Source organism: Lates calcarifer, linkage group LG15, assembly GCF_001640805.2.
Source record: "Lates calcarifer isolate ASB-BC8 linkage group LG15, TLL_Latcal_v3, whole genome shotgun sequence".
NCBI classification, from domain to species: Eukaryota; Metazoa; Chordata; class Actinopteri; family Centropomidae; genus Lates; species Lates calcarifer.
In genome coordinates this window covers 7,446,537-7,564,364 of record NC_066847.1, presented here as the reverse complement: position 1 = coordinate 7,564,364, position 117,828 = coordinate 7,446,537, and the positions used below count along the sequence as shown (strand labels likewise).

The 117,828-nt window shown below is 40.2% G+C and overlaps 3 protein-coding genes across 6 annotated transcripts; 2 read left to right on the top strand and 1 right to left on the bottom strand.

Moving 5' to 3' along the window:
• The first annotated feature begins 29,472 nt into the window (after positions 1-29,472).
• On the top strand, positions 29,473-46,328 carry rspo1 (R-spondin 1). Of its 2 annotated transcripts, XM_018700081.2 has the most exons (6): positions 29,473-29,863; positions 34,282-34,877; positions 37,036-37,230; positions 39,900-40,043; positions 40,672-40,896; positions 44,530-46,328. In XM_018700081.2, exons 2-6 carry the CDS (start codon positions 34,781-34,783, stop codon positions 44,748-44,750), a joined length of 882 nt encoding a protein of 293 aa, XP_018555597.1. In that variant the 5' UTR covers positions 29,473-29,863; positions 34,282-34,780; the 3' UTR covers positions 44,751-46,328. The 2 variants fall into 2 exon arrangements, with proteins under 2 accessions (XP_018555597.1, XP_018555598.1); XM_018700082.2 differs by lacking the exon at positions 29,473-29,863 and having other exon boundaries at positions 34,252-34,877.
• Positions 46,329-58,886: 12,558 nt separating this feature from the next.
• Positions 58,887-86,129, bottom strand: fhl3a (four and a half LIM domains 3a). 3 transcript variants are annotated; one of them, XM_018700071.2, is made up of 7 exons: positions 85,895-86,129; positions 84,833-84,892; positions 65,113-65,285; positions 63,851-64,025; positions 60,920-61,089; positions 60,534-60,720; positions 58,887-60,368 (listed from the first exon to the last, which is right to left on the bottom strand). In XM_018700071.2, exons 3-7 carry the CDS (start codon positions 65,266-65,268, stop codon positions 60,217-60,219), a joined length of 840 nt encoding a protein of 279 aa, XP_018555587.1. In that variant the 5' UTR covers positions 65,269-65,285; positions 84,833-84,892; positions 85,895-86,129; the 3' UTR covers positions 58,887-60,216. The 3 variants fall into 3 exon arrangements, with proteins under 3 accessions (XP_018555587.1, XP_018555586.1, XP_018555585.1); XM_018700070.2 differs by lacking the exon at positions 84,833-84,892 and having other exon boundaries at positions 85,895-86,128; XM_018700069.2 differs by lacking the exons at positions 84,833-84,892; positions 85,895-86,129 and adding an exon at positions 65,428-65,586.
• Positions 86,130-93,390: 7,261 nt separating this feature from the next.
• On the top strand, positions 93,391-96,264 carry utp11 (UTP11 small subunit processome component). Its single transcript, XM_018700073.2, has 8 exons — positions 93,391-93,588; positions 93,759-93,820; positions 93,954-94,056; positions 94,165-94,284; positions 95,077-95,170; positions 95,341-95,471; positions 95,688-95,798; positions 96,012-96,264. The coding sequence occupies exons 1-8, from the start codon at positions 93,529-93,531 to the stop codon at positions 96,093-96,095; spliced, it is 765 nt and encodes a 254-aa protein (XP_018555589.1). The 5' UTR covers positions 93,391-93,528; the 3' UTR covers positions 96,096-96,264.
• The last annotated feature ends 21,564 nt before the right edge of the window (positions 96,265-117,828 follow it).

Sequence of the window (117,828 nt, the reverse complement as noted above, 5' to 3'; positions counted from 1 at the left end):
ATGAAATTGTCATATGCCAACATGCCCTGCCGAATATCCATGGTCTGCCATGCTTACTTAAACCCTTCATTACCTGAGTGGCTGCTGTCTGCAATTTGAAGTGAGTGAGTAATAAGGGTCACAGGAGGCACGAGACATGAAAGGTGGTGGAAATTGGCGTGGTGGAATAAATGTGTTTAGATTAAAAGAAAAAGTATTCACGAACAGGGTTGTGGCAAGGATTTTAAAAATACTGAGCTCATGACTTTCTCCAAAATGAAAAGTTTTTTATCATTAGGATTTTATTTCTTCAGTTAGCTGTTCAATTACATGTTTCCAGTATTTTTTTCCCCAAAAAATTAAGATGTAAATGCTGATTCAAAGCCTGCTCCACACCATAAGGAATAAAATTCTAGTTGGGGAAATACTGAATCTTTTATTTTCCGCTGTTTTAAAAGTACCAAGGACATGAACTCTGTACAAAAATAATTGAATCAAACATACAGGTTCACAATGTCAATGCCAAACATGTATAATTACACTATTAATGCTGTTACTGCTGCTTTATTCATTTTAAGGGGATGTTTTAAGATTCACCCTGGCTGGGCAAACAAACAGACAAACAAAACAAAAAAACAATATTTCCAGTACAGTATTATACTTTTCTCACCCAGGCAAATGATTTTCATTAACACAGAACTGATGGAGGCCTCCAGTAGGTCTATTTGATACCAGGATGTATAAAAGGCCAAGTTTATCTGGTTGTGATGTTGCTGCCTTCACAGTGTGTACGGTATGTTACACAAGTGTGGCTCACTGCCAAGGTAGGCAAATTTTTAGAGACTCCGGTCTGGAGAGGCGCCATCCAGTATTCAGTTTATACAGCAGGGAGACCAAGGAATGTTCTCTGTTCATTTTCATGCAGATGAAAATTGGAACTGACTGCATCAGCAGTTCACGGCAATAAATGATTTTTAAAATCAGAAAGTAGCATTTTTTTTTTCCTTTTTAAGCTGAAATTGACACAGAAAAAAATCCAAGCAGAAGAAGCAAACAACAACAACAAAAAAAGCTGCTGAAGTTCCATCTAAAGTTTTCTTCCATTTTAAAATCTGCATTTAGAACATAGAGATCTTCCTAACAGAGCATATTCATGCAGAGAGGAGAGAAACAAGCATTGTTAAATCCCTTTAATGTCAAGCCAGCTTCATTTAACCCTGTTATAGTTACAGACAGAGATTGTGTTCTCTGCCAGTTTCTTTCCATCTTTAGATGTAACCATTTTCAATCTTATACCGAAACACAACACTCTGGTTTGGCAAACCAATTACAGCACTTAAGTGATAAGATCCCTTGCTCTGCCTTGACTTCAAATACACAATGATTTCTGTGTGTAGTAGTTGCCTTTCCATGATCTTTTGCACCTATCTTTTGCACCTGATGCAACTTGTTGAATGCCTTTAGCAATAGTTAAATTATCATCCTTGTACATGGTATCTTCAAGTCCAACACAACTTTATAAGAGCCTGTTTGAAATCTTTATTCTCAGCACTGGTTGAATCACTTTGTGGCAAAAGACTGAAATTAAGATAATTTTTTTCTGTTGTCCCAAAGGAAATTTAGTTTCCTCTCATAAAAGCCACCACCAGTTAACCTCTTCAATTAGAAGAGGCACTAAACACAGTTTACTGAATGTAGCCTCAGTCATTCTGTCATCAGAATGAATGTAGGGTATATTTTGTCTGTCTTCACATCTGTATTCAGCGGTTGTGCCTTTTACAGCCTCTGAACCAACAGTTTGGCTGAACTTCATGTGACCTTGATTTACATCAAAGTGTGTGTTTAGGCGAGGCACTGACACAGCGGAGAAAACAAATTGATTGGGTGGGCATTAATCAGAATTTGCATGAAAGAATGCAACAGGACAAAGACTAACCATCCATCTATCATCTATGACAGACTGACCACAATTTATGATTGATACCCTCAGCAGTAGGACAAACACCAGATGCAAGGCTTCTAAATGATTTTAAACCAATAATACTTATGACAGGGAACAAACTGCTTAAACAAAAAGAAAAACTGACTAATTTGTTTGCTAGGAGGTAGAAAATCAAGTAAATGTATTGACATTGACCACAGACTTGATAAATATTACCTCTGACCCAAGCATTGTACACCAGTAGTTGTTTACCCTGTACTTTTTTCATATACACATAAAACACATTAAGTTAGGCTCTAAATTAAACAACTCCAATAAATAACAGGTTTAGTTCTGTCAATTCTGTTATATGCTACATTTTATAGACCCAATATAACTGGAAAAAGGTTGAAGACAGAGGCGCTCCGTGTTCTCTGGCCTCCTATTAGGGTGCTAGAGTGAGAACACTTGACAGATGATGTGAAAATATCCCCCATATTTATTTCTGTCTAACTATATAGAGTGCCAGCCACTGAGGTCAGGGCATCCATCTTTCAGGCAGATATCCACTCAGCCCATCAGTCTCCATGGTTTGTGACAGACAGCTCAGGAGTTATAAGGAGTGGAGTGTCAGCACTAGAACACCTGTGTTAAATAAGGTTATGACAGAACCACGCACAGATTGATACCTCGGTCCGAGCATGTGTCTGGCAGATTTTATGTATTCAGCTAAAGAGGTTCGATCCAAAATGAAGTAAATGATGAGATATCTACTGTTTGAAAAAAAAAAATCAAAAGAAAAAATATACACACATTTTTTCAGCGTGATTAATGGTTCAAAAAGCATCAAAAACAGGGATATTTTAACTTTGAAAAAGGCAATAGACCTGGATAACACCTGGTTAAGCAGGGTGTCATTAAAACAGCATTTTAGATTTATTGAATGATTTTCCAGACAAACATACCTGTTAATCCTCTGAAAATATCTGCTGCTTTGATCCTGTTCAATTGAAATAAAACAATTCTTGCAAAATGCTCCAATGCAAGAATTAGGAGAAGAGAATAACAATAAACTGTGTTTAAAACAGGATCAGATTAATGGAAAACAGTGAAAATCTAACAAGCTCACAACAATAACAAATTTACAATGGGTCATAAAACCACAACAACCAAAAGTACAGACTTTCATCATAAACAATACAATTAAGCTATTATTTCCTCACTGTTGCTTAGCAAGGTTATAATATGTGGTGGCAGGAATTATAAACATTTGGTTTAAAAACTCTTGCGCCCCCATATCATTCATTCATTTGGTGAGAAATACCAGATGCAGAGGATTTCAGTCGGTAAAGGTAACCAAGCTTTTTTTAGATCTACAATACACAGTAAGATGGGAATAAGTTAAATGGGTCGGTGTGACAGATGCTGCTTCACAACTCAATGGTAGAGCATTGACACTGCATAACTGTTGGTGTGCATTTGTGGATAATATTTCAGGCTGGCTCACTTGCTGAGTCTCTGCTTTAAATCAAAATTGGAACACCAGTTAGATGACGGAGTGCAGCCTCCGATGGGCCTGACTAAACAAAAAGAGAAAAATTGACGAAGGCTTGAGAGTTGCTCCTCTCTATGGCCTCACCATTGAAAGAGTTTGCACAAAAAAGCTTACATTTCTGCGAAGAGTGCATACCTTCTTAGCTTAACAGTGTCATGAACTATTTCATCAAGCTCTTCTGTATTGCCACTGCAATGAGGGTGTGTTAATGTACAAACACATCACAGCTCCAATTTACAGATACAGTTTACAATTTGACAGTTTTCAGTCATGCTAGTGGCACTGTAAGGCTGTACTTAGGCACAGCAATGCTTTAAACTAAATGCTAACATTAACTACAGTATCTGACAAACTGAAATTCTGACCTGATGATGGCGTTAAGATTAAGGGAACAGCGAAGTGATCACAATTTATCCTGAGAGAAACATGAACATCTGAACCAAATATCATGGCAATCCATCATATAATCATCAAGACATCTTAACACAAGTCAGGGAGTCACCAAAGTCATGATTCATCCTCTGGAGACCATGAATATTTGTACAAAAAGTAATGGCAATCTATCTTGTTTCGGTCTGGACCAAAGTGGTGGACTGACAGACAGACCAACACTGCTATCCCTCAGAGATTAGGGGCTTTTGCACTGATTTCAAATAAATCATGGAAAACACTAATGGATACTATAAACTATTAAGTTGACATGCATGATGTCATAGCTTGCCAGTGTAACCTCTTAGAAATTACATGCACAAGTCTGAAGAAATTTGGAAATATTAAAGCCTTAATTACAAATGTTTGACTCTTAAATCCATGACATCACTTTCTCCCATCTCAAAGCACTGAGGAGAGCAAAGCACTTCAGCTAAGAGCTCCTGTCTTCAGCTAGCATCCACACTTCATTTATACATAAAGATACTATCGACAGTTTCAAGAGGAGATAAACAGATTTCACATTACATAGAGGATAAAGAAGGAATAATGAGATGCAAGAACCATGAATCATGACACAAATGAAAAACCAGTGTTGGAAAAACCCAGCTGGAGATGTGAAGTGATGGAATATGTTGTTTTTCAACAGAATATGTGTCACTAATGCGTAATATCCTCTGTGTTTATTTTCACCAAACCTAAATCTTCCACTTATTTAGTTCACAACTTGTAGTGGCCTCAAGTTTCACACCATATAAATCATAGCATAATCTGTTAGCAAGGACCCCCGGGAGACGTTCTCAGAGTCCTCTAATGAATGGTGTTTATGAGTGCTAATCTGTGGCATGTAAACCACCATTTTTGGTTGAGATAAGCCACAATAAGGTGAAAATTTATTTCTCAGTGTGTTTAGCACAGGCTGTACACTCAGTGAACTTGGCTCACAGGTCAGTTTCCACTTGTATAATCGGTGACCTTCAGTTTGAAGTGTAATATAAATGTGAAGCCAAAATATTTACTATTTTCTGACATCACTGAGAACCTCAATATAAAAATAAATCAGAATAGCTTTACAATTTTTAACAGGGGTGTTTCTCACTTGGTGCAAATTCATGCGTAATGACTTCATAATCATTGACACGCAACTCTGAACCACCTCTGATGTTGGTAAAGAGAGAAACAAAATGCACTGGCAGTCCCACTGCTAAGCCTCCAGGTGAGGGTAATAACTGAATTGGGTTTATGGAAATATGGGGTTTTACAAGAAGTCGTTTGGTTACCTGAAACAATTCTTTTTTTCACTTTTGGTTAGTATTTTGCCTGATAAGATTGATATCTCTTGAGAAACATGTGGGAACTATTACAGGGAAATAGGCCTAAAAGGTCTAAATAACCATGATTTAAAGGGATTTTAATGGAGCAATGTTAAGGGCCTCTATAATGGTAAACCACAGTGCATGACTGACCTAAGAGAGACAGGCTTGTGTCTAACAGTTTCCATAGCAACTGAGCATCAACGAAGGGCTCTCCCACACTCTAAAGGAGAGAGAAAAGAAAAGTTGAAGCCTGTCTTTCTTCTTGCTGCCTAAAACAATCTTGTCTTTTTCTTGTGGCCTGAAATGTCAAATAAAATGTACCATGAAAGGCAAGAATGCAAGTTATCCCATGGTGTTTAACGGAACAATAAAATAATTACTCTCTGATAAGAAAAATATGTGTGTCAAGAGTTTCTCAGAAACCTAGTACTAGTATTAAGTGAAATGCAAGATTGCTCCACCACCCCCAATCTTGATGCACCAAACCCATTTGGTTGCTGCCTGAGCACTTGCTCAAAGAAGCTGGCAGCAGGTCTGTCTCTAGCTTATCCAAGACAAACACACTCCTCTCGCTCCAAAGTCCAAAGATGAGCTGCCACGGAGTTCAGGCCTTTCTTTGCGCCATGCCTCTGCATCTGGTCTGCAGCACCAGCTTGACCTTGCCAGCACAGGGTGTTCATGCAAACATGGTTTGGACCTCTACAACACTTTGAGTGTCAGTAACTGGACTGTAGTACGGCCATGATGTAAACTTAAAGGGTCAGCTAAAAATAAGCAGTGCATGGCAAGTTTTAGGTGGGCTGTGTGCCACGGTGCTCATTGCCAACAATCTTCTCCACTTGAATTGAAATAGTGTTCACCGGAGGTAGGCACCACCACCCCTCTCTCCTCTCTTTGCTTGTTTTTCTGTGGCTCACCAGGGCAGCTTGTCTCTAATGTTTATCTGCTGCCCTTTCAGTTAGATAGGGACAACAGAGAGGCCTCTTTGGACAGAGGTCTGTGTCACCTCAAGGCTATGGTTGCCACTGCTGAGGTCATGCTATGAAAGGGAAATGGAGCACTACTGTTTCCCCTGAGTGCTCTGAAACACAAGTGATTACACTGACTGATCTGTCCAAAGGACCCTGGTTGGTGAGGATCAAAGGAAGCCTGGAGACCACCTGGAACTTCTCTTGGCAGTAGACTTGGCCTGTAGAGGCATGAGAGGCTCTGGGAAAAGGAGGAGAAGTACTGTGCCTCTCATTCCCATCCTGATCTTCGTGAGAACACAGGCTCTTTAAGCGAGGAACCTCTTTGCTTCCAATGTGATTTTTGTGAGCATTCAGTGTCACATTCAAATATATGAAGATGAGTGATTGGGGAGAAGAGGCTACAGTTCAAAGACAAATTTTAAGAACTCAGCATGGAAAGCTTGGCTTCAGAGATCCATGGCCTCATTCTGGCACAATCTAAGCAGACTAAGCCTGAATGGGGTGGATTGCCATAGTTAAACAATTGACCTCTTTGGCCTGATCATCTTCTTGGGCCTTCTTGGACCCCCATGAAAGTAGGATTAATTAGTTAGGCCCTGGCACAGAATGGGCACAAGAGCCCAGATAACCAACTCAAGCCCCAAAGCTCACAAATGTCTAATGTAGTAATTATAATGATCTTATAAATTGTATTTTTCGTGTGTATTTTCCACATGTTAGGCAATAAAAATTTTAGTACATTGTCATTACACAGTTAACAATAACATTACAAATTTACATGCAATTTCTAATCACATTTCAGAAAGTATAATTGCATTTTCAATTTCTCTGAACTCCACAGTAAAAGGTATTTCACCTAAGTGCATTAAATGCTGTGAAAGTGAAGAAATATGGAAAAATACTGCAAATCACAGAGGGACGTAACTAGAGTAAGTAAAATGTTGGACCATTTAGCTCCTAAATTCCTATCTATGGGCCAGTAGTGTGGTTTGGCGGACACATTACCCTTCTTTCTACCATATGACAAACATACCCAAATGTGTACTCAGTGCAAGAGAAAAGACAGGATACATTTGGTGCTGAATTGCCGGGTGGGACTGCCGAGGTCAACTCTTTACATACAAGTTGCAGATTGTAAAAAAGAGAGAAAGGAATGGGATACAAAATGTGTTCCCAGTAGTCTGAAAATATGTCTACACATAAACTGATATTACATGCATATAGGCAATATTTTGTACATATGGCAGTGCTATACATAGTTTGTACATGACCATGAAATATCAATTTTGTGTGCTTTTACAAAACTGTAAAACAACATATTTGTTGCATCTTATTGTGTGACGCCTTCTTGGTCTGTTGCTGTGCATACAGGATTTATACAGTTGTTCATACAATTGTGCAAAGACAATAGAAAGCTCATTAATCTGAAACTGTTACACACTTGTATCCAGGAAAAAGTCAGTCTACACAAACTCTCTATAAAAGTGAGATTGCTCAGACCTAATGGTTTTGTTTGTTTCTGTTTCCATTGCATTCATCCATGACACTGTGGACGATAGCGAACTAGGTTTGTGAACAGCAGCGGAAGTAAATGCTTAATATCCTCACAAGTTACCAGTGGAAACAGAGGTGGGGATGTTTGTTTCCACCAGCTCAGGTCTTTAATGATCTGTGTCCCACATTGTTGCTAGATGTGATTGTTTCCCGACTGTGTGTCCTTGGCAAGCATTATAATGTCACTATGGTTCAAATGTTACCTTTAAAGGCGAGAGCAACTTAGAATAAGTATCTGGGTAAGTTTCCAGTATCTAAGCTGAAGGGACCAGACAAGACAAAGAAAGAAAGAAAGAAAAAAAAAAAGAAACAGCAAGACTTCAATGGCGCCCTTTTACATAACTCTAAGACATGTTTACCAAAATGCTGTCATGGTCTTGCTGACCTGCTGTTCATAAAAAAATCACCCATTTAACTTACACCATCTCTGAAAAATGTTTTCATTTTTTCTGTGATTCCACTGAAATGGCCCTTTCTTTGGTGGCTTTTCTTTTGGCTGATCAAATGACAAAAATCATTGGCAAGGGATTTATTCCCTCTCCAGCACCACCAAAAGTAATCAATAGTAATAGAAGACCAAATATGGGCTAAGTAAAGTTTAAAAGATAGAGTCACTGAGGCCTAAGCAATGTCCTCTGTGCATGCAGTGAAGTTGGTCCAGAGAAAAAGACAAATGAGTTTGCCTTTCGGCACTATCAACAGTTCATGGTGTTGCATGTTGGCTGAGGGAATGATGACAAGGCTTTGTAAGTAGAGAGATAAGTGAGTGTACTGCTTTTTGAATCAACCAAGAATGAGGGCAGTCAAAAGAATCTGTGTTGTAAATTAAATTTCTACTTTGCCAAGGTGTATTTTGAGTGCTAAGTGGCGTTAGAGCCGCAGGGCTTTCTCAAGTTTATTTTTCGGACCAGTCTACAGGGGCTGCAGCTCCTCTGTTCTTCACTAAATAAGTCAGGAATGACATGCAATCTAAAACATCATAAACAAGGTCTAGGCTCGCTTGGCTTGTGCTTTGCGCATTGTCCACAAATATGCAAAAACAATGATTTATAGAGCCAAGGCTTCCGGATCTGAGGCCAGAAGGAACTTTTTGGCACCCAGACAGATTAGCAAGCTAGTCTTTGAGAGAATGTCCTTAGGGGCAGATTAATTCTTGCCTTACATATGGCGAGAAAACTTCACTTCAGTTAATTGACTGCTTTGGTCACCATGTTGAACTCCTTACAATAGTGGTCTAAAATTGTTCTGAAATTGATAAGCAGTTAGTCTCCTGGCCCCCTGCCATGAGCTATATGAGATCTGAAATACTGGCTTCAACAGGGGAGTTAGGATAAAGAGCCAACCTGTGTCTGTCTCCAGGAGGAACTAAACCTGAGTCTGAAGGAATGTTCCAGACCATAGAGAGTTTCTGTGGTGCAGATCAGAACCCAGACGCGCCGACCATTGTGAGGGGATTATTAGTTCCCATGAAGTCCTTGTGCCCTCCAGCGCCTCTTTTTCCTTCTCCACACTCGTCTTTGTGCTTGACTCTACTCCCTGGGTCCACTGAGCTGAGAAAACTAGGTTCTGCTCTTTAAAGATTCATGTCCATTAAAAACATGACTCAGCATCTGTAAAGTTGGTTTGATGTGTCAGTAGGATGTGAAAATAAAAACCTGTTTCCATTACGTTGGCCTGCAGATGCTCATTAGTGCCATATTTCTCAGGAACACTTTTGACCTCAGCTATTTTACTACCTTGCCCTTCCTCTCTAATGGTTTCAGTTTGACCTGACCTGATGAGAGAGGAACAATTTGCCATTGGCTGTGGTTTTGGCGCTGAGGCATCCTGAGCCAACCACAATACTTTCTCCATGGTGGGCCTGAGGACCTGTAAATTAGACCAGCTCCCCCAAATCGCCTGTTTTTTGATGAATTGACTGAAGCATTCTAATGGTGTTTTCTATCCAGGCAGGCAAAAACGGCCGATTTTGGCATCACCTGAACTGTCTTGCTGTGCAGAGTCCCATAAATTTTGCGCTGAGTTTTGGTGTTACTGAGGTCGATCTGCCTTTCTCCTCACTCTGTCTGTCTGGAGGATGAGGAGAGATGAAGACACTCAGCTTGCTCCTGTGTTGTTTTGCACTGGGGTAATGTTGCATTGAACCTCTCCCAAATCCTGGGCCTGGTAGCCTATTTATGGGCTCTTTCATGCCTCACCTACTTTCAAAAACAGTCAATCATTTGTGCATCATTAAGTTTGGTGTAGATGGATGGTGACGTTCCTTAGATCACTCTTTCCAGTCTCCCAATCCTGGATGCAACTTTGACACGTTTGTGACTGCATTTCTTCTTTGTGGTTGTACAATATGTTAGCAGGCAAACATAAGATTAACAAAAACTGCTGTGAAGACGTTTATAGGCAATATCTGCTCAATATAGCTGTCCATCTACTGCCTCTACAGTGAGTAGTGGGGAAAACCAGGGCAAAGATGGTGACGGTGAAGTAGGGAGGATATAGTTAAATACCATATGCTCCATTACATCACCCTTTCCCAGTGTCTGTTACTTGTCTTGAAAGTTCACAAAGAGGCTTTACAACCCTCTCAGGTAATAGACAAGAATATGTCTTCGTCATGCATTAGCTTATTCCAAATCTGTCCTGTCTTGTGACTTATCCTTATGTTACTTGGCTAATAGGTTTCAAAGCAATATATCAACAAAATTGTATCCACTAATTCCTGATGTGCAGTGATACTGTGGGCCCAGTTTAGCCTGTACATACTGTATATCAGGCCATCTCATGCAGTTCATGAAACAGTCTTTCTGCTCAAAATTTTACCATTTTTGACATATGGAAATACTTGAAGTAAATTGCTGTGATATTATAATTTGGTTACTGGATAAATGAAGTAGATGATTAGAATCATGCTTAAAGCTCCAAAGGGGATTTTAATGACCATCTCATTAGTTTGTTTGAACCCATTCTTACAAATTACACTCAACAAACATTTACAGGTAATAAGTCAGAATAGTTTATATATATATATATATATATATATATATATATATATATATATATATATAATTTGATTTATTTCCTTTCGTCCATCCAGACAGGCTCTGGTTTTAAGTCAGTGCAGTCAGTACAATAGAAAAATCAACTCACAGAGACTAAAATAATTGTAATGTAGTCTTGTTAATGTTACATTGTAATACATTTGCAAGAGGACTGATTCTGTTTTGAAATCTCCTTTTGCTTTTGTCTTCAGTGAACCCCTTACAGTTGAGCCTACAAGGCTGCAGAAAAAGCAAATAGGAAAACTGAGAAAAGGATATTGTAAAATATTTGAAGAATTGATTGTGACATAAGAGTGAGTCCTATCTGACCACATCTGAAGCTGCCTGGCTGTTAACTGAGATTAATTACCTATAGTTGATTTTCATACTGTTACTTACGAGTACTTTCATTTATTACTTTCATAATGCAATAAACTCAAACCAGTGACTGCCTTGAATGTGGGTAATTGGTCTCCAAGCATTTAGAAGTACACAGTGAATATAGTCAGTAGAACAACAAAAAACAAAAAACAAACAACAATAAAGATATTTTTGTGAGTGAGGACATTTCCCTGTGTTTGTGACTATGTGGCCATGAACTCCTCTACAGTGCTCTGGACTCATCATCCCACTATTCATTTGTTCCAGGACCTTTTGAAACAAAATGTTTTTGAACCTTGCAGCAAAGAATCCTGGAGGTTTTCTGTGATTGATCAAGATATGGCATGCATTCATCGTGACAGTGATTGGCCCAGCGGCAGAGTTTGTGGTTGAGTCGATTGCTGTGGGGATCAATTTCCCCCTTCCATTTCTGTGATTAACAAAAAAGGAAAAAAATAAAAAATAAATCTGTGATTCCCACAGAATTTGAGGAAAAAATTGGACATGAATCCCATATCTTTGCCTTTGTGTGTGTATGTCCTTTTGTGTGTTTCATATATCTTTCTGAACAGAAATGAAGAGAGAATGAAAGGGGTGAAGGAAACCTGTTTTTTACGAGCGAAGAAAAGGATGAGTGTGTGTGTATGTGTGAGAGTGTATAGGGTGGAGTGTCTTTGCCCCTGCTTCCTCACTCACCTCCCACTTGAAACACATCTGGAAGGGATCAGCTGGAAGGGCTGGAGACCATGAAAAATTAAGAAGCACTTAAAACACAGCAAAATATTTAAATTGAGCGAGCAGATAGGATGTGTGAACTACACCTCCTTGCACTGCAGGAATGTGGAACTGGAGAATCTGTGGAACATGCATCCCTCGTTTCCTCTCTCTCCACTGCTTGTACTCGTGGTTCTGTTCTAATATGCAGTCTTGATGTTACGTCCTCTTTAAAATTCCCATAAAATAAAAAAATGCCTCTTACAAGTCCTTTTGTGTGATTGGGGTGTAATCTTCTGCTTTTGTTATTACGTGTAAAAAAAAATTTTTGCCACTCATCAAAACCTCACCTCAGTCTTTTCCTGTAAAGTGTCAAGTTTATGTCTGATACTATCCAAAAAGAAAGATTTTGCTTTCCACAATATAAAACATTTAAGTTCTGTGCCTTCTGTGCATTTTATGACCATTTTACAAAGTAATTTTACATTTAATGATATTAGGAGAAAAATGACTTTAAGTGTATGTTTGATTACAGAATGTAAATATTTTTTCTTTATGCTGAATTAAATATTTTGGAAAATGGCAAGTTGAGCAACATCAAAATCACACACATATCTGAGGGTTCCTATCTGGAGGTAAAGAGGCAGAAAAAGAGAAAGTCTGTTCCACCTCATTCCTTAATTCCCCAACCAAGCACAGCAATTTCAAATCATTTCTTTCCTGCATTGGAAATTTAACAGTCACAATGTGTCCATACTCAAGTATTCAATGAGAAAACTAAAATTTAACAGCTGTCCAAAACTATTTTGTCCTAAAAGGGGGAGACTTTAGTGACCAGAGAAAAAAGTGGAATTTACTGACCCACGCTGACCACCCAACAGATAACATCAGCCCACATGTATGCTAAAGGAAGCACAGGGTCAAAGATCTGCATATGTGACATGTAAGAATGCTTTTGCAGTGTATCAAACCCACATTACAGGATATTAAATGTTGTCTTTAGCAGCAAAATAATGGTTCCATTTGAGACAGCTGGGATAAATTTTGGGGAAACCAAGCTCAGTGTCCTATTTGTTGTTGTTCTTTTGTGTGCAAGTCTGGGATTTCATTCATATCCCAGTCTCTTTGTGTTCCCATTTACTCGGTTTCTGCATTGATTATATCTGTTAAGTCATATCTGCAAAACAAAAGGTCCTCTATAGACAGTTCTTACCTCTCCAAAATAAATGTGTGCTTGTTGCTCTTTAGGAAATACTTTTAGTCTCTATTTGATAAAAATCATTGCATTCTCCGACCACCTCTTATAATCTATACAGCATGTTGCACAGTTCAACCCCTGAGCAATATTTTTTATGTTAACACCGCTTATTGAGAACATAATATGGTCACGAGTTTTTCCAAGGGTATAGATCAGCTTCAATGCCCCTCAAATGACCATTTCAGAAGTTAAAGTGCACTGCTCACAATGCTCTTACTATATTTCTGTTGAAAAAGAACAAAAATAAGAGCAGACATTAAGGTATTTCTTTAAAGAGGCAAGAACCAGGAGAGGTGAACATTGGCATCAACCACTCTGTACTCTTAAGCGTTCTACAGAAGTTGTGCAACTGAATTTGCAACCACAGCGATGGCATCCTTCCTGCATATTTCTCCCAAACTTTCATCTCAAACACACAAGATTTGATTTAGAGGAATTCCCAATCTGTGCCATATCTTTTGGTTCCTCAACAAATCTTCACTGGCAACCTCACTTTCTTTTCCTAAGTAATCAGTTATTCGATCCTCCATAGGGTCTGTCTCCTACTGCAGTACTTGAGCTCAATTATTGGGCTGTGAGCAATTTGTAGACAGTTTAACTGACTCTCAAGCCCTTTGGGGGAAACCGAATCTTGTCAGAGATTTTTTTTCCTCTTTCCTTTTCCTTCCCTGTACTTACAAACTGACATACAAATCCAATCAAAGTCATTCTTTGAGGGTCAATTAGGAGTCGTTAGGACAAATGTGGCGTGTTTATTAAAAGTGCCATTGGGGATGCATGTGTCTGTAGTAGATGTGTGATCGTTTCTGATTTCTACGCAGCAGGGGGTCATATGGGGTTTTGAATCGTGGTGTTTACTGCATAGTGACATACTAAATCACTAACACATTCAGATTTCCAACATCAAACTCCTCTTATGTTTGACTTGTGCAGATGGGGAACAAGTTTCACTGATGACTTGTGCTACCAATGATCTTTTTTTAAGGGGGAGACACGTGCGTGTTCAAAGAGTGTGTCTGCACGATATGGATGATTTATTTTTTCTCAAAACAAACAGACCCTTATATACGGTAACACTTTCAAATGGACAGCTGGTAATAGTCGCTCCTTAAATAGAATAAATCATGCTGCCCCTAGTGTTATACACCTGTAGCACCTGATCCATTTGCTTGATTAAGACTGTTTTCTTATATAATGGTAATAAAAGAAAAAGAAAAGAAACCATATGTAGTCATCTGTCAAGTTCCAAATAATCTCTCTCTAAACCCTCTCTAAATATCTGTTTCACGTGTCTGACTTTATTTCAGCAGAGAGAAGGCACGAGTCAAAGCTCAGCTCTGAAGAGGGAGAACCATTTCAAATAAAAGACAGAAAAGAGCTCCTTTCTCTGTCAACTGCCTGGGGAGACACCACCACCACCACCACCCTTGACATTCTGTTCTTGTTTAACAGTTGGCGAGAAAATCCTGTAAACTGACTATTACAAGCATGTTTTCTGTAGTGATGTCATGGTAGATCTTCAGAAATGTCGTTCACTGTTATGTACAAATAATACAAAAAAAATACAGATAATACAAAAAGGATAATATACAGAGTCATCACTGACTGAAATTTTCATGAATCGGCAAGAAATCCTCTCTATAGTAACTCTGCAGATTGCAGGTACAGGCTATCTCAAAAGCAATGCCTGTATTGTGACTCCACATGTTTTTCCTGTAAATGTGTTGAAAGGTGTATTTATTGAACTAAGGCTAAAAGAGTTGTTTCAGATGGTTTCGATTCATCAGCCAGATTGGACAGCTGTTCCTGGCTCAACCAAGAAAAAGGACTTAACTTACAAAAATGTGTTTATTTTGGACTGTGTTTTCAATGGCCTTTCCAATCCTAACAAGTTGTCAAGTATATGCAACATGCAGGTAAATTGCATAGTGCTGCCCTTAGATCTGCTCAAAGACGTGAATTGCTATTTCAAGCATAGAATAAGAAAGATGTTTTCACTTGGATTGCAAACTGAGGCAAAAAGTACTTTAAAAAACATTTCATCGCAAATTAGGATTTCGAAAATGCATAGCCTCACCACAGAAAGAAAGCATGAGCTTGGAAACTGTTTTCCATTCTTAAACTGCGTGACAGTGCTCTTACTGCATTATGTAAACACAAAAGAGAACAACATAGGGGGTTTAGACATAAGAGTGCTGTGCTGGTTTAACAGGCATTTGTAGTATTTGGTATGGATAATTGTAACTATTTCATATTGAGAAACCCTTTCTTAAGTTCAGTTCAACAAAGCAGGACTGTGAAATGCTACTGAAATAACATTGTGTCTTAAAGCCACTCAACAAATTACACGCTATTCCTCTAGCATGTTTGAGCAAGGAACTCAGCATGTTATCAGTGATGATCAATGGGCATGGAAATCAAAGGATTCGAAAGGAAGGATAAAATTACCCCACAAAAGAGGAACGATTTAACCCAAATTTAGGTTTTCACCCTGTATCTGAGAAAAGCATTAGTGTGAGTCACAGCTCCCCTCAACAAAGTGCAGAGCTCTTTGCTTCATGAGCGGGGGCCGTTTCCACATCACTGTTATTCATTCCTTATCACTACATTATCAACAAAGCGTGAATAGGGGAAGTGTTTCCTATGATTAACAGCTGAGTTTAGAAATGAAGAAATATTGAACTGCTTCCTTCCCTCTTTCAGGGGATTTAGAAGCTTGACGTACAAAGAAATGATAAAAGTTATGTTCTTTTGTCATGCAAATGCTTCCTCAGCGTTTTCTGAAACCTGCTGTAAATAGTTAGTGTTTATGTGAAGAGTTAGTGTGTAATTGTTGCCCATAACTCACACACACTTCGATACACACTAAAATTGTAAAAACCAAAGTACTGGAGAAATTCAGGTTTTGACCAGATGACGGTCAAAGTCAGAAGTCAGAGGCTCACCAAAGTGATTACATTTCATCCAGTGTGGAAGATGAATTTCAGGACAAGCTACCCAATTGTTGTTGAGATATTCACTTGAAACCAGAAATGTCAGCCCCACTGTGGCTCTGGGGGAAGTCAGGCAATCCTCAAAACCATAGGATTATATCATCTGGGAGCCATGAATGTCTGCACTAAATTTGGTCCAATCCCTCTTGCAGGTTGGAATAATTGGATAAGAGACAACTTTGCCCAGTTGGTAGAGCTAGATGAAAAACCAAAGTATCATATAAGTCCATGTGATTTATTCTCCAGGCCTAAAGAATACCTGTACAGAATTTCATGGCGATTGACTTGATGATTGTTGCAATATTTCAGTCTGGATTAAAGTGGTAGACAAACCAATCTTTAGAAATAAAGATAACTGTTCATGTATTAAACCAAAATGTTTTTCTTGAGAGTTGTTTAATACCAGATGATGATGGAACCCATGTGGCTCTGGCAAAAACTACCCACTCCCTAATCATCTCATGTCAGCTTCAATAAACAACTTAAAAGTTGACATTACCCATTTTTTTAATGTTATGGTTATCTCTGTGACTCATTTTGTGCTGTTTTTAATGTGTGGCTTTTGAGATTGCATTAAGCTGTCCCAGTACACCGTGTCCAAAGAAACATCTGAAAATAAAAGAAATACAATTATTTTAGAATCAGCTATTAATATCTAGACACTGTTGTAAATTGTGGAAGTCAGAACTGGCAAGATCATCCCAATAACATGTACTGAAGACGGAACCCAGGACGTGCTTCAGGATGAAATGTTTCTTGTTCAGCGATAACTATAAGCTTCCACTCCAGTGGGGAACACCAACAGTGTCCCCTGCCAAACCTTAAATGAGCTCAAGGCTGCTGACACAAGTGATTTTCTATTATGATGCTGCTCCCTTTCCAGGTCCTTATTTTGAAGTGGGATTAAAACAAAATGTGGGAGGATTCCCAATGTCTACAAACAGGTTGTTCTAGGAAAAGAGGTCACATGAGGATGAGCTGGGAAATTGTAGCCATAATTCTACTGGGAAAGTCAGAAATGAGCTGCTCCACCACCTGTTTTCTTTTGTCTTATACAATCTATTGAATAAGTGCATTTAAGGGTACTCTCAGCAGGTGCTGTTGGACCTGTTTGATCTCAACAAAATGACTGACAACATGCGACAAGTTGAAGCCTTTAAATAGCTGCAGATGGAATTGTTCCATCTGGATGCCCTTCTATAAAAGAGTTATTGAGTGTCAACGGTTTTTACAATTTGATGATGGCTGGAAACGTTCAAGACATGTACCACAACTGACTTCGAACATATGCATGCTGCTGTGATTTATCATGTGGGCAATAAACTGCAGTAATAGCTGCTAAACAGCGCAGCCAATTTTCACATTCAACAAAAGTGTCATATAAAATTTGAGCATGTCCAGACTCTGATTAGTTAATATCTAGCAAATGCATTAAAAAGGGGAAAAATGTCTGTGTGGTCTTTGCTGCAGATACATGAGGTGATTGGTCTTTACATACGGCTGACTGCTTGATTGTGTCTTTGACTGCTTTCACTACTGTGATGTGCCCTGATTCCTTCAAAATGTTGTGCTTTTTGTGATTCAAATACATTTACAAAGGAAATACTGCTACATCTGGAACTCTCTTGAACTAATTGTTCGAAAAGACTTACAAAAAAGAAATGATTTTATAGGAGTTTCTTTCATGCTGCATGTCTCTGCAGATCCACTTAGCCTTCTGTTGCTTTCTCTATGCGTGGGGGTCTTCCCACATTTCCCACAGCTATGACGTCTGTCCTCATTGTTCCCTAAATCACTCTTCAGCCCTAATGAGAGCAGGTTTCCAGGCACGGCTCATAGAACCATGGTGAGCATCAGACCTGTGGCTCCTGGTTGTCGCTCAAGCTAAGGCAGGGGTGGAGGTTACATAACTGACGGCAATTTTGTAAAGTCACGCAAGTTAATCAGATGCCTTTGTGCTGACATCATTAGGCCATGCCATTAGGGGTTTCAAATAAAACCTTCTTACTTTGGTTGTTTTCTTGTCTGTTGCTAGTCATGTAATATTGTAAAGCTGCAGTTCTACACAAATCTCACAGCTCATGTCTTTCAGCTTGACCTGACTCTATAAGCCAATTATCCACTTCTAAACATTGAAACTAAGATTATTTATATGGATGTTTCTCATTAAATGTCAGAGCTACCAGCCAAATGTGTTCTTTGAAGAGTGGCACGGCAGTGATACAGTATGTCTTGATCAAGACTTAATGAGCTCATCTTCACATCACATCTATGTCGTGTTATCATATAGATTTTGTGCTCATTGGAATTGTAGTCTTTTATTGGGGCTGGTGCCTACATGCTACAGAAAATCTGAAAATAAATCATCAATTCCTGTAGAGCTGTGAAGAAAAAAAAAGATTTTTCTCCTTGTATGTTTAAAATCTAACATGTTTTGGATCTGCTTGTTCAGTCGCTTCATTGAAATGTGTTGAAATATTCAAACTCAAGATGCCATGTGTTTTATGGTTATATCAAGTGGAAGTATTCGGGTTGTTAATGTTACACACATTGTCCCATAATTAAGGAGCACACATCTGGTATTTTTGAGAACATGGGGATGCTGACTAGAATTTGACACAAATTTCACTTGGTTTGATCAGAGCTTGTCTGCATGACATGCATCTGTGATGATGCATCTATCTCTGGGTCTGGTGAAATTGAAGAAGTAAAGCAATATCCAGGGACATAATTTACCCATTTATTTAAAATTTTAAGAGGAAAGAAATATAGTAATTGCTGCACCAGAGTTTCTATATCTGACGCATTGTTTTTACTGTAATGTAGTGCTTTCTTGAAAATGATCTTGCTTATTAAATAATCCAGATTTACTTAATTCACTTCTCTGGAGTTTGATGATATCTTTATAAATTCAAATTATGTTTTTCTGGGCATGTGTTTTGGGACAATTTTTAAGATTGAAAAAATCACTCAGTTTCTTGGGCAATGAGAGACAACTCACAACAGCTATCAACAGTATTAAGAAATCTGAATGAAAGGTTTAAGTAAAAAAGGAACAGGCAAGTCAGATTCCCTTCCTCTTAAAATGTTGTAGAAAAATACTGTATGTTACAGTGACTAATGACAGTATTACATACATTGCATAAAGTCTTTTGTTCTTGCAAGTTTCAACACTTTAAGAGGCCTCCTTTCAGTTTCAAGTGTTAATGAACTTATTAGCCCCTGGATGAGAAAAACACAGTCTTATTGAGAGGTTTGGGGAAGACTGAAATGACGCCAGGCTCCTTTACACCATGGAGGACCTTACTTGTGATTAACACCCTGGATAGTTCCAGAACCTCTGTGGGAGGCGAATCACGGTCGAATGAAACATAAATGGAGCTGTGTAATCCATGCACCATGCAGAGAAAGAGGATGAGGGAGAACAGCAGAGAGAAAGAGTAGTAGCAGGAACATGAGGTAAAAATTAGATAAAGTTTGAGCACAACTGATACATTACCATATTATTTTCAAATTTCCCCCCTCAGTGCCTCTTTAACGGTCTTAGTTTCTTAGTTCACCACTTAACAAAATATGAGTTCTATCAGACATAATGATTATTTACATTTTAACAAATGAAACTGTGATGATGATGTCTTCCTGCACAGGATCTGGATTCTTATTTAACAGAAAGAAAAATAACATATTTTGTCATTACAAATCCCTCTCAGCTGCAAGACCTGTATTCTCAGGAGCCATCACTCAGACTAGACTTTATCCATGTGTGTGTGAAATCAGCCAATTAATTTAGTTTTATTGGGGAAATATATTGGCAATATCTAACCAGAGGATAAATTTTGTCATGACACACCATTTGTGGTACATCAAGAAACAATACTGTTTGGCATGACCTGTATCCAACAACTCTCCCTGGATATGCCAACAGTCTGTCAGGGAGAAGAAAAAAAAACAACATTATTCATAATATTTTCTGTGAAAACCATTTTTTGTTCAGTGAGTTATGAAAGTGGTTACTGATACAAAATATGTTGTTATTGTGATTATCAGGATTTGAGGTAAAATTATACCCCATGAAACTTTTACCCAATACATTCTAATGTTGGAATTCTTGTGCACGGTCATATAAATGTTTGTTATATTCTTGTTTATGTTCTCTTGGTGCAGTGTTTAATTGCTTTTAGAGGGACAGCTAGTGGGAATAAATGTAATCTTAACTCAGAATTACACTGTACGTTATAAGTACTTGAGTAACAGTTTTTGGTTCTACTCTGGAAAATTTCAGTTATGATTACCACTAGATTCCTTGGACAGTTTCCAGTGGTTGGAGCTTGTATAGAAAACCCAACCTGTCACAGCAAAACCTGTATAAAAAACAAATTTAAGAGAGAACACTTGATCGCAGACAAAGCATTAGCATTAATTAAATGTTTTTTTGTTTGTTTGTTTGTTTGTTTTTTTAACGGTATGACCAGATAACATGAACGTATCACATATCATTATTTTTATTTAATTATTAATAATTTACAGTGCTGTTATGCATTTCTATTCCTCAGGCATATTGTTGCAAAACATTAGAGGTAATAATGTTACTGAATGTTCTAGTAGCATAGAGAAATACAATCAGAATTCAGATGGTCGTTTACAGCATCAAAAACTTAAAATCCCAAAACAGCAAATGAATGATCCAACATGGATTCAACCTTTTTGTTTCTTGTGGATTTTTATATTGAGCTGTAGCAAATTGTTTAACAGCATAGATAAGGGAAAACCAATTCTTTCTGCAACTAAAATTGAAACACCACCTATCTAAAGATTATTGGATCAAATAAATCTTTGTTCTGACAGCTGTAACAGATGTTAGCATTCCCAGTTTGATATTCTGTAAAATCAATCAAAACTAAAAATGGAGGAAGACTGCACCAGCACTTGTTGAAACTGCAGATATTAAAACTCAATCAAATATGGCTGTTACAGTTGAATGTTTCATCTTACATATTTGTTTTATGGTTATAGAATTGCATTGTAAAATTTGACTAGATATTGGCATTTGTTTTCTTTTGAAGAGCTCCTCTGTTACTTGCACACTACATATCAAATTTATTTTGTCTGTATCAAATTTACCATCAGACGGAACTGAAGCCATTGATATGGGTACTACTGAGCAGTCTGGGATTAAGTCATTGGCTGATACCATACAGTGAATTTGACTTAAAGCCAAGAGTTTATATGATAACCCTGCCTGATCATTTCATGATAGCATACGTTTACCTTTATAGAGTCGAGTCAGAGAAATAAAGTGAAGGTATAAAATAAGATAAACCTATTCATTAAAAAGTGCCTCGGAGGATAGCCTCAAGCTTACTGGAGGGTATGAAAATGAAAACAAGATTTAGGGATATGAGACTGTCTGGAATCTCGGCAACAGCCAGGGGCCAACTTGTCTGTTCACATGTTTCTTTTTATGATCAATGGAGTAAATGTTAACCAGCGATTAGCTGTGCCTTCATCAATTTTGCATAAAATCCCTGAGAGCTATTATTTTATGTTCCACTGACTAATATAGATCATCTTCTTGTGCACCTGCCAGAGCACAACCGCAGGTTTATGGCATTGACCTCCATGACCATGCTCACCTTAAAATACCTTTTGCCTTGGCTTTGGATATGTCAGTCAAATAAAGGTGCACCCAGTAGTAGTAGCTTTCACTGCTTTATATTGAACTTAAATCCAATGAGAGGCTGGTTAACTGATTTCCAAAAAGGTAGACATGACATCGCTTAATGAGGAATTTTTGCTGTTTGATACAGGGCAGTTATATACATTTGATTTATAGTAGGAAAGTATAACAATGGCCATAGAGTTCCATAGATTTAGAAAAGTACCAGACATGTCTCCTGCTACATTTTTTCACTCCTACAGTTCTACCAATGTCTTGCAGTGTGCAGACGGACACTTCTCAGAGTTCCGTCTAAAGTGTCCCTTTAGACGGAATGGCAGTAAACACACCCTTAAGAGTAACTTGTTTTTGCTGACATCTGATGGTTAAATTTCTTACCATGCTGCAGTGATATGGAAATGTCTCCAGGGTGTGGTCAGTACACATCACTGTTGGGTGTGTTTACGGATGCAAAAGAGTTCATTTCCGACCACGCCCAAACCCCATCCATCAATGATGTTGTGTTGTCAGAGGTACAACAGACTGGAAACTTTCTGAAAGGATGATGACACACAGCTTTTTTAGCTTGGCCTTAAGTTACTCTTTAAATAGCTATTCTGTCAGACATGCCACATGAGATGATCGTCTAATGTATCTGTTTACAGTACACGCAGAAGTTTGGACTGAGAAGATTCATCCCATCACAAGACTGAGGATGACAGCCAACATGTTGTCCAACACAGTAAAATCAAATGTTTTCCTCTGCATTACGTGAATGTATGTGTGCATCAGCTTTTGTCTCACATATCATGTCTAGTACATTCATTGGTTGTTTTCTATGAATCCAGTAACAACAAAAAATAGACAAGCACTTACAGAGTGCAAACACACTGGGTATTGTTAAATAAAGGCTGTATATTATGAAAATCTTTTATAACTTAAAGCCTGTAGATTTTACAACAACCACAGTCCAAGAACAAGGATACTTTAAGCAGAGTACCTACAACATCTAAGCTTCACATCTGGAGCCTTCAAACATCTGTTGCAGTCAAGTTATTTGTCTCATACAGTACATTTGCAAGCCTCTCTCACTGTCTGGCTCTCTGATATTATGCCTCAAATCTTCATGACATGAGACTGTCTTTCACCTGGTCTGAGCTAACATTGGCTAATACGATGAAAATAAAACTTATCTTTACCGTAATTCAAATCATACGGACCAAGATCAAATTGCAGATGAGCATTTAGAATCCTTTGTAGTGAGTAAATTAAATTTGTTTACTTTGGGGTTTTTTTTCTCTCTGTTGAAATCTTAGAACATGTTGCTCACCTGGTTCAAATTGTCTGAGAATAACAAAAACTGTTTATATGTCATCCAAGAAGACGTTCCAAAGGGGAATTTTAAATAAATGAAAAAAAACTCTACTCTTGAATCTGGGGCGATTGCTTCCTAGACTTATTTTTTCTGGAAAAAAAAAAACAAAAAAACATCTTTTGCATTTTGCATGCTAACATTGAATTAGCCCATTTTGTGTTAAAATGGTGATAAATATGTCAAATCTAACAGCTGTGACAGAAGCTACATGCCTTTTACTGCAACCATGCCCTGTGATTTTTACATTTCTTCAGTGAGGTAATGGTAAAAAAGCAAAATACTATAGATTTAATCATTTCAAGATTGATTTAGGTATGTACAGTATGTAGACTTGCCTTGTAAAGAGCAAGGGAAGACTGGCATTTCACATCCTTTCAAAAGAACCACATGCCTTTTGTGTTTAAAAATAAGGTGATATTCCGGTTGTTCATTTGAGGGACCAATATGGCAAACACATGTTGGCAGCGGCAAACTCTCTGGCACGTTGCTTCAAATGTGATCAATCTTTATTTTCAAGTGGTGGGAAGAGTTTCAAAGAAAAAGCTTCCCATAACATTTGAGCTACACATACATCTTTTATTCAGTTGACAGGATGGCTTTTATTTAAGTGTTCTCAATCATAATGTTGATGTTGAATAAATTGATATGATAAATTGCAGTGCACATGATGTTTATTACTGCTCAGATGCCTATAAATGTATTGCAGGTCCAAAAATGGAAGAGTTCCCCTCTTTAGTAAACATGCCTTTGATGGGGTTTCAGAAGTGACACAGTTACAGTAAAGACTGTGGTTCTAATGGAGACATTTTTTTTTGTAACTGAAGCCCTCACCATACACAAAATTCTACATTTTACAAATACTACACACAATTATTTACACATTTTTAAAATATGAGTGAAGCATTCATCAGTTTACGGCAAGTAAACATTTGGTCTCCAAACAAATGATGCAGTTACCCTTTGAGCCAATCATAATTATACAATATTTATGACCCCACACCACCACTATCCCATAACCACTCACACCAAAGGTAGAATGGGCATTGAGAGGATTTTTCCCTTCTGTTTTTCTTCTTTTCTCTCTTTCATACACCTGTGGGCCATGAATTCTGATGGATGTTTTGTCATCTTTACCCAAGATACTTGTTTCATACAGTATGTGGTGTTTGTGGATATTTCCATTTTATTGATAGGTTGGATGCTTTCTTCTCTGCTGTGTCAAATTATACCTGTAAAAAAAATCTGCACTGAAAATGCAATACAGTATTTAAATCACAAAAGCAAGTGGATGCTCTTTTCAGATTGATTCACGAAGTGATACAGGAGGATCCCAGTTTCTCTGAACAGCGGCAACAGGTGAATTCTCTGCACTTGCTATTTTGAAGTTCCTCAGAAAGGGCATCGTCAGAAGGCACATGCTCATCCTAAGATTTTTTGCAGGTGTTGGCTAACAATGATCTAAGCAAAATGTCAGACACTGCTATCTGGATCCCAGATCTTCTTGCATTCTACATTGACATGACAATGTTTTGAATACAAATGGACCTCCTCAGGTAAAGGTTAGGTGAATACACAGATGTGTGAACAAAAATGAGTTGTTAGGATCTCAGAGTCAACAACATCTGTAAACTGGATGAAAATGAAAACAAAAAAGATAAATTAAGTATCCTTTGATCATAGATTTATACTTTTGACCCCCAAAGTATGATTCTGCAACTATTGCACAGTGTAGACATAACTTGTGTGCTAACTGAATGCATGCATTGTGCACATATCTGTATTTACATTCGGTATGTACATGCACATTTTCAGTTTATCTTAACACCCCTAAGATGAATGGTCAAGCTTTAAAGTCCTTTTAGCGCCCCCCAGCTGTGTTCATAGATCTGGGGTTACAACATGTAACAATTCATCTATAAACACCATGGCAGAAATAGTGTGTGTTTGCTCAGGGTGGATTATTGTGTCTACAGTTTACTAGGACAGCGTAGACAAGAAGACTGGTGATAGAATAAACAGCAGGCAACAGTTCAGGATATCTTTCTCTGTTTACTTATACAGTTACAATAGGGTTGAATAGCAGTAATTATTCCTCTTATTTTGAAATTCCATAATGAAAAAAACATTTTTTGTCCTCTGCTGTTTGTCAAATACAATAAATTCTGTATCCTGTGATTATTTTAGTGCTTTTGACAGTCCAATAAAGTGGTCATGTTAGCCCGGAGACAAACTACAGCTCCAAACACTTTCCCTCCTCAAGCTGTACACTTCTGTTTTGAATCTCATTATTGTTCTCTTAGGCTCTTTATAGCTCTTTAGTGATAAAACTGATCTTAGGCTCTTTACAACCCCTTCGCTGATAAAAATCGTTATGTGATCTATTGGTTTAATTGGATTAGTCAGTTATGACTTTAGCTCTAACACTTTTTGGATGTAGTGTTTTTTTTGTATTGCAAAGAATAGTCTGCAAAACTAGAAATATTTAAATCAATCCTGTGCACAGCTGTGACAAACATCTGTTCAGTCACTGACTCACTAGTAATTAAATCTGATTTAATTATTCATTTATGTCAACATCACATTATTTCATAATTTAGTCTTGTGTAAAAAATCTCATGTGATTCTAATTTGGTAGTTGTGCAGGTTACATTACTGTCCACCAAGTACCATGTCAAATATTCACCATCACACTGAGCACAGGCTACAGTCTGAGTGTTATATAATAATTTGGATCTTGTTTTTGTTAGATTTTAGTGGAGCGATAAAGCTTTATGGTAAAAGGCCGGGGGGTCTGCACCGGTATGTTCCCCCATGAATTTCAACTCATTTACAATAAATATTCTTTGCCAACAGCCACACCGGTAAAAAGCCCCAAACTATGGTTATTTGAGTTTATTCTTTAAATATAGAAAGCACTACTCCCATGTGAGATTTTAATTTCATCCAGACTGTCATTTTGATGAATTATGGCAGTTGGTGACAGTGGTTACTAGTTGTTCTATGTAGTAATGCACCACATTTGATTCAGATTTTAAGCTGCCAAAATTATGAAATGGTGATGACAAGCTCGGCTTTGATAATGCATTGGAAAGTACATACAGTACTCCCTCATATTGTAGGGTTTGCTTCCAATCAGTTTTTTTTTCTTGTTTTTCCTGCCAATATGGATACATGTTTACTAAAAGTATGCTACCATACTTTAATTGCATCATGATCAAAACTTTTCAAACAGTTCCTTCCACACAGAAATAACATATCTTAGCCATCTTATGATAGGCCATCTAAGCACTGTGTAATGTGCGTATGGTTACTGATACACAGTTTGTGTGAACACAATAGCCCGGGGTCATGAGGGTTTCTGCACAGTTGACTGAAGAGATAACTGACTTCGAAGCAAACCTCAGCTGTGGTTTTGACTGCAAGTAAAAGGGAACTGAGTGTGGTAAGGAGCTGTTGGATGGGAACTTTGTGACATGTTACAGCACAGTATGGCACACACACAAAATATGCAAAAAATGCCTCAACCATACGCGTCTGACTCATTCTGCAAGAACTGCCAAGTCTGAAATAATTCATATGGGCTATGAAAATGTGTCAGAAGAAGTAACTGCCTTGAGAATAAGGCTAATCAAGCCAAGTTATTTTGTACTACAAAGAAAAATTAGAAAACATAAAAAGTTATAGAAAGCATAAAAGCAAAGATCATGTAGACACTACAATCCCTAATGCCAGAGGGACTATAATAATGTCTATTTTCTTCTCAGTTAATTTTACCCCTTAATTATCTATAACCCTCAAAACAGCTTTGTATAGTTGCATGAGTCCATTAAAGGTTTTGACATGAAGCTATTTAGGACTGTGTCCACTGCTGAAACAACAAAAATGAAGCTAAAAAGATGTTCACAGAAAATACAAATGATTAAGATGAAAGACCTCGCTGACATCTAAAGTGATTCAGAGGGAAACGAGTACCTTTATCATGAGCATATCTTCTCAGGATTATCTTTGCTTCAGAAGCAAATGAACATGTCTTGTATATGAAATATGGCACCATTATCTATCCCCTTTCTATATGAGAAAGACAGGATGAACAGCGATCTTGTCTGATCCCATTTGAGATTTGGTTTCCCATATGTAGGCAGTGAGGGGAAATCCAGACATGTCATGTACATGCTCAAAACTGTATTTTGTGTAGTTTTAAAATTGTATGATGCATTGTTTAAATGATGACTGATTGCACTGGATTATATGGTTTTAAAATCAGCTCTTTTTGATTTATCTTTTTTTTTTTGGGACAGTGGTATTATTTTCATTTTTGGACGTTGGATATGAAGAACTCTGTATAGCTTTTTCTGATGTTCTCACTGTTCTGCACAGTCACAATGTTGGAGTCATAAACCTATCATTAGTCATCATTAATCCCCAGGTCTCTCTTTAAACTGGCTGCTCCGCAGTCTATCCTGGAGGCATTACATTGCCCATAACTACCCTTGGCTTTTAGGCTATGACAGAAATTATGACCTTAATAAAGTCGACTTTGCAATATTTGCATGCATAAGCATCTGATACAAAAAGACTGTCTGGCTCTGTTTTAGGACTCCCCTGGGCTGGCTCTTGGCAGGCAGTGGATGTCCTCATGACTTAACAGGGTGTCAAAGTGACTCAAAAATTCTTTAAGAAGAAGTCCAGCTGTCACTCCAAGTGGAGTTTTTACATTTAATACTTTAAAAATTCCTCAACACCTCTGCAAGTTGCACAAATTGAAGATAAATATCTAGGTCAGAATGTACCAGTCAGCCGGTAGAATAAGGTAGCCAGGTGTGTCTTGCATTTATAACCCAAAATAATGAGCAAATAAAACATAACATCAAACTCAAACTGACTCAAACTGCCTGCATGCTCCACTAAGTCAGTTTACATTTAAGATACAATATCATCTCTGTTTTTTCTTTCATGGCAGACGTCAACCTGCATCACTGGCCATCATAAAGATGAAGTGATGATGTGTTGTTTTCAGGCCTCTGGCTCTGTTTATTTCTTGGCAACTAGACAAAAAAACAAACTGGGCTGCACTGTAACTTAATTCTCATGATAAATCCTTCAGCAGGATAAGTGTAGCTGAATGGGGCTGGTGTTTATTCAGTAGTCCTTCTCATCGTAACACTGTTGATAAATGCCACAGTCTCAAAACAAGGAATGCTGGTCTGTATGATCTCCAAGAATTGTTGTTTATGGCCCCCTGTTGGATAACAAGGAAATGGAGACTGTTCTGATATGTAATACTTACTGTATGTGCAAATGTACACTAATTGTGTGTTAACATGAACATCCTTCTTGAGGGATTGTGAGTTTTTGTTTTGTTTTTAATCATTTTGGTGTCATTTTTCTTCAGAAACAAACTGCTAAATAAACAGCAATTCCATTATATAGATATCCATATGATCTTCTTCACATGCGTGGATCAGATGGAGTTATGGTGACAGATATCTACAGCTATCTAAAAATTCAACAGTAAACACAACATATCCAATGATACCCTGATTTCACTCAATAAAATATGAGTCCCAAAATCATTGCTAAAAGGCCAGAGTAGGTTGAAAAACCATTTGTCTGTGACTGAAATGCCAGAAATCGACCCACCAATCTAAAGGCCTTAGTTTATACTTATCCCATCACCCTCAGTCTGTTTTCATCTCTGCTTTATTATATATTGGGATGTATACTTTATCATATTTAAATTTCTAATGTACTATGCTCTTTCTGAGTGAGTGAGTAACGTAAACAGTTTTAAAGTCCAATAAAGGTTATTTAAATGGTAATAATTATGGGTCCAGCTCTGGTATTGTTAGGTGTTTTTTTTTTTCTTCTTTTTCTTTTTCATTAGACCAAAAGTCTGAAACATCTACCTGCTTGTGCAGAGTCCAAACAGAATAACACACTCACTGACTGGTAATTTAGAGGCATCTGTGTTTGTCTTATATTCTGGCATAAAATGATATTTGGAGTGGCTTTACTCTATGTTCCGTTTGTGTTATATTTGAGTTTTCTTTGCAGGATGAAGGCCCAATATACAGAGAACAATATTTACTAAATCACATCAAATGGGCGATTACACGTGAATCTGCATACCATAGTGGTTGTTTGACAGCAGTACTTATACAAGTCCAGCGCAGGTTTTTCAACTCTCATTGAGAATTTGAGGGGTGGGGCCTGTAATGCCCGCTGGCAGTTCTGGGGTTTGGATGCAAATATCACGGCTTTGTGACTCTACTTGCCTGAGTTGGATGCAGTTCGACGCTCCAAAGTGGATTTAAAAAGCGCAACTCGCAGGAGCTTCTGTGCAAACACGCGTCCTCACTTAAGAAGACGAAAAATCAAGTCAGACTGACTTATTCCAGCGGGATACACACACACACACACACACACATATATTTATGCATATGATCTTTTATTGGAGATTTTTAAACAAAAAAATCCATCGCACACTTTCTTTCTTGTGCATCCTCACCACAGCCTGCGAGGGAGTTGCCTCGAAACAGTGACAGATGTGAAAGAAATGAAATCATATGTCTTTTTAAATGATGACAGAGAAAAGTTGCATGGGGGTATCCTGTAGGAGGAGTTTTTTTGTGACCAAACAAGTAACGGATTTTCCCTTATAAAAAAGGAAATTGAGTCCTGACCGCTCAATGAAGAGCAATACCCGGGGAACCCGATGTACAGGTGGGTTGATTGTTTTTATTATTAACATTGTATAATTTTAGATAAACTGATTCACCGCTTTGGTTATTTGGTCTAGAGCAGTTCTCATGACTAAATAGGCTCTCCTACTGGAGTTAAACTTTTTTCCAAGGATCTATAAATTTGATTTTGTCAAAGTGACTTTATTGTGCCCTAAATATAAAAGACCTTCATTTGGATATAGAAATATCTAAATTATTATTATTATTATTATTATTATTATTATTATTATTATTATTATTAAATACCTAGGACGATCTTAATTCTTTTATTTAAACTTTTAAAAAATTAAGCCTAAGACCCTTAAGTGCCCCATTTCTAGCCATCATGAGTGCTGATGTTACTCTGTCCTGAAATACATTTTCAATCTTACCCAGTGTTTAATTAAATGAGTGTAACAATACTGAGAATTAATTTTAGTATGTTATATTCTGTGTTTTATGTATGCACTTTAGAGTGGGATGGCGTTTGCATACTGTTTATTCACTCACCAGGATCACATTCTACAGTATCTATCCACAGACACACACATGCACGCACATTGCATTGGATCCTTGTCATCCTCTGGAGTTGTATAAATGTCAGCCTCCCCAGCTTCAAAATGAAAAGCATGCAGGGAGGGATTTAGAAAAACAACAGGACAGTGATGTGACAGCAGAGATGCTGGACTGGGGACAGGTGGGGATCTGCACTTGATTTTCCCTTCTCCTCTGAAGAGCAGCGCAATGCAAACAACTGTAATCCAGCATGGTGTGCGAGCCTCAGAGGCAAAGCTGATCTGTGCTCAGCCGAGCTGTGCAGGATCAACCCTCTGACTGCTGGAGCTGTGTGGGCTTTAGCACTACATGACAACTTAAAAAAGAGAGTCTGGTGGTGGTGTGATTGGAGGATGCAGTCAGAGATGCTGCTCTCTGCTCTTTGTGTTGAGTTATGCTTCAACTGCTGCACATTTGACCTCTCACTCCCTGAACTCTTTAAGTAGAGGAAGCAGAGAAGAGCAAACAACTGGAACTTCTGTGGGTGCTGCTGGTGCAGCCAGGTGTTTCTCCACACTCAGTGCAGATAGCTGTGGTGGACAGGCTACTTATCATCTACAGATTTAGATTAATAAGTGTTGACAGCATGGGTGCGTGCATAGGGATGATGATGACTCCATCTCTATTTTTCTTATGATAGCCTCAGTCAACATCCCATTCCTCCCCATTTCCTTTTTTTCTGTTGCATCATCATCTCTCAATGTTCTTCTTTTCTCTCTGTTTTTCATTGTGGTCTAGATTGGCAAGCAAAAATAGAGCTTATTGCTTGGACATACAAATCAGGGGTTTCACAAATATCAAAATAAATTGAACATGAGCGCACACTGTGCCTGGGTGAAGTCACCCAAAAATTCTCATTGCTTCAATCCTTGGAGCAAAATGTGTTCATTTTATAAGCCAGCATTTACAGATTCTACTTTTGGGGACCATGTGGCAGATGCCACTTAAAAATAATTTCATTTTAAAAGCGAGGGTTTTGAGGTTAGTGTGGGGCCATGGAGCAGGAAAATGTTGGCTCCAGTGTTTTTGTCATTCCCATGTTAGGAAAAAGACATTATGACTTACGAACTCACAATACCCTTTCAATTCTCTCTTTGCCCTGTGTGCCTCAGGCTTGTTGCACATTGCAAATGCCACTGTTACCTTTCTCCCATAACGGTCTGAGTTAGTTTGTGTGTGACCGAGGCATTTTGGCACAAATAACACATGTTGGTTTTGTTCAGCTTTTAAATATGCAAGTAGGTTTAGTCACAGGCAGAAAGTTCATCGACAGGTTGCATTTGTAACTCTGAGCTCAGAGTTCTGGCACCTTCTCGAGTTCAATAAATTCCCAGTGTTGGAGCTCCCTTTCAGTGCTTGAATAATTGATAGATCAAACTTAGGACTTACAAAGGAGGCAATTTAATCTCCTGACTATTTGATGAGCGGGTTCAGTTTCATTGGGCTCAGCTGAATGTGGCTGATGGTGAGGAAAGGCACACGGTTAAATGGATGAGGGAGCAGAGACAGAGAATTTTTAAAACATACAGGTGCCTGATGAGATGAGTGTTTGTTAAGTGGTGTGTTTAAAAAAGGGCCTTGCAATGTAGACGGGCTACGATTACAACAATCAATTTTCTCAGTAAGTTAACAGCCTGATCCTGAGTCTCATCTCCATGGTGTGTGAGAGCAGATATGGATGGGCTGAGGTGGGCTTTTGGCAGGTTGCACAGCCGTGGGAGTGCTGGGTTATGAAAGAGTCTCTGGCACATGTCTTGAGTTACTCAGTGCTGGAAAGGTTGTGTTCCAACTGATCCAGAGACTTAGCATGTCCCATTCTCCAGTCATCACTCTCTCAAGTGACAAACAGGTGCTGCTGAAGACTGGCTGCGACACTCTTCTGGCTCTTTCCCGTAAATATGACTTTAGCTGAGAGGTGTCAGAGACATTGCAAGTCATTAATTGTTAAGAAGTAAATAAACATACTGGTGGGGAAGTAAGTCTCAAGTGTTTCCCAATTAGGAGAGGCTACAAGTACCCGTCTGTTCTGTTAAAACCTCAGTGCAATTTAACAAAGCAATGTTATGGAATTGCAATTATTGGAGAAGGAGCTTCCATTTTCTAAATGTGAGTTTGAAGGATTGACAAATCCTACATGGTTGTAAGCATGTGTGCATGTTTGTGTCATTTTCTTAAGTCATTCCACACAAACAGGCTGCAGCAGATGCCCTTACTGGCTCTACTATACTTTATGTAGCTTATATTAAATGTAAAGTAAAAAATAAAGTAAAGTATAGTAAAGTCTAAGATATTTATGTACTTAAGGACCCCCATTTCGTCAATTTCTGCCCTCAAATAGGTTACAACTGTTGCTTTTCTCAGGATCAGGTGTCTAATTATCATCAGAATTGGAAATCTATGTGAATCTTTTTATACCAATTTGTATAAGTTGGCAATGAAATGAAAGATGTATGTGATTTTTGTTATTTTAAACACTCTATTTGGTTTCTGGCGCCAAGCATACTGTAGCTCTGATATTATTTTGTCCCTTTTGATTTATACTTTAACAAAGAATGTAATGTTGCCTGCTGGAATGTTTAGACGCACCAAATGGCATTGTCCTTAGTGTGATTCAGAGCCACAACCAACTCAACAGCCAAATATGGTCCTATTCTTCTTTATTGAGCTGCGAGGGAGGACCTCCCATTGCTCTGATCCTAACATGTTCTGTGTATCCTCTTCACACTGAAGCTGTAAATATAGGCAGTGTATGACACTATCTAAAAAAGATCTCAGCACCAAATATGACAAAGGCCTTCAGTCTGAGTGTGCGTTGCATTTCCCAGAGAGAGTTGACCACACTGTATTTTCAAAGGATAAACATGCTTGATTCATCATCTGCGTCCAAATACAGCTTGCAATGCCATGACCTAGAAGTGTTTGTGGTTTTTAGTTTCCTTGTTCCATGACTGATCATTTGAATGCTATTCAAACTATGCTTGAATAGTTCTTCAGATTACAGAGATGTCTAATGTTAAGGAATAAAAGTATGTATCATATTCCAATGCTGCAGTTTAGGCCAAGTAATATTGCCCAGTTTCAATGGGTTGGAATTTGATGCAGCTGGTTTGAGTATGTAGATGTGTTGATAGCACACAGATTTTTTTCTATTACTATTCAAAAAACATATTAAAAAGAACAATTCAACATTTCAGGAACGGTTATGTGTATTCTTGCTGAGAGTTGGTGATCTGTATGGTGAATATGAAGCTACAGCTAGCAGCGTGTTAGCATAGTCTTGAAATGACCTCTTGGCATTTTTGCTTAAAAATGACTTAATCAGTTAATTAGTTATCAAAATTGTTGCCAATTAATGTTCTCTCAGCTCAGTAATTGATTGATCAGCCAATCATCTCAGCTCTAGAGTACTGTTTGGCTTCTGGGTGTCTGGAGAAATAGTGAAAGTGCCATTTATAATGTGGGTCAATATGGGTCCAACAACAATTTTATGCCCTTGAGAAGGTTAATCCAGCTATTATCATGACATGACGTGTTGATCTTCTCTTCTAACTCCCATTAGTAAGATAGTGAATAAATGTATTTCCAAAAATGTTAAACTATTCCTTTAATGTTAGTTCATTTGCACCTGTAACGACCATTTTTCTAAACATTTTCTGTGTATTTCTGTTTCTCTGCCTCCTTTTTTTCCCTCAGCAGGTCCTGGTGCAAGCAGTTGTGTTGTTGTATATAGTCGAGAACTTGTATCCATCTTTTTTCAATTTGCAAGCCTGTATTTTAGTGTATCCTCAGAGCGTCTTTAATAAGACACATGCTCGAGCGTTTGTGAGCTTCAGCACTTACTGACAGCAAATACTCTTCAAACAGCGGGTTCCCTGCTTTCCTGCCAGCCCACCCCGAGCTTCATGGGTTGAACCACCAGACGTCCGACTCTCTCCTCTCCATTCTCTCCTCCTCTTCATCCTCTGCGCAACCCCTCAACCCCCCCTCCTCCCCACCTCCCCCCCCTCCCCCTCCATCCTACAGCCCTGTTCTGTCTACTCCCTTTGCCAGTGCTACCACCAGCGTGATGACTTGTTGTGCCTCAGGCTTGTTTGGACTTGCAACTGCAGCATCACCCACCACTACACAGACTTGCGGACACAGCAGCCACTAGAGTGAAAGATACAGAGAGACAGAGGAGGTGGGGGGGGGGACGGGGACGAAGAGACAGACAGAGAAAGAAAGCAGCACCACAGCAGAGAGGAGGGATCATCTGTCCCAGCAGCAGAGGGATCCACCTGTCCCACAGCGGAAGGGGGCCCCCCCACCTGATCCATCTGGTTGCAGGGGGGGACCCTGCGTGGCCGGGAAGGCAACAGGGACTATGCAGCTGGGACTGGTGGCGCTGGCAATGGTCTTCCTCAGCTCCATGGGTCATAGCGATGTTCTCAAGCTCTCCAAGGCGAGAAGGCAGAGACGGGGTGAGTCCTCTCTTCCTCAGTTTGTTTTGATCTCTTTCTTCCTCTTCAGCACTGCTGCCTTTCGTTACTGTGGTCTGAGTCACAGTGGTGGATGTCTTATAAACATTTAACAAGCAAAGTAAAGATAACATGTTGTTTATTTTCTCATCATTCTTATTTGTTTTTCCTGAGGGGGTTATGTTAGCTTCAGTGTTCCTCCTGAATGGCTCATCTTTCTTCCTCTTTTTAAGATTATGCCTCTCTCAGTTTATGTAAAACTTTTATGGGTATTAGGATTGTTTATAGAAGAGAGGTTTGATGTATTTGCCCTCAAAGCCATTGCTCTTCTTGTGTCTGGCTCTGCGGGCACATAATGGAAGGAGTACCTGACAGTTCTAAGCTCTCAATTGGACCGTGCTGCCGGTGTTGTTGTAAGCATTTTTCTGACCTCACGCTACCAAAGATGGTGCTCAGGCCGACTTGCAGTATATCTCTGGCCTCAGAGCCTCAGTGCTGGTCTTACTGTCAGCTTTGAAATAATTCTTCCTTTACACACAAGGAGCTTTCAGCCAATGCCAAGCTCACCCCAACCTCTGTGAACCAGAATTCATATAATACCATGACTGGCCGCAGAAACAGATGTGTTGTTATTAAAATTACACATACTAGGCAGGAAGAGCTGTTGTTTGTGTTATAGATGTAGACCATTTTTACAGTAGACATACTAAGATACATGTGCATATTGACCTTAAATGCTGTCACATTTTGTCATGTGCACCTCTAATAAGGACAGAGGGATTTGGGTCACTCACCATATACATGAGCGCCCTCTACAGTGTCAGTCATTTGAGGTTTTTACCCTTCAGATATGGAAGAGGTTTGCAGTCTGTTTTACAGCTTTTATGTCCTTAAAATCATCAGATTGTGTGTTTTCTTTGACCATGCCCCTTGGCAGGTAAATCTCTGGTGACAGTGGGGTTTATGTCCTTCCCTGTAGGCTTCCTGTGCTCCCACACTGAATGAATTCAATGTCATGCAGTGAGATCAAACTGAAACCATCAGAGAGGAGAGTAGCACATATTGCTCCTTATGCTCCAGGCAGCAGAAACTCTCTTTTTCAATCTGCCATTTGTCACAAATAGTTTACAACACCACATTCTCAGACTCATGCACTCCCCCTCTACTGTGGTTAAATATTACTCCCCAGGGCCATTATACTTTTATCATTATTAGTGATAGCAATAAGACCTGGCTGTAATTACTGCATTTGAGGTGACCTAGACATGATGCAAGCTGTTCATGGCAGATCCCTTTTGAGGTTTTTACCATCCAACTTATCTCTTGGAGGCAGGGGTGGCAGATGGATGACTGTGTGAGAGTATGTATATTTAGAGCTGATACAGTGCGGGACTGTAAATCAACTCCAACGACTGTGGTTTTGTCTCTGAGTGACTCCTAGAAAAAGGATGTGCACTTTGACACACTTTTTCTAGAAATGATTTAGATTTCTGGTTGTGTGTGCCACGGCTTTGCTTTTTTGGAATTGGATGAAGGAATTGGATTAATGTCTGAGCTGAGGATTACAAGGAGGTGAAGTGTATATGGGTCTGCAGTGCATTTTCAGACTTAGGGGGTATTTGCTGGTTGGTACTGCGATAGAAAAAGACACATTCATCTCCATGTGGTCCATGTCACTATTGCAGTTTTCTTATGTAAAGATCATTTCTGACTGACCCCAGTGGAGGCCCTGTGTGACGTGAGTTGCCTGATTCTGACTGGCTCTCGGTTGACTGTCAGCCCCAATTACCCGGGTTTCTCCAAATGAAAATCTGTTAAGGATCTCCGGCAAGCAGTTTGAAGTAAACAGTGAGTAACTGTTCAAACAAAGATGTTTGGCCTGGCCCCCGGTTAGATTAAGCTGCAAGCATTAAGCCCTGCTTGTTGGAGTGATAAAGTGCTGGCAGGTTTATGGCTGGATCTGTGGACATGCCAGCAAAATATTACAGTTCCCTGATGTTGTTCTCATAGGCAGAATATTGACAAATGCCCTTTTTATTTCCTCGTTAAAATTCATATCTGGGTGGAAACGGTTTGTTTTTTTATGTAATAGTACACCATGCTGTTCTGTTGCTTACCCCCACCCTTTCTGTTACTTTCTGTTTACCTTATGTTTCCACAGTTAGTACTGAGGGGCCACCATCTTGCCCCAAAGGCTGTGACCGATGCTCTGAGTATAATGGCTGCATTAAATGTAAGCCCAAGCTCTTCATCTTCCTGGAGCGCAATGACATCCGTCAGATAGGCGTGTGCCTCGCCTCCTGCCCCATGGGATATTTTGGGATGAGGAACCCAGAAGGCAACAACAGATGCACCCGTGAGTTTTGCTTTGTGTTGTAGACTCTTGACCATGTGACAACACAAGTCCCAGTGGTACATCAACAGGATGTGTAAGTGGCCACATCAGATTTGTAAATACACATCTGGAATATTCCAAATACATGAAGACTTGAGCTAACTGGTTGGCAACAGCTCTCTCTCACTCAGCTACACAGCTGATGTCAAATCAAATTTGCAGGAGTGTAAACAATCTGTTTATCTTTGGCTTATCAACCCCTGTTTATGTACAAAATGGGAGTATTTAGAGGAGTACAGGGATACCCTGTTAGTTTTTTCTCTTGTGTATTTTATGTGAATATTTCCATTCTGTGTTGCTACACTGTGTGTTTGTGTGTTTAACAAAGACCTATAATATTAATGCAGAAAATAGGGATTGTATCTCAATCAGTACTGAACAATGAATGAATTAATATTCTCCATTTACCATGTCCTGCTGTCTCATTTTTTAAAAACCAATATGTGCTACTATTTTTCATGTTTGTGAGTGAATAAGATGCACACTACTCCCTTACTGCATGCTCACTAACAAGAGGCAACTGGCCACTAATAAGTAAATGAGTGACCACTAGATTAAATCCTTTTGTTGTTGCAACTCTTCCTTGTGGAAAAGAGCACACAGCCACCACATTCAGCAAAATATTTGCTGAACAACAGGAAAGTCACTAGAATTTTAAGTGAACTGGTCTTCTTTATGGTTATAGGCAGGTTTGGTTCATTTGGAAGGCAGGAGGAAGGGTGGCCATGCTCACAGTATTTACCAAACTGACTTAGTTGGGTCCTGTACTTTTAGCAGAGGAGTGCCAGCACTTTAGTATGTTGTCTGTTTCCTCTTATGTGTGGGCAGAAAACAGGATTGCAACAAAATCCCAACAAAAACATTTTTAATTCATTGTTGTTTGTCCGTTTTTGAGAGGATGTCTGTGTTTTTTATTCAGCCCTCATGTGCAGGGTTCATGCCAGGCCACAATCCATGTTTGTTATGCTTTCACTTTTACACATCTTTTATTCTGATAGACCCTTACTGTATCATATACAGTCTGTATTTATAGTCTCTGAAGTTTGTAAGTAACTAAGTAAAGGGCTCTAAAATGTGTATGGATATAAAATGACTTATGATCAGTCTTTACACAGTTACATATTTGTAAAATAATACAATATTAAATATAATGGAAGCTGACTGCTTCCACCATCATTATTACCTCATGTTCAATGACATTCAGCTACATTCACTGCCTCAAGATAGTCATACGGTAGGTGTAGATATTGTAGTTGCCCACCAGCCTGAAGTGATTTTCTGCTAGTGGAAGAAAAATGCAGGCTATACTTCTCTGTCAAGACTGTCGATTCCTACATCCCCTAATATCTGTCAGATGTGCTAAACTACAGCATGTTTTCTGAAACATTCACATAACTCCAACACAAAATTCAGGAGCTTTTGTGCTCTACCTGCCACATTATAGTCATGATACTGTACTTTCTTGTTTGAGATCTGTGTTTAGCAGCCCTTACACTTACTTGTATCTTATTCTAAATTGGAAGTATGTTTTATTTTCACTTTGAAGTTTGTTGCATCACAAGCACATGTTTTTGCTATTTCATTGCACCATTCTTCACTGTCCTGATTTTGTTGCAGAATAGGCTAAATTTCCAATCTTTTCAGAAGCCCTTGCTGGCTAACCTGGGTTATTATCCAATTATCTGACTTTATACATGTCATCCCAGAATGTCTTGTTAGTAACATTTGCCTCACATTATAGGGCTACAAATGTCAGTACTGTCAAATTTAGCTGTCAGGGGCTTAAAAATATAATAATAATTATATTATATAATATAATAATAATTGGGAGCAGGAGGCAGGGACTCCCAGTGAGAGATTCACTGTTATATCATTTTTGACCTTGGCATCAGACCAGCTGCAGAGTATACATTCTTGACTTAAGCACATGTGAACACAGTGAGTCTAGATCCAAATACGTTTCCCAAATACCCATATAAAGATACTGACACATTGAAATTTCCATCTTGCTCCAGTCTTTTCATCCAAGGAAGGTTAATTCAGATGGACTGTATGATCCAAATAAAGATGTGCCTTGCATCATGAGACCAAAGCTTTTGGGAGTCTTTTGAGATGTCTGGTTTTTATCCTCCTGTGCTTATAATTATCTAAATTTCAAGGCTTTCTTTGTCTGACTGCAGATTCACGAATTTTAATGAGTCTGAGGTGTGGACAAACCCACTCTTGAAAAATCCAGTGAAGTGATACACTCCTGGCTTTACTCATTCACACCCGCTCTCCAAAAAAACAAGGCCTGTGGTGCATATGTTTTTAAGAGAAGAGTGTTACTCCCCTGAAATAGACCCCGTGTTGTTTAATCGCTAATTAATCTCTCAGTGGGAATAAAATTCAAGTTCCTCTTGTCCTCTCCCTGGAGAACGATTTCCCTTTTTGAGCCAAAATGCAATGAATTCTCCATTAAAAGAATTGAGATTTATGTGTGTCCACAACTTTTCCTGCGCAAGGAAAGAAAAATTTGAGGCCAATTAAATGAATTGCACGAAATCTTACTTCACCAGTATCTACATGACTTTCAAATGATTCCATCCTTTGATTTTGTCCTTTGTTTTTGTTTCTCCTGTGTCTTTCAGAATGTAAAATAGACAACTGTGAAGCATGTTTCAATCGCAATTTTTGCACAAAATGTAAGGAGGGCTTGTATTCACACAGCGGGAGATGTTATGTAACCTGCCCTCCAGGCCAGCGCACCGCCAACGAGACCATGGAGTGTGTTGGTGAGTGACTTTTAACCTCCCACTGTTTATAAGCTTCAAAACGTAAACATGGAAGCTACCTGCTGTAATATATAAACTATACTTCATCACTTCATTTGATAAGCCAGCTATGTACTGTTGTTTGGCCTGGAGAAAAGGAAGCGAACAGTAAAAAAAATAAATAAATAAAAATAACAGAGTCCCCTGGGCTTTCCTCTCTTTGGTTTTATTTCTGTTGAAAATAATTCTGTCATAAGTTATGACACCATCAACAACTCAGAGCTCTTGGCTGCAATGACCTGGAGCTCTGCCCTGACTTCGTGGCACCACGTGCTGTTCCTTTAATTTGACCAAAGAGAATATAAATGTGACCTTAAAAACTAGCTATTGTCCTGGCTCACAGGATACTTAATAGCCATATGCTTTTGTACACTTTCAGGTTCACAGCAGCCTTCTCAATCCATCCATTTCTGGTCAAAAAAACAAAAAGATTGCTTTCAGATTTGGAAATTACCTAAACTCATTATCCTGTGCTGAAACTACTGAGCTGTAAAAAAGCAGGCGGGAAGGCTGCAAAACAAATGTGAGATGTTGGAGCTGTGAACCATTCACTCACTACCTTAGTCTTCATCTCATGTTTTCCCCCCAGGTCAGCGTGCTTCAGAGTGTGAACTGGGTGAGTGGAGCCAATGGGGTTCCTGCATGAAGAAGAACAAAACATGTGGATTTAAGAAGGGCTCGCAGTCTCGGGTTCGTGCACCCCTTCCGCAGGTCCACAGCCCTGACACCTCCCCGGCCTCTGTACCCTCACAGACCTGCGCTCCACAGACAGAGAGAAGGAAGTGCGTTGTGACCAAGACGCCCTGTGCAAGAGGTAAAAGCAAATGCAAAGAAAAGAAAATCAGAGCACAATGAGGAAGAAATGACAGAGAATGGGGACTACTAATTCAAAACTCCAGTTGATAATAGTTACAATCAGATGACACTACTCAGGTTACAGATAAACAAGCTGTAAAGTCCATGTGCTTCATGAAATGCCTCCACCAGTTAATATGATGACTGATGGAACCATTACTCAAGATCTAAAAGCCTGCATCCCCGCCAGTGTGTCTGTGACCCGCAGCGTGTTGATTGGGTTCGGTTTGGCTGAGCTCACAGAAGGATACAGAATCTCTCGACTTCTTAGCATGTAAACAACAAACCCCAATCTATGAGCCAAGCAGATGAAGGGCGGGCATTACGCTCTGCAAAGCTGGACAAGGATCAGAGCTAGAGAGAGCTATTTGTTCTGAGGACCGTTGAAGCGTGAGGTTTACATGGCCATGACATGTTTGCTTGGGTTCTTATCACCCACACAGCAGCTTGCTCTCCAGCAGGTTAACAGTCATTCTCACCAGTCAGTGGCTATTATCAACTTTCATAACAGCTTATTAGTCGTTTTTGGCCTCATTTGCAGCTGAGGCTATTAAATGATGGCTCTGGCCGGTCGGTCCAGAGTTTACTGGATGAAAAAACAAAAACACCAATGATGCCAGTTATTGCTTTTAAACATCTTGTCCTTGGTAGTAAGGCAAAGAAATTATAAATTAACAAGCAGTGGTGCTGGGATAAGCCTAATAAAATGAAGAAACATAAGTGGAGCTGTTGTTTAACGATCATTCAAATTCTTGGATTTGTTCTCTTGAACTGAAAGGGATTATTATTAATGAAGAGTAATTAGAAAATTCTTGTCAAATTCTTTTCAAAATGTCACCAAATACTTAACTGTTTTGCCAAATATACTAATTTTAAGTTGGAAATTTATTTACAAGGACTAAGAGAACTGCCAACAGGCCTTATTTAAAAGCCTTTATTGGACAGTGGCACGCTTAGGGGATTTCTGGCACAGCCACAACATTGCGTAACAATATTTGCACAGCCTGTACAGATGTTGCAACATGTAACAGATAATATGCCAGGATATATGTGAATAAACAAGGAGGAGGCTTGCATATTTCAGCGGCATTCTCTCCTCTTGGACACTTCCTCTAGAGTCTCAAGAACAGAACATGATCTGACATTGTCCCATATAGATCTATGGTCATGTCTAGAGGGAGGGACGCTGTAAGTACTCAGTGAAGAGGCTGGGACAACACAAAATATATTTGTATGACACAATTTTCGCCCTGGGTCAGAAGAAGAGTGAAATGTTATATATTGCCCATGAAAACTGCTGTGCCAACTGTCAAATATCTTGAAGCAAAGGTAGGTCACATCAGAAAGGCAAGGATGACATGAAGCGTCACCTGACAAGTTATAAAAGCTTTGTGGATTGGGAAACAGTCAACTGTTGACATCAAGGAGGTTTTTATTCTTTCCTCCATTGTGCATTTGTATGAAAATAAAATGCATGCTACTGCCATGAATATTCCTCTGGGAGGTAATTCATGGGTGATGGTACCATGACTCCGGTGAACCAGTTCATGTGGGTAAACAGTGTGCAAAAAGAGCACAGCTGTGGATTCATCTGTGGGAGTTGGCTGGCAGACTAGCTATATAAAACACAGGGGGCAGACCTTGTACAACATTAGTGATTTAGTGGTCTGCAGATCTCACGCTTTGTGTTGATTTGGCTGTAATTTTTTCCCCCTTTTCCTGAAGCTCCACAAAAGGGTCTCACGCGAAAACAGAATTCTCTGGATGTGTTATTGCATTTGTCAGGCACAATTGTTTAGCTTGGACAGAGAGGAGGTGCAATCAGAGCTGTCATAAACTGATGGAGTCCCCCTCTCTTGGCTCCGTTAGTAATTTGTTAGAGAAGTAATTAAGTCCTTACATAGTAAGCGCATCAGCTCAGATGCTGCAAAGTGTGTGTGAGGACCCTTCTCTTCACTCAGGTTCCACTCAAGTTTATTGTCTCTCATTGACTTAGTGTGAAAGATCACTGCTCAGTATTAAGTGCTTATTTGAACAGTGGCCATAAAAGCTCAGGAATATGTTTATTGATTCAAGACAACACATAAATGATGAACATGCTGGACATTAACTCTTATATTATTTGAGCCAACTCACCAAATGAGTTTTCCGTGATGTTTTCATGATTCTAGCACTAATGGTTCTCCAAAAAGATGAGTTATTCCTGTTTGTGCACTACTGTGTGGGACTGAGCCTTTTAGTTTCCAGTTTAGAGTAAAGCAACTGTGACTCTGCAAGGGCCTGCAGTGAATAAATGTTTTTGTGTTAAGTCTGTCCACATTCAACTCCAGCGAATCTACTTCATCACCAGATAATGATTTTCACCGGCTGTACAGAAATATTGTTTTTGGTGGAATTTGAGAAACATTGTACCTTTGGGCTTTTTAAATTTGCATTTAAACCAAAGAATCATAACTGTTTGTATCACCAGTTTAAAAATGCTTGTAGGGAAATAAACACAGACCTTAAGTTATTACTACATGGCAGTAGACAAACATGGTGGCGCCATAAGCCCTGCTGTTGTCAACTGCGTAGCCAACACTGTCCAGCACTTGGCATGTGTTCACTCAGTTTCTAGGATATGCAGAGATTCTCAACGCACAAGTTCATAACAAACATCCTCCAGCATAACTACACTCCCACAGATGTACAAAAGCGAATACTTTTGAGTACTGCCTAAACAATAGCCATCTGACACCAGACATAATGTCCATTTCCACTTTGTGACGGCTCTTCATGTCCTTATGGGCCATTATTGGGCTCTTGACAATGTTTAACTCATTATGCCAGAAGTGATTTCAAGGTGATTTATGTGACAGAAATTAAATTAATGTCACTTGACTGTCCTAAGTGCTCTCATGCCCTATACATGTCCTGCATTTTTAAATCAGCAGCAGAACAGCAGCTCTTACCTTTCCTGAATGGGTTGGGTGCAGACATTATCCGCAGTATGATGGACGTTTGTATTTAGAGAGTAATTATACTCTTAAAATGTGTGACAGGTGTGAATCCTAATTTGAGGAGTTGGGGGAAGGTTTATGAGTGTTTAGTGGGACAATGGAGTGACTAGAAATTAAAATGACTAAGAGTCTACAGCCATGCTAGCATCTCTGTGAAGCAGTGCTTGCTGGTCAGGTATTGACCGACTGACTGCCTAATGTGGCCAAAAACAATTAGCTTCCAAATGTTAGATGTGTTATTTTGTTCTGATAGGTTTGATTATTACTTGTGGTACATATTGACTGTACATATACTGTCAGCATGGTTAAACACAGCATTATGTTAGCATGTATGAATGATTCTGGACTGGATGTGCATGGTTTACACTTGTTTTGCCTCCATTAAAAACCACACAACCACACCCACAAGTTCTGATCCAACACACATCCCTTATCGTTCATTCTCATCTCTCAGGAATCTGTGCCTTTTTTTTGTCTTAGTCAAGCGGCAGCACTTCAGCTTACAACATCCAATGATGACAGATGTCTTAAGACAGTTTATTTGAGAAATAGTATGACCAATTAATCATGATTTCTGTGCATTCTCATTTCAGAGAGGAAGAGTAAGGGAGACCAACAAGATGATACCAACAGGAGAGAGAGGGAGAATGCACGTGGGCGAGGACGAGAAGGCAGTAGAGGAGGAGGAGGTGGTGGCGGTGGGAGTGATGGCGGTGGTGGTGGTGGTGGTGGTAGTAGTGGCGGCGGGAAGAGAAGAAAAGGCCAGAGCAGGACAACCACTGCTCCCAGCATCACAACCAGCTCTGTCAGCTAAACGTCAGTGTCTGCTGGGTGGGGGTAGGGGTGGGGGTGAAAGCAGAGACAGTGCCTCACTCAGCAGTGCCAGCCATAGACAAAGATCAAAGTGAAGAAGGAAATGGATTAATGCTGCTATGCGTTGTAGAAGATGTAAAGAGAACTGGAGGATTGCTGCAACACAAAAGGCTTTCCACAGCTTTTTGAATAGATGAAACATATCTGGAAGAGACTGGTGTCTTAGCAGGACTCAGAGACTTGTTGATTTTTCATTCCACTGTGAGGGATCACTGTTGGACAGCAAAGCCACAGTGAAGCTTGTGGTTCAGCATGATTCACATCATGAACCAACCAATGTCACTTCTCGAACTAAGAGCAGATCCTATGTTTCAAATGCAGCATTAAAAGCTGGAAGTCTGATAATGAATGAAGGGTCTCCTCAGTCCCCTCTGCTCCATGATGTATTTTGTTCCAGTCTGATTTTAATCACAGTCTGTTCTTCATTTGTTTTTCGTGTTTGTAAGAGGTGGCAGATGGATTTTCTCAACAGCCGCTGTACGTGATGTGAAGACAGTGAACAGTATTAAGTCTTTGTACCTTTATTTCCTGTTGTGAGATGAAACAAAAAAGAAAGGCACTGGAAATCATTTGTGGTTGTTGAGGACAGAAGGTCTTCTATATATTATTTTGATGAGGGAGTCAAGTACAAAACAAGCCTAAGAGAAGACGTAGAGGGGGATTACTGGGAGCTCAGCTCATATCCTTCTCTGATGTCTTGACACAGACTTTTGCCATTTGTTAGCTTAGTTGTTTGTTTCAAATTAAATGTTGATGTTTGTATCAGAAAATAACTCTGCACAGAAAATGAGGAATTCTAAAAAAACACAAATATTTGCATGGTACAAGGCTGCATGTGCGTGCCATTGTGCATGCAAGCGTGTGTGTGCGCGTGCGTTTGTCTCTACCTAAAGTCTGAGTGTTTGTGTACTTTGTATGCATTTCTGCACGGAATCAAGTTGTTTGTTGATGGAACTTAGTTGTTTGTACATGTGTGTTTACATTTGCACATATGTGTTAATATTGGTCTCATAGATTGAAGGAATAGGGTCTGGAGTTCGAGAGGAGCAAAATGTAAATGCACAGTGATATATCGAATATGCAGTAACTACAAGCCACTGATTATTATTATAATTATATAAGCCATCAAATCATCAGCTGCTCAGTAATCATGTATGTTTGCAACAGGGTCTGAAGATTTTGCACAACTATAATGTTTCCTACTGCTCAAGTTTCAGAACAATCATAGCCTTTTACACATTTATACTCCAAAAGCCAGCTTCATAACATTGCAGATACAGAGTTTTTTTTTTTTATTATTTTTTTTTTATTTCATAGAATGTTTTCTAAGGGTCTGTTTGCTTTCCACATGATATTAGTTTCAGGAGAAGTTACACACTACATTATTCATTCATACTATGGATTGTGATACTGAATATGTCAAACTGTGTTTATCATCAAATGTAAGAAGTATTAGTAACATCATGTATAGCTTATTCTGTGAAAGCTTAAATAAAGTTCAGATGAAGCTTCAGTCATACACTGATTTTGCTATTAGTCTCTTTGATTTCAGTTGGAACGGCTTTCAACATTTTGTCTGCAACTGATCCACCTCTTCAATTCTGTAGCTCTGTTCTCTTATGAAGTTCACAGTGCTGCATGCACATACTGTACATCATACATGTAAGGCACTTTTTACACGTAACAACACATTTTTCTAAAGACTTGTGCTGTTGGCTTAAAACCTTTTTTTTAACAACTTGGATCTAATTTTCAAGTTAGTGAATTGCTGAGATAGGGAAACCCAATGGGTCGCATGTGGTGAGAAACATAAGCAGTTTCCCTCATACAAGTTTTAAACATAACCGCACAATTCAAATGTATTTGAAAGGAAAAAACAAAAGCAATGGCAAACTTACAGGCCCTAAACTTCCCTTACAATTTGCAGAAAGACTTTGTGGTTCAACTTTGACCTCATGTACTTAGGCTCATACATAGTTTCCTGCAAAATGAGGAATTATTACCCAAATTTTGGGTCAGTTTATTTTGGTTTTAACTCCAAATTAAGTGGTAGATAATCTGGCTAAACTGTTGGCGTGTTAACAACTGGTCTTTTTGTCTCAATGCTTGTGCTGCTTGTGTTTCTGCCCTGTCAGGTTTTACTGTAGCAATACTGCCTTGTTTTCGGATCACGGCAATTACTTTGGTGAGTACAGTTACATAACATAATGGTGGCCAAAACAACAAAAATATGACTATTATTATTATAACAATAACAGTAATCATTTACTCGTTTTACAGAAGAAGCATATACATTATAAAGGCCAGTCTTGGTCAATTAGGACTATTTTGACAATTCTGTGACAATAGTTTTCACAGTAGACATGCCTTTATGGTTTTATGGGGAAAGATTGTATGATTAAATATCTATCTCTCATTCTTGGACCTGAATTTAATCAAAACCTCAAAGAATGAAAAATAAGAAATTTGCTGGGAGTATGATTTTATCTGCCTCCAGGTGACAGCCTTCAGTAGTTATGGTATGGTCTTCCCCTAGGCTACAGGAGGCCATCTTGGGAAGTGGACAAACTTAGATGGTGCGATGGTCCCGATCATTGGCCAAATGCTGGCGCCTGGGCAGGGGTCATAAAAGCAGAGACAGAAATAAAAACTAATGGTGTGTCATAGCCAGAAGGGAGGGGGTATACCATGCCTTAGCCCTACAACAAAACAGCTGTTTCTCATTACCAAAGGGGAGGGCAGGGGGAATGGTAGAGTATGCACCGTAAATTACACATTCATCGCTCTTCCTGACTATAAATTCTTACCCTGGCTCCATTGGACGGAGCTCTCCCTCACCTCCCACTCCCTCTTTTTTTTCACTCTCTTGTTCCTGACTCCTGTGTTTTCCAAGAGAAATGAATGGTAAATCTTTGGAGTATATGGGTGCCCTTGATTTGCCGAAATGCTTAACACACTGCATGATTTCATTACTTTAGTTTGGCCTTTAGGCCGGGCCACAGAGTGCATTACGTCAATAGGGAACACCCATCTCCATGCTTGACTTAAACACATTATCCCTGATCCAAATGTAAATAAAAGGGGTACCACCACCATACCAAGTCCCTGACTATGAATCTGATATCACTGTCAAACTGACTGACAGGTCTTTGAATACAAACTGAACCTACTACTAGCATTTCAGAGTTCTCACCTGAATCTGATAGTCGTCATCTGAGAATGGAGCTGGATCAAGTGTTTTCATGTGGAATATTAATCATAATAATCGTTGCGATTACATATCTATACTCCAAAAGCTGGCATCATGACACTGAAAGATGCAGCTGGGAGCTCTAGACACATTAAGTTCGCCTGTGAGTTGAGATTACCAATTTTCAAAGTGGCTTTTATCGTCTGCCGTAAGAGAACTTTGTCCAGGACTAAAGGAATGCCTGCATAGAAAAGGGATATGTCACAAAAAAACAACCTTATAATCAAAACCTGCAGACCCACAATTTTGTCACACATACTACTCCCAGGGATCAAGTATGAACTTCCATGCCCTTGTTTACAGTTTGATCGTACCAATAAACAGCAAGCAAATGAGGAAAAATAGTCAGTTTTCAATTATGAGAATTTAAAAAACATATCAAGTGCTGATATTCCTGAGTAAAGTACAGGATAGTAAAAGGAACAATTTCCTTTCAAATATAGAAAATACTGGATACTGTTATGGTTCTGGAAAGGGCTGGACTTTTTAAAGGTAATTGATCAGTGCTGTGAGGACCATATGAGAAATTCAGTTCACCTCAACTGACCTGTAAAAAAATCACTGTTCGAATGCAACAACTTTTCCTCTGCCACGTTTGCCAGTTCCATTATAATGCATAGCGACAATGACATAATTCTTTTCTACAGAAAACTTCCCAAGTTGTGTGGTCATCATCTGGGTGAATAAGAGGTCTTGGGTACATGAGGCCACTGGAGTCTCCAACTGAGTCACCAGTGACTGCCAGCAGTATCTACTGGACTCTCTTCTCCCACTATAGTGGCTTCCAGCTCTTTAAAGATTAGCCTTTGGAGATGTCCTGTCAGCAATCCCACTGATCCATGATAATTTCCATCTCTAAAGCTCCACAACCGTCCTCTCCTTATGGCTCAAGATCTGAGAGGTTGAAGCTGGAAATCTACAAAGAGAAAATGTCGTCTTCGATTCTACAATATTCCAAAGAATTGTACATCAACACTGACAGGCTGACATGTTTGATCTGCAACAGATATCTATAAAAGGAAGGCTGCTAAATCAAAATAACAAAACTATTTCATGTTTATGGGGAAGCCAACACTCTTTGTGAAAAAAGCATCTACATCTGATGATAGTTAAAAGACATAAGTCACATGAAATGAAAATCAAAATTGAGGCATCAGGAACAGAGGACCTTAGTTTTCTCAGGGAGAATCAGTGATGTGTCAAGCAATGTTTTTTATTCCACAATTAACCAGTGGTAAACCTATGCATAGGACAGCAAGGCAGCAAACTTAAATGTTTAGTTTCTATAAGCAAAGCTTGATTTAACTCATATACACCTTAGGTTGAGAAAAGAAACCCCTGATACAGGAGAGGAAAAATTAGAGGATGCCTGCAGCATGGTAAATATGATACTTGATATGTACTGCCCCCTTCTGGAGATTATCAGTACCACATGGAAGGAAAGCTAAATTGTCTGCAGCTCAGTTGATCCTGTGTGCTTCAGTGTAGAAAGGAAAAAGAGAAAAGGAGATAGTCTTTTTATTCACATATTAGAAGTTTTGAAAATGAGAAATCTGCATTCTGTTTGGCTTCTGTGGCACAGAATGAAAAACATCAATCTGGACAGCAAATTGCAGCTGAATTTGAAATTTGAGACATCAGTGTGATGGCAGTATTAGTTTAAGGGGAGGAATATGGAAGGGTAGATAATGGTGTGGTAGTTTTGCCAGAGTATGAGGATTAATTTCATGTGATGACTTCATTTTAATTACACAGAAAATCTTGCAGATTATGGCCTCATGATGCACTAATAATAGTGTAAATTACAATTGCAATGGAAAAAAACCACCACAAGAGGGAGCCATTTACACATAAAACACTCACCCCATACATTGGTCATTAGTTGCTAAAATATGGAAAGACAGGCTTATTATCTGAAATTGAGGTTTGATGTATTATTCATGAGATCATAGGAAAGGTCATGAGCAATTTGGCAATCCAGATAAGTAATAAATAGTTTTCTTTTCCAGAGGCTTGTCAAATGAGTTTGGAAAGCTTTTGAACAGGCCACAAAGCCAAAAGAAAAGAAAAAACAAACAATAAAAACAATAAATAATAACAATAAAAAAAAACAGTAAAAGAGGATGAATGAATGAATTCAATTTGTGTGTTGAAGAAGTGTCACATTCAAGACAAGTCATTTTAATGTGACTCATATTCTATTATTAATCCTTGTTTATCCATCCATTATCTATACTGCTTATCTGCTAAGCTGTCATTGGGCGAGAGGTGGGGTACACCCTGTACAGATCACTGGTCGGTTGCAGGGCCAACATATATAGGCAAACAACCATTCACACACACATTCACATCTACGGGCAATTTAGAGTCACTAATTAACCTGACTTGCATGTCTCTGGATGGAGGGAGTACCCAGAGAGAACTCACGCAGGCACAGGGAGAACATGCAAACTCCACACAGAAAAGCCCCAGGTGAACCAGGGCTCGAACCTTCTTGCTAAAAGGTAACAGTGCCAACCACTGCACCACTGTGCCGCCTACTAATCCTTGTTTATATTTTACAAAAAAAAACTATTTCTTTTACATCAAACTAAAGCAGTCACAAACAAAAATCAGTCACAAAAAGCTGTATTTACTACATGTTAATCCATCTGTGCACAGACACAATTAGCATATACTAGTGTCCTTGTTGGACCTTTGATGATAGATGTGTGACTTTCATTTTCCGTTCTTAACCTTGTCTACACATTCCACTAAAAGTTCCTCTATGTGCTTTATAACGATTCAATTTCAATTCATCATCTCAGTAATTTGCCTGTCTGAATAAACCCTATCAGATGACTAATATAAAATGGATAATCACTAGATATCCAAGTTTTATGCACTCACTTTTCTCTAGTCCAGTTCTCATACTAGTTCTTTTTTAACCTGAACTAAGACAGGAATCATATCACGCCTTTACAAAGAGCTGGAGACCTCCCTTGCTTTTTCTTCCAACTCTAAATCTTTTAGATGTTTTGAATTACAGTCAATCATGGTCAATCCACTCCTCAAGCTTTTTGCATTCCAAACATCTCATCTCCAAACAGCTGTTCCAATAGAGCTGCCCATCTGCCAACACTAGGACTGTATTGTAGGACTTATACTGTACTGCTCCAAGATTCAAAGTAATGCAAGTGTCTGAATATTAATCTGACATTTTTCTTTGGTTCAGCAAACTGCTATTTTATCCTTTATCCTTAATTCACCTCTGTTTTATAAAGCCATACAGATTCAAACACACCCTACAGTAGAGTTGTTGGCAAAAATAGAGCCCTCTGAAGAGTAATCAAAAGGTCTTTCATTTCCTGTCAACAGCTCTGGCTCATTTGATCTGTCTTTCATCGTCTTTACTGCACTCACGGTTGGCCTGATTGCTACTGCTGTATTCTGTTCCTAAACAATCGCTGGACAATCAGTGAACTGTGATACATGCTCCATTTCTGTCTGGATTCCTGTTACTGGTTGATACTGTTGGTTTTCCACCATTTTTAGTGCAGTTCAGAACCTCCCTGTTACCTCCTTTTCACCCACTGACAAGATGACTATTCAGATACCTGCACCACTCACTGTTTCCAAGCATTCTTGCAATGAAATCAGTCATAAACTCCATCTCTCAATTTTTGCACAGCATTAAAAGGTAAATAAGCTCTAGCTCTCAGATTCAGCCAAAAAGAGCAAGAAAAAGGATGTCCACTAAGAAAACAATGTGCTGACACTTCAGATGCAAAGAAGCTTTTACTGCATATGATATTTTTCATGGTTTTCACCAGACCGAATACAGAGAAGGGCAAAGCTCAAAAACCACAGTCACAATAGTTGCAGACAACAGTTGTGAGTAATATTCTTGTGTCCCAAGGATGTGCAAGTCTGAATTGCCTTATAAGAATTTATCACATTCCTACACTCTCACATTAAGACTGTTTTGTTTTATGAAACCACATCAAACCCTTAAAAGTGTAAAAATGTATGGGAAGGCAGTAAATGGCAGCAGAACAAACAGTGTGTTCAGATACATTTTACATGGTGGAAATTGCAGTTTGGGTGTGAAGTGCAGTGCACACAAGCTGACTATACAGCATATAGCACACTCATCATTATCAGCCAATTATCTTTACTAGTTGTTGTATTTACACTGATGATATGTTATCATAGTTACAGCTCAAGTGTCAAGTATGGTTCATCTTCTTGTTTAAATGTTAAACCAGCTGGAATCCCATCCAGAGTTGTAGTTGTCATCAGTCATTCAGTCTTAGGAAAGGAGGGATTTTAACAGAGGTCAGATCAGAGTGGTGGACACATCCAACCCTGAACTCTGGAAAAACAAGGCCTTGTTTTCCTGCTGAGAGCACTTATTACAAGACAGTATAAGAGCTTCCCACAAGCAAGCACAACTCCTTGACCTCAGATTGGAGTGAATGAAGAGGATGAAAGCTTGGGCCAAGCCACAGAGGCAGACTCCAAACCTCGCCAACAAGCACCAGCCCCATGAGTGTCAGCTTGGGACACAGATGTATGTGTTTTTTGTTGTTTTTTTTTTTTTTTTTTATTTCTCCATCCACAGCACAGAGCCCTTTAGTGCACTGTGAGCCGCTACAGCTGCTCTTCTGTGGAGATCTCATCTGTTTATCAATAACTACTAGATGGGTTGCTGAGAAATTTTACTTAAAAACCATAAATCTCAACCTCATGGTGGTGCTAGAGTTAAAGTTAGAGGACCATCAAAGTCATTGAGATTCATCCTCTGGGGACCATGAATTTTTGTGTCACATGTTATGGCAATATATCTAATAGCTGAAAATTTTCAGTCTGGACAAAAGTGGAGGGAAAAAAAATTGGAGAAACTGAAAGACAGACTGAACTTGCCTTTCATAGAACCATGTCACCAGAATGGCTGAAAAAAGGCTTAAAATGTGATTCAACCAGAGATGATCACGAAATGCAATCTACTGATTTTACATAGATACGAATTTACCGTTTTTTTCATGACAGCCAGCATAACTTGCAGTGTGTCAACTAGCCACGTTTACTGGATATTTAATCAAAGTGCTGTTGTTGCCTAAACGCAACCACAGCAACAACTCTGAATGCAATGCGATGGTCATGTGCTTTGTACACTCACCATCCATGCCAACACCCCCCCCAAAGTCTACTTCCATTACAGAATGTAGCACTTCATTCAAAAAGACTAGTTACTGATTGAAATACATGAGTTTGAAGGATGTTGTCAGTGTCACAATCAAAAGGCAAATTTTACACAGAATTTACTATTTCATGAACTCCTGTGAGAGCAGGTTGGCCAAAACCATAACCAACCAACCCACTCCTTTACTCTAAAGCAGTTCAAATCAATCAGTTTTTAATGATGTGTATCACCCTCTGAAAATTGTATGTATTTAATTATGGAAGTGTGAAAATTTCAAAACTGCACTGGTGAGCTGCATGTTAATAAATCACTTTAAACTGGTGTTTGCAACTCATTTCGCCATATTTTAGCTTGTCAAGTGAAAACATTTCAGAATTTAAATTAAACTGTAAACTGACATGTTTTGCAACTTGATTTCATTCTGCATCAGCCCACTCTCCGACTTCCCCTGTAGCAAACATGCAGTTAAGTAGTCACCAAGCTACGCTGAATTACCAATGAGAGTATAATCTCTTAGACATTTGGGGTTAACCCACGTCTGCTGAGGTTACATGCTACAGACATGATTGCGGTGGACCAGTGCACTTTGTCAAGTGGACACCTAACGCTAAACTCAGTAATGACACAGGCCAGGGAAGCGCAGAGAGAAACCATGGAAATGTATGGCTGGGTCTTTAACTTTGTGTGGCTTCTTCCATGTTCCACTGTGGAAAACAACCAAAAGTAAAAGGTAATTTCTCTGTCAAAACTGGTAGCATGTCTCTTTCGTCTCTCAAACTACATGCAATAAACACAAAATATGTTTATGTTTCTGATGAATTCACATGAACTGATGCTTAAAACTCTTTTGGCTTTCAGGCATCTGAGCTGCCTCCATTACTTGTTAAATAAAAAGAAAGACAATGGGTTCTTACCCATTGTCTTTCTACATTGTGTGGTCAACAGGCTAATTCTGATTCTTAAGTTTGTTTTTTTAAATCAGTCAAACTCTAGTGAGAGGATTTGATTGTGGGGTTCACTGTCATCCCTTTACAACATCCAGAGCAGTACACAGTGACCACAACTTTTTGATTCCCACATAAATTAAACTTGTCTCTGCAATGTTCATGGATTTTTTTTTTTTCTTTTATTTTGCTCACTTGCAGAGTGATTCAAACACAAAACAAAAAGCCAGTGTTGAGTCTGGTGTGAAAGGAGAGACCTTGCCCTCCCTCACTGGCTATTTTTCAGCGTTTGCTACGTCACTGCTGATAACTGGGTTGTAGACTCACACACTTCCAGTTACACTCTTTGTGGTTAGATTGATAAAGAGCTTATATATAAAGATGGGACCTCCAGTGGATCCCTAAATTAGGTGAGTTAGAATGATAAGCAAGCTTGTTCTTGGGAGTCATCTTCAATGATTAAACAGTCACAGGAATGCTTACTCAGCCCTTTATAGGCCTTACTCATTTTTCTGTAGAAACACAGCATTAATCTGAAAAATTCTCTTTAGTTTGGACAGTCACAAAAGAAAAAAAAGAGGATAAACAAAAGCCTGAATCTGGTAAGGACCAAATTGGTAAGGAAATTAGTGATGAGATATTTCTCTGTGTGTTTTTAGTCCTAACACCTATGACTGAGGTGTAAAATATTAACCTCTGACTGCAAGTAATCAACATCCAAGTTTCAGCAGTCCTAATGACACACCACAATTTGAAGTGTTGCATATTGGAGAAAATTCCCCAAACTGTTCAGTCAAAACCATATCAAGGAGAAGAACAACTTAGAACACACTTGTTCAGAAACTCATTCGTCTGCAGTGTTTTAAGAAGCAAGAAGAGCAACTGCCACACCTCACCATATATACACACACCAATCACTCACCACAGGTGTGTCTCCCAATCAGTAATCAACCAGCGAGACACTCTTGACACAGTTATCATTCCCAGGTGTGTCAGTTACTAGTGATGCAGTCAGTGGGACTAAAAACAAAGCTGTGAAATAAATGATTCTAAAATGAACAACACTGTACAACTGACTCATGCTATGTTGAGCTTGTCTAGACATCAAATAGGACATGACCTCAAGTTGCTGCAACACTTGCAGACACCGGTTCAGGCTTGATCAGGTTCCTCTGATTATGTCTGCCTTGATCTTTGGCAAATGAAAAACAGGAGGATGGTCATTCATTCATTAACTCATTCAATATTTTTTTCAGCATTTATTCTCAATTCTGCATCATAGGGCTGGATGTAAAATGGGGAAACATAAACCCATGTAGACAATGCCCATTCACTTTACAATCTTCTATACACATAAGTATGAAAGGCTTCCATATTATAAATGGCATATCTTGTCAGAGGATCAAGATACAGTATTATTCAAGTTAAGCCTAAATTTGCATAAAAGCAGATGAGAAATCCTGGTCCATGCTGATACAGTACAGCACATATATGAAAACCCTAAATATGTAGTTTATTGTATTGGAGAAAGTAGCATGTGGTGTATATTCTTTGACGTTTTCACTGAGGTAATAGTATACCCTCAAGGCCTGCTTCGCCCGGGGTGGAGTTTTCGTGTTCTCCCTGTACTTGTGTGGGTTTTCTCCGGGTACTCTGGCTCCCTCCCACAGTCCAAAGACATGCAAGTTAGGTTAATTGGTGACTCTAAATTGCCCGTGGGTGTGGATCTGAGTGTGAATGGTTGTTTGTCCATATATGTGATGGACTGCCAATCTGTCCAGGGTGTACCCCGCCTAAGCAGTATAGATAATGAATGAATAATAGTATACACAGAATGTATATAGTATAATTAAATGACTTAAGTCTGCTTTGTAAGTCCTATTGCTTTACACACCCACACAGGTGTTTTCAATTATTGTGGTTAATTAGCCCTCTGTTCAAGTTGCTGTGTGGCAAAATCATGCTGAGAATTACCTGATGTCACGAAACAGAACACGAACTAACTAAGGATCAAAAAAGGTTGTTCAACAAGTTGTCCTGTCCTAACAGGAGCAGCAGGTGCTACTTTGGTGCTACTTTGTGTTACTTGCTATACTAATACACAGACTTGCCACCGCTAGAGGTGGAATTTGTAGATTTCCTCACAGCAAAGACTGCATAGTGTGACCCGCAAACTGCTGCCTGACATTTTCAGTTTGATAGTAGTGGAACCCAATCTGCTCTCTCCAGTCAAACTACAGGGACTGGATATCATCTACTGTATCTGCAGTTTATCTGGTACATCTGTGCACATACACATGGATTCAGTTAAAATTAATTCAATTGCATGATCAAGAAAATGCATGACACAGATTAAACTATTTTTTCATATCACTTCAGGCATCAGCTCAATAAGAATCCACAATTGTATGAAAACTGAAAAAGAAATCTGATTAGTTAATGTCCTGTTTGTCAGACACAGAACTCTATAAATCTATTTAAGTGAATTTAATCTAAATATGTAAACATCAAAGCCTCTGAATTTAACATCAATCTAATTAGTTCAAAAATCATTTTTTATCTCTTCACATTTACTTTGAATTAAGTTTGCTCTGAAACTGTGGTAAGTGCTTCTGATTTTAGGCAGAGAGGTGCTCCAGCCGGGTAGGAGCAGACATCTGGGAACGATACAGATGGGGTCGGTGCTAATCATCCCTTACTGCTGTTTTTATGGACCCAACTTTCAGTAAACCGCTGGGATCTCACTGAGCCTGTATTAACATGATTCTATCAGCCTAGATACTTTTTATGGACCTTACAAAGTAGCTCTAACTTGTACTAATCATGATTCATGCTTTAGTGTACGTTCTATGACTATAATCTTTCTTTATACATACATGGTGATGCATGGTGTGGAAAAGATCTGAGAATTGTTTGCTTGTGATGTGATCAAAGTGGAAGTTATTTATTCACTAATACCGATTTGGCATTGGATGCATGATTGTCACTGTCTTTTCTAGCACAGTGTACTAAAAGATGTCATTGAGAACAGGTTTCGTTTGTTTTTTTTTATCACAAGCTCTACCAGGTAACATTACAGACTGAGGGCTACAAATGACCAAAAAAGTAAATGTATGTTTGACTTGACCTTTGACCAAAAAACCTGTAACATGTTGTCTGTATGAACTATGACAAACTGTAATCACTTCATACAAGAGAACACAAGTAATGCAAAGATCCATAGAGTATGTTGTGCTATATTTGACTCTATTTACTATATATTTACTATATACTCTATTTTATAGAAATGTGTAGAGTTTTTATATGGTCACCAAGTTCCACTTTGTGATTCAGGCTGATAAGACAAGTACATAAAACATTAACTTTGACATGTACAGCTTTGATGGAAATAAACTGAGCTGAATTTAGTGTGGGAACTACACCTGGGTTTCTTTTTGGTCAAATTGTAAATGACATTACTGGCAGACAGCCTAACACGTTAAACTAACTATAGATGGGTGATGGAGTCCGCCTACGTCTACTTGTGTTAGTCTTGTCATGTTAAGAGCCTGAATACAGGTCACACTGTTTGTTTTTGTACCAAGGGTTGATGTTTAAAGTGAAATGTTAGGCCTAGCAGCAAAGTTGTGAGCCTAATATCTTTTGTGTGAAGTGACCAAGTATGTGGGAACTTGGCCCTGCTGCTGTTTGCACACTTCAAGCCTTGATTCTGGGTGATGGTGATGACAAAGACTTGGGAAAATTTCAAGGAAAAAGATAAAAAATAACCAAAAGACAGCTATAAATTTGTGTTATCAGTTATCAGTCAAAGCACAGCTTTCCCTTCACACTAGTAATATCTGTTAAAGTTGAACTTGCTGGTAGAGTGCACATGATACAGTTAACAGTCTCCCTCTGACCCTTCCTGCTAGCCGTCACCTCCCTACCCGTCTCCCCCTTCCAATAAATCCAAAGGGGGCCGTGTGTCGAGCTGACCCCCCAGTGAAAGTGCCATGGAGCAACTCCAGATGCGAACATCCTCCCTCCCTCTCTCTCTCTCTCTCTCTCCCACACTCCTTTCTCTCCCACTTCCACCACCAGTCAACCCCCCCCCCCTCCTCCCTTCCTCCCTCCCTCCCCCATGCAGCTACGAGTTTTCCATTTCCTTTTTTGGTGAAAAAATCTGAAACAGAGGCAGGGAGGAGGACATTTCACCAATGCAGACAGGAGAGTGTATCTGGCAGTCTGTGTATGCGTGCTTCATCAAGGCGATGAAACAGTCGACTCAGCATAAACAACGGTGTATGTATACACATTCAGCCACACATACACACACACGCATGCATACGCAGATATGCACTCACTCTCCCTTTACTCTGTCTCACTCTGTCTGTCACACACACAACACACACTTTTTACTCTCTTTTATTACACACATGGTTTCTTTTTCTAACACTTTCTCACACTCACACACTTTCATGCCCTTCCCCCTCTGGATTTACACACACACACACACACACACACACACACACACACACACACACACACACACACACACACACACACACACTAATCTTTCCTAGAAAGACTTTTCAAACACACCAGAAGGGTTTTCTCTGGCTTAGACAGTAAAAGTCTAAAGAAAGCTATGAGCTCATAAACCATTAATGGATATTTCACTATAACCACAGAATATAAAAACTGCTCAGCAAAGATCAGTCAATGTAAATGTATTTAATAAGACTTCACAAATAAGACTAATCATTCTAGCATTTAGTCATATCAATTATCTTTTTTCTTAGAGTAAGGTCATACTGTTATTGCCTCCGTGGCCTCTTTTCTTTATCGTTAAATGTATATTTGCCAACTCTGACTCACCAGCATCAAAGCTGAAATAATGAAATATAGGTATTTTTTCATACTTTTTCACATACAAGTTAAAAACTAACAATGAAAAACATAACACTAACAGCATTAACAGTAACAAAATGATTACTGTGGCAAATCATGGCAGATGAAGACATGCATACTCCTGCAATAGACAATGGTAATGCATTTAATTTCAGCTTCTTTTGGGTTATAAATGCTGGCTCTTTGAGTAAAGGTGATTTAAAAAAAAAAGATTCATTACAACAAATGAAAAAGACAGAAAATATGATGAAACATTATGTAAAATAAGTGTCATTGCAAAGTTCAACAAGCAGATACATAACATTAAAAAGGGGTTTGTGTATCTTGTCTTTGAATTGTTTTTATGTGCACATAACATGGTAGCAGGAGAATATCTTATCCAAAGTGCAAATGACTAGTGATCATAAACTGACTGCATAATCATTTTTTTTTTCTAAATTTTCCTCTTGTTTTTTTAATTGGTCTAACCTTTTGCCACTTTTTACAACAGTGTCACACCTCCTTTTGTGTCATTATATACAGTAATTTGTTCAAGATGCAGAAAGCAAGACATACATTACAGAGAGATAACTGACATGAGAAAAAGCGACATTCAAAATGCATAAAACTGCAGTTATAAGAGCATTAAAACAGTAACTCCACCATACTTAAGATATAAGATTTATATTCTATACTGTATCAGTGTTCTGTGTCTTCTCTTCAGAGCGTGACCTCCACCTGAAGTGGCAACTTATTTATATAAAATATGAAGGATTTTTTTGCAAAGTGACTAGCATTTTGCATTTCTTTGGTTTAATAGTACATAACATATAAGAAATGTTATTCTTAAGGCACTCCATAAAGTTTTGTTTCATAAAATAATTAACTTTTTGGTTTAAGAGGAAATCTTTGTGGTGGTTCATGCAAACAATGCAGCATCAACACAGGATTTTTGCGCACTAGCTCCTGGATGAAAACCTGATCCAGACTGGGACAGCGAGGAACTGATGTCTTTATGTAAAAAAAAAGAAGACCTGAGAGGCAGCATTTGTTAGCCTGTGTTACCTTCCTCGGTAATGACTCTGGGTTCTTGAAATGCTGTGACAAAGGGCAAAAAGGTAAGTCAAGGGGAAGGGTGAATATGTTGTGAACAACTGCTCTATAGGTTGCTGTGGCAGTCACGGCACAGGATCCTTTCACCATCAGGGAAGAAGCCGGCGCCCACCAGTGAAACAGAGCACTGGGAGCAGGTGAAGCATGGCTGATGCCACTGACGATCCTCAAATGAGATGTACTTTCCTCCTCCAAAACCTGAGACAGAAAAACAATGAGACAAAGATAAAACTCTATCAAATCTTTCATTTTGAGTAATATTTCGAATGAGGCACACATTGTTAAACCTAATCAGATTCTTTGCACAGAATCATGATTCGATATTATAACTCATCCAGGTAGAACACAGTGGTGTAGTCTTGCCTGTGATGGGTTTGCTGCAGGCCTCACACTTCTTGGCATACAGGCTGCCAAAGCACTTGAGGCAGTAAGGGCTGTCGTCTCGGGAGGTGAAGTGTTGACCTGCCAGCTGCGTTTTACAGCTGGTGCACACAAAACACTCCTTGTGCCATGGCTCATCCCGATAGGTCACACCACCTTTAGCCAGGGTCTGAAAATAAGACAGTTCAGAGGTCATGTGGAGATCCTTTTAACCCACTTCTAAAATCTATTCTCAAGCACATTCCTGCAGAACCAGCATTAATCCCACTCATGTCTCCTATGTGTTTGCATGGTTTCTTTACTATATATCATGCTAGGGTCAGTGGGTCAATTCAGCTAAAAATGGCTGCAGTTATTTCATTATCGACCTTTTTACAGCGTGTGCAGCGTGGCGCAAACTTGTCCTCATAGCAGGGCACACAGTAGTGCTCATCTTTGTCAGGGATAAAGGACTTTGAACCAATTGGCTGCTCGCAGCTGTGACAGATGAAGCAGCCCTCGTGCCATGTAGAGCCTGCATACTCCAACTTCCTTGTACCTAGTGGACAGAAAGAGAGATGACATGAGTTAGAGACAGAAAAAGAAAAAGAGGGATGGAAAGAATGACAGAGAGCAGAGGCAGAGACTTAACAGTTTTGCCTAGAATGCATCTTTTCCTGTCTTTCACAGGATCATTTGGGGTTTTTTTTGGTGGTAATTTTATTGAACTATGAAACACTAGCCTTGAACTGCATGAAGGCATATAAATCTAATTTTGTTTCACTAAGATTTATTTTATTTTAAATCATAATACCACAGGCCCCATACTTCTTTCCTACTGTTGGAAACTGGCGGCCGGCCTTACAAGAAAAGGAATAACGCCATTTTCCCTTCCGTGTCCCCAACCAATCCATCTTCTATCCCCTGGCTGTTGAGTTTTTTATTTGACTAGTTGGTTTATTCTATGGTGACGCAGTGGTTTGTGTAGGGCTGACATTTTGTGCCTGTGCTGTCTGCAGATTGCTAATGTTTCATTGCTTTGGGCTGTGTGCTGTGGTGTTCTCTAATCAAAAACACAAAAATCCCCCCTCAAAAACATTCCAGGTTATGAGCTGACAGGAAACACACTGGCTCAATGAGACCAATATTAGCATGTACAGTACTGTGCAAATGTTTTAGGAACTCTAGATGTTTTTACTCAAATCCTTCATCAGTACCATCAGGGAGGTGTCTGATCAGATCTAGATTAATTCTGTAGCAGGACGAGTCCAAACACACAGTCAGCATTACAAAGAATTGTCCTCAGACAAGAAGAACAAGGTAGATGGTCTGACTCCCACAGAGCAATGATCTTAACATTACAGAGTCAGTCTGGGATTACATGAAGAGACAGAAGACACTGAGACAACCTGAATCCACAGAGCAACTGAGGCAACTTCTCCAAGATGCTGGAACAAACTACCTAAGTACAGGTGTACTGAGGAGAACTGGAGCTGTTTTAAGGGCAAAGGGAGGAAGGAGGTCATAGGAAATACTGATCCGATTCAGGTTTTTTTCTGTTTACTGCACTTCACATAAGGTTAACTGATGAATAAAAATTAATCAGGATTATTTTTGACAGCATCCTCACTTTGCCTTTAGTGCTTTAAACTTTTACACAGTACTGCAGGTATGAATATTTCGACAAATACAAAAATGCAAACAAGCAGAAATTCAAAACAAACTACTTCTAATTATTGGGAGCAATTTCACAAGCATTAGAACACAAAATCTCCTCACAAAAAACAGGCTTAGCACACAGTGGAAGTGCTTTAACATAATGTATTTAATTGATTTTATCTTGTCATCTTGAGTACCTCAATCTGTACATTTCAAATATCTTTATTACAGCTGAAAGTAAAGCTGCTATTCCGTGTACCATGTGCTCCTATGTACACTTTTGCTGCTGTATGTATTGTAGGTTTTAAGTGTGTTTCTCCAGTAGCTGTTTTACTCTACACTACAAGTAAACAGTTTCAGCCTTTGAAATGAAATTCAAATGAGATACACAGTCACAGTTAAAGAAAACTGGACTGTTGTCTGTGTCAAAGGATTTTCCAACAGGGTAAAGTAAGTGAGAAAAAAAAGAGGACCATTGTCTGGGAGAGCACAATAATACCTGTGCATGTGACATGTGTAACATGTGACTATCTCCAGCAATGGGAGCAGTTTTATCTGATCAGTCTTTTTAACCAAACAGCTTCCGAGGAATCCGTTTACATGGCTTCAGTATAAAGTTTCTTCTCTCCCTTGTTACCAACACAAACCACTTCAGTGTAGTGTCCAGTTATTAATAAACACAAGTGTGTGTGTTTGTTTTTGAGGGTGTGTATGTTTTTGCACGATGGAAAATGACATAACTGTAAATTTTGTTGTTAGAGGAAAGTTTTTATTCTTCAGGAATGCAGTACAACAATACTGATGATAAAGTGATGTGCAGTACTGTATACTGTTAAATTCCTATCTGACCTACTGGCAAGATGTCTTTGGTCTAATCAGTCTATAACAATATTTACTTCTCAAGGTGACTCACTTGGGCCTAATGTACATTACACTCTGTACTGCAAAGGTGGGGTCTCCACAAGAAAACATGAGATTAGCTACAGGAGAAATAAAGGAGAATGCCATAGCTTCCTGGTTATTTGCTGTTTTGTGAGGGCTGTGTAAGCTGCTACAGGGACGCTTGAATATCTGACTTGCTTATCTCTTGTTATCATCAGTCTGCTGGCAGCCGGCCAGCCCTGGGAATCTGGCTTACAGACAACAAGTCAAGCAGATTGGCAATTACTCTGTCATATTCAGCCCTCACTGCTGCTCAATCATGGACCCTTTCTTTCGTCTCCTTCTTGTCTTCTCCTTTTTTCTAAAACCTCTTTCCTCGCTTTATATTCCTGATCTGTTACTTTATACTTTTCGTTTGTCCCTTCTTCCTGGAGTTTGCCATGTCATCATTTTCCAAAGTCATTTGCGTTTCTATCTTGAAATTTGAATTTGTTTACTACATGGAAAATGAAATGTGGGACAATGAGACTAATGTTTAGTGGGTGAGTTAAGTTCCGCAATATATGGCACTGTCAAATGCATTATGTGCAAGATACTTAACAAGTTACTAACTCTTTCATTTTATTTCATTTTCTATTGGGAGATAAGTCTAGTCAGAACAATACTTCTCTACCTTTACTAGAAGAATATTATGTACACAAAAAATGTTAGATTGTTTGAAAAAGAGGAATTAGCCCATCTGAACAAATATCTTACAACATCCTTGTTTCCACTTTTACCTGGCATCACGATCTTGTCACAGGCTACACACTTGGAGGAGAACTCATTACAGTAGCAGTCATTGCAGAGCAACGCGTCATCCTGGCTGGTGAAGGGTTCATCTGCCAGTGAGCGATCGCAGCGGAAACAGCGGAAACAGTGCTCATGATAATGCCGGTCCTCATAAAAGAGCTCCTGGCAGCAGAACAAAAAGGAGAAAACAAGGATACTGGACGTCATTTCATACAGTTAAAAATACATGGCTGCAATGTAATCACCTAAATTATGATGTGTTTTCTCCAAAATGTTTATCTTTATATGTGTATGGTTTCAGAATTGCAGTCATCTAGAGGAAACAAATAAGACTTAAAACTAACAAAAGTTTCTGGCTCCAACAGGAGCAGAGAGGAGTCTGGGATTGTTCTAGGTCAACTGACACATATAATGGCTGCATACACAGTATCAAGTATGTGATTACTTGCACATATTGTACTTATGTGCATGCTTCACATTAAAAAGTTTTTTTAAGAGGATGTGAGTGAAATGACACGGGCAGGGCATTGAGCCAAGAAAATGCTGGCTTTATTCATCGTTCACTGCCCGTGAGGGTGTTGACAACTCATAGGCCTCCTTAGCTAAGCAAACTACTAAGCACTGTAGCATGCCCCACTCTGTAAACGCCACTAAGTAGTGTATGTCGGTCTTAAATGATCCACTTCATGTTAGTGTTTTCCATTAAGAGAAGATTAAATTTTAACTTGATTGTGGGGAAGAGGGAGACGTTCCCTCATGCTGCATTTTTACAGTCGTAGCCAAAATTAGCCTGTTGGCTTATGTGGACTTAGTGGAAATTGCCTGTATAATTGTATGCTAAATTAGCCTTTACTGTGTCTTGCCACACAAAATATATAGAACATGCCTCATTTACCATGAATTATGCATCATTAACATGACATAACTTCTGTTTTAGCTATCCAAGGCCACATCAAAACAAAGTTTTAAAAAAAGACTTTAAGCTAATTGGGGTAATTCTTTGGATCTGCTTTATCTTTGTTTACACTGTTAATATGTTGCTCACAGTGTGGAAAGACTGAGGTCATATGAGGGATTCATGCCAGTGTATAAATTACAGAAAATAAACATTACCAGAAATATGTAGGTTTTTCATTTAAACTGGAAAAAGTAATTTTCAATTGAAATTCTCTTTGTGCTCTACTTCATATTGTTGATGTGCAGCAGATAGCTTATTGCATGTCTGATCATGTCAAAATGAATGCCTTACCCTCGCATCGTGGCCAATCAGTTCTTTGCACTCATCACATGTATTTGAGAACAGGCTGTCGTAACAGGGGATGCAGTAGGGACTTTCATCTGACTGGATGTACTTGCGTCCATACAGGGATTCTTTGCAGTTGTCACAGTCAAAACGGTCAGCCATTGTGATTTTCCGCAAGTCTGAAACAACAAGATGGCAACATTTTAAAAATACATGCACCAACATACGGAAAGGAAAGGACAAGAAGAGAGGGGAGAGGGCAAGAGGAAAGTAGTATATAGAAAAGGAGAGAGAGAGAGTCGTGAGCAATGATTCAGTCACCTTTCCTGGTATGGCAGTTGGACATCAGTATAGACTTTAACTGCCAATATTTATGTTGTAAATACTTTGGCTTGTACCAGCAATGAAGCTGAGCTCAAACAAAACACACAGTGCAAGTGGGAGCAAGTGGAAAAAGAAAGAGAGACAGAGGAAAAGGGAGAGAGAGAGAGAGAGTCATGAAAGGCAGTACAAAATGCCTATTAACTTTTATTGGTGTGTGATGAAAGTGCAGTGAATGCAGTGGGAGGGGACAAGAGAGGGAGCTGTCAATTTCCTTTTTTTGCAGTATCTACCAAACTCCTTCCTGTCACTGTCAACTGCTCGCATCTGCAAACTTCTGATAACAGCACAAACTGAACAACCTCTCTTATGATTAAGTGAAAGTAAATTAGCGCATGTGAAACCCACACATCATACACACCTGTAAATATTTATGAGGCAAGCATGGACCACCAACAGAATACAGAAACCCCATGAAGCATATGTGAGTGTTTGTGTATGTCAAAAGAGCAGACACTTGATGGTGTTTGAACCTGGCTCCTTAACAAGTCATTTCCTTGGTGTTAGTGTCTAAGAACATGATTTTCACTGTGCAACAGGCCCCTTGATCATGACTGAGCACACAACAAAGTGACAGAATAATGTCATGAGGGCATTATGGCAACAATATCAGGTTGCCAAAACATTACAGCATGGCTGGAGGAAAGCCCAATGATAAGTGATACAGCCCTCTGGCAGGGTGCACTGCTGGCTATTCATTCCCACCACCCAGTAACAATAATCACCTCTGATATAATAATCAGTCAAACTTCAAACTGGTCCTGTGCTGCCTGTCTTACACCCAAACACACATACACACACATGCAATAACATCCACCAGCATATAGGAGGCAAGCAAACACACACTCTGTCAAACCAAAAACACAGGGTGACACAGAAGAAGGAACAAAGAATAAAGGCCAAATCACACTGGGTCTATCATGAAAGAAAACATTAGTCCCAGACTCTCATGTTTCATCCGTCTCAGCCCTTTGTGAGACAAACGCTCTTAATGAGCTGGGGTGAGAAAGTTCACCACTACCATTCAACACAGTTTTCCCAATCTAGAGAGGCACTCTCAGCCCCCTTCAACAATCTTAAGACATAAATTAGAAAGTGTAAAATGCTTGACAGCCCTGTAGACATGTGTACACTGGCTTGCATCACTAGACTGCCATATCTCTCTATCTAATGACTGGATGGATACATCTTAAGTGTCTGATGTCTCACATTATAGTACCCATCTGGAGAACATGGCAAACTATCAGAATAAGCAGCTGTGGTTGGCCTGTGTAATCTATGGCAAGGTGCTGAACTTGCAAGTCTCTGTTTTGACATCAATTTCTGTACATTTGACACACCGTCCATCAGAAAATTCCAATGACCTTGCCATCAGCCCATATAATCACAACATCAAGATTAGATCAACAAAGTATAGAGCTGAAAATAAGAACAAAATCCATGTTATCTTCAGTGCCAGCCAGGTATGTGCTGCCTTTGCTTGCCAGGTAAGGGAACGAGATGAGGCATGACTCACTGAGCTGGGAAGGCAGTGCTATGACGTCTGCTTTAATTTCCAAAGCAAATCAGGCAGCTGTTTATTGCCCTCCCACAATTCATATATATTATCCACATATCCATTTTCTAAAAGGCTGCAGAAAGTAGGTCATGAGACCTTTGCAGATAGGTAGTGTATGTCCTTTGACATTATAATGAATATTTGAATGCAGATGTCTAACCTGGTCTAACCTGCATTATTTCCCTACGACTACAGCCACATGCAGCCTTGGCTAGTGTTTTTGTGGTCTGAGCAAGAATAACTAGTTTTCTAACAGTCAGGTATGATTAAGTAAGAAGGAACTCACTAAAGACCACATGAGAACACAACACTTAATTGCAAAGATTCCAAAACCTGATACATAAATATGTATTACTTTACAAATCAGAAGACAGGCTTGTTTTTACTTCCAGGTCTTGTAGTGTTTCCATTTTAGGGGAGATTCACTTCGAGTATCAGTGTTTGAGCGGCCAGTGCAGAGCCTGGAATGAACTCCTGATGGCACAGACTCTCACAGAGAGGGGCATGACGTCAGTGCACTAACCCCTGGGGCGATGGACTAAGACGTGACTGCATGCATAAACTGCTGACCCAAAACCCACTATCCCAAATTGAAGAGAAGAGAAGAGAGGAGAGGAGAGGAGAGGAGAGGAGAAGAGAGGAGAAGAGAAGAGAAGAGAAGAGAAGAGAAGAGAAGAGAAGAGAAGACTTGGATCTGGGTCACAGTGAACTCCAGTCCCAAGGCCAGTTCTCACAGGGCTTTGTATCTACTACTGTATCTGCTGGCTTCCCGGCAAGGGTCCATCTACTTCTTGCCCAGGACCCAGTGACTAAGAACCCCACTCTGGGTTAATAATGTTCCCAAATTCCAAAGCTCTGACTGAATTCAGCCCCCTGGGAAAAGTGTGGGCTTCAAGGAAATCACCACCATCTCTACACAGGACAATGGTCCAGAAATACTGTACAGAGTTTAATTATAGTACTGCAGCATAAAGTAGGGATAGTTTTTTTAATATTGGCAACAGTGCATTCCATTCTCTTTTAATGACCCGGGGGGAGTTCATCTAAGAAACTAATATGTGTATGTTTGTGAAATGCAGCTATATGGGTCAGAGTGAATGACTCTGCAGAAATTGATCTGGCAGTTCAAAGCAAGATATCCCCAAAGCAGATGGCAACTTTTCCATGAAATTTGCAGCAGCACATGTTCATGGTTCTCAGGGGATGAACCCTCAACCATCAATCAAATTGCTTCAGCACATGACATGAGACAAAAGAAAAGTTAATTTTATGACAATGTGACCTTTCCCTAAGGATAAATGTTACAATTTTAGCCACACCACTAAGGATGAATGAGAAACAAAGTAATAAGTCTTGTTATTCATTCCATACTAATCTTAAATATTATGGGATGTGATGTATCTTCCTTGGACTGTTCATTTGTTGTCACACATCAGGGTGTAAGATAGCAGAGGAATGCCAAGGCCACATTCTGCTATTCATCACAATCCCTCCTGATTGACATATGGGGGTGAAGTTCAGGGCCAACTGTGAGACACTACAGAGCAGCAGACCAATGCAAACAAGCAGACTGTATGCTGTTGCTGGGCAACATAGTCATGGTTGGTTACTGAAGGGCTAGGAGATACCCTGTCCAGTCCGGTCCCACAGGCAGGCCTGTTAATCCCCAGCCCAAACTTTGCTTACGCTCCAGTTGATTCCAAATGAACAGACCGCACAACCTGCTAGGAACGAGCCTGCCAGTTCCTCCCTTCTTCCCTGCCGCCTGAATCTGCTCGTAAAATATCTGTTTTACTAAGACTAGACAAAGCACTTGACATGATGTTACATCAGCACCGGGGAAAGATCATCTTGACCGCAGATGTGTCTTGCACAAGAAAAATGACAACACAACTACTGTATGTCTCCTCTCTAATGTCTCTCATTGTTAGGAATTTATAACTTACGCTAGAGGAGAAAAAGATGTGTACAGGCTAATTAGAAAAAAACAGCACTGATACATTTTAAGAATTGTACATAAAATGTTCCTGAGGGTTGGAAAGTCATTGTTAAAGTCATGAAAAACAGATTATCTCTAAATAACTGGTTAAAGGGCTGAAGACACCTGCTGTGGCTCAGTATGAGTGTGTGTGAGTCAGTGCTGCTGAAGGCAGGGCTAACAATAAAAATCTGACCTCAGTACAAGAGCTCATCTCAATGAAATCACATCAGTGACTTTGCAGTATAAATGCGTAGACCAAACAGACAATGCATTATATAAAGTATAAATACAAAGTACAAGTCTCAACATTTTTGGCACATTCAAAAACACATGCACACATATTAAATATAAATTAAATTAAATCAGATTAAATTAAGCCCTATTTGAATGTAACTGTTAAGGTCCTTAAAGTTGAGTGGAGTGGCTATAGTTTTGACATGTGTCGACAGCGTGTCAATAAGGGACAACTAAGTCTGTTTTTTCTCTTCTTTCCAACACAAAAACACATTTTGTGGCTAAGCTATTGCAGGGCCAGTGTGAGAATGTCATATCTCCAATATGAAAAAAAGTCACAGAGTGGAAGTGGTGCAACTGTATCCACCCAGATAACACAACATGACTGGTAGTGGAAATAGCATCACAGTCTGCCAATGATGCCTTGGCAGACGATTTTAAAATGGTTTAGTTTATTGCCAAGTGGGGAAACTGCAAAAGTTGTGGCTATGCTGTAGTATGAGGTCTACAAGCAACATAGTCAAGAAGACAAAAAGAAACCATTTCAATACCAGAACAACTGCTCTGTTTATTAAGTCTGTGTTTATAGGCCCAGTGTGACTTGTGTGCTTTTATGTCCAAGTGGATACTTTAACAAGTGTGGATTTTGCTGTGAATAGTAAGGACTTAAAAAAGTAGTCGCTACAAAATCCACTCGATCACCTTTAACTGTTTGGATCTTTTGGCAGCAAACAGACTCACACACCAGAGGAAGGAGTGTGCTGTTAAGCTGGTCCCCTGTAAGTACACATGATTCTGTTTCCCTTTATATAGGTCCCAGCGAGAGAGAGTGATGAAGGAACAAAGACGATATCAAACACAAGAATGGGACGAGAAAAACAGAGAGAGAAAAAAGAGAGGAAGGTGACATTTAGAGGCAAATGAATGCTGGAGCAGGATCTTAAACCAATGACAAGTCTTAAATCAAATTAGAGGAAAAGTGAAACGGCTGCTTTTGGATAAACACATACCATCACATTGCACTCTGTCTGGTGCCTGGACATCTTCCAGACACAGTAAAGCTCTTTGGCTGGGTTTGGGATGGGAAAAAAGTAAAGCACTGGACACTTAAGTATATCATTTGAGGGCCTGGTTGAGCATATCAAAAATAAAGTACAATGTCAAAAACACACTTGAGAAAAATTCATTTGTGTCTCAGACCAATGGCCACTTGAAAGGAGCCTGATGGAGATGTCATCTGATCTTATTTACTCCAGCGCCTCATGACCATGGAAGCATTTCCATTTGGTGACTAATGCAAAAAGGCAAAGGCATGAATTGCAAAGACTTTTTAATGGCTCAGAACATATGTTTATGACACAATGTCAGAGGGATTACATTCATGTTTTTCTTCAAGGAGCTGGCAACTGAGGTCAGGTCTTTTGGGAGAAGCTTCCAGATCCACATATTCTCTGAAACTAGTCATTCCATGAGCTAAATGACATCAACATGACTAATTGTTTTCATGAACATTGACTTAAGTGGTCAAAACCATTCAGGTTGCAATGAAACAACACAAGGGTTGGACACTGAAACATATTAGTCAAGAGTTTGGTGCGCTGTTCTTGCTGGCTTTCGCTGGATCAGATAAATGAAGTCCAGCAATCGAAAGGACACACTGAGGCAATGAATCTTATCACAGGAAGAGGAGGAAATTGCTCATGAAGAGGAGATAATGCTGCAGCCCATTCATAAACAGATGTGCTTATTTAAACAAGCTTACAAGTACTCATTATGGAAATACAAAAAACATTTTAATTCTAATGTTAAGAAAGAGTTTTGCTTATTTGAGGGTGGTAAACAATCTACTGCAACACAATTCCATTTGAGTTAAAGACCAAGCTATTTACTGTAGTTGTGACACTGATTTTTAACCAGAAAACCAGAAGTGCAATCATAACCACAATATTTAAGGCTTTGAACAATCTGCGGTCATCAAAGTTTATACGATGGGGTCTGCATTCAGCCTCTGTTAAGATGCTATTGGTAAACAACCAGTGGCTCTAGTATGAGTGTTGTCATTTTTAGACTCCCCCTGTCTTCCATTAGAGGAGAATCTGGGCCACACACATTCTCAGTACAGGAGCCTATACGCAGGAAGCTACAGCAAACAATTTCACCTAATGAGTTTCTTTGAAGAACATAAGTGAACGAGTTGTGGCAGGGCGGAGGGGAGTGGGGACAGGGGGTTGGTGTGGGGGCACCTGAGACTGCTCCTCTGTGGGAGCCTGGGTCAGACTTGAGGATAGAGTAGAGGCTGCAGGACCAGACACTGGAACGCTAACCTGTTATTGTCCCTGAGCATTTAAACACCGGCTGGTGTGGAGTGGGAGGCGACAGAGGGCTCAAATGAAAGCCAACATCATAAACATAAAGGAGGGAAATGACTACCTGCAACAGAAAATGTCACCACGGCCTTTGTAATTTGTCCCTTCTTGGCAACTTTTAATGACCATGCAAGTGTGGGGATATGACTTGATGTCTTTTAATATTATCCTTGAATATGCACACTGCAGCATTAGAGGAAAAGCTACGAGTAAATAGCAGCTGGCCTCAAAGGACTGTACGTCAAACCTTGTGGACTCAATTATTAAAAGGATTTGACACAGTGGTTTTGTCTACAAAAGGTAAACAAAAGTGCAGCAAATCTCCCACTGATGTATGTTTAGTAATACTTAAAACATAAATTTGTTATAATCTGACACTTACTTGGCATACTGAGACTTGAGGACGTGCTAGCAAGAAAGAGTCCACATGCATGGAAGTTTCTGAAGAAAAGCGCAGCTGAAAATGCGATTGTCGCATCTCATCTGTCCCCCTCCACAAGCCTGTCTCAATCCCAATGTTCCACAATACTCCACCGACACCAAACAATAACATCGCAATTACTCTAAATCATACAGTACTGTCCCAACCACCATGAGGGAAAGTTTGGGACTCAGGAATGAATCTGATTTTATTTTTATATCACTCTGTGCGGATGGCCAAAAGACTACATTTTTGGCCTACATTTGTCTTCCTTTGAAGAAAAAAAATGCTGCCATACATTAGTGCTTCACATCTGGTTTGCATTGGGGAAACTATGCAGTCAACTTCTGAGTGCCAGTGGAGGTTTTGGAGAGTCACTGCCTGGAGAATGCAAGAAAGGTTGTCTTTTTTTTTTTTCTTTCTCTGTGCTGGTATTTGCCGGTAAATGTTTAGATGGCAGAGGGAAAACTGGAGAGAGAGTGTCAAAGGAGAAAGCAAATCTTAAACACAAGCACAAACACAGAAAAAATCTTGACAGTCTGCAGGCTGATCTTTGGATACACTTTGAGGTTGTAAACAGTGTGGTGAGAGGATAGGAAGGTAAGGAATGCAGAAACAATGGAGTTACAAATAATGTGTGATAAACAGCCAATATTCAACAAAAAGATTAAAAGCTGATGTCTGTTAAACAAAAGCATACTCTCAGAAAGATAAGCATATTGTCGTAAAAAGAAACCCAAGAAAGGTGCTGAAAGATCTCAGGGTAACAGTTACATTTTTTGGGGGTCTCTGTGCTTTGGTGTGGCCACTGGTTTTAGAATAAATAAGTTGAGAGGGGTTATTCTCTCGGTATGGCCATATGAGAGACTGTATATTATTTCTCTTTGAACAAACACAGACATTAATCCCAGGAACCCCTTTAGAGTTTCCCAGGGCAGAGTTGTGCCCAAAAATGGCTATCTTAGTCACCGTCCTGATATCTTAACATCCGCCCTGTCATCCTCTGCCCTGTGATCCAAGGGATAGGCCATCCCTTTGAAATCTGAAGCCTGCCCTATTTAGTAGAGACCCATCTCAATTTTGACACCTGGACTGTGGACCTGTGCAAACACTCCGCCTTGCACATCTTATCAGGTGTACCGCAACCCTGTCTCCATTCAAATCTGACCACAGTGAGAAGTATGCTTGGAGAGGCCCAGGAACTTTCACTTGCAAGCTGGGTGATTCAGTTACTGGTTTGCAAGCCCCACGGGAGGATGTTGTTTTCACAAGACAAACGTCCAGAGGGAGAACCGAAAGAGCCCTTCTGATGCAATATCCTCAGTGGAAGGCTGAGTCTCTGTGACTGTGCTCACGACCAGGCAGACACAGCAAATGTCTCGCAAGTCATCACAATGGAAAATTACCTCTGGGCTGCTCCTATAAATAAAACAAAATGCTTTAAACTGTTGGAGCCAAAACATTTAGGGGCTGGTTTGTCCTCATTTGATTTACACTGGTCCTAATACGGATTGCAGGCACGTGCCTTTGAGGTGTTGCTCTGGAGTTTTGGACCATGAAATCTGATCACAGATGATTTTAAGGATGCTTTGACTTGGTTGCCCCTGCTTTTTGATATGATAGAAAACTAGTCATAGGCTTCTCTCTTTTTCTTGTCTTACTGCTATGGCTATGTCTGTATTATTGAACTTTGGTAGAAGAGCTTTGAGGCTGTGATATACTATTAGCCCAAACACTGTCTTCAGTTGTCTTTATCAGTTGCTCTTGTGCTCTATGAGTGGAAAATGAGGAATTTCATTTCATTTTCATGGTAAGAGAGATATCAAAAACTAAAATTATGAATGTAAATGTGTTACTCAATAGTGAGAAGATTTGGCCTTACTAGCTCTGCTGATTACCTTTGCAGTTTTAATGTAAATTCAATGAATCCTGGTTATAATATGATCCTACATGGTTTTGATTCCTACTTGACTAATTATATAATTTAAAATCTGCTGGAAAAACATAACTTAACAGTTGTGAAAGCCCAGTAAGCATGATGATAATGGCTGCATCATCATTTTGACTTAGAAGTGTCCTGACCACTGCTGATTTACGCACCAGCTTCATGGCTGTTAGTATCCCACAGGTATTGAACACCAAGGCCAGCTGTGAACCAAAAAAATGGCTCCTCCTGGTCAGTCCCAGGTGGTCCCCTCATGTTGCTGAGTCAGCACAACTAGCCAGGACATCAAGGAGCTGGGCTAAGGTTTCACAGGGTGCACACTCAGCAATCTAAAGCCACACACAACTGTGCAGTATACACACCCACAACTGCAAGCAATTATTTATAACTCATTCAGACTTGTGGCTCGTGGCTGCAGTGATGGCATCTGACCTTGAGGTTAATGCCCAGACAAGCAGGCTTTTTCTTTCTCTCTTTTTCTAACATACATCCCAATATCCCCAGACATGAATATTTAGTGTGTTGTTATAAGCAGGTGGATGTTTCCAATCACAGTGTGCAGAGGGCTTTCATGGGTATTATACATTATAAGTGGTACAAATGATCCACATTCTTAACAACAGCTGCACAAATTATCTCCCACAACCGCAACAGACCAGAAAACTCACCTCTCTCCCTCTTTGACTCTGTAACCCTGAGAAGACGAGTTCAGATGAAGAAAAAAAAGGCATTGGCTCAGAAAACCAAGGGGGGCCTGCCAAATGTGAAATGACTGGGATGAATATCTTAGAAGTCATTTCCAGTATATGCAGCCATTTTTTCCCTTCTCAGGCACATCTCCATGGCAATGTGTAAACAGTGCCCTCATTCCCCTGGACCATAAACCTCCTGGCAGTGATGTTTAGCTCTCATTTCATCCTCCGCAGCACTGACTGAGGGCACAACCCTGCGTTTTATTAGGGATGCTGTGGCAATGTGAAAATTGATGTGCCATAAAAAAATATTGAACCCATCAGGGAACTCAGATATCATATGAATACTACCTAAACTTAGATTGTGTCGGTGATTTTAGACTTCCGTACTATTTCTAGAGTGGAGCCTGCAATGCACATGGAGGAAATCAGGTCACACTTGTTTAAAGTAAACTCACCAGTGCATACAGTTAAATGCATATCATATGTGTATTTTCAATAACCCCACTGTAAAATCCCACAGCAAGCCAAAGATTTAAAAATAGACATGATAATGTGGGTTGACCTCTGAAACATCCCTGTGCACCATTTTCCTGTCATAAAAAAACATAATGTCTTCTTCCCTTACTCTGGTAAATACTGTGAGAACCAAACGTGGGTTCATTTCCTAATGGGCAATGACCCTTTTCACCATTGTGGGTTTGATAACAATGAGGAGTCCAAGTTAGTATGCACACACACTGTGCTTCTTCCTGTTACCCCAAACAGAGACATCTCTGGGACTTCTCAGAAATACACATTTGCAAACACACAGTCACAATGAAAAACAGGCATATTATGTCTAAGCACACTGACAGTCTTGCAGAGGAACAAAGACAGAAACGTAGACACACCTGCAGCCACGTGCGTGAGTAGGCACACACCTTCAGCATTATGCATGTGCATGCACATGTGAACACACAAAGCTGAGGGTAGATAGAGAGATCAAACAAAAAAATAAACACAGCAGCCAAACTGGGGGACAATGGGTGACTTGTGCAGGAAGAGCAGACACAGTGAGCAGCTGCATACACACACCCGCAGTTTGTTTAAGTTTCTTTGTGGGGACTTCCCGTTGAGTGTAATTACTGCCCATATTCACAATCCCCTGCTATTCTGCTCACATAAATGAAGCTGATAAGATTAAACAATTTGACGTATTTAGGAAATGAGTTTTAAACAAAGTGACAAGATCTTGGTAATAACAATCCAAACACGTTCGGTAGATGATGAATTCAAACCAGACTGACAAACTGAGACTGACTGCTGCCTTAGTCGCCAGTCCTCACCAGCAGAACAGAAGATGGAAGCTTTACTTATTCAAACAATGATGTCATCATTACTTGAGACTACTGGAGAGGGAGACTTACACTGCAAAAGATGACAAAAATCAGTTTCCATTCAGAGTCCACTAGAGATACAATAAATTTCTCTTGATAAATCTGCACAATGAAGCAAAAAAGAAAACTAGCAGGACACTGTAGGAACATATCTCTCTTGACCCAATTTTTTAAGATCCAAGAGAGGGACTACCTCCTTTTCCTCTTTGTCATTCTCCCTGTTGCCTTGACCTCCAAATAGATTACTGAGGAATGAGTCACGTGTTCACTGGATAGCCTGGCAGCTCATTTTTGCTTGCTGGAAACCAAACACTCACTGATGAATTGCCGCAAAATCAGGAAGTGCATATGTGAGTGGTACACTAGTGGAGGTTAGTGACCTAAGGGTCATTTATCCTCCTCACCGTACCGCCAGGAGAATGTCCCAGCTCTGAAATGCAGCAGGCAGGCCGTGTGGCTGGAATGAGCTCACTTCAAAGGTGTCCATAAATCATGCTGCCATGTATCTGAGACTGCCTCCACCCTCATCTCTGCACGTCCCCCCAAGTCGCTCACCCACCTACCCTTATCTCTTTTTCTCCACTGTCCTCCAGTCTAGGTTCAGACCTTGTGCTTTTGTGTTACTAATTCTTGCTTGTCATCTGTGTTTTGAGCTTCTGCATCCACACACACTGCCGTGAAAGTTGGATTTGACTGTGCAGTGACCTAGCAGTTATCAGATCGTGTAAAATCAATCATAGTAGATTAACAGCAGAGCGGTGGAGTGGTAGTAGTAGATATAAACATGCAGTCACCTAAAACTGGTATCAAAAAGCAATACTCTTGCTGGTAGCTGATGGATCTCAGTGGATTTATCTTAGGTTCATTTAAGTCTAGAGAAGAGCTGTAACTTCAGAAATCCTATAACTAGTTTCTCGACTTTGCCAGGAGAGAGCTGCAATCCGTCAGGTCCTTATCTCACAGCGTCACACACTGGGATCTCTTTATCATGCAGCCATGCAAAACTACATTCATCTTCTCCACCTAATTCATTATCAGTGATAAAATGCAAAGTCCCAGCTGCAGACGATGTGAAAACAGGTGCTTTGGTAAACACTGATAGTGTGGTTGAATTATGTTGCTTCCCAAGCAGACCTGCCTATCGCTTTCAATCTATTAACCACAACTCTCATCCGACTCTTGTTCGACCTCATTCTGCTTTTATCCTGCTCCTCTTTTCTGTATAGGGGTATTCTTGTGGGAATAGCACTGAACACAAAACAGAAACACACAAATTGAGAAGATGGTTGAAGCCACAGGGTTTTCGTCATGGCTCCACAGCCTCTTCATTGATCAAGTGAAGTGTAAATGTGTGTCACACATCGTGTAAATTAACAGGATATATGACTCTGCCTTCATCGCTGGACTGGCAGAATCCAACGGCACAAGTAGATGAAAAAGCACAAACTTATACATGGTGCTGTGCAGAGGCACTGTAATACTCTCTTGACTGATCACCACAAGCATGACGTGGTATGACCAATGGCCATCATTATGCATGACTTTTCATACTATGGGACGGTTTTTCTTCCATTCTTTCTTCAGTGATCATTAAACCTTAAACAGTTTCCACTCACTAGTGTTGAGAAAGCGTGCGAGGGGATGAGGGATGGGGGTTTTTAAGGGGGGGGGTTTGAATACTTCCACAATGAAGTCATGGTGCTTGTGTCATTGGCCCTCTGCTGTGCTTTGCTCACCGTCTGGCCCCCATTTTACCCATTGATCTAATTTCCATTGCCAACGCTGGATGTGGTTCTGTTTGAAGCCGAATGTTTAGGCCCATTAAAGCACTGACAGAATTGCAAACGTATGGTAGACCTCAGGAAAAGTAAAGAAGAAAACAACTTAGTGATGTTTGCCAGACTCTTGAGAGGAATGGAGTAAACACAATGTAAACTTTTTAGCTGTGTTCAGTGAGGTGGGAAAATGTATGACCCCATTTACACTTGGTGTTAATGAGGCTCTTGCATCATTATCTGAGTTGGATTTAATTAACACTTAGCAGAGAAATGTAAAAAATCTGAATTCTCTTGCCTTCATGAGATCATGAATATCACCACTTCTTATCATATATAAAACTCAGTGCTCATTTGGTCTGTCTGCGAATCTTATTGGTGGTATCTCAGTATCTGAGCTGTCTGCTGCCTGTTTTAACAGCACATGCTTCCTGTTGTGTCAGCATGTAACAGTTTATGTCTACTTAAATTGTGCCTATATGTAGATTACTGGCAGAGATGTGTTATATTTGCACTTTGCTGCTGCTAATGTGGTCACACACCATCTCTGTGGGTGGTTTGGTTGAATGCCCGAGACATATACACTATGTCAAGCTGCCAGTTGTAATGGGGGTCAGTACCTGTCACATCATTTCTCCAACATCACAGAGATGGCTTCATTTCTTGGCATTACTGCAGAGACCTACACAGTAACTCTTAATGCTAAGATACGACAAAATAAACCACACAACACTTAACTGCAAGAAGTGAGGTCCACACCTGACTAAGGACTTACTGCTGAATGTCTTTTGTTTTTTTAGTGATATTCTAGAAGATAAAAAAAAATTTGAATGACTGGATGAAAGACTTTTTACACAGACAGAAAATATATTTCTTTAAAGGCTAGAGCTACCATGGATGACAATGAGGTCTAGACATCTGTTTTTCCCCCTTTAAATGAAATTACATTGCTACTTCACTGTACCATCTGTATATGTATTGCTGTACCACATGTACTGCAGTAAGTGTTCTTGTGTGTGCTCATCTATACTTTTTCAGCTGTGGCAGAAGGACAGAAGTTCTTTAAGGCTGCAGTTTGCAGAGTTTTTTACTAAAATATATCTGTGATTATATATATGTGTTTTTGTAATCTCTGTGAACTGTGGTGGCAACTGAACCAGAGAGGAGCAGCAGCATCACCTGACTGCATGTACCTAATAAAACTAAATATATCTGACAATACAGATACACACTAGACATACATGAAAAAAGGCAGGAAATGACTATCAGAGTGGAGTAAAAGAGGAAAATAAATGGGCTGCTACAGTTATGATGGTTCAGTTTCTAGAGGGGCTTCGCACACCCGATGATTGTACTAAATAACAGTCAAAGGAAAACAACATCATTCTCTCTCTCTCTCTCTCTGCTGGAGGTCTGTTACAGAGATTTGGTATTTGTGTTGAATGTAATTGTGTTGAATGTAAATGCTCTGATCTCCCTCTGGACTGGGTTATGTCCAATTACTACAAACATCCTGAGCTCAATATGATCTGCTGGTTGTGAACACACTGTCAAACAAAGCCATACTTCACTGTAATGGTCTCATTGCACCAGTTTCAAGAACTTTAATTACATAAGGTGAAGGAGAGCTGACGCCGGATGCTTTGGGGGGAGTCACAACATGTTCTTTCTCTTGTGTAAGAATAAGAGTAAATAATTGTTGGAATTTCTACACACTATAGATAGAAACTTCCAAGATGGAGAGGTGGTACACACAGAGTAAACTGTACACAGTAGGGACTTGCAATTTATCTGCGATTACGTCTCTCTGTGACAGCCTGTTGACAGATGCGCTCGCAGGCAATAGCGGTGTGTTTGGGCCACTCCTCTCAACATCTCATCCTTTCATTGTCTCTCGTAAGTCTTGTAGCCAAGAAATCCCTCCTTAGCTCTCTGTTACTTGTCCCTGTTGTAAATTACTGTCATCTTCTCATCGAGGAACTGACGTCCTTTTATAGCCACACCAAGGACGCTTTCTGCCATTTATGGCTCCACTAAGGCACCATATGAGGGCCGGTCAGTATCCCATGAAGGTGAGACAAGACAGGGGAGCAAAGGGGGCCAGGAAACATCCTGCTTGCCTCCTACTTCTATTCAATGCAACTTTGACAGCTGTACAAACTGGTGCCAAAGTGTGCCCAAGCAGTGCCAAGTGCTCACTTCCCTGTATATTTTGAAAAGGGCACAACTGTCGTACACAGTTCAATTTACGGACTAGTGACTGACATAAATCCACACCTCAGTGTATGTAGCTAGTCTGGCTTGTCTCAGCCTGTCTCCTCTGTGGAGACTATTGTCTCTCCGACAGAGCCATAGAGACGAACGTGTGAGGGTGGGCAAAAACAAACAAAAAAAAAGATGATGAGAGAGAAATGGTGTAAGACTTTGGGTAAGGAGTCACATTCTTGATCGCTTGCTAGTTTCATCATGCAGAGCAGGCATAACAGTGTTTACTTTCAGCGAGGGGAATGCTCTCACTCACAGCTGCACTCTAAATAAACAGTCTTGTATTTATCAGAGACAAGATAATACACATCTAATCTGAACAAGTAACAGCTATTCATGCAGTCCAACAAGTTAGGTCCTTCTGGTTCATCCCTGGAAGACAGTTGTGCAACACAGAGAACATTTGTGCGCATTTGAATAAAAATGTTCCCGCACTAAATACCAACACCTTGCCATACACCCACACTCTCATGACTGCACTTCCTCTGCCATGATGTCACAGTCTGGATTCATTCTTTGCAGATGTGGGAGCTAAGCCTATTAAGTGTTGAAGCAATCAACACTAATGCAGTTGGCATTGTGGCAAACTGAAGTTACTAGCCATATAAAGACACAACTACCACAGCAGCAGGGGGGCAAAGGTGGGGATACAGTAGTGGCATGGTGGAACAAACAAGGCACGTATACAGCACCAAGGCTTAATTACCTCTTCAAGACATCTGTTATGAGAACAGAGTCCTGCTAGGATGTTGCTGTGGAGAAATACTTTGTTAACGGCCCACTCTCTCTGGAGTCTACAGTGTTTTGAAAGGTGACATTTTGAGCCTCAGGCATTGTTGCCTTGTTTGAGGCCTGCTGTGTATCACTGTGTGGTTAAGGACTGCATGCCACATGGGCTCAAATTATTGCCCAATTAAGCCAGTGTACAAGAACATCCAATGGGAAGGATGACGACATTGCTGCTTCCATAGAAATAAAACCACTCTGTCAGTTCTATGTAAGCAGATGGTTGCTGTTAGATTTCTGCATACTTGCGCATACTACAGCTAACTTTCTCAGTTCTCATGTCTCAACTGAAAGATACCAAGGTGGGTAGGGGGTCAGTCAGTGTCAAAATTTAGGTTAAAATTAAATCAAGCATACAGAAATTTAACAGGAATCTACTGACAGAAGTCATGATAACTGAAGGTCAGTGGCCCAGTGATTCCCTCAATAACAATATTATCCAAAAGATCTATTTCTTCTCTCAGATATGAAGATTTGGTGTTACAGCATTAAGTGTAAGCCTTGGCTCATTACTTTGTCATCTCTCTTAGCAGAGATCTATCAGAGTGAAATAATATCTTATTACTTCATGTACTGGAGAATTTCTCCTCACCCAACATTCTTCTCTTCAAGTGCCTCCATTAACCATAGGTTATCCTATGATTTAGCCATTAGCCACAGTCCAACATAACCATTAGTTATATGAATTTCTAATACACATCACATTACCAGTTGTATAAAAACCACTGCAATTTGTCCACAGACTTTAAATTTGTGCTTCCCTCTCAGTCCTCTCCCTGCTGCTTGATGTGACTTGCGTGGTTGGTTTTAGAGGCCAGTTTCCTGACAAAATATGCCCGCCTGTCACGCTTATTTATGGACTTTTACGACATTTTTTACTCCCTGTGTAGAAATGTACTGTTTTCCCATGATAACATCTTCTATGGATGCCAATGTACTGAGCAAGAGTAACATTAAGCAATTCTAGAGAGTTCTGCACACCTTTTGGCAAAGATTATGTCAACCCACAGCAGAAAAGAGGGAGTTAGAAGGAAATACAGACAGGTTTATCTGGGATCCCGTTCCCAGAGACAAACCGAGGCAGGCCCGGCACATGATGGAGGAGTTGGTAACCGCTGCACAGTTTTCATCATAGCATTCCTTTCAACAAGTTCTGTGAATTGTACATGCCATACACTTCTGTTGGAGCATGACCCTTCCCTCCTCCCTTTAGGCGAGGGTGCAGGGAAACAGTCATGGTGTGTGACTCACACATTTCCTCGACACAAGCTCATAACATGACAGAATATGATGATGCAGCAGTGAATCGACAGGATTCCAGCACCCAAACAACATCTGGTTCATGTATAAATGTGTAAAGGAAATATTGATAAGATAGTAGTAGTGACACCAGTAAATCAGTATGTAGTAAACATAACAGAGAGGTAAGGTAAAATGGAGTAGATCAGGTGAAAGGAGGAGTGAGGTAAAGCCCCATTTTTTCAGAACCCATAATTAGTTTGTATTAAACTAGTAAGTGTGTAGTTATGGGGCATCTGCAATTCTGTGCTAACAATTTGGAATTTCCTTTGAAAATAGCATTTCCTTTGAGAGTAGCAGGTAAGTGCTAGGTATAGACCTGTAATTGTATCCTTAGAGGAATGTAATTACCCCATTAGTGCAAAGTCAGTTACCTTTTACACTCCTTGGTTGCCTATATAAAGTTTATGTTCTCTTTACATAAAATCTCATATGGAGTGAGCACTGTGGTAGCGAGTGTAAAGAAAGAGAGAGGAGAGGGAACTACAGCAGGGCAGGATGACTGGATTGTGATGGGGGCATATTGCCTCCCACAGGGGCCCTAGCTCAAAGGATCAAGTTTCAGACGTTTACCAACAAAGCATCCATGGAGGAAGTCTTGCACCCCTCACAATAACACCACAGCACCTGGCCATCCCCATGCAGGAAACCTGAGGTCACTTCCCCCCTCTCAGGGAATGCAGACACACTCCTGCTGCCAGCCACGCGCCCCCACAGCCTATTGAAGAAGGGACTGACTACCAGTGGGACAGACACGGAGACACATGTACAACTAAAAAAAACATCTAAATTTTGAGGAAAATACACAGCCGAACTGTCAATTTCCTAAGTTCTTCCACTGACACAGTCCAAAGTGCATGAGAGCTGTGTGCCAGACAGGTTCTAAGACAGGTTCTAATTTCCCTTTTTTGGTCTCACATGTAACACAGATGTGATGTTTTTTTAATCAGTCTGAACAGCTAAAAGCTGGGTTAAGTTGCATTTTTTTAAATCCTGCTTGGAACCACATGAATAAGAAAACAAGATATGCATCCTAATAGCCGTACAGGAATGTTCAGACAGCAAAAACCTAAAAAAAAAAAGTGATTTTTTTTTTGACACAAAACTGCTTGTGACAGAAAGTAATGGAAATAAAACAAACTTTGTCCAGTGTCCTCTGAAACACCACAGATGGACAGACAGACAGCTACAAAATTTTGAAAGGGAAGTACTTAATACTCGACACAAATCTAAATTCTGCTCCTTAACCACCTGCAACTACTTGACCGCCAATTCTCCATCATTATCATTGGCCTGGTTTCAAACGATGCCAACCCATAAAACCAGCCACAACCAGTCAGAGTCATTTAGTTGCAGTCTCACTGCAGTTTAGAACTGGCCGGGGTCCAACCACCATGCAGGGCTAACCTTTGGAAAACACTGAGACCTCTGAAGAATGTGACCATGGTCAATGAAACAGAGAAGGAGAGAGGAAGAAGAAGAAAGCAAACAAATACATTATACAGCCCGTGGGCTCTGTCAAGGCAAACTTCCCAGATGCTAAATGGGCCAGAATGACTGGCTTTTGGCTGCCAGGGGATTAGTTATTTTACTGTGACAAACAGTTTGTGTAAAATAAATAAATAAATAAAAAACTGTCAGTGGTGAAAGCACAGCAGGGTACCTCAGAGACCAAATTCCTCCAAGGTGTAATTTCTGTACTAACAGACAGAGAAGAGAGGTGATGGAGTGAACTCTTCAAATCTCCATTATTAAAGCCATAATTTTAGCAATGCAATGGCTATGACATACGGTTAACAAACCAAGCTGTTTCAAATCAGAAAATTTAAGTCCTTCATTCCAAATCACCTGTCTCCATCCAGTTTAAGATAAATTAAAGCTTCACTAATCCATATCTATATTTGAATCAAATTATTCTGTGTAACATGAAAGGGGTGATGCACTTATGTAACTCTGCTCTTTTACTGTCTTTTGGCTGTTGTTTTGGTTTTCCAGCCCACATCTTTCCCTTTTTTAAATTCACTGTGACTGCCTTCATCAATGTCATTTCCAGCAACAGCAGGCAGTTGTTTCCAGAAAAAAAGCTCTAATTAGCCCACTGCACACTACCTGTCCTAAATGCCAGTTCTAGCTGATTGAAATTATTTTTGGTTCAAAGTCTAGGATTATGAGGTTTCTTCTTTAGTTTCTCCTTGGATGACGTTGAATATACTGTCAATAAAGGGAGCTAATTAGCATCATGAGTTAATAAATGAACTGTGAAGCTTACTACAGTCAGTACAGTTAAAATGCAAAATAAATACTTCATATTTCTGACAAAATCCTCTATTTGTGCATCTGGTTGCCAAGCCAGGTATCTTGACAACAAAAGTTCTTTCAACTGAAACCAAGACAAAACAGTGTGAACTGTGGACTACGCTGAAAAGCAACATTGATCCGCAAGTATTTAAAAAACAGATGATACATTCCCAATAAAACAGGTATGATCTTGAGCAATTTTTTCCTTTTGGCAAGACCCAACATTTTACTTTCCCACCCTTCCCACTGTACCTAGATGACACAGCAGATGAAGCACCAAACACTTGTCATGAGGATGACACTACTACTATGTGCTGTGATGTGATGATGTACGCCCAAAACAAACCTAGAAGCTGGAGCAGAGACACACCCTTCCCAGGCGCACACTGCCATATCCCACTTCCTGCTGCCGGAGAAAAAGACAAGTTTAGCCTGAGGGACTTTGCTCTCTGAGGCCTTCACACACCATTCAGCTGGGAGCTCCTGAGACACAACTGTTGCTCTTTAATCCTTCCTCCACACAGTTCAGTGGGTCACACTATCCAATACAGTCTGTTCTTCCACTGAAGGGATGGTGTTTATTTGTCTTTTGCCATACTGTGTGTGTGTGTGTGCATTATAATAAAAGAGTAATAATGAGTTCAGGTGTGACACAGTAATAAGAGTGACAGAGAAAAGAGAAAAGCAGAAGGGCACAAACAAGAAGAGCAGCAAAACACACAGGCAGACAGAAAATGTCCAGACCCCCCTCACTTGTCATAGGAAGTGACTGCTCTTTTGTCATAGTTTTACTTTGCAGGCTTCTCTCCAGGCAGCATGTTTGACTAAGGTGTGAAGTATTAAGGTTTGTCACACTGTCAAGCCCACGCCTGCTTTCATCTTTACACTCAAATATTTTACTACGCAGCAAAAACTGACAAAATGCATAGTCAAAAGTAAATATATGACCTTATGGCGTTAAAGGATACTTTTATATCATTATTGTGCAAGTAACCATAGTACTACTACATATGCCAATAATAATTACAATAATCATATAAATAAAGCCTCAGATTTCTATGATTATTTTTAAACTGCTGATCTTAAGGAAAAAAACTTTTCCCCTAAGACTGTCACTTCCATTAATTACAGATTCTAACTGTTTTACTAGCCTATTGCTAGTAAAACTAACTTTTAAAGTTAACTGTTTTCTTTATGTCATTCATTTTCACCACACTATCCCATTGAATACAATACTTTGCTAAGTCATCCCTTAACATTTGACGTCTTTTCATCGTTTTCTGATGCCCCACTGGGGCCGAAGAGGTGAACACTGAACACGTAAAAAAAAAAAGAAAAGAAAAGAAAGAAAAAAAAAAAGTCGAGATACCTTTTAAAAAAAGAAAGAAAGAAAACAGCTGAAACTTACCGGGAGTAATGTCTGAAGTCTGGAGACACCTTTTCGCAACTTGACAGTGGTAACCCGCCTCCCTCTCTCTGTCAGCACAGCCACTCGCTCAGATCAGGACTGGGATCAGTTTGCAGGTCGCTACTCCGACGGCTTCAGGAGCGTTGTCAGCTGTAAAACTTTTTCTGTTTCTTGTGACTGTAGTCAAACCTCTGCGGCGAAGAGTGATGCAGTTTGCCGGCTACTTTTGTCCTACTACTGAGGAAGTTGCTGGTGAGTCACAAGATCCCGCCCCCCAAAAAACACATTCCTCCCTCCCTCTCACCAGCGACTTCAAACGAGACCAAAGAGAAGTCCGTGAATTGGAGAGCAGATCCCAGCAGGGCCTTCTGTGTCGGTGCTCTGGTGCCGTTTATTTCTAAGGTATTTTAATAGAATTATGTTTTATTGGTGAGTGGGTGGATAGGCCAAGCCTGCTTTTCATAAGGATTCTGAGTAAGGGACTGTTAACCGCCATGGTGCCTGTATTTGTGCCTCTTTTTTTTTCAATCAAGCAATGAAGCAATCAGTCAACCAGTCATCAACCACTTAGTTAACGAATCAGCAATAAAAATAATAAACAAACAATGGAAATAAACCTTGGAAATTGTTATATATTTAATGACTCAATTTCTCATTTTTACTAAATCAGAATTGTTGCAAGTGCCTGCAAATAAACTAGATTTCAAAATAATTATTCCTTCCTAACTTACAGTTACATCAAAAACAGAGAAAATTTGTGCAATAATTTTGCTTTCACAATTATCCTGGAGTTTCACCTGTGAATCAGTGATGGTGGGCGATCTGAGATAGAGCAAGAATGTACAGTGGTTTCTGGTTGGATAGTCTGAATCTTTACTACCACTAAATGTTAGTAAAATGTCTAAAAAACGCAGGGGATTAGGTTTGGAATTACAAATAGGTTGTTTAGGTGTAGAGTAGAGGTTGAGCCAGGGTTATGTAAAGTAAGGATCAGATAACACAGAGGTTAGTTTCTTTCCCTAGTTGTTGTCAATAAATATTTTGCCATAATAATGACTTGGCTCCTACTGGATGTTTAAAATGTGAATGTTTGAGCATTAAATTGGTTAATTAATAAAAAGTTTAATTTAAAGTGACCTTTGTTGAGTATCCTTTGTAGCTCATAACTTTACCAAACAGGGTAAAGACCAGTTAAATCTCACTTCCCTGTTTTTCAGTGTGGGTCCTTTCTCCATTTCTAATGTTTCAGTCTTGTCATGACTCACCAAGTGGGAGTGATATTCATCCTGGATGCAGCTGGCTGCTGTTTTGTCACACATGGAGGGAACCATACATCTGATCATTTGAGTCATTACAGTTAATCAGTATGTGGCCATCGCATTGAAACACAGTATTGTTGACAAAAGTACCGCCCCGTATGATAGATGGCATTGTTCTACTGCTTCTCATGACGTTAAGGATTCAGAGCGGTTGCCAGTATCCAGCTCACCAGTCTCCATGCACTTTCTGTGGTTTGTAATTTCAGCCTTATCTGCTGTAACTCAAACAGAATGACACTAGAGTTTGATATGACATTATGTAGGCTGATGCCAAGACTGTAGTCACCCAAAGGAAATACTTTGTTGTTCTTTGCAAGGATATAACAAGAATTCAGTGTTTCCCAAATAATTATGTTCATGAAGTAGTAAAAAAAACATCTGCAAGAACAACTCTATCATGCAACCCTTAAAGAAGTAGTTTGACACTTTGGAAAATACATTGCTCACTTTCTGCTGAGCGTTAGATGAGAAGATCAATATCACCTTCATGCCTGTATGTTAAATATAAGTCTACAGCCATGGTTAGCTAAGATTAACACAAGGACTAGAAACAGCTAACCTGGCTAAACAGGACTAAAGGACTAAAATTGTGTTCGATCATGTCAGAAGGCAAAAGTTGCTGTTTCAAACCGCCATCATTGATGGCACAGTAAAAAAAAAAAAAGCCTCCTGTCATAGAGAGGGGCAAAATACAGTAACTTTATGTAATCTTTCCGAGAGGGGTGTCTCAGTGGTGCACTCGGTTGTACATACAAAAAGAATGAAAAAAGAGATTGTGTTAGAGAAATTCAAACCTGACTACTTTCTGGCCTCTATCACACACCTGTTCAACCACTGCTTGAAGCCGGCATGAAAATCACATCGTAGGTTTCAAAAAGTTACAGAAATGGTCGGATACATAAATCTGCCTAAAGTTTCAGATGCCATCTGCCATTAAAAACCATCTAGCACAAGCACTTTGGCTGGAGCATAGAAGCACCTTAAAACTTCTTTATTTCTTGGCCTTTTCCCCACATTCTATGAAGTTATTGGTCCCTTGTGCTGGCTCTAACTGTATAGCCATAAGAGTGGCATTGGTGCTCATATCCAAGCCAGCAAGCAAATGAAATATGGGAGACTATCCTTATGGTTTGTAAATGAATGAAATAAACTAGTATTCACTCTATATTGTCTAGTCTGTTTATGTAGCGAAGGCCATGGAGGAACCTTAATCATATAAAGAGTAAACTATGTGACTGATCTTTGCTATTCATGCCAACATCTGCCCAATTAGCAATTAGTCATACCACCCTTGTCCATGTTCATATCTCTGTGCACACTCACCTAGCTATAATGGCTCACGTACAATTTAGAGATGAAATGCTGTCACTATCAATTATAATTCACAGTCATTAAGAAAGCTCTGACTGGGAAGCAAACATGCATTAAGGTTTTTGTAGTGAAAATAGTGTGCTTTTTGGACTTACAAATTCTAAGAAAAAGCTATCTGCATGACAACCCATCAAACACATGTAGTAGATAAGAATAAAGATGAAGCACTTGAAAGATATTATGGAAACTGTCTTGTCACATTAAGTAGGGAAGTCTGTCCTGAAAGTATTACAAAAGACAAAAAATCACTGTAATCAATTCATGGAAAATTACACTGGTTTTCCAGCCACTTACTAAAAACAGTCTGTGGTACTACATCACCATTGTTGGATTAAACCCTCTAACCCAAACTTTCATACTGGAAGATTTTACACTACTCAACATCTGTAAATTCTTTAAAGCACACTGGACACACCAAAAATGAAAAGCATTAAACACAATTATGTAAAATTCTTCAAATTTGATGGATTTTTCATGTTTTTGAAAATGCAAAAGCAGCTGCAAAATATTACACATGAAATAACTCATTCAACACAGACCTTTTTTTCATAACTTCCCAAACATGTGACTCTTGTCTTTCATGGTCCTGTGACAACTGAAAGAGTGTGATCCGTACTGGTCTGACCCCTCTATTTCCCACAACCCCCTAATTATGAATTCTAATTTTACACTCTGAGGCGTGGTCCTGTCACACTGCAACAAATTAGAGGATAGATGCCTGTCAATTCATCATGGGAGAAATGGCCTGATGACTCCCTCACTGTTTGTTTCTTTGTAAAAAAGAGTTAAGGGTAGCTCTTTTTACCTTTTGCATGAAACGTCTCTCTGTTTCTCTTTTGAAAAACAAGTTAAAAGGGTAATAGGGGTTAACTGAGTAATCAGGTGAAAGTATGAAAACTGTAAAAGAATCTTAATATGGAAAAGCTAATAAAAAACTTAACTTTATGTAAGATATTTCCCACCCTCTGTGAAGAACATAATACAATACACTTTAAAACATACTTTATCTTTTGATGCAGTGTGTGAACAGTGCTGATGACGTCTCAGATGACTGTCACGCTCTGCTAAATGAAATTTGCTACACTGTAAACCTTAAACTCTTTTCTTGGATGTGTGGTTTTGGAACACCTGAGTGAAATTAACTCTAATGAGCATCATGACCCTCAACAGCAGTCTAATGAAGCAATTAAACTGTTAAAAGTCCCACGTAACTAATAGGCATAATGACTTCTAACAGTGTGCATCTCTTTTCTTCACATACATGATGGTGAGTGGAAATTGTGGCCATTATGTAACAAAAACGTTCTCTCACAAAGTGGTGTGGTGCACACAACATTAAAGTGAGTATGAATACTAAAATCGCATTTGATTCATAGATGGTAGCATTACATTCAGTAGGGACATATGAAATCATGTGAAATCATGTGCCAGCTGGAAGAACCTTTTGATGATATTGGCGATAATAGCTTTTTTACAGAGCACTTGAGATATACTGTGCCTCATCTGAAACCCATCCACTTCTCACCACTTCACTACTGTGATTGTCTAGGGTATTAAACAGGTCATGCTACAATATACACTCTCAAGACTCAAGCAGGGAAAATAAGGAACATATTGGCGCTTAATTGCAGACATTTTTTGTTTTACAAGAGTTTGCGGTTGAGGCAATATGGAGAGAATCCCACCCAGGAGTGCACCTATTGTACAGCTGAGGACAATGGGCATCAAGAAGAAGAGGCGGTGAGGAGGTGAGGCCAGAGCAAGTGGTGGAAAAAATATTCAGATAAAAGTAAAAGTACTTGTCCTGCAGAAAAATGTCCCCTGCAAGAATTACACTAGTATACATTATTAGATTGTTAACACTGATGTACCAATACATAAATAGCATTTTACTCTTGGTTGAGGTGGAGCTTGTTTAAACTACATACAGTCTGGGAGGTTAGTCCAGTGGTTCTCAATCCAGGGCTCAGGCCATCTACAAAGGGTTGCAAAATGAAGCTCAGCGACACAAATATGAATTCTGGCCAGTTATTTAAATTGTCTATGAATTCTAGAGGGGAAAACAGCCTGAAATAGCTGTAAACTACACATTACTTGCAAGCCAAAAAGGTTGGGAATCCCTGGTGTAATCTTTGAAAATACATTGTATTTTACATTCTTGTAATATATTTCCTCATGCAAATTCTTAATATGAAAAACAACTGTAGCTGTTAAATAAATGTATTAGAGTATAAAACAGCAGAAAATTGTAATCAGTAAATGACAAGCACCCCAAAATTGTGCAAAAGTACAACACTTAAGTAAAGGTACTCAGTTACGCTCCACCACTGCCAGTAATGACTTATTCAACAGGCTGAATTTTGAATATATCTGATGTTGGTCTTTATCCCTTTTATAAAGTTCAAGGGATGCAACTAAATAATCATACAGGAGGAACTACTGGCTCATGCATTTTTCAACTGGGCTGGCCTGGCGGCTCGCTGCAGATGAGGACCAACCATGGTCAGGGGAGACATACCAAAGCCCTGAGCTCAGCCCAAGTGCAGCAGTCTTACAATATGTCAGCAGTGTTATTTTTACAGGGTCATATTAGAAAACCAAACGGCTCTGCATCTGTCCCACAAGGGCATTCCTCCATTGCTGACCCTGAACAAACCCACAACCTCTTGTCCTCCTGCTCTTGCATCAGCTTGTTACAAGCCCCTGATTTCCAAAGTAGTATTTACCCCTGCCGTGGCTCACCAGACATTTCACGTGTAATGATAAATACTCACATGAATTAAACAGCATGGAGCCCAATAAGTCAGAATGCAGACATTTAACCCATAAATTCTGGCTCATGCTGCTGTCTGTGTTTGCCTACTTAAAAACAAGTTAGTGTGTTGGGTGGGTGGACCAGTCGGGCTTGAGCTGAAACCTTCACAGGAATCAGGGTCATTAGCCATCAGACTGATAAACAAGCCTGTGACATAATGTGGAAACACTGATCCCATTCATAGGTCTCATCACCCGCAAAACATTCTGCATGCCGGGCAAATCTCACACATATAAAACAAATTCCTTGCGGTTGGAGTGAGGATAGTGAGCTGCCATAGGGGGAAAAAAGGCTGTTTAGTGGAATATCACTCTCTGTCCTGCTGGCTTCTTCTCACATCCACAAAGAGCTGGGAGTCTGGGTGAGATTAGGGGACTGGTGCCATTGCTGGCTTTGCCTTTGTCTCTTCTCCCCCCATAATATCATGTCAGGAAGTGGATAGACCCCCCCCCCATCTTCTTCCTGCAATAGGCTGCTCTTAATATGGAATGAAAACTGCACAGGAGCATTTCATATGTACATATTTATTTTTTCACATATAAGCTAAACTCATGGTCTGTCAACTCTACCTGTGGGATACAAACAACAAACTGTTTGAGTTCAAATGAGATGGTTGCAGTTTATTTCCTGTTTGTGTGTGTGAGTGGATGTTCTAAGAAATATTCCAGAATTTCTATGTAATCTCTTTAAGGTCTATTGGTCTGGACATAAATCAAAACAGGGGTCTGGAAACCGAGGGGAAACATGCAGTAAATGTCCATGTTGGAAAAACATAAACTTGTTACCAATTAGTGTTAACTGTGCGCTCTGGCAAATGCAGGCCCTCATTATAATGACCAAAATAATTTGGTGTATGAACAGTGCAGCCAAGACATATTAAGTCAGCAGCACTGTGATCACCCTCACTTGTTTTAGGTCTTTTGGTGCCAAGCCCGGCTTCTATACAGCTTGGGAATGGCAGATACCAATTACATTGGTCCTCCAGTTGGATAAATATGATTAATCCCCTTTCCCTTTGCCAGTATGCCCTATCATGCAACTTTTGTGGTCTTGAATATTGAAAGCCAAATTAAATATTACAGGGCTTTGAACTGAAATGACATGAGGTTACTAGATAAGAAAGAATATTAGGGAAATTGAATGATTAACTTGTTCAAATGTTATTGTATTTCCACCCATGTACTCATTTCTAAATGATTTATTAACATAACATCAGTGGTGGAGCAAGTATTAAATCCTTTACTTAACTAAATATGGCAATACAACAATATAAAAATACTCCATGACATTCAGCAGGGTGGCGCCTGTGAGTGTTATACCATTATATAATATTGCTAATGCATAAACACGTTAAGTAGTTTAAGTTCAAGATGTTTTATGTACAACAATGTTTCATATTTCATAAACTGACCAAGTAACTATTTATAAAAACTTAATCTGCAAAATAACTAGGAACTACAGCTGTTAAATAAATGTAGAAGAGTGAAAGGGATATTTTTCCCTCTGAAATGTACTGTTGTAGAAGGGTAAAGTAAAATAGAATGTAAATACTCCTTTTGATAGAAAAATACAAGTACCTCAAAACTGTACTTTAAATGCAGTACTTGAATAAATGTACTTAGTTACTTTCTACCACTTCATTTCTAATACTACTTTGACTCCACAGTCAAATGTTCAGTATTACCTGAGAGTATGAGGAAAGTGCAACAGGCTACAAATCCCCATCAGAAAACATAGATTTAGAAAAATCTATGCAACAGCGCCGCCTGGTGTTTTTGGCGCGCTTCTACAACCCATAGCATAATATTCCGTGTATTTTGTCAATCGAAAATATGGCTCATAACGCTTCAGTTTCCCTTTTAATAATGAGAAATAAATACAATATATTTTATACTAATAAAATTGTCAAACAGGCTCGCTATTTGTAACACTTAGTTCAGTTGCGAATCTGCGGTAAGGAAATGAAAAACAACACGGCTAATCAGGCAGGAACCCACGTGTCTTAGGCACCAGGAAAGCACTAGAGCTGAACCAGCTAGGTTTCAGTGTCTGTAGGACTTACCAAGCTTTATATATCTGCTTTGACTCAACTGTTTTTACTTTTTCTGGCTCGGGGACATTTATCAAACATGTCTTCGTTCAGGAAAGCGCTGAAATCCCGACAGAGGAACCACCATGAAAGATCTCAGGTGAGCAAATCAGTGTGTTGTTAGCCAGCTGGTATGTTGTGAAGTACCTCTGTACAGAGACTTAAAAGATGAACAGATTGTAACCAACCAAATAAATGTGAGGTTATGTTCCTGTGACACAAGTAATGTATTGATCGTGTATCTTTAACTACATCATTTTGTTCGACCAGCCTGGTTCCAGGAAGCATTTGGGATTGCTGGAGAAGAAGAAAGACTACAAACTCCGTGCAGAGTGAGTTAATCAACGATTATAGAACATGTTTTATATTTCCAGGCTTTGGATCCAAAGTCATAAAACTCTTAGTGCCTAACGATGGTTTAAGTCTTTTAATGATCTAACTGCGTGATTTTTGTGTTTATAACAGTGACTACCACAAGAAACAAAACACTCTTGCTGCCCTGCGGAAGAAAGCTCTGGAGAAGAACCCAGATGAGTTTTACTTCAACATGATCAACTCTTCGCTACAGGTAAACTCAACATCATGATCAAAAGAGCAGCAAGATGTGCATGAGGATGCACATTCTGTCCAGTGTGGATTTAATTTGACTTCATGTGTATATCCTGTTTTATTGCAGGATGGAGTTCACGTGGCAAAAAAACCCAAGGAAGAGACTGAGGTCACAGAGGAGCAGAAAAAAGTAATGAGGTCACAGGATATTAAATATGTGGAGATGAAGAGGGTCGCAGAGGCTAAGGTAAGTTTATGTTTTCTGTAATAGATCAAGCATAAAGAGCCTCTTATGCATGACAGTGTTAACAAAAGTTATTTTTAAATCTGGAATCACAGAACAGATTAAAATGGTCTAGATTATGGATACAAAACATATGTTAATGGAAAGATTACTGGTGCAAAATTGAGTTCCTGGGCTCTTGTCAGATATGCTCATCTCCTTGTTTTTAAATGAACACTTGTTTTCACACTCTTTGTTCAAATGGTATTGCGTGTACTAGTGTGTTTTATGATAAGTATCTGTATTCAAATAAAAGTGTCAAGATTGCTTACACATGCATTTTCTCTCCTCTGAAGTGTAACACCTTCCTTACCTCTCAGTCTGCTTGGATATGATTACTTTGCAGGAAGGTGTACTCAGTTTACAAATTGCCATCATGTCAAAAAACATCACATATAACTTTCCAAATTGCTCTTGGCATGTTCAGTGTTACTTTAATTTATATAATTCACATGAAATTGCAGCACAGAAAGCCCAGACTAGGATTGATGTATTTTAGAGGCAGTGTCTGCATTACTTTGTTTGTCCACCAGAGAGCAACAACAAGTGTTCTTACAAAAAACCAAATCTATGGGACACACTTTAACATACTTTAACTCAAAAATGTCAGTATCTTAACCCTAAAACTACAGTATAGGCCAGTCTAAATTACAGATGTGTTCTGCCCACTACCTAAACCCTTCTCCCAATAGAGGGCTTTTGTTGGTGCCTGTTGTCTCTTTCTGTGATCTCTGCCTCTTTGTCCTTTGCTTTCAGAAAATTGAGAGGCTGAAAGGAGAGCTCCATCTTCTGGACGCAGACAGCAAACAAAAAAACAAGCACACATTTTTTGTGGATTCCAAGAAAGAAGGTAAATATAAATGTTGATTTGATAATGAATAATACTGAGTCTTTGGATCATAAATGTTCATTGAATAGTAATGTTATATGACGTGCACAGACACTATCCGTGTCCACATATGCTTCTATGGTTGTCAGGTTCTGTAAGAAGTTGAAAAGTTTTTCTCTGTGTCTCCTCAGTGCAGTCATTTGACCTGGCAAATCACCTCAACACAGCTCCTGAGCTGGTGGACAGAGTGTACAACAGACCAACTCTGAAAACCCTGGAGACAAAGAGCATCCAGGGAGCTGTGGAGCCTGACAGCATACAGGTCTGTGTTTGTAATAAATTCAGATCACCTCAAAATCTTCAGTTACAACATTTTGCCTCAGTAATTTTTATTGCCAGATGTCTGTATTGAAAATGGAAAACTACTGTTCTGGGCTCGATTGTTTATAAATGAATTGTTTGTTTAAATTGTGGTGATTTTAAGTTTCTGCAGTTCAATCCACTGATGGTTCATGTTTTCTCCTCATTGTACCTATAGAAACTGGCCAGGCAGAGGAAGCACCAATATAAAATCCTCTCCCAGAGGGTTGATAGAGAAAAGAAAATGTTTGTCATCAGCCAGAAGATTCAGACACGCAAAGATCTACAGGTGAGGAGGTGGATCTCACAATAAGCATTTTGGGTTCAATTTCAGTAAGGACGGTAAAAAATTATTACATTTTACTCTCTAATGATACTAATTTTATTCTGTAATTGTATTATATTTCACTATATTTTGGACCAGACTCTGGCACAACAATAATTTCCTGTGGGATAAATAAAGTTCCGTCTCATCTTACTCTTTTTTCTCTCTGGTCACCAGGACAAGATCAAGAAAGTGAAGGTGAAAAAAGAGACAGCCAGTGCTCCAGCTATTTACAAGTTTGAGGCCAAGAGGAAACGCTAAGAAATCAACAACTTTGCCGATGAGCTACTGGTGACATAATGGACCATACCATAGATGGCAGACAATGGATGATTTTTTCCCGTCAAATCTTGTTGCAGCCACGCAATTTTGTACATATTTATCTAAGACTTTTATTTTCTTTCAAATAAAAGAAGAACGTGCAAATTGATGTGACTTACTTGTAGTTGACCTCTGTGGGACAGTTGTTTTTACATTTTATGGGTTTTCTGGAGAGGGAGACCTAAAAACAAGAGAAAAAGAAAAGGGAATGATTTGTCAATGAAGCCTCAGGTTGAATTTGTGCTCAGGATGTGGTATGTGGTACTTTGTCCAACCAGCTGAGTTCTTGTATTTTATTCTTAGACCAGTAGGTGGCATTAGTGTTCTTTATGACATGAGCTGAAAAAAAACATTGGTGGCTGAAAACACTGGACCTTGCAGTACATAGACTAAGCTGGGATTTTGAGTTACTAGTGCGCCCCACCTCTTAGACTTTAGAGTCAAACTGCGATTGTTGTATTGTGTGTGTGAGTTGTCTTCAGTCTGTGTGCAACAGGTCACTGGTTTTGTAGGTATTGAGCTGTGAGGTTTGACACTTCATCCCCATTTTAAATCTGCCTTAAAGGGAAGTGATGCTCCACTGCAAAGCTACTACAGAATATACATATATACAGAACATATTCCACAGTCAGTTGCATGCTTTTAGGTTTCCCTCATCAGTTTTTAAAATAAGAAAATTTAACATTTCCATGCCACATTAATCATGTCTCTACATCATGTATGAATAGTACCTGGTAAATACATGACCTGATGTGGAACAACAAAGACAATGTAAGTTTTAAATAAGTGAAGCCAGGTATAAACTTTGTTTGTTACTGTTAGCAGCTATGATGAGAAAAATATATAAACTATATATGGAACATGTAAGATGTTGCTGGTTGTTACCACTTCATTAGTTAATTATGGGTAACTTAATGCTGATAAACCTAACATTTTTTGACATCAACAAGGAGCACACAAACACACTGTTGTGGCTGAGACACACATTGAGCAGAGGCTCTGAAGGACACACCTTTGTAGCTGCCCTTGACTTAGGATGCAGAACACACCTCTAACAGACCCTTCTCACATGTTACAGCAGCTGCAGCTAATAAAATTAAGTATGATTTAGCTGTCAGTTAGCAAACATTGATAATAATAATGCTATTGTCTATGCTTGCTCATTAGCTTACTTTAATCAAAATTACCAATTATTAATTTTATTAGCTGCAGCTGTGCTTATGCAATGACACCTCAGGCTCCCTTGAGAGACACATGTAACTATTGTTACAGCTGTATCCTTTTCTACAGTTTATTTTCATTCAGGGGGTTATCTTTTTTATTTGATGCTAAGTCTGTAACAGGTTATCAAGTAACCAAGTCAGTGCTCATGCACACTCAAGTTCCCCTTATAGTTGTAGCCATTTTTATAGCATACATTGTGACTTGTCATAGTGGAAGAAGTACAGGTGTTATTAATAACATCAAAAATGACTCTGTTCTATTTAGGAGTCCCAGTAAGCCATGGCCTTGTGATAGTAAGCCAACAGGAACAATACCAGGACTCTGAAACTGAGGCTACATGGAATTCACCCATCATTCATTTCATTATTTACACCAGAGCTTTTCCTACAGTGACATGTCAAAATGTCTTCCATAAAAAAGGCCTATGAAGGCTGTCATTTTCTATGTCTTCCTCACATCTTTCTGCTTCACAAGACTACCCACCTCACACAGGTGTATGGTCTTTGGTAAATTAGAGCAGTTTGTTCTTGTGCTGATCAGGTTACCTGAGCGGCATGGTGCAGCAGAGACAAGCTCTCATGCCCCACTGTGAGAAGATCCCTGTTTTGACTGTAACTAAGACCCACTCTGTTGACCCTCCTATCATCAGCCCTCATCTCTCTCTGAAATGTACTAAAGCACCATATTTCAGGCCAAGCAAACAAAAGTTCTGAAAAAATGTCACCTTTTCTCCTCCTTTATAGTGCTGTCTTTCTCCTTCAACAATAACGTATGTGCATGCAGTGAGTGCTAACAAAGTGTATGTGTGGTTACTTCCTTGAGCTTATAGTGTGGAATAGACTGGAGGTCTGGTGCCCAGCAGCAGCAGATCAGAGTGACCCAGGCTTGATTGATCACTGTGGTGGCAGCAGCTTCATAAACAGGGCCCATCCATCAGCCTCTCCTGGGAGCCACTGGAGGGGAAGAGGGGAAGAGGGGAGAGAGGGAGCCAGGCAGAAATGTCAGCAGGCGCTGTGAGAGGTGGAGGGACGGCAGGAGGGGGACCAGAGGCCTTGGCCCAGACACTGCTGACCAGAGCAAAGGTAAGCCAACAGCTCAGTATGGGCCAAAACAGGCAAAGAGTGATGGTGGGCGTCCACTTAGCTTGGCTGCTCCCCTTTAAAATCAACTGAGGTAAAAGCAAAGAGTTAATGATAAAAAATAATTCTATCAGTGTCCTAATCATAGTAGAAATGTCGATGAGGATGTTTTTAAATGTAGGGATCACACATACTGTGTAAAGTATATGTATGCATTTGTGGATTTCACTGTCACACAAGCACATGCACAAGCCTGCATCACTAGTCTATCGCTGGCATTTCAGTGTTGACCATTCATTCAGAATTGTGTCGTAAGAAGTGAAAGAGTGACTTAAGTCCTCAGCCAACTCTCCCTCCCTACTTCCGTACGCCTTCCTCCCACCCTCCCTGCCCTCTGCTATTGCGTCACACCACTGAGAGAGCGTGCCTGTACCGGGACCCTCAGGCCCAGCATCCATAAGCGGAGGGGGTGGAGGTCAGTGAGGAGAGCCCAGGGGTCAAAACACTGTGTGCGCAGTTCCGGGACCCCTATCTGACTACGTGACCCAAGCATAGACGAGCCACTGTTCCTCCTCAAGCTGGCCTTTCATTCCCCCCAGCAACGGGACTCTTATGCTGGGGTGCAGTGGCAGGGCTCAGGGGTGGGTAGTGGGTGACCTTCTGATTTTAAAGATATAGACAGGCATTCCTCTATTGTCAAAATTCAAGTAATTCATTTGACGACTTGCACAGGCCATCCTGTCCCCCTCCCAATGCCATCCCTAAAGTTAATGACCCTGGAGGTTTGCTAACGAAAAGACATTTTTGGAATGAGGGGTTAGTGCTGTGTGGTAGTCACACAGCTGCAGGCTATGACATTAACCTCGATATATAGCAAGTGAGAGTGAAAGTGCAGCCTGGTTAAGAAAGGGTACGACAAATGGATCTTTGTTCTCCAAGTTTAGTTATTAGATGCATCATGGAAAAAACCTTGTTCTTTAAAAAGGACATTTTGTGATCATTTTTTTGGATCCCAGTGTCTATTTTAACACTATCAAGTACTGTACATTTTAAATAAGCATGCAGGTTATTTTATGAATATTTTTCTATATTATTAGATAATACAGAATACAAATGAGTCATGCGTCACTATAACCTCCCTGCATGGCTTTAGCCTAGCACTTGATCTTCGCAAACCACAAGTGCCGCACCTCCACCCACCTTATTCACAAACACAGCTCTGCCCTGCTCCAAAGCCAGTGTACAGAGCCAGGGTTAAGGATGGTTAAGAAGAGTACTAATCGATCCTCCAATTACGGAGAGCTGGAGAGTGAGAGTTGGGGAGAAGAGAGAGGTAGCCTGGGGTTTGAGTGTTGGGAGGGTGTCTCAGAATGCAAGGGGTGGGGGGGATGAGAGGTAGTCTTTATCTTTGGATCCCTCTCTCCTTTAACTTGAAGCTGGGTGTCATGGGGCTTTTGAAGTAGTGGATAGAGAGGAGGGACAGAAAAGGGGGAGGAAACGGGGGGGTGGGGGGGGGGGGGGGGGGGTGGCTGGCGTGCAGGCAGGGTCTCTCTCCATGCCAGGGGGAAGACGTCTGAAGGAAAATCTTTACAGCCTTGACAGTGCCCCAGACATGCGTGCGTTTTTGTGTATTTGTGTCAGTATTTGGATGTGTGTGTGTGTGTGTGTGTGTGTGTGTGTGTGTGTGTGTGTGTATCTTAGCATGTTTGTGTGTGTGTCTGTGTGTGTGTGCATGTGTGCTTGAGTTGAATGTCTGGCTCATGCAATGAGGTGGGGATCACAGAGCCCTCTTTTTAAATTGCCGCTAATGAGCCCTGGCTGGCGAGAGGTACTCGAATTGATTAAATTTGCATGGGAGCCTAAATCATGACGGGGGCCTCATACTTGTGCCCCCCGCCTCTAGGTGCACACACACACACAGACATATACAGCACCCTTGGTGCCCCCCCCCCCTCCACATCAGACCTACAGGGGGTATCTCTCTGCAGGAGAGAGGGACAGGATAGACCAGGGGGAGGGTGTGTACATGTGTGCATGTGTGTGTGGTGTTGAACGGGGCGTGGAGCGCACCCATCTGCCCCGGTATTACTGTCAGTCCATCATTCAGGGGAATGCCAGGCGCGCGCCTCGGGGACGTGTTCATTACGCTTTAACTACCGGATCTGTCCTTGTCTCGCAGCCTCCCCGTGTCATTGTCTGCCCGAGATTGCGTGTGTGTGTATATTTATGCATCTGTCTGCTTGCATCACAATTGAACGCACCCAGTTCATGTGTATGGGAAGGTGTTGGTGTGTTTTGAAATTGAGCAGCATTCTGGAAATACACATACACATACACTATACTTGGGTTCAATACTATAGTTGTGAGTTTATGAAATATACTCATTATATTAGTCTCCTCTCTTGTCATGCTGCCTTTCACTTAATATTAATATTATTAGCATCTTAATTTCTACTTTTATGTCTCACACAAACACTCTCCTCCTGCCATGCACTTTTTTTCTCTCAGATTTGTTAGTGTGTTGCCTCTCTAATGGTTACCTCTCTAATGGTAACTACGTGACAATGCGTGATGAGAGCTACTTTGTGTGTACACGTGCGCCTCATATCTGCTCAGCAGTGAGGTGTTTGAATGAGTGTGTGTGAGTGTGTGTGTGTGTGCGCTGGTGGGGACAGTGCTTGTGCGTGGTTAGCCTGGGTGATTGCAGTAATCAGATGGGGGTGTTAATCAGAGTTTGTTCGTCAGTGGCCTGATGAGGGGCGATGAGGGCCGCTGATTGTAATGTGATGCTTCGATCGGTCTATCTGACGACTACAGAGACAAACCGCCAAGAGAATCATTATCATACCGTACGCTTTCTTTTTTTCTCCCCACTTTTGGAACGCCACAACAGACTGTGAAAGTGTAAACAAACAAGCAAAACAACACACTTCTATATGCATGGAAGTATGTCACTGGGAAAATACAGACTCAATTATTATTAGACAGGATGTTTTCATTCCAGTGGACACAATGAAGCACTGTGACATGATGGGTTATATATCACTATTTAGGTGTCAGTGTCATTCCTATTGAATAACAAGAGCAGGGGGGAGGGATGTGTTGGGGTTAGAGGGGAGAAAAGGCATAGTTGACAGAGAGGTTGGGGGTGGGTAGGTAAATGCGACCCCATGGTTTATAGTCCTGTCTTGTCACAGACAGGCTTGCATCAGATCTTTTATTCCCTTTTTCTTTCCTTTTTTTTTGCAAGGGGGGTGTAGTGGGGCAACGCTGACGCTATTATGGCTGCCTCATCAGCCAAGTCCCTACAAGGGCTGATACAAATTAATTAACCTAATTAGGGGCTGTGATTGCGGGTGTGATTATATGGGCTGGAAGGGGAGGGAGGGAGGGATGAGGCAAAGAGGGATGGTTCACAGAGGTGGGGGTGCGCTGGCAGCCAGGGCCCAGGCGATGATGAGCCGGGAGGTGTGGGAGAAGAGCCAAGATGCTCTGCATGGCTAATGAGGGAAGCTAGCTAGGTTCACCCTTCCCTCCTATTTCTCCTTTCGGTTCTCCACCTCCTATTTACTTCCGTTTACTTCTTTTTTTTTGCTTTTCTAGTTTTTACATTTCACCTCTCTTATACTTCAATTTCTTCCTTCTCTGTTTAAGAGTAATTTCATGTTACTCCCTCCATTTTGCCTTTTGCCTTGTGCTCTTGGTTTCATCACTCTGACTTAGGCCACAAGAACTAACCATGCACCTGTTGCAGTGCACAGTAAAACTGACAGTACTTGGCCAATACAGCTACTTAACCCTCATCTAAATTTATCACTGATATTCAAGACCTTTATGGCTAAAAGCTCACAGCATTTCTGACCATTTCCAAAAGTAAAGCAGAATCCCAGCTTCCCCTACAAAGCTTTAGTCTGCCTTTTGTTGATGTTCTGTAGTATCACGCTGCATAGGGTGCAGTGCAGCAGTGCCTATTGTTCACTTTAACTGTACTCCCCACAAGAAACAGAAATACCCTCTGGGAACACACATCCAGTCTCTCTCTCTCTCTCTCTCTCTCTCACACACACACACACACACACACACACACACACACACACACACACACACACACACAAGCTCACACATTTTTTATCCTTTCGTATGCACAACCAATCGCGGATCAACACACAGATGCACACAGTGCACTCTAACTCTCACTCTCTCTGCCTCCCTCTCTCACTCAGCCACACAGGCACACTCCAGAGGAGCAATATTTAAATCTCCTTCTATTTGTATTGGAAACAGAACAAAGATATTCCTCAGACCGAAGCAAAATGTGTTTTCTTGCCAGCATCAGCAATTCTAATGTTTCTAATGAGTTGGAGGAGAAGAGGAGCAACTGGAAGCCGTTAGGTATCAGTAAATAAAAAAAATATCAAAAGAAAAGAAAAGAAGGACCAGAAAAGTTCCTCAGAAGTGCAGTTTTGGGGCTTCTACCTTTCTGAAAGAGCAGGAACCCGTGCAAGTATTGTCCACTGATTGCAATGTCACCTTTGAATATTGTCTCGGTATCTGTGCCATACTAAGCACGTGGTGGATTGTGGCATTTGATTTCCAAGATTGTGCCTCCCTCTCACGTTCTGTTTCTGCCTCAGTATCAGTTGCTGGGATGTGATTAGGAAGCCACTAGCAGACAGTGATAGGAAGGTTGATATCGCCATTCTAATCTGGAGCCCAAGGAAAAAAAAAGGCCTTTCTGTTTTCCCTCTCTCAAGGATTCTGCATTGTAAATGGCTGCATGGCTCCACTTCATGTTTGGAAAAATTAGAAGAGGCTTATTTCATCAAACATAAAGGTTAAAAACCAAAAAATGAACATGTACAATTTTAAGCTGTTCTAATCAGTAGTCCTGTTTTAGCAATGGATGCGTTTTAGCATCATTCAGCTCAAATGAATACAGTTCTGCTTTATTCGCACTTTCATAAGAACTGTTTTCACCTGCTTCCAGCTTTTTAAAGAAATTAGCTCAAATAAAGACCATTGTACATTACCAAACAGCATGGTGGAACATTAAGGTCATAAACAGCCAGATGTTTTTTCTTTAGCTGAAGTGACAGGAGCTTGGAAATAGGACTTACATTTGTCAGGTTGCCATCAGTATGACTCAAAATAAATTCTATTATTGCTCCATGTTTGTTTTAATGTGTAAATAGGCAACTATTTGCTTACATCGTTTCAACACTATAAGGTGATAGTATATCAGTGTGGTGTTTACAGCTTGTTAGACTGTCCCTAATTTAAAGTTAATGAATGTGAGATTGAAATATTGTAACAATGAAAAAAAAAACATGGACTGTACAGTGGGCATCTCTAAAAATGTATGCATTATTCCAGGTTAGATCTAAACAATTGCATCTGAATTATAGTGAAATTAATTGTGATTTTTATGCTTTACAGCTCTGCCTGGACATTCCTGAGAGCCTGTGATCCCTTTGTATTCCTTGTCAAGTATTGGCCACTTTCCCCCCCAACACACCACACTCAGTCTGTCCAGTTTCTATGAGACTTACCATTTAATCTTCTGGAACATTTTCATTGAAATCTTTTCTTGTGTTGCCTTTTTTCTTGCTATTCTATGTGACACATTAGTGATACAACTGATACCAGTTTTGTGAGATGTTACAGTCACTGTTCTAAACACCTGGGTGTCAATTACATCTTTCCCTCTGGCAGTGAAATATTCTAGCAACAGTTAAAATAAGCTTTCTTTGTTTGTAATTAAGAGAAGAATAATTAGCATTAATAGCTACAGCTACATGACTGAACATACAAAATTCCCCTTTCACACATGCTATGTTGTTTCGTTTTGTCTTAATGAGGTGCTATGAATATTGATTTAGTTAAACTCTACGTACTTACTGTATGTTTCATTAGATAATTTAAATTCCTGCAATTGATGAGAACCACTGTGAAGCATCTGTATTCCATTTACATCATACAGAGAGAGGTGTCACGAGGTGGGTGATGCTCAGGTTAAGGAAGTGTGTGTGTGTGTGTGTGTGTGTGTGTGTGTGTGTGTTAAGGGAGAGGGGCCAAAGCGATTACTTAGGCCTTTGAGAAGTCCCTGTCTCTTGGTCCCAGTTCTCTCGCCGCACTGATAAGCGTGAGCCCTGTCAGAGGGAAGGTAAATACGGCACTTAAAGATTCCTCTCTCATTTTGTAGTCACACTTATGCTTTAATTAAAGCCAGAGAGAGAGAGAGAAAGGGAGAGAGTGATAGCCCCGCAATGAGCTGATGCTATCAGAGGGCCAGGCAGGTAGAACCACTGGGAGATGAGGGGCCGAGATCTAGCCTTGGACCAATGTATGTATGTGTGAAAAAAAGAGAACTACGCAGTACATGTTAAAGCACGTGGGTATGTGCACATGCATGCACACCCTGGTAAAAATGTTTGTTTGTGTGTGTGTGCATGCAAAGCGATTTACGTTGCTCTCCTAGCTAAACAGCTGTAGCGAGGCTGCTATCAGATATTTATAAGCGGCTCATGAATATGGATGGGCGGCGAGATGGGACTGATGTTTGTCCTCTAAGAGGGGATGAAAGGAGAATGTGCTCCCTTCCCTGAGAGACCCAGTCAGGGCCGCTCACAGAGCAGGGAATGGGAGCTCTGGATTGGGAGTAAGACGGAGATTGGGGTGGGTGCTGGTGGTTCAGGACAGATGGTAAAATTTAATGAAATGTGATTTGGATACTCAAGGCAAAGCATGTCCCTTATGGGTTCCTAAATTTAAAAAAAAAAACATATAGTGAAGTATTAACACTGTCGTCTGTGTAACTGTGGGTTCTTGTAACCCCCCTCCCACACTGTTCAAGAATTTCTCAGCATTTTGAAATTTGAGATATTTGCAGTTTTAATAACAAATAAGACTGTTCTAGAATTTTTAAAAAAAAGACTTTGTTATTTATCAGCGCTAGTTCCTTCACAAATACACTACTGAGACGCTTCTGTTAATTTCATTATCATTTTTAGGGATGTACTATTCTTTTGATTGTATGAGTGTGCTGTACTACTGAATTAGAGTCCAGAGTGTACACAGTGACCACATTTACATGCACATCTTAAGTCCATTTATGTAAGGTTGGGTAACAAGGACCACAATTATGTCCTGCTGGCCAAAGGAAATTAAGTGTATTTTTCAGCCCTCCAAGAAAAAAAAGAGTTAAACTTCTTTGTCATTGTCAGAGTGAATAACGAATGTCCTTATCCACAGCGGTCACTCGGATTCCCAGCAGCAAACATTTGGTCAGGGACGTGCATAACCGACCTAAGTGTCCACAGTAGAGGTCACCACATTGAGAGACGGGATCAGAGGAAGCACAGGGGCAAGCAGCAGCGTTGTACTACAATGTACCTTTCAATGCTAATCACTGAGTCATCTATCAGAGCTAATACATGGGCGCTAAGCAACCTGTACATGCATTAGACCTCTGCAATTACCATAATGGGTTGGTTTTTAATATGGCTAATAGGCTGGCACGACCTTGCCCATTCACTCAGCAGGTACATGCATCCAACCGACGTGAAATGGACATATTTAGAGACTAAATGACCATTAGGGACTTCTAGCTGTTATGGGTCCATAGTTATGCATTTGAAAAAGGAAGGATAGATGGATAAATGACAAACAGGAACATTTGTGGGCAAAAGTCAATAAAATGAGAGGAAAAAGGCTGAAATGGTGATGTATCCAGAAGAGAATGGATATTATTGTTGGTTTTGCTCTTTGGGAGAACAAAACACAAAATGGCTAATTTATGGGGCAGCGTTTTGACCAGACAGCCTTCTTCATATCTGATTGTGCTGGTGTAGGAGTGCCCTGTGGGCACAACTGGGAAGTACGTCAGTGTGGGCGCAATGTGGTACCAAGAGGGTGGTTGGGTAGAGAGGAGGAGAAGGGGCAGAATCTGAAAAATGTGCCTCCACAAAACCCCGGGGGGGTTAACATTTTGGTTTTCTCTGAGCCTTTGTGGTAGTGGACAAATGATCCCAGGAGTCGGACAATAATGTTTTTATGGGACTCTAAATGTTGAGCTCAACAAGGTCATTGTGGGAGTGTAATAGCCAACACGTGGCCAGGCTTGAACTCTAGCAGCCTCGCAGTTGGTCTGGGGGCCAGAGGGGAGGAGAAGAGGGGAAGCAGGGCGGAGAGGAGGTGGGAGGAGAGCAGGGACTCACCCCTCTGGGTTTCTCCAACAAGCTCTCACTTTGTTCTTATGGGAGACAAGAGCCACTCAGAACATAAAGTACCTTGATGGCCAAACTCGACCAAGCCAGGCCAGACTGGGTCTTGTAAACTGTGCCAAAGAGATAATGTTTCCCTGTAGCTAATCTGTGCCTGAATGCCCACGCCCTGGCATCTAGTGAACAATAACCCCTTCCTGCTTCAAACAAGAATCCTTTTCTTAGTCTCTCTTGGGACATGTTGGACTTTTACTGTCTGCCATTCCCCTGTGTGTGTGTGTCTGTGTGTGTGAGTGTGTGGGTCAGAGCTGAGTGATTTATCTGTTTGTTGGTGAGGATAAAGGACCTCACTGTCGTCTGGGTGTCCACTTCGCTGTCACTGCTGAAAGAAGATGGAAGCTGAGTGTACCTCTGTTGGAACTAAGGTGTAGATATGTAATCGTATCAAATAAAACTTTCAATTTGTAGTTGAAAATGTTTAAGATCTACACTCATGTAGATACTAACAAAGATAGTGTCTTCTCTATTTCACTAAGGCATATGACAATTCACTTCTATACATGTGTGCTTTCCCTCGTGTGTCTGAACATATCCTATGGATTTGAGTCACCTCACATATTAAATTCATTTATTTTGTTTGGTTTATAGCCATGGTGTGAGGAGATGATGGACAGATAAATACAATACCAAACACTGTACTCTGACAAAGACAGCCAGTTGATGTCCTATCGCATCTGTGGAAGTGTTTTTGTGCCTGAATTTACATCTATTGTTGACAGTGTGCTGTGAAAAAAAAATTAAAGAGGAAACTGAGAGCAGCAGAAGATTTTCTATTTCTATATCATCTGAAAAATGTGTTTTCAGCACATATACTGTCACTACCCATTCTGTTTTTTGTCAATTGAATATCAGTCACATCATTTCAATGGAAAAATGCTGATATGTGACAATAAATTCTAAGATGTAAACAGGCTTTGAGTCACAAAATGTGTTTGACCAGACATCAACTTCTTATTCTGGCAGAACAGATGTTTAATAGGAAAGAGCTTGAAGACACACCCTCATCCTATCTCTCCTTTGTCTCATAGCCCTGATAGTCACATGGTAAATAGATGGGCCTATGGTGTGTATGTGTGTGTTCCTCTGAGGCCCCGTGCTTCACGGTCCCCTGAGTGAAACCGTATTTCTGCCGTTAAAAAGGGCTGCAACAGCGGAGAGCTAATCAATAGATCAATCATAACACTTCCACTTCAAATCAATTACACCGTAACTTCCTCTCCATCTTGGTTCCTTTGTTTCAATAGACTGTGCCTTATCCTCTAAGAATAATTTGCTTGACTTAATGTATTATTTAGAATTAACCAATTTGCCTTTATGTTTTTAGTCATGTATTTATATAAATACACAGTACATATTCAATCTGACCAACAATTTCAGAGGTACCATGAAAGATTTGTGTCACAATGAAACTATCAACACAGTGAAAATTACAGCTACATTTACAGAGGAAGAATGATTAAGAGCCAAAGAAGAAAGAGTGAGAGTGACAGAGAGAGATAGAGAAAAAGTAATAAAGAGGGCATATTGTTTCCAGTCTGCACGCATGAGCTTGTCTTTTCGACCATGCTGAATTCCAGCCATTCAGATGACTGGAGTGCGTAGGCCAGGCCTCCAACGCGTTTCCCCGTCACCATCACAACAGTTGCCATTCATGAGGTTCTGCTGGCTGTGGGGACATCTGCACCACAACTCTTGTCACCTCAGCCCCCCTCTTCCCTGCTGCACTCCGCCCCGCCGAAACAAACACACACATACACGCGCAAACACTGACACACGTATACGCACACACTCTAAACTTCTCCAGCTAAATGCCAGCAGAGAGAATCAGAAGGGCATCAGAGATGGCTGTTGTCTGCGTACGCCCATGTGTGGTTTTGTGTGAATGGGACCCAAGGGTGGGGAGGTCTCTGATACCGCAGGGTGCCGGCGGGGGTGGCACATAGCTTGGCCCTCTCGGGTGTGTCACGATGCTCAGAGGGTTAGGCGGGTGACAAACCCAAGGTTTTCGACCAGAACGACCCGCTGGCATTCCACGCAGGCTTGTTACACCACAGTGACGTGGGTGGGCCAGGTGACCTTTGAGCCTATGGAGCTCTCACATGTGTGTTCATTGTGAGATGGACTCTATCAATTACACAGTATGGATCTCACTGGGTCCCTATACAAAGCTTAATGTCCAGACTCAGGACACAGCTCTCTGTACACAACCAAAACTAAGTTATTCAGATGACTTGTGAATGTCTACAACAATAAATATGGTCAATCATCCCTAATTTGTAATTATTTTTGGTATGCGCCTTTAAAATGACTGAAATATGCTTCAATAAAGGAAAGTACCCAATATACTGGAGTTCCCATTCATGATATTCCCAAACTGGCTCTTCTGCTGGTATTTCACACCATTGGGTACTGGGCGTTAACACAGAGGTTTGTTGGATAAACATCCAACGCTGAGTAGGAGCTCCAAGCATCACTGTTATTGTTACTGCTTAATGCCATGCACCAGCATTGTTGTTTTGCAGCAATCAACACATACATATGTAATAAAGCTGAGAGGCAGTGGGACAATACAAGCTATTGTAACGCCCAACTCAGATCAGCACAAAGGCCACCACCAGTCTAGATCGAAGTTGACAGTAGCTTTGCATAACTCTTTTCCAGGCCTGGAAATAACTGTTTTCTAGTTGAGAGTGCAGACTACCGTGATTGGTCCCTGTTGGGAGTTACCTGGCATTTGTCATGGTCTTAGTGGTTCAGAGCCATCTGTTGAGCACATTGGCATTTTTGTGAATGATGAGATTTGATGGATGGTGATGAGAGTTCAATGGAGGGAAGGACAAGAGGTGACAGGATATTTTGGAGTGACTGCAAAGACATTGTAAAGTGTCTATATGTGTGTGCTTCAGTGTCTTTAAATGTGTGAGTATGTGTATGTGTGTGTGAGTGTGTCCGTGCTTGCTTCTAAGGGCAAACGTCGATGACGGTGTCAGGGGGTGAGTGATAACCGTGGTCTTTTCAGCACTGCGGGGCGGGTCAGACGGATGTGATGGATGGTTAGCAGTCTGGCCTCCTTCTTCACGCCTCTCCAGCCTAGTGTCTAGAGATCTGTGCTGGGGTGGAGGGCTGAAGGGGCTGGGCTGCTGGGTGGTTGGGGGTGAACAAGTCTGGCCCTCGTTAGACAAAGGTTGTCTGCACTCTAAATAAAGGGCATATTCACTGGTTCTTTCTAAGCTAAATTGTATTTAATAGAACAATAACTATTAGCCAAACCACTTGAATTTCTGAATAGAGCTGTCAGCTATTCAATGTAGCACCTGGAATCGCTCTTCAGCAGTTTTGACATTGACAGCTAACAGATAAAAAATAGCTTCAAATTTGTGCTTTTCTTGTTCTGTTACAGTTTAACCCTTCTTAGAACCTGTAAACTGCTAAATCTTCCACTGTATAAAAACAAAAATTGGTAACTGAGGGTAAAGGTTGAAGTTGTTAGAGCTGATTTATTTGGTATATTTCATATTCTTTCAAAGCTTTTATAGATTATGTCAATTTTTCCATAGATTAATTTGTAGGCTGTGCTTTAGGGGTAACTGCAAGACCAAAAAGGGTCCCTTGTTGTTTGATGTAAGCTTAGCGCTGGGGAAACAGCTATTTAGCCTGAGAAGCATAAAGGAAACTGGGTAAAGGTAAAAATAAGACAGAGAAAGTAAGAACATATGATTGTGTTTCTTCATCTAGGTTCTTTGTTCTCCACATCTCCTTTTTCTTTGTCGTGCTCTTCTTTTTACTCTCCTTAATTTTCATTCTCCTTCTCTGCTTTGTCTTTCCTTAATTTTCCCTCATAAAACTCATTCTTTACATTATTCTTTATCCATTCCTACTCATGCTCCTTTTCTTTCCTCTCCTGCTTCTTTTGCATCATTTTCTTCTCTTCCTGCCCCACCTCCTGTCCTTACCCTTTTCTTTCAGCCCATCTCCACCCTCTTCCTCAGCTGCCAGCTTTTTCTTAATACTTGGATTTTTTTCTCGCTCTTCTTCTCTTTCACCTTCTTCATCATACAACACACATACTGTATAGTGTATGTACACATAATATGTACACATACATTGTACATACATATCTCAGGGACTATTCAGGTCTCTGCATTGGTAGAGGTGATGGTGTATCTGACACAGCCATTTCTGATAGGGGTTGAATTTTTCCATGGCCAGGCCTGTGTCTTCCCTCCTGTGTTTGAAGGCTCTGTGGACTCTATGGTCTGCTGCTTCAGGCCCAGGCAGGCTTACAGAGGGGAAGACAGCAACCAATACCCCAGAGAGGAGCTACAGTAACCTGCCTTGTGTCTTTTCTCAATCTTCAAACACGGGGAAGACAGAGAGAGGGAGAGGGAGAGAGAAGCAACAAAGGCTCATGCGAAAGAGCACAAGGCCTTCACACACCCGGGCTCACTAATTGACGGCTGCAGGGAGTGGGAGAGACAGTGGAAGAGATAAGAAAGCCACCAGGACACATAGTATATTCAAATGTCCGTGCAGAAACACACAGACATATATACAAACGTAAGCATATAACACAGATTTAAAGAAAATCTATCTTTAAAAGTTTTCACCTTCCATCATTCACCTTCCTTTTGTCTTTGATGCTGCCATACCTGTAGTCATTTCCCGTGTATTCACACTTCATAAAACAACTTCTGCAGACACATGCAGAATTTGTTTCATCTCTTTGGCATATGTGCTCATATGTGGGCATAAGCATGGAGAGAGAGGGCCAATTTGCTGCTTTGTCACTGGTTTAGTAATAGCAAACTGAAGGCCTAGGGCCACTATTTAATTGCTTTGGCCATGTGCACCAAAGAGGTGCCACACCAATTAATCCCCTGAGTGGCGGAGTGTCCTGTCCCACGCCTGCACCCCCTGGCAGTGCTGTCCTGCAGGGGAGAGGTGGGTGTGGGTTGGAGTGGGTGGAGAGGCACATGGGAACCCCTGCCAACAATGGGTACAAAATCCATACCCTCTGCTCCCTCCCAACCCCCTCCACATCAATGGATCACCTTTCATCTGTGTATGCAAGCAAGCAATGCAAAGCTGATTGGCATGAGTGTGTGATCTGTGATTCACTCTGCCAAAAGCACATTACACAGCTGCGTCTATTATATCTGAATTGAGGTGAATATGGAAGGTTTATAGCAAAAAATCTGCACACAGAATTTTACATGTATAAAAGTACAGAACTGTATTTTAAATATTAAAAGCAAAAGTGCTCATCACACAGACTGGTCCCTGTCAGAAGACAGATGATGAAGTGACCACCAGCCACACATCATCCAGATATAACAGGTCTGAACTTGGGGTGAGTGATAGATTCCCCTATTCCTTCCTCTCCTTGCCTACCCATGGGTCATGAGTCTTTACCCCAACAAAGGACCTGTCACCTCTACCCATCATCCCCTCATCCCCAGGCTCCCCTTAACTGAGACTGAGGAGGATAACCTAACCTAGTCTGACCACTGTGGGGAGAGCAGCAGGTGGACAGACAGACAGGGAGAGAGATTAGAGGGAAAGAGACTGGATTGGAAAGATTTGTTAATTTGCCTCTCTACATAGGGAGGAAAGCATGGGAGGGGAGGGCAAGAAAGGGGTGAAAGAGGATAGGAGGGCTGCGGGTGAATGCAGCATCTGGCTGATATGCAGCCGTGTACTGAGGCGATGAGGCGCCTCCAGCCCAGGAGGAGGTAAAGGGGAGTTTGTATGAGGCCAACACAGATAGCCAAAGAGATAGACAGTGACAACAATAGTCTCTCATAGCCCACAGCACCAGTCATTCAAGCCACTCTCTCGACCATATCGTCCTGTGAAGTTCCCTTTACATCTTACCTAAAACTCTGCTCATCCCTCATTCAGTTTGAGGCAACGAGACAGAAATTAGGATCCACCATCAATAAAGAACAATTGTCACGTACAGAGAGGGAGATCACTGCGAAGACAGGACAGGACGCAGACTGACCTTTTGTCTTATTTAAAAATCGAATGGGTGCCACTGCCTGGCCCGTGGGGGAATAGAGGTGAGCCTGCAGGAGAAACCAGGGTTAGCGGGGGTGTCTGGGTGCTAATCCATGGGCCCATCGATGACCCTTGACCCCTGGGGGAATGGGGTTGGGCTCTGCCGAAATGTGTCTGTGAAAGTCAGGCCTTCCCTCTGCGCTTCAGGCTGGCCAGACCCTCCCGAGCCCTCCTCCCAGTAATGATTTATGGGGCAGGGTGCGATCGACACACGCTCAGCCCAAGGGATGAGCCTAAATGGTAGTTTTGACACCACTGAGAGACGGGGTTAAAGGTGATCAATAACAAGCCACCGGAGGAGGAGAGACAGAAGGATAGATAGAGCAAGGAGGAGAAAGGGAGGTGGTAGATGAGGAGGAGGAGGAGGAGGCAGCAGCTCTTTTTAATTGGCCTCTGCTCATTACCCGGGTCTTTGTAGCCCATCGCCTCTTTTGTGCATGTCCCGGCCTCTAGCTCCGGGACACATATGTGTTGGGATTTTAGGTGTTTTTGTCCAATGCTTCTTGAGCTGACCTAAAATGCACCCCTCTCAAAAGATTGATTAGAAGTTTGACCCAGAAGCTGACTCAGAGCACAACAATGAAACATCTTCTTACATGATATTCCTGAATCCTACTTCCAGTCGAATATATTATCACCCACAAACTATATGAAACTATATAACACTGTATGATGAAGGTTCCTACCAATTTCTGTTACTATCTCTTCTTTTACATTCTCCTCTTCATCTTACTCTTTATCGTGTCGATCTGTTCCCTATACTGTTTCCTACTGTTTTCATCATTGCAAGTCTTTGACACCGGCTCAGCAGCAAGTGTTAATTATACATGAAGTACATATAGTTACAGCACCCACTTCTATTAATGGCCAGAATTCTCATCATAAACAGATCATGCATATGTGTTTGCATGTTAACATTAAATATCTGTCATAGCCCTTCCCCAATGTGTTTCCCCCCATCTCTGCATGTCACTTTATGTGCCTAAGTGTCTATATGCCAGTTTATCTAGTGTACCCTCCCAGAGCTTGTACTGAGAGGAGAGTAGTAGTGTGTAACACCGCCTCTACTTCCCCTGCACGCACACATACATACATACATACATACACACACACACACACACACACACACACACACATACACACACACACACACAAGTAGTCTTGGAGTATCTCTCAGAAGTGAGCTGATTAGGCCTAAGACTGGGGACTGCTTTGCCTAATCATATCGCTGCATCCAAATCATCTGTGTACATTTCTAATTACATAGTGGCACGCGGTGTCCTTGAGCGCAGTGGCAGGTCTCCATTTCATCTCTGTGCCTACCCCACAACCCCCCACCCCCACCTCCCTTATTTTTTTTTCCTTCTCCTCTCCTCTCTCCTCTATTTGTTATTTATTTATTTATTTCCATCAGCCTTATCTTTGTTGTTGTTTCGGTTGACTGTGCGCTGAGCAACAGCACTCATTTGCCCGCCGATCTTCGTCCTTTGAACTCAGCATCGCAGGGCAAAGCCGACTGTCGGGGGCAGCAGGATCATCTTTGATGATCTTTTTATTGTCCGGCTCCAATTTGCAGGGGTTCATAATATAATATCCATTCCAGCATGCATAACACGAAGGATCAGTCATGGGTAAAGGACAACAGTAAAGAATATTGTTTGGGTTTGGGTTATAGAGCTGGCACACAAACAGTGTGGAGCAGAGCTGGAACTTCCTCAGTTACTTTTGTCCTGCCAAGATTTCTGTGAGAATCTTTTGCGTTTCTCAGATTGTCCATATGTTTCTTTAAGGAAACAATAGAGTTGCTCAGGGTATACAGAAAGATGATCTTTCAGCTGCTGTGCCTATACATTTGCGAACTCTGAATAGCCATGCTTTTTTTCGTTTTGAATATCCTTGATGGAAAGAGGGCTCTGAGAGTGCTCTAGGATTAGATGACCTTCCTATTGTTTACTGGTGTGTGTCTCTTTACTGCAAAGCCTTGTCTTTTCTTTTCCTCTCCTCTTCTCTGCTGTAAACCTTGTTATTGAAGTCAGGAGGTATTGCAATTCCTTTACCACAGTTGACAAAAGCCAAGCTTGAAGGTGAAAAGAGGGGACAACCTTTAACACAAGACTGCCATGTCTTTTTAGGCACAACAATTAACTTTGCAACCTTGTGCAGTAGTCTAAAAGGCCTCCTCAGCAGCTGTGCTGTGTGATTTCAGATGTGTTGCGAGGTCCTGAAAAAAAAAAGAGATTATTATTATTGCTTTGTTTGGTTAGTGTACTATCCCTAATATGTTTCCTTGGGCTCTTTGCAAGCTTTTGTCAGACATCCTGCAAAATGAAGGCAGCTTGTGCTGTACAGATGATTGCATTTATCTTGCCTTTCCCACTGTGTCTTATCATCTGCTAAGGCTGTCACAGCCATTGTTTAATAGCAACCAGCCCACTGAATCAGTAGTAATTGCTGCCGCTGAATGCCTCTAAAGTATGACTTTCTTCTCATTGTATGCCACCAACAGTAACATCTATGTGCTGCTGCCTCGAGGCAAGTTCCTGAGATATTAGTTCTCTACTCTCAGAACTGTTAGTCACACTGACAGACACCTGAGGCGATATAAAATGTCCCTCAAAGCCATGAAAGAGGGAAACGGGCTACTTCTCTTCTTCAAAACCTCAGAGTGAGGAGCAAAGAGATGCAGAGAGGAAGGGAGGGTAACTTTCTAAAGCTGCACTTATACCCCTTCGCATATGGGGGCCATACCTCGGAGTAGACATGAAGGGGGAACCCATATAGCTACAAGGCCCAGTATCATAAATAACACAAGACTTCTCCTCTCCCTTCTCCATCTCCTCCAGTTCACTGCTGGAGTGTTTCATATGGTAACTAGGTGTTCACTGTGTGGCCACATTGTTGCCCATCTTTCAAGTGGCTCAGAGGAGGAAACCTTGAGGTAGGGGAAGAGAAGGAATTTTTGATGAAAAAATGCATTATTCTGTTCTTTCCAGTCCCCACCCCTCCTTTCTCTGCCACTCACTGTGGGAGTGGAGTATTTATTACATAAACAGTAAAAAGAGGAGAGGTGAACTCAGCTGGAGGAAGAGGTAGTAATAGAGAGTAAGAAAGCTACAGGCTCTTTCACCTGTCAGGTTAAAATGTGGGTTAGATGGAGGAATGAACACTTTTTTCCCTCCTCCACACTCCTACCTACATAATAATATGTTGTGGTTATGCAGAGGATGTATATTATAGATGCCTTCTCTGCAGTTTAGTTTGTGTCAATCATATTTCAGTTTTGGCCCAACAGAACATACCATTACCTGCCATAAAATGAAAAAAGGTCATATATACTAGAAGAGAAACTGTACTTTACACTGGCTATGACTTATTAACACAATATGAATGATCCATCACATTTTTTCAAGATTGCCATCTGTTGCATCAAGGTTAAGGAAGTTCACACACTCCTAAAAATGGCACTGCACTCTAATACAGCTCACTTATTTGTTTTTGCTGATTTGATAATACTTTATAGATCAGCAATAAGCATAAGATTTTGGGATATCAGGTTATGGACTTGCAGGATGCAAACCTATTGGGCTATTAGGGAGTAAATACTTAATAAAGGCTTTTCCCACAACAATAATCTAATAAGTCTGGAGCTGTCATGTTAATAAGTTCTTAATGAGTGGTTTCTAGTAATCAGGTGCTCGTCAGCTCTTTTACAGAAAGTAAGTGATGGAATTGTACTTTGAAGCGTTCTTCCTGATAAAGTGATAGATAAAAAAGACAAGTTATGCTGGAGAGGGATGCATGACAACCAAAGGCATACTTCCCAACCAGGCAATCCCAACCAGGCAGCCCAAAACATGTTCTTACAAATGACTTATTACTGGCCTATGAAATACAGTTACATTAACAACATATAAACCCCTTAAAGTATGTCCTATTAGAAAGTGGTAACCAAAAACTATACATTTTTCTGCCAGTAAGTAGCTTGGCTCGTACACGAGGATGATCAGGAACCCCAAGAATCCCCACCAAGTACATTATTCAGCCGCTCCTATTATTTCCATAATTGCCAGCATTGTAGTGGTGTTTGTAATGTCATTAATAACAGGCGTTGGCGTATAATACGCTTAATGTTATTTATCTGTTGGCAGATAGCTTGATGCTGCTAATCCTCATTCATTTGCTGTGGATCAATGCAAATCCGCTAGCGTGAGTGAAATCCCCTCCCCCTACCAGAGCCGATGGTTCCTAATGTATTTTCCCACCATTAACCAGCCATAATCCCTGCTAATCATCACTAATCCACATCTCCTGTGTGTGACGATACTTCCCTGATGAAGGAGGCATCGGTGTTCACAAGTGCCCAGGCACTGCCGAGGCTGGAGCTCCTCGGCAAGTGCTGCCGAGGGCCTACTCAGTGTAGGAGAGCAGACTGCTGAGAGGGGAAGAGGAATAGAGGTGGAGAGGGTGAACTGTGGTGATTTGTAGGTCAAATAGCTGGGTTTTGCTGTTTAGTGATGAGTTCTACTCATGTATTATTGATTTATCAGCATAATGGAGGTTGTGTCCCTTCATATGGTCCAGAATAAAAATTGCATATCATCAAAAAATAACAGTTGGTGCCAGTCACCAACTGTTATATCTCTCTTTTGTAATTTCTCTTTCTTTTCAATCCATTTTGTGCTGGTCACTTAGAGCCCCTCAAACCTCCCAGGGTTTGAGGGACCAGTATCTTTATACTGGGAGATTTGATGTTTGAGCCCTGACTGAGTCACGTTTAAAACTTTTAAAAGTGGCACTTGATGTCTCTTGGCTTGACTCGCTATAGTAAAGAGGTAGACAGACTGTGGTTAGACTGCTTCACTATCACAGAAACAACAGTTTATCTCCTGCAGTGTTGTACACATCATGCCAAGCTAGATTTATTTATCAGCTTGATATTTGACATGACAAAGTTGATGTTCTGTAAAGGTGTATACTGATTAAGCAAAGGAGGCTACTTGTAATGCACGTTGGAGCTGTGTGTGTTTT

Bases quoted from the DNA above. Each gene is read 5' to 3' on its own strand.
- rspo1 (XM_018700081.2), top strand. From the start codon at position 34,781: ATGCAGCTGGGACTGGTGGCGCTGGCAATGGTCTTCCTCAGCTCCATG. The intron at 37,231-39,899 runs GTGAGTTTTGCT...TGTGTCTTTCAG, and splicing joins AGGCAACAACAGATGCACCC to AATGTAAAATAGACAACTGT. The intron at 40,897-44,529 runs GTAAAAGCAAAT...TTCTCATTTCAG, and splicing joins CAAGACGCCCTGTGCAAGAG to AGAGGAAGAGTAAGGGAGAC.
- fhl3a (XM_018700069.2), bottom strand. From the start codon at position 65,452: ATGTCCAACTGCCATACCAGGAAAG. The intron at 65,286-65,427 runs GTGACTGAATCA...TTGTTGTTTCAG, and splicing joins CAACTGCCATACCAGGAAAG to ACTTGCGGAAAATCACAATG. The intron at 61,090-63,850 runs GTAAAAGTGGAA...TCTGTCCACTAG, and splicing joins TGACAAGATCGTGATGCCAG to GTACAAGGAAGTTGGAGTAT.
- utp11 (XM_018700073.2), top strand. From the start codon at position 93,529: ATGTCTTCGTTCAGGAAAGCGCTGAAATCCCGACAGAGGAACCACCAT. The intron at 93,821-93,953 runs GTGAGTTAATCA...TGTTTATAACAG, and splicing joins GACTACAAACTCCGTGCAGA to TGACTACCACAAGAAACAAA. The intron at 94,285-95,076 runs GTAAGTTTATGT...CTTTGCTTTCAG, and splicing joins AGAGGGTCGCAGAGGCTAAG to AAAATTGAGAGGCTGAAAGG.